At 46.4% G+C, this 140927-nt stretch overlaps 3 protein-coding genes and 10 non-coding genes across 19 annotated transcripts; 12 read left to right on the top strand and 1 right to left on the bottom strand.

Annotated features, from left to right (window-relative positions):
- The first annotated feature begins 1166 nt into the window (after window positions 1-1166).
- TRNAY-GUA (transfer RNA tyrosine (anticodon GUA)) lies at window positions 1167-1255 on the top strand. The gene is given in 2 exon segments: window positions 1167-1203; window positions 1220-1255. It is a non-coding gene; the product is annotated as a tRNA-Tyr (tRNA).
- A 1819-nt stretch (window positions 1256-3074) lies between these two features.
- Window positions 3075-3163, top strand: TRNAY-GUA (transfer RNA tyrosine (anticodon GUA)). The gene is given in 2 exon segments: window positions 3075-3111; window positions 3128-3163. It is a non-coding gene; the product is annotated as a tRNA-Tyr (tRNA).
- A 1827-nt stretch (window positions 3164-4990) lies between these two features.
- On the top strand, window positions 4991-5079 carry TRNAY-GUA (transfer RNA tyrosine (anticodon GUA)). Its single transcript is given in 2 exon segments — window positions 4991-5027; window positions 5044-5079. It is a non-coding gene; the product is annotated as a tRNA-Tyr (tRNA).
- A 1809-nt stretch (window positions 5080-6888) lies between these two features.
- On the top strand, window positions 6889-6977 carry TRNAY-GUA (transfer RNA tyrosine (anticodon GUA)). The gene is given in 2 exon segments: window positions 6889-6925; window positions 6942-6977. It is a non-coding gene; the product is annotated as a tRNA-Tyr (tRNA).
- A 1819-nt stretch (window positions 6978-8796) lies between these two features.
- On the top strand, window positions 8797-8885 carry TRNAY-GUA (transfer RNA tyrosine (anticodon GUA)). The gene is given in 2 exon segments: window positions 8797-8833; window positions 8850-8885. It is a non-coding gene; the product is annotated as a tRNA-Tyr (tRNA).
- A 1827-nt stretch (window positions 8886-10712) lies between these two features.
- On the top strand, window positions 10713-10801 carry TRNAY-GUA (transfer RNA tyrosine (anticodon GUA)). Its single transcript is given in 2 exon segments — window positions 10713-10749; window positions 10766-10801. It is a non-coding gene; the product is annotated as a tRNA-Tyr (tRNA).
- Window positions 10802-12620: 1819 nt separating this feature from the next.
- TRNAY-GUA (transfer RNA tyrosine (anticodon GUA)) lies at window positions 12621-12709 on the top strand. The gene is given in 2 exon segments: window positions 12621-12657; window positions 12674-12709. It is a non-coding gene; the product is annotated as a tRNA-Tyr (tRNA).
- A 1829-nt stretch (window positions 12710-14538) lies between these two features.
- Window positions 14539-14627, top strand: TRNAY-GUA (transfer RNA tyrosine (anticodon GUA)). The gene is given in 2 exon segments: window positions 14539-14575; window positions 14592-14627. It is a non-coding gene; the product is annotated as a tRNA-Tyr (tRNA).
- A 1833-nt stretch (window positions 14628-16460) lies between these two features.
- Window positions 16461-16549, top strand: TRNAY-GUA (transfer RNA tyrosine (anticodon GUA)). Its single transcript is given in 2 exon segments — window positions 16461-16497; window positions 16514-16549. It is a non-coding gene; the product is annotated as a tRNA-Tyr (tRNA).
- Window positions 16550-18376: 1827 nt separating this feature from the next.
- On the top strand, window positions 18377-18465 carry TRNAY-GUA (transfer RNA tyrosine (anticodon GUA)). The gene is given in 2 exon segments: window positions 18377-18413; window positions 18430-18465. It is a non-coding gene; the product is annotated as a tRNA-Tyr (tRNA).
- A 10181-nt stretch (window positions 18466-28646) lies between these two features.
- On the top strand, window positions 28647-55479 carry LOC102448953 (galanin receptor type 1-like). The gene is made up of 3 exons (XM_006117647.3): window positions 28647-29692; window positions 31763-31828; window positions 54489-55479. The coding sequence occupies exons 1-3, from the start codon at window positions 28991-28993 to the stop codon at window positions 54804-54806; spliced, it is 1086 nt and encodes a 361-aa protein (XP_006117709.2). The 5' UTR covers window positions 28647-28990; the 3' UTR covers window positions 54807-55479.
- A 3029-nt stretch (window positions 55480-58508) lies between these two features.
- Window positions 58509-60475, bottom strand: DDX28 (DEAD-box helicase 28). The gene has a single exon (XM_006117646.3). The coding sequence runs from the start codon at window positions 60393-60395 to the stop codon at window positions 58746-58748; it is 1650 nt and encodes a 549-aa protein (XP_006117708.3). The 5' UTR covers window positions 60396-60475; the 3' UTR covers window positions 58509-58745.
- Window positions 60466-140187, top strand: DUS2 (dihydrouridine synthase 2). 7 transcript variants are annotated; one of them, XR_012906751.2, is made up of 18 exons: window positions 60470-60542; window positions 62915-63057; window positions 69983-70028; window positions 89810-89901; window positions 91097-91140; window positions 92929-92993; window positions 99448-99491; window positions 102926-102991; window positions 112387-112457; window positions 114163-114249; window positions 117054-117222; window positions 118961-119044; window positions 120397-120518; window positions 122161-122301; window positions 125098-125185; window positions 128281-128354; window positions 130167-130428; window positions 130894-131026. XR_012906751.2 is itself a non-coding variant. In XM_075940318.2 (17 exons), exons 3-17 carry the CDS (start codon window positions 70001-70003, stop codon window positions 131132-131134), a joined length of 1416 nt encoding a protein of 471 aa, XP_075796433.1. In that variant the 5' UTR covers window positions 60466-60542; window positions 62915-62965; window positions 69983-70000; the 3' UTR covers window positions 131135-140187. The 7 variants fall into 7 exon arrangements, 5 of the variants coding, with proteins under 5 accessions (XP_075796433.1, XP_075796431.1, XP_075796434.1 ...); XR_012906752.2 differs by having other exon boundaries at window positions 130167-130266; window positions 130894-131022; XM_075940318.2 differs by lacking the exon at window positions 130167-130428 and having other exon boundaries at window positions 60466-60542; window positions 62915-62965; window positions 130894-140187.
- The last annotated feature ends 740 nt before the right edge of the window (window positions 140188-140927 follow it).

Below are 140927 nucleotides of genomic sequence, written 5' to 3'. Positions count from 1 at the left end.
GGCTTGGGATGTCCTTAGGCAACTGTGATCGGGCATGCCTGCAAAAGGCTTCTGGTCGAGAACTGCTCCAATTGCAATCTGGTGCAATTTCCGAGCAGGAACTTCCATAGATTACATGAAGCTTCGCTGTTGTTGGCCTTTGCACCAAATAGGCGGGCAGGGAAGCATCTTGTCCCTTTCGGTTGCCGTGTTTGCCCTTCTGGAGGTCATGGACTGACACGTTAGATGAGGGGGGACGTGCAAGGCCGGGTGTGTGTGATTTCTACCATGGGGTCCGGAAAGCTGTATTTTGTTTCAAGGCAATAGAGGGGAGCAGCACAGTTTGCTATGTGATGTGTCCTTGTTGAGCGGAGGTCCAAGGTGCTGTGGAACCTGTTTCTGGTGGCAAGGAAAAGGGATCGATGCATGCGTCCTGCAACGCGAGCTCTTTGCCACCCTTCCTTTTCTCTTTTCCCACCCACGTACGCCATCCATTTATGCCTGCGCAGAAAGGAGAGCTGCCATCCCGCTTTTGGCTTTGCGATGAGCCTTTCTCCCAAGGGATAAAAAGACGGCAGCTTCTCTTGCAGGAGAGAGTGAGTCTGAGTTTTTCTCCTTCACTGGGGGATTTGCAGGTGTTTTCCCTGAGCGGGTGTGAAAAGGGCACGAGCGCGAAGGTGTCAGTTATGAAGGAGGGTGAAGGAAAATGGACTGAGAAAACCTCCTGGGTTAAAAGGCCGCTTCCGAGCCAGGCTGGAGGCTCCGGCATCGGAGGTGTTTCCCGTTTTACCTTCATGCCTATTGTGGAAGGGAAGGAGGGACGGGGTGTCAGCGGTGCGCTGTGCGTGCTTGAGATGATCCCGGGACCCTCGCGTGTCAGGGCGGATGCGGCATCGCGGCTCGCAGGCAGGGGTAGCACCGTCCCCGCCGGCATTCGATTCTGCCCTTGCGGCATTGTCTGCAGGCCGTGGCTGTCGGGAGCCTTTGAGTGGCGAACGAGTGCAGGCTTCCTGCTGGTGAACTCAGGGGAGATTGAGCAGCTGCCCAGCACCCGGAGGATGAAAGGGCTCGGCGTTGCAGCTTTTTCCTTTCAGAAGGATAGGCAAGCCCATAATTAGCAGTTAGTGCCTGTGGCACGTCGGCCTGCCTGACGCCTTGTGCCGCCCAGTAACCAGGGCTTCCGCTTCCCTTCGATAGCTCAGCTGGTAGAGCGGAGGACTGTAGGCTTTCTTACGTGGCGATCCTTAGGTCGCTGGTTCAACTCCGGCTCGAAGGAGTAGGCTTTTGCTTCCGTCCTTCCCTGTTCTTCTGTAGAGCTCTTCCCCTGGCTGTGGGATGTTCTCCATCTGTGCGAGGCTATCCGCTGGAATCTGCTGCCAGCACCACCTGCCACTGCTTTCATTTACCGCACCTGCTTCCACGTACCTATGCCACGCTTTACCTCTGTCTCAGCAGAGTTCCTTTCTCTTCATCCTCCCACCCTCACTGCCTAGACATCTAGCTGTCCATCTCAGGATTCACAGGCGGCATTTAGCACCCTCGTGGCAGGGAGCCTTCGTCGTCAAATACACCGGCCGTAGCTCATTCCCCAAAGCGTCTTTGGGGCTTCTTTCCGTGGGGCAGATGTGCTAGGGAGGACTTAGTTTCTGGTGGCAAGGAGGAAGGCAATGTAGGAGGGAGAAGAAAAGGCCTTTCGGTCGCTGAGAGTCCCTTGCTTATCCTTCAGGGCCAACCTTTCATCTGCGCTGCTGGAGGCGAGCTCTTATGCTCTGTGTTGTAGCAACATGTGCGTTTCCATGGTTTGCTCTCTCTCTCTCTCTCTCTCTTTCTCTGTTGTTCCACAGAGCTCGTATTGTGGAGTATTGTGGAGTAGCGTGAGGGAGCGGTTCCTTTTCTTTCCCATTGAGGCTTTTGTCAAACACGTTTGTAGGCTTGGGATGTCCTTAGGCAACTGTGATCGGGCATGCCTGCAAAAGGCTTCTGGTCGAGAACTGCTCCAATTGCAATCTGGTGCAATTTCCGAGCAGGACCTTCCATAGATTACATGAAGCTTCGCTGTTGTTGGCCTTTGCACCAAATAGGCGGGCAGGGAAGCATCTTGTCCCTTTCGGTTGCCGTGTTTGCCCTTCTGGAGGTCATGGACTGACACGTTAGATGAGGGGGGACGTGCAAGGCCGGGTGTGTGTGATTTCTACCATGGGGTCCGGAAAGCTGTATTTTGTTTCAAGGCAATAGAGGGGAGCAGCACAGTTTGCTATGTGATGTGTCCTTGTTGAGCGGAGGTCCAAGGTGCTGTGGAACCTGTTTCTGGTGGCAAGGAAAAGGGATCGATGCATGCGTCCCGCAACGCGAGCTCTTTGCCACCCTTCCTTTTCTCTTTTCCCACCCACGTACGCCATCCATTTATGCCTGCGCAGAAAGGAGAGCTGCCATCCCGCTTTTGGCTTTGCGATGAGCCTTTCTCCCAAGGGATAAAAAGACGGCAGCTTCTCTTGCAGGAGAGAGTGAGTCTGAGTTTTTCTCCTTCACTGGGGGATTTGCAGGTGTTTTCCCTGAGCGGGTGTGAAAAGGGCACGAGCGCGAAGGTGTCAGTTATGAAGGAGGGTGAAGGAAAATGGACTGAGAAAACCTCCTGGGTTCAAAGGCCGCTTCCGAGCCAGGCTGGAGGCTCCGGCATCGGAGGTGTTTCCCGTTTTACCTTCATGCCTATTGTGGAAGGGAAGGAGGGACGGGGTGTCAGCGGTGCGCTGTGCGTGCTTGAGATGATCCCGGGACCCTCGCGTGTCAGGGCGGATGCGGCATCGCGGCTCGCAGGCAGGGGTAGCACCGTCCCCGCCGGCATTCGATTCTGCCCTTGCGGCATTGTCTGCAGGCCGTGGCTGTCGGGAGCCTTTGAGTGGCGAACGAGTGCAGGCTTCCTGCTGGTGAACTCAGGGGAGATTGAGCAGCTGCCCAGCACCCGGAGGATGAAAGGGCTCGGCGTTGCAGCTTTTTCCTTTCAGAAGGATAGGCAAGCCCATAATTAGCAGTTAGTGCCTGTGGCACGTCGGCCTGCCTGACGCCTTGTGCCGCCCAGTAACCAGGGCTTCCGCTTCCCTTCGATAGCTCAGCTGGTAGAGCGGAGGACTGTAGGCTTTCTTACGTGGCGATCCTTAGGTCGCTGGTTCAACTCCGGCTCGAAGGAGTAGGCTTTTGCTTCCGTCCTTCCCTGTTCTTCTGTAGAGCTCTTCCCCTGGCTGTGGGATGTTCTCCATCTGTGCGAGGCTATCCGCTGGAATCTGCTGCCAGCACCACCTGCCACTGCTTTCATTTACCGCACCTGCTTCCACGTACCTATGCCACGCTTTACCTCTGTCTCAGCAGAGTTCCTTTCTCTTCATCCTCCCACCCTCACTGCCTAGACATCTAGCTGTCCATCTCAGGATTCACAGGCGGCATTTAGCACCCTCGTGGCAGGGAGCCTTCGCCGTCAAATACACCGGCCGTAGCTCATTCCCCAAAGCGTCTTTGGGGCTTCTTTCCGTGGGGCAGATGTGCTAGGGAGGACTTAGTTTCTGGTGGCAAGGAGGAAGGCAATGTAGGAGGGAGAAGAAAAGGCCTTTCGGTCGCTGAGAGTCCCTTGCTTATCCTTCAGGGCCAACCTTTCATCTGCGCTGCTGGAGGCGAGCTCTTATGCTCTGTGTTGTAGCAACATGTGCGTTTCCATGGTTTGCTCTCTCTCTCTCTCTCTCTCTCTCTCTCTTTCTCTGTTGTTCCACAGAGCTCGTATTGTGGAGTATTGTGGAGTAGCGTGAGGGAGCGGTTCCTTTTCTTTCCCATTGAGGCTTTTGTCAAACACGTTTGTAGGCTTGGGATGTCCTTAGGCAACTGTGATCGGGCATGCCTGCAAAAGGCTTCTGTTCGAGAACTGCTCCAATTGCAATCTGGTGCAATTTCCGAGCAGGAACTTCCATAGATTACATGAAGCTTCGCTGTTGTTGGCCTTTGCACCAAATAGGCGGGCAGGGAAGCATCTTGTCCCTTTCGGTTGCCGTGTTTGCCCTTCTGGAGGTCATGGACTGACACGTTAGATGAGGGGGGACGTGCAAGGCCGGGTGTGTGTGATTTCTACCATGGGGTCCGGAAAGCTGTATTTTGTTTCAAGGCAATAGAGGGGAGCAGCACAGTTTGCTATGTGATGTGTCCTTGTTGAGCGGAGGTCCAAGGTGCTGTGGAACCTGTTTCTGGTGGCAAGGAAAAGGGATCGATGCATGCGTCCTGCAACGCGAGCTCTTTGCCACCCTTCCTTTTCTCTTTTCCCACCCACGTACGCCATCCATTTATGCCTGCGCAGAAAGGAGAGCTGCCATCCCGCTTTTGGCTTTGCGATGAGCCTTTCTCCCAAGGGATAAAAAGACGGCAGCTTCTCTTGCAGGAGAGAGTGAGTCTGAGTTTTTCTCCTTCACTGGGGGATTTGCAGGTGTTTTCCCTGAGCGGGTGTGAAAAGGGCACGAGCGCGAAGGTGTCAGTTATGAAGGAGGGTGAAGGAAAATGGACTGAGAAAACCTCCTGGGTTAAAAGGCCGCTTCCGAGCCAGGCTGGAGGCTCCGGCATCGGAGGTGTTTCCCGTTTTACCTTCATGCCTATTGTGGAAGGGAAGGAGGGACGGGGTGTCAGCGGTGCGCTGTGCGTGCTTGAGATGATCCCGGGACCCTCGCGTGTCAGGGCGGATGCGGCATCGCGGCTCGCAGGCAGGGGTAGCACCGTCCCCGCCGGCATTCGATTCTGCCCTTGCGGCATTGTCTGCAGGCCGTGGCTGTCGGGAGCCTTTGAGTGGCGAACGAGTGCAGGCTTCCTGCTGGTGAACTCAGGGGAGATTGAGCAGCTGCCCAGCACCCGGAGGATGAAAGGGCTCGGCGTTGCAGCTTTTTCCTTTCAGAAGGATAGGCAAGCCCATAATTAGCAGTTAGTGCCTGTGGCACGTCGGCCTGCCTGACGCCTCGTGCCGCCCAGTAACCAGGGCTTCCGCTTCCCTTCGATAGCTCAGCTGGTAGAGCGGAGGACTGTAGGCTTTCTTACGTGGCGATCCTTAGGTCGCTGGTTCAACTCCGGCTCGAAGGAGTAGGCTTTTGCTTCTGTTCTTCTGTAGAGCTCTTCCCCTGGCTGTGGGATGTTCTCCATCTGTGCGAGGCTATCCGCTGGAATCTGCTGCCAGCACCACCTGCCACTGCTTTCATTTACCGCACCTGCTTCCACGTACCTATGCCACGCTTTACCTCTGTCTCAGCAGAGTTCCTTTCTATTCATCCTCCCACCCTCACTGCCTAGACATCTAGCTGTCCATCTCAGGATTCACAGGCGGCATTTAGCACCCTCGTGGCAGGGAGCCTTCGTCGTCAAATACACCGGCCGTAGCTCATTCCCCAAAGCGTCTTTGGGGCTTCTTTCCGTGGGGCAGATGTGCTAGGGAGGACTTAGTTTCTGGTGGCAAGGAGGAAGGCAATGTAGGAGGGAGAAAAAAAGGCCTTTCGGTCGCTGAGAGTCCCTTGCTTATCCTTCAGGGCCAACCTTTCATCTGCGCTGCTGGAGGCGAGCTCTTATGCTCTGTGTTGTAGCAACATGTGCGTTTCCATGGTTTGCTCTCTCTCTCTCTCTCTCTCTTTCTCTGTTGTTCCACAGAGCTCGTATTGTGGAGTATTGTGGAGTAGCGTGAGGGAGCGGTTCCTTTTCTTTCCCATTGAGGCTTTTGTCAAACACGTTTGTAGGCTTGGGATGTCCTTAGGCAACTGTGATCGGGCATGCCTGCAAAAGGCTTCTGGTCGAGAACTGCTCCAATTGCAATCTGGTGCAATTTCCGAGCAGGACCTTCCATAGATTACATGAAGCTTCGCTGTTGTTGGCCTTTGCACCAAATAGGCGGGCAGGGAAGCATCTTGTCCCTTTCGGTTGCCGTGTTTGCCCTTCTGGAGGTCATGGACTGACACGTTAGATGAGGGGGGACGTGCAAGGCCGGGTGTGTGTGATTTCTACCATGGGGTCCGGAAAGCTGTATTTTGTTTCAAGGCAATAGAGGGGAGCAGCACAGTTTGCTATGTGATGTGTCCTTGTTGAGCGGAGGTCCAAGGTGCTGTGGAACCTGTTTCTGGTGGCAAGGAAAAGGGATCGATGCATGCGTCCCGCAACGCGTGCTCTTTGCCACCCTTCCTTTTCTCTTTTCCCACCCACGTACGCCATCCATTTATGCCTGCGCAGAAAGGAGAGCTGCCATCCCGCTTTTGGCTTTGCGATGAGCCTTTCTCCCAAGGGATAAAAAGACGGCAGCTTCTCTTGCAGGAGAGAGTGAGTCTGAGTTCTTCTCCTTCACTGGGGGATTTGCAGGTGTTTTCCCTGAGCGGGTGTGAAAAGGGCACGAGCGCGAAGGTGTCAGTTATGAAGGAGGGTGAAGGAAAATGGACTGAGAAAACCTCCTGGGTTAAAAGGCCGCTTCCGAGCCAGGCTGGAGGCTCCGGCATCGGAGGTGTTTCCCGTTTTACCTTCATGCCTATTGTGGAAGGGAAGGAGGGACGGGGTGTCAGCGGTGCGCTGTGCGTGCTTGAGATGATCCCGGGACCCTCGCGTGTCAGGGCGGATGCGGCATCGCGGCTCGCAGGCAGGGGTAGCACCGTCCCCGCCGGCATTCGATTCTGCCCTTGCGGCATTGTCTGCAGGCTGTGGCTGTCGGGAGCCTTTGAGTGGCGAACGAGTGCAGGCTTCCTGCTGGTGAACTCAGGGGAGATTGAGCAGCTGCCCAGCACCCGGAGGATGAAAGGGCTCGGCGTTGCAGCTTTTTCCTTTCAGAAGGATAGGCAAGCCCATAATTAGCAGTTAGTGCCTGTGGCACGTCGGCCTGCCTGACGCCTTGTGCCGCCCAGTAACCAGGGCTTCCGCTTCCCTTCGATAGCTCAGCTGGTAGAGCGGAGGACTGTAGGCTTTCTTACGTGGCGATCCTTAGGTCGCTGGTTCAACTCCGGCTCGAAGGAGTAGGCTTTTGCTTCCGTCCTTCCCTGTTCTTCTGTAGAGCTCTTCCCCTGGCTGTGGGATGTTCTCCATCTGTGCGAGGCTATCCGCTGGAATCTGCTGCCAGCACCACCTGCCACTGCTTTCATTTACCGCACCTGCTTCCACGTACCTATGCCACGCTTTACCTCTGTCTCAGCAGAGTTCCTTTCTATTCATCCTCCCACCCTCACTGCCTAGACATCTAGCTGTCCATCTCAGGATTCACAGGCGGCATTTAGCACCCTCGTGGCAGGGAGCCTTCGTCGTCAAATACACCGGCCGTAGCTCATTCCCCAAAGCGTCTTTGGGGCTTCTTTCCGTGGGGCAGATGTGCTAGGGAGGACTTAGTTTCTGGTGGCAAGGAGGAAGGCAATGTAGGAGGGAGAAGAAAAGGCCTTTCGGTCGCTGAGAGTCCCTTGCTTATCCTTCAGGGCCAACCTTTCATCTGCGCTGCTGGAGGCGAGCTCTTATGCTCTGTGTTGTAGCAACATGTGCGTTTCCATGGTTTGCTCTCTCTCTCTCTCTCTCTCTTTCTCTGTTGTTCCACAGAGCTCGTATTGTGGAGTATTGTGGAGTAGCGTGAGGGAGCGGTTCCTTTTCTTTCCCATTGAGGCTTTTGTCAAACACGTTTGTAGGCTTGGGATGTCCTTAGGCAACTGTGATCGGGCATGCCTGCAAAAGGCTTCTGGTCGAGAACTGCTCCAATTGCAATCTGGTGCAATTTCCGAGCAGGACCTTCCATAGATTACATGAAGCTTCGCTGTTGTTGGCCTTTGCACCAAATAGGCGGGCAGGGAAGCATCTTGTCCCTTTCGGTTGCCGTGTTTGCCCTTCTGGAGGTCATGGACTGACACGTTAGATGAGGGGGGACGTGCAGGGCCGGGTGTGTGTGATTTCTACCATGGTGTCTGGAAAGATGTATTTTGTTTCAAGGCAATAGAGGGGAGCAGCACAGTTTGCTATGTGACGTGTCCTTGTTGAGCGGAGGTCCAAGGTGCTGTGGAACCTGTTTCTGGTGGCAAGGAAAAGGGATCGATGCATGCGTCCCGCAACGCGTGCTCTTTGCCACCCTTCCTTTTCTCTTTTCCCACCCATGTACGCCATCCATTTATGCCTGCGCAGAAAGGAGAGCTGCCATCCCGCTTTTGGCTTTGCGATGAGCCTTTCTCCCAAGGGATAAAAAGACGGCAGCTTCTCTTGCCGGAGAGAGTGAGTCTGAGTTCTTCTCCTTCACTGGGGGATTTGCAGGTGTTTTCCCTGAGCGGGTGTGAAAAGGGCACGAGCGCGAAGGTGTCAGTTATGAAGGAGGGTGAAGGAAAATGGACTGAGAAAACCTCCTGGTTTAAAAGGCCGCTTCCGAGCCAGGCTGGAGGCTCCGGCACCGGAGGTGTTTCCCGTTTGACCTTCGTGCCTATTGTGGAAGGGAAGGAGGGACGGGGTGTCAGCGGTGCGCTGTGCGTGCTTGAGATGATCCCGGGACCCTCGCGTGTCAGGGCGGATGCGGCATCGCGGCTCGCAGGCAGGGGTAGCACCGTCCCCGCCGGCATTCGATTCTGCCCTTGCGGCATTGTCTGCAGGCCGTGGCTGTCGGGAGCCTTTGAGTGGCGAACGAGTGCAGGCTTCCTGCTGGTGAACTCAGGGGAGATTGAGCAGCTGCCCAGCACCCGGAGGATGAAAGGGCTCGGCGTTGCAGCTTTTTCCTTTCAGAAGGATAGGCAAGCCCATAATTAGCAGTTAGTGCCTGTGGCACGTCGGCCTGCCTGACGCCTTGTGCCGCCCAGTAACGAGGGCTTCCGCTTCCCTTTGATAGCTCAGCTGGTAGAGCGGAGGACTGTAGGCTTTCTTACGTGGCGATCCTTAGGTCGCTGGTTCAACTCCGGCTCGAAGGAGTAGGCTTTTGCTTCCGTCCTTCCCTGTTCTTCTGTAGAGCTCTTCCCCTGGCTGTGGGATGTTCTCCATCTGTGCGAGGCTATCCGCTGGAATCTGCTGCCAGCACCACCTGCCACTGCTTTCATTTACCGCACCTGCTTCCACGTACCTATGCCACGCTTTACCTCTGTCTCAGCAGAGTTCCTTTCTCTTCATCCTCCCACCCTCACTGCCTAGACATCTAGCTGTCCATCTCAGGATTCACAGGCGGCATTTAGCACCCTCGTGGCAGGGAGCCTTCGCCGTCAAATACACCGGCCGTAGCTCATTCCCCAAAGCGTCTTTGGGGCTTCTTTCCGTGGGGCAGATGTGCTAGGGAGGACTTAGTTTCTGGTGGCAAGGAGGAAGGCAATGTAGGAGGGAGAAGAAAAGACCTTTCGGTCGCTGAGAGTCCCTTGCTTATCCTTCAGGGCCAACCTTTCATCTGCGCTGCTGGAGGCGAGCTCTTATGCTCTGTGTTGTAGGAACATGTGCGTTTCCATGGTTTGCTCTCTCTCTCTCTCTCTCTCTCTCTCTCTTTCTCTGTTGTTCCACAGAGCTCGTATTGTGGAGTATTGTGGAGTAGCGTGAGGGAGCGGTTCCTTTTCTTTCCCATTGAGGCTTTTGTCAAACACGTTTGTAGGCTTGGGATGTCCTTAGGCAACTGTGATCGGGCATGCCTGCAAAAGGCTTCTGGTCGAGAACTGCTCCAATTGCAATCTGGTGCAATTTCCGAGCAGGACCTTCCATAGATTACATGAAGCTTCGCTGTTGTTGGCCTTTGCACCAAATAGGCGGGCAGGGAAGCATCTTGTCCCTTTCGGTTGCCGTGTTTGCCCTTCTGGAGGTCATGGACTGACACGTTAGATGAGGGGGGACGTGCAAGGCCGGGTGTGTGTGATTTCTACCATGGGGTCCGGAAAGCTGTATTTTGTTTCAAGGCAATAGAGGGGAGCAGCACAGTTTGCTATGTGATGTGTCCTTGTTGAGCGGAGGTCCAAGGTGCTGTGGAACCTGTTTCTGGTGGCAAGGAAAAGGGATCGATGCATGCGTCCCGCAACGCGTGCTCTTTGCCACCCTTCCTTTTCTCTTTTCCCACCCACGTACGCCATCCATTTATGCCTGCGCAGAAAGGAGAGCTGCCATCCCGCTTTTGGCTTTGCGATGAGCCTTTCTCCCAAGGGATAAAAAGATGGCAGCTTCTCTTGCAGGAGAGAGTGAGTCTGAGTTCTTCTCCTTCACTGGGGGATTTGCAGGTGTTTTCCCTGAGCGGGTGTGAAAAGGGCACGAGCGCGAAGGTGTCAGTTATGAAGGAGGGTGAAGGAAAATGGACTGAGAAAACCTCCTGGGTTAAAAGGCCGCTTCCGAGCCAGGCTGGAGGCTCCGGCATCGGAGGTGTTTCCCGTTTTACCTTCATGCCTATTGTGGAAGGGAAGGAGGGACGGGGTGTCAGCGGTGCGCTGTGCGTGCTTGAGATGATCCCGGGACCCTCGCGTGTCAGGGCGGATGCGGCATCGCGGCTCGCAGGCAGGGGTAGCACCATCCCCGCCGGCATTCGATTCTGCCCTTGCGGCATTGTCTGCAGGCCGTGGCTGTCGGGAGCCTTTGAGTGGCGAACGAGTGCAGGCTTCCTGCTGGTGAACTCAGGGGAGATTGAGCAGCTGCCCAGCACCCGGAGGATGAAAGGGCTCGGCGTTGCAGCTTTTTCCTTTCAGAAGGATAGGCAAGCCCATAATTAGCAGTTAGTGCCTGTGGCACGTCGGCCTGCCTGACGCCTTGTGCCGCCCAGTAACCAGGGCTTCCGCTTCCCTTCGATAGCTCAGCTGGTAGAGCGGAGGACTGTAGGCTTTCTTACGTGGCGATCCTTAGGTCGCTGGTTCAACTCCGGCTCGAAGGAGTAGGCTTTTGCTTCCGTCCTTCCCTGTTCTTCTGTAGAGCTCTTCCCCTGGCTGTGGGATGTTCTCCATCTGTGCGAGGCTATCCGCTGGAATCTGCTGCCAGCACCACCTGCCACTGCTTTCATTTACCGCACCTGCTTCCACGTACCTATGCCACGCTTTACCTCTGTCTCAGCAGAGTTCCTTTCTATTCATCCTCCCACCCTCACTGCCTAGACATCTAGCTGTCCATCTCAGGATTCACAGGCGGCATTTAGCACCCTCGTGGCAGGGAGCCTTCGTCGTCAAATACACCGGCCGTAGCTCATTCCCCAAAGCGTCTTTGGGGCTTCTTTCCGTGGGGCAGATGTGCTAGGGAGGACTTAGTTTCTGGTGGCAAGGAGGAAGGCAATGTAGGAGGGAGAAGAAAAGGCCTTTCGGTCGCTGAGAGTCCCTTGCTTATCCTTCAGGGCCAACCTTTCATCTGCGCTGCTGGAGGCGAGCTCTTATGCTCTGTGTTGTAGCAACATGTGCGTTTCCATGGTTTGCTCTCTCTCTCTCTCTCTCTCTTTCTCTGTTGTTCCACAGAGCTCGTATTGTGGAGTATTGTGGAGTAGCGTGAGGGAGCGGTTCCTTTTCTTTCCCATTGAGGCTTTTGTCAAACACGTTTGTAGGCTTGGGATGTCCTTAGGCAACTGTGATCGGGCATGCCTGCAAAAGGCTTCTGGTCGAGAACTGCTCCAATTGCAATCTGGTGCAATTTCCGAGCAGGACCTTCCATAGATTACATGAAGCTTCGCTGTTGTTGGCCTTTGCACCAAATAGGCGGGCAGGGAAGCATCTTGTCCCTTTCGGTTGCCGTGTTTGCCCTTCTGGAGGTCATGGACTGACACGTTAGATGAGGGGGGACGTGCAAGGCCGGGTGTGTGTGATTTCTACCATGGGGTCCGGAAAGCTGTATTTTGTTTCAAGGCAATAGAGGGGAGCAGCACAGTTTGCTATGTGATGTGTCCTTGTTGAGCAGAGGTCCAAGGTGCTGTGGAACCTGTTTCTGGTGGCAAGGAAAAGGGATCGATGCATGCGTCCCGCAACGCGTGCTCTTTGCCACCCTTCCTTTTCTCTTTTCCCACCCACGTACGCCATCCATTTATGCCTGCGCAGAAAGGAGAGCTGCCATCCCGCTTTTGGCTTTGCGATGAGCCTTTCTCCCAAGGGATAAAAAGACGGCAGCTTCTCTTGCAGGAGAGAGTGAGTCTGAGTTCTTCTCCTTCACTGGGGGATTTGCAGGTGTTTTCCCTGAGCGGGTGTGAAAAGGGCACGAGCGCGAAGGTGTCAGTTATGAAGGAGGGTGAAGGAAAATGGACTGAGAAAACCTCCTGGGTTAAAAGGCCGCTTCCGAGCCAGGCTGGAGGCTCCGGCATCGGAGGTGTTTCCCATTTTACCTTCATGCCTATTGTGGAAGGGAAGGAGGGACGGGGTGTCAGCGGTGCGCTGTGCGTGCTTGAGATGATCCCGGGACCCTCGCGTGTCAGGGCGGATGCGGCATCGCGGCTCGCAGGCAGGGGTAGCACCATCCCCGCCGGCATTCGATTCTGCCCTTGCGGCATTGTCTGCAGGCCGTGGCTGTCGGGAGCCTTTGAGTGGCGAACGAGTGCAGGCTTCCTGCTGGTGAACTCAGGGGAGATTGAGCAGCTGCCCAGCACCCGGAGGATGAAAGGGCTCGGCGTTGCAGCTTTTTCCTTTCAGAAGGATAGGCAAGCCCATAATTAGCAGTTAGTGCCTGTGGCACGTCGGCCTGCCTGACGCCTTGTGCCGCCCAGTAACCAGGGCTTCCGCTTCCCTTCGATAGCTCAGCTGGTAGAGCGGAGGACTGTAGGCTTTCTTACGTGGCGATCCTTAGGTCGCTGGTTCAACTCCGGCTCGAAGGAGTAGGCTTTTGCTTCCGTCCTTCCCTGTTCTTCTGTAGAGCTCTTCCCCTGGCTGTGGGATGTTCTCCATCTGTGCGAGGCTATCCGCTGGAATCTGCTGCCAGCACCACCTGCCACTGCTTTCATTTACCGCACCTGCTTCCACGTACCTATGCCACGCTTTACCTCTGTCTCAGCAGAGTTCCTTTCTCTTCATCCTCCCACCCTCACTGCCTAGACATCTAGCTGTCCATCTCAGGATTCACAGGCGGCATTTAGCACCCTCGTGGCAGGGAGCCTTCGCCGTCAAATACACCGGCCGTAGCTCATTCCCCAAAGCGTCTTTGGGGCTTCTTTCCGTGGGGCAGATGTGCTAGGGAGGACTTAGTTTCTGGTGGCAAGGAGGAAGGCAATGTAGGAGGGAGAAGAAAAGGCCTTTCGGTCGCTGAGAGTCCCTTGCTTATCCTTCAGGGCCAACCTTTCATCTGCGCTGCTGGAGGCGAGCTCTTATGCTCTGTGTTGTAGCAACATGTGCGTTTCCATGGTTTGCTCTCTCTCTCTCTCTCTCTCTCTCTCTCTCTTTCTCTGTTGTTCCACAGAGCTCGTATTGTGGAGTATTGTGGAGTAGCGTGAGGGAGCGGTTCCTTTTCTTTCCCATTGAGGCTTTTGTCAAACACGTTTGTAGAGCTGGGATGTCCTTAGGCAACTGTGATCGGGCATGCCTGCAAAAGGCTTCTGGTCGAGAACTGCTCCAATTGCAATCTGGTGCAATTTCCGAGCAGGACCTTCCATAGATTACATGAAGCTTCGCTGTTGTTGGCCTTTGCACCAAATAGGCGGGCAGGGAAGCATCTTGTCCCTTTCGGTTGCCGTGTTTGCCCTTCTGGAGGTCATGGACTGACACGTTAGATGAGGGGGGACGTGCAAGGCCGGGTGTGTGTGATTTCTACCATGGGGTCCGGAAAGCTGTATTTTGTTTCAAGGCAATAGAGGGGAGCAGCACAGTTTGCTATGTGATGTGTCCTTGTTGAGCAGAGGTCCAAGGTGCTGTGGAACCTGTTTCTGGTGGCAAGGAAAAGGGATCGATGCATGCGTCCCGCAACGCGTGCTCTTTGCCACCCTTCCTTTTCTCTTTTCCCACCCACGTACGCCATCCATTTATGCCTGCGCAGAAAGGAGAGCTGCCATCCCGCTTTTGGCTTTGCGATGAGCCTTTCTCCCAAGGGATAAAAAGACGGCAGCTTCTCTTGCAGGAGAGAGTGAGTCTGAGTTCTTCTCCTTCACTGGGGGATTTGCAGGTGTTTTCCCTGAGCGGGTGTGAAAAGGGCACGAGCGCGAAGGTGTCAGTTATGAAGGAGGGTGAAGGAAAATGGACTGAGAAAACCTCCTGGGTTAAAAGGCCGCTTCCGAGCCAGGCTGGAGGCTCCGGCATCGGAGGTGTTTCCCATTTTACCTTCATGCCTATTGTGGAAGGGAAGGAGGGACGGGGTGTCAGCGGTGCGCTGTGCGTGCTTGAGATGATCCCGGGACCCTCGCGTGTCAGGGCGGATGCGGCATCGCGGCTCGCAGGCAGGGGTAGCACCATCCCCGCCGGCATTCGATTCTGCCCTTGCGGCATTGTCTGCAGGCCGTGGCTGTCGGGAGCCTTTGAGTGGCGAACGAGTGCAGGCTTCCTGCTGGTGAACTCAGGGGAGATTGAGCAGCTGCCCAGCACCCGGAGGATGAAAGGGCTCGGCGTTGCAGCTTTTTCCTTTCAGAAGGATAGGCAAGCCCATAATTAGCAGTTAGTGCCTGTGGCACGTCGGCCTGCCTGACGCCTTGTGCCGCCCAGTAACGAGGGCTTCCGCTTCCCTTCGATAGCTCAGCTGGTAGAGCGGAGGACTGTAGGCTTTCTTACGTGGCGATCCTTAGGTCGCTGGTTCAACTCCGGCTCGAAGGAGTAGGCTTTTGCTTCCGTCCTTCCCTGTTCTTCTGTAGAGCTCTTCCCCTGGCTGTGGGATGTTCTCCATCTGTGCGAGGCTATCCGCTGGAATCTGCTGCCAGCACCACCTGCCACTGCTTTCATTTACCGCACCTGCTTCCACGTACCTATGCCACGCTTTACCTCTGTCTCAGCAGAGTTCCTTTCTCTTCATCCTCCCACCCTCACTGCCTAGACATCTAGCTGTCCATCTCAGGATTCACAGGCGGCATTTAGCACCCTCGTGGCAGGGAGCCTTCGCCGTCAAATACACCGGCCGTAGCTCATTCCCCAAAGCGTCTTTGGGGCTTCTTTCCGTGGGGCAGATGTGCTAGGGAGGACTTAGTTTCTGGTGGCAAGGAGGAAGGCAATGTAGGAGGGAGAAGAAAAGGCCTTTCGGTCGCTGAGAGTCCCTTGCTTATCCTTCAGGGCCAACCTTTCATCTGCGCTGCTGGAGGCGAGCTCTTATGCTCTGTGTTGTAGCAACATGTGCGTTTCCATGGTTTGCTCTCTCTCTCTCTCTCTCTCTCTCTCTCTCTCTCTTTCTCTGTTGTTCCACAGAGCTCGTATTGTGGAGTATTGTGGAGTAGCGTGAGGGAGCGGTTCCTTTTCTTTCCCATTGAGGCTTTTGTCAAACACGTTTGTAGAGCTGGGATGTCCTTAGGCAACTGTGATCGGGCATGCCTGCAAAAGGCTTCTGGTCGAGAACTGCTCCAATTGCAATCTGGTGCAATTTCCGAGCAGGACCTTCCATAGATTACATGAAGCTTCGCTGTTGTTGGCCTTTGCACCAAATAGGCGGGCAGGGAAGCATCTTGTCCCTTTCGGTTGCCGTGTTTGCCCTTCTGGAGGTCATGGACTGACACGTTAGATGAGGGGGGACGTGCAAGGCCGGGTGTGTGTGATTTCTACCATGGGGTCCGGAAAGCTGTATTTTGTTTCAAGGCAATAGAGGGGAGCAGCACAGTTTGCTATGTGACGTGTCCTTGTTGAGCGGAGGTCCAAGGTGCTGTGGAACCTGTTTCTGGTGGCAAGGAAAAGGGATCGATGCATGCGTCCCGCAACGCGTGCTCTTTGCCACCCTTCCTTTTCTCTTTTCCCACCCATGTACGCCATCCATTTATGCCTGCGCAGAAAGGAGAGCTGCCATCCCGCTTTTGGCTTTGCGATGAGCCTTTCTCCCAAGGGATAAAAAGACGGCAGCTTCTCTTGCCGGAGAGAGTGAGTCTGAGTTCTTCTCCTTCACTGGGGGATTTGCAGGTGTTTTCCCTGAGCGGGTGTGAAAAGGGCACGAGCGCGAAGGTGTCAGTTATGAAGGAGGGTGAAGGAAAATGGACTGAGAAAACCTCCTGGTTTAAAAGGCCGCTTCCGAGCCAGGCTGGAGGCTCCGGCACCGGAGGTGTTTCCCGTTTGACCTTCGTGCCTATTGTGGAAGGGAAGGAGGGACGGGGTGTCAGCGGTGCGCTGTGCGTGCTTGAGATGATCCCGGGACCCTCGCGTGTCAGGGCGGATGCGGCATCGCGGCTCGCAGGCAGGGGTAGCACCGTCCCCGCCGGCATTCGATTCTGCCCTTGCGGCATTGTCTGCAGGCCGTGGCTGTCGGGAGCCTTTGAGTGGCGAACGAGTGCAGGCTTCCTGCTGGTGAACTCAGGGGAGATTGAGCAGCTGCCCAGCACCCGGAGGATGAAAGGGCTCGGCGTTGCAGCTTTTTCCTTTCAGAAGGATAGGCAAGCCCATAATTAGCAGTTAGTGCCTGTGGCACGTCGGCCTGCCTGACGCCTTGTGCCGCCCACTAACCAGGTCTTCCGCTTCCCTTCGATAGCTCAGCTGGTAGAGCGGAGGACTGTAGGCTTTCTTACGTGGCGATCCTTAGGTCGCTGGTTCAACTCCGGCTCGAAGGAGTAGGCTTTTGCTTCCATCCTTCCCTGTTCTTCTGTAGAGCTCTTCCCCTGGCTGTGGGATGTTCTCCATCTGTGCGAGGCTATCCGCTGGAATCTGCTGCCAGCACCACCTGCCACTGCTTTCATTTACCGCACCTGCTTCCACGTATCTATGCCACGCTTTACCTCTGTCTCAGCAGAGTTCCTTTCTCTTCATCCTCCCACCCTCACTGCCTAGACATCTAGCTGTCCATCTCAGGATTCACAGGCGGCATTTAGCACCCTCGTGGCAGGGAGCCTTCGCCGTCAAATACACCGGCCGTAGCTCATTCCCCAAAGCGTCTTTGGGGCTTCTTTCCGTGGGGCAGATGTGCTAGGGAGGACTTAGTTTCTGGTGGCAAGGAGGAAGGCAATGTAGGAGGGAGAAGAAAAGACCTTTCGGTCGCTGAGAGTCCCTTGCTTATCCTTCAGGGCCAACCTTTCATCTGCGCTGCTGGAGGCGAGCTCTTATGCTCTGTGTTGTAGCAACATGTGCGTTTCCATGGTTTGCTCTCTCTCTCTCTCTCTCTCTCTCTCTCTTTCTCTGTTGTTCCACAGAGCTCGTATTGTGGAGTATTGTGGAGTAGCGTGAGGGAGCGGTTCCTTTTCTTTCCCATTGAGGCTTTTGTCAAACACGTTTGTAGAGCTGGGATGTCCTTAGGCAACTGTGATCGGGCATGCCTGCAAAAGGCTTCTGTTCGAGAACTGCTCCAAGCGCAATCTGGCGCAATTTCCGAGCAGGAACTTCCATAGATTACATGAAGCTTCGCTGTTGTTGGCCTTTGCACCAAATAGGCGGGCAGGGAAGCATCTTGTCCCTTTCGGTTGCCGTGTTTGCCCTTCTGGAGGTCATGGACTGACACGTTAGATGAGGGGGGACGTGCAGGGCCGGGTGTGTGTGATTTCTACCATGGTGTCTGGAAAGATGTATTTTGTTTCAAGGCAATAGAGGGGAGCAGCACAGTTTGCTATGTGACGTGTCCTTGTTGAGCGGAGGTCCAAGGTGCTGTGGAACCTGTTTCTGGTGGCAAGGAAAAGGGATCGATGCATGCGTCCCGCAACGCGTGCTCTTTGCAACCCTTCCTTTTCTCTTTTCCCACCCATGTACGCCATCCATTTATGCCTGCGCAGAAAGGAGAGCTGCCATCCCGCTTTTGGCTTTGCGATGAGCCTTTCTCCCAAGGGATAAAAAGACGGCAGCTTCTCTTGCCGGAGAGAGTGAGTCTGAGTTCTTCTCCTTCACTGGGGGATTTGCAGGTGTTTTCCCTGAGCGGGTGTGAAAAGGGCACGAGCGCGAAGGTGTCAGTTATGAAGGAGGGTGAAGGAAAATGGACTGAGAAAACCTCCTGGTTTAAAAGGCCGCTTCCGAGCCAGGCTGGAGGCTCCGGCACCGGAGGTGTTTCCCGTTTAACCTTCGTGCCTATTGTGGAAGGGAAGGAGGGACGGGGTGTCAGCGGTGCGCTGTGCGTGCTTGAGATGATCCCGGGACCCTCGCGTGTCAGGGCGGATGCGGCATCGCGGCTCGCAGGCAGGGGTAGCACCGTCCCCGCCGGCATTCGATTCTGCCCTTGCGGCATTGTCTGCAGGCCGTGGCTGTCGGGAGCCTTTGAGTGGCGAACGAGTGCAGGCTTCCTGCTGGTGAACTCAGGGGAGATTGAGCAGCTGCCCAGCACCCGGAGGATGAAAGGGCTCGGCGTTGCAGCTTTTTCCTTTCAGAAGGATAGGCAAGCCCATAATTAGCAGTTAGTGCCTGTGGCACGTCGGCCTGCCTGACGCCTTGTGCCGCCCAGTAACCAGGTCTTCTGCTTCCCTTCGATAGCTCAGCTGGTAGAGCGGAGGACTGTAGGCTTTCTTACGTGGCAATCCTTAGGTCGCTGGTTCAACTCCGGCTCGAAGGAGTAGGCTTTTGCTTCCATCCTTCCCTGTTCTTCTGTAGAGCTCTTCCCCTGGCTGTGGGATGTTCTCCATCTGTGCGAGGCTATCCGCTGGAATCTGCTGCCAGCACCACCTGCCACTGCTTTTATTTACCGCACCTGCTTCCACGTACCTATGCCACGCTTTACCTCTGTCTCAGCAGAGTTCCTTTCTCTTCATCCTCCCACCTTCACTGCCTAGACATCTAGCTGTCCATCTCAGGATTCACAGGCGGCATTTAGCACCCTCGTGGCAGGGAGCCTTCGCCGTCAAATACACCGGCCGTAGCTCATTCCCCAAAGCGTCTTTGGGGCTTCTTTCCGTGGGGCAGATGTCCTAGGGAGGTCTTAGTTTCTGGTGGCAAGGAGGAAGGCAATGTAGGAGGGAGAAGAAAAGGCCTTTCGGTCGCTGAGAGTCCCTTGCTTATCCTTCAGGGCCAACCTTTCATCTGCGCTGCTGGAGGCGAGCTCTTATGCTCTGTGTTGTAGCAACATGTGCGTTTCCGTGGTTTTCTCTCTGTCTTTTTCTGTGTCGTTCCACAGGGACCACAGAGAAATAAGTGTGTGCGTCTTATTTCTTTCAGAAGAATAGTCAAATCTATAATTAGCTGTCAGTGCATGTGGGATGTCTGCCTTCCTGACTCCTTGTGCTACACTGGGACTGCTTTTTGTGTTTCCATTTGGTAGCTCATCTGGTAGAGTGGAAGACTGTCGGTTATTTTTTGTAGCTATCCTTACGTTGCTAGTTCAACTGTTGCTTGCGGCAGTAGGTTTTTGCTGCCTTCATTATATCGAAAAGGTGGGCATGGAGGCCTCTCTGGTCTTTAGGTTGCTATGTTTGCCCTTCTTGTTGTCATGGACTGAGACATTTGATATGGTTGGGTGTGCAAGCAGGGGAGTGTGCTTTCACTGATGCTGCCTGGTAAGGTGTGTCATGCATTTAAATGTCTTCTGGTGGAGAACTGCTTCAAGCATGAGTGTTTGAGCATCACATGTGTGCAGGCTTCCCATTGAGTGAACTGAAAGTAGATCATAAAACTACAGAACACTAGAACTGGAAAGGACCTCCATATGTCATGAAGTCCAGTCCCCTGACCTCACAGTAGGACCGAGCACCATTTAGACCATCTCCGATAGATGTCTGTCCAATTTACTCTTAAATATCTCCAGTGATGGAGATTCCACAACCTCCCCAGGTAATTTATTCCAGTGTTAACCACCCTGACAGTTAGGAAGTGTTTCCTAATGTCCAACCTAATCCTCCTTTGCTGCAATTTAAGCCCATAGCCTCTTGTGCTATCAACAGAGACCAATGATTACAATTTTTCTCCCTCCTCCTTGTAACACCCATTTAGATGAGGCAACTGTCTAACACCCGGGGGCAGCCAGGAGGTTAAATAGACTAGGTGTGCACAACATTTCGTCAAGAGGGTGGGGCACGGGCAAGACTATAATTGGTATTTAGTGTCAGTGGCTGTTTTCCCATGAGAACAAGGATTGAAACATCAGAAATGGTATGTACACTTTGTGAAAACTGTTCGCCCAGACATGACATGCTCTTTTCGTCTGTCTTTTTTTTTTCATGGAAGTTCATTCAAGAGTGTAAAAATGATCTGGTTTAAGCCACAGTATATATCATCATTGATTTTCCTTATGATTGCAAGAGACTATCATACAAAAAAACTGAGGCACTCTAGGCTTTGTGTTACACTGTAAAGCATTGTCTCCTTTAGGGCAGAAGGAATCAACTCAGGAGTTTCTTGGAACTATGAGCACAAACATTTTCAGACAGGACGTAATAAAAGGATACTTTAGGTTTCCTGTGCTGTCATGCTTCTAGTGCTTCTGTAGCTGGCTGATGCTTTCTTGTCTCAGCTTCTCTGGTCTGTCTGCCTCACCTTCCCAGCCACAAACCTTCATACAGCAATATGAAAAAAAAAGAAACCCCTCAGTTTCCATGCTGGTTGTATATGACTCATTTTGGGCAGCAATATTTGTCTTTGTGCTGAGCCGAAGCTGCTATTTCAATTCCATAAGGGAGTTGAACTCCCAAATGAAGGGAGACTGTTATACCCATCAGGTTCAATGAGAATTAACCCAAATATGCAAGGATTTTGCCCTTCATGTGTGATGCAGTAATACTTGCCATTTGCCAGTATTTCCTACAGTGCTTAGGAACTCAAAGGATATGCACTGCAGCTCCCCCTGGTCCCCATTGACTGGCTCCCGCTAGCATGCTAAAACTAGCAGTGTGGGCCCTGCAGCTCAGGCAGCAACTCTAGCAAGCCCATTCTTTTAATGATACTTCATGCTTGTGTCAGATTAATTTAATATTTGAGTAAGGATGGGCCACAGTTATATATCTATCTACTGTAACTCAGAAGTTATACTGCCTCACCTCTGTTGTCTTACCTTGCCTTTCTATGATAACCTCTTGCACTAATTGGGGGGAAGGCTGGATCAAGTCTTCTATCAATAAAACGCTTGAAGGGCTGAAATCGCAGTGATTGTTCCTAACTTAAAACCAACATATTAAAACTGGATTTTAAATCAAATAATCCTTTAGCAAGAGTAGGAGGAATTTATCATGGCTTCTTAATAGGAATTTATCTTTCTCAAAGAAAGCAAGTAACACGTAGTTGTGAGGATAATAGTTTGTCATTATATTACAAGTGGTTTTCCAAGAATCTGCAGGTTTAAAATGCAAACAATTTAATCACAGCCATGAATGTAAGGAGTGATTTGTTATGTACCTCATATTCAATGTAATTAGATGTTACTCCCATTAACAGTCACATACTAGGGAAATGATTCCGTACTCCAATTCATAGGCTGCATGAAAGCTACCAATCTGATCTCAACTTTTGCTATTTTTTAACACTGGTATTTTATTGTTTCCCATCCCCCGCTTTAATATTGGATGCATTTCTGTGACTGTGGAGGCAGGGCAAAGGTGCTAGAAGCAAGGATGCTGTCACTCCCCTTGGCTTGAAGTAGTTTCCATCCACAGGGTTTACAGTTTGGTTCAACGGATCTCAGCACCCCCGCTACACAGAGTATTCCAGTACCTCTGCAGCAGGGGCTCCCTCAAGTCTCCTTTATAATGCCTTCCACCATTACCCCTTGTCCCCCACATACACAGGCATGCGGGGGGGGGGGGGGAGGGGCTGTTCTTCAAGCAATTAAACCTCCAAAAAGTTATTTTCCCTATGGAAAGAAGGGTCCATAGGGAAACAAAGAGGAGGAAAGGTGATAGTCTTTCTTGGCTAGCCCTTTGGCCTTAGTCTAAATAGGTCCTACCTCCAGTCTTTCTACCTGGGTTGTGCCATGTTGGGACCAGGCCTGGCTTCCTCTCTATTGTCTGGGACAGAACAACCATCTTCCTGTTCACCTGCCCTTCCTACGAAAGCTTTTCCTTTATAAGCAGAACAAGCCTTGGTGGTGTTGAACAGGCCTGTAGGTGCTCACTATCCTCCTCTCTGCCAGAGTGAGGGCGTGTCCCTTCATAGTAACTCCCCTTATTTCAAAATAACAAGGTGAGTGTCCACACAGCAAGCCTCTTATTTCAAAATTATTTGAAATAATAACTCCTCATTCTACGAGGAATAACCCCTATTTTGAAATGGCTCTTTTGAGTCATTTGAAGTAATTACTCCCCAGTGATTCCTGGGGTTCTAGGGGTATGTCTACACTGCAATGCTACTTCCAGATACCTGAGTATCCCGAAATAGCTATCCCGCATTTTCACAGCAAGGCTTGCTATTCTGATGTCCCTGTAAACTTCATTCTGGAAGGAGTAAGGGATGTTTCGGAATAGCACTTTATTTCCAAATTTAGTGCTGTGTAGAAAGTGCCAACTGACGAAATAAGCTATTCCGAAAAGCCTCGTAATAAAGTATGCAATTTGCGTAGCTCAAATTGCATATCTTATTTTGAGTTACAATGCAGTGTAGATGCATCCTAATTCAAGACAGTGCATCCATAGTCTGAGCCTGCCTCAGACTAATTTTGAGGCTTCCTTGTAGTGTGGACATGCTATTTTGAAACAATTATTTCGGAAGTTATTATTTGAAAATAACGCAGTATAGCAGACATAGACATAGTGACCTATACAGTTCCAACTTTGTCTTCCTTGTCTGCAACACACCTAGCACACAGATCTTTGCCTCAAGGAGTTTACCATCTAGATTAATAGTCTTATTTATTCTGGCACCAACCTGAAGCTATAAAAGTTGCAGCTGGTTCCTAACTAGTATCATGCTCTCAATCTAGTCTCAGAGGACAGTCGCACAATCTCTTACCTTCTCAGTCTCCCACATAAGAGGTTAAATTTTCCTTTTGCTTTGTAATTTCAAATGGAATATAACAGTTTATAATTTTGATTCAGTAAATGTTTGTTATTCTGGAATTTCTGAAGCATAATAGCATAAACTAGCTAAATAAAATAATTATTTGCAATAAGAACTAATGCAATATTAATTGCTCTACGTGGATTTTAGATTAAACAGCTATAATTTACAAAATCATTAGACCCTCTAGCTATTCATGACAAATCAAACATTGCATCTCATCCTGCTGTTATTTTCCTATAAAGAAAAATAACCTATCTTGTCATCATCTTACTCTAGACTTAGATATAGCTATGAATATTCACAAAATATTCACAAATTTTATTTCAAATACCCTGTAATGGCTTAGTGCTAGAACTCACAAGCCTTAATGAGTTACCATGGAATACTGGTTAGGGAGCCAAACAAGAGCCTATACAGTTGGGTTCCATTCCAGATTCTGCTCCCCCTTTCTGGAGAAAGGAGTAAACAGTGAGGTGGCAACATTTGCAGCTGATACTAAACTGATCAAGATAGTTAAGACCAAAGCAGACTGTGAACAGCTTCAAAAGGATCTCACAAAACAAGGTGATTGGGCAACAAAATGGCAAATGAATTTTAATGTTGATAAATGTAAAGTAATGCACACTGGAAAAAATAATCCTAACTATACATACAAAATGATGGGGACTAATTTAGTTATAATCACTCAAGAGAGAAACCTTGGAGTCATTGTGGATAGTTCTTTGAAAACATATCCTCAATGTGCAGCAGCAGATAAAAAAGCAAACAGAATGTTAGGAATCAGTAAAAAAGGATAGCGAATAAGATATCTTGCTGCCTTGGTATAAATCCATGGTACACCCACATCTTGAATACTGGGTACCTATGTGGGGAGTTTTTTTTGATTGAGCAAAAAAAAAAAAAACAGCACAACAAATCCCCCGCCGACACACACACACACCCTCCCACAGTGCAGGAAAACCCTGTGCTAAACTCACACCTCCTGTGGCAACGCACTCCTCCTCCTGGAGCCAGCAGGGGCGGCAGATTTGTATAATTTTTGGTGGTGCCCCATTAGCCAGACCCCCTGACCTCTGTTAACCAAGCCCCAACTTCCATTAGCCACGCCCTGGCCCCCATTAGCCACACCCTCTGACCCCCGTTAACCAGGCTCTCGAGGTAACACGTTCGGGGCAAGAAGGACACATGACCAGAAGTAAAAGGTTTCATGTCACCCCTCTCAAAGGACTTTTCCCACCATCTTCCTACCAACGGCGATTAGTTTGGCCCCCACCAAACCCCCCTCATGCAACTATCCTGCAATTGCAATAATCCTATGTGTGTGACATTAACTCAGGGGCAGAGACACTGGGGGAAGTGTTCCCTCTAAGGCTATGTCTACACTTGCGGCTTCTTGCGCAAGTACAGCCGTTCTTGTGCAAGAACCCATAGAGCAGCCACACTGCCCGCCTGCTCTTGCACAAGGAAATTCACAGTATGGTGTGGTAAGAGAGGGTGTCTTGCGCAAGAGCTACGCTCTTTTCTAACAGGTGTAATCTCTCTTGTGCAAGAGGGCAGTGTGGATGTTCGGCAGGGATTTCTTGCGCAAGAAACCCCTATGGCTAAAATGGCCATTGGAGCTTTCTTGCGCAAAAGAGTGTCCACACTGCCATGGATGCTCTTGCGCAAAAGCACAGCTCGCACATGGCAGTGTAGACGTGTTCTTGCGCAAGAAGCCGCCAATGTAGACATAGCCTAAGAGTTTCCTCCCATGAGCAGAATGGATTTTGTGTTGTGCACCTGTACTGAGTTCATGTGGCTTGTTTGGATGTGCCACTGTGGCACCCAAGTTATTAATAAATATTTTATAAACCTTTACCTTTTCTCTCTGCTGCCATGTCTCCTCCCTTTGCTCCATCAGCTCCCCTGGTGCCTGCTGCTCCCCAACTCCTCACCCTTCTCTGCTTTCCTGACTCCTGCCCCTCTCACTGCCCTCAGCCCTCCTGCGACCTGCCCCCTCCAGTAGCCCTTCTCTCCCCCCTGTGCCCACTCCTCCAGTAGCCCCACTCTGATCATGTGAGCTACCCCTCCTCATCCCCTCTCCTAACACCTCCCTCTACACACCTGCCCTGCCTCTCTCCTCTGGTGCTGGTCCCTCCCCTGTAGGTGTCAGTTCCTACCTGGTCCAACAGGATAGAGTCCCAGGTGCTCACCGGATACACTACTTCCCTGGTGGCTGCTTCTCCCTCATTGACGATGGGGGAGACATCCCAACTGGCCCTCGGGTCCCTGCTGTCCTACCTCGGATTGGCTGGCTGGTGATGCAGCTCCCCCCTGAGGTCCTTCCTCTCCGGCAGTCAGCCCGGACTGAGCCTCCTTCCAGGCTTTTACATCTGGGCTGCAGTCTGAGCATGCTCAGCAGAGCCCATTGGGGCCTGTGCCCAACCAGGAGGCCTTGAGGGAGAGTTTCAGCAAAGGCGAGCCATGAGAATCTCCCTTGGGCCTCCACAGGGAGCTTCTGCATTTCCCCTGTGTGACTTCCTCCTCCACCAATCCCTTCCCACCTCCCCCCCACCTGCCGATAAAATAAGCCAGACTTTTTGTTTTGAAACAATAAAGTCAGTCATTTTTATGTGGGAAATATATAACTGGGGAGGAACTGGTGGAAGTATCGGGGGGGGGGGGGATATAGGAGAAGGAGGGGACTCAAGGATGGGGCTGGGACTGGCACCTGCCTTGAGTGGGTCAGGATGCTTCAGCTGCCCAGGAGGTCCCATCACCTTGTGTGCACAGCTCTCAGTGGCCCAGAGGGGGGCTAGGAGGAGAAGTCAAGAGAACAGGGGCAGGGGTGACTGGGGGGTACTGGAGGGACTTGGGGGGACTTGGTGTGGCTCCTGGTGCTGGGGGTTGGAGGATGGTGGGTGTGGGTGGGAAGTGGCTGGTGGACTGATTGATAGCTCCACAGGCGCTCTAAGGTGGTGGTGATGAAGGAGCACAGGGCCTCGTGCTGACAGGTCAGTTGCTCCCAGATTGTCTTCCGCAGCTCCTGGTCAGCTCAGTGCTCCTGGCACTCCTTCTTGAAGTTCTGGTTGAGGGAATGGATGCACTCGAGGTGTTCCCACACCAGGTCATCACATGGTCACCTTCACCTGCGGCTCTCATGGGGTTGGGAGGATGGCATGGGAGGTGGTGGATGCACCACACTCACAGCTGGCCCAGCTGTGAAGAAAAGTGAGAAGGGAAGTCATCCCAGGAGGCAGTGTGCATGAAGCCCAACCGTCATCTCTGAGCCAACACCAAATGTGTCAGTTCAGACGATGGTGATGTGTTTTGAGCAAGGCCATCTGCTGCCTAAACAGCAGGCACTTTCCTGCAGGGCACAGATATCTCAGGGGAGTTTCACTGTCCCCCACATCCCAGGGACAAGCAGGCATGGGAAGGTGCTGGCCAGGCTAGGAACTTGCAGGTGGGAGGGGAAAATGGGGCAACTCGCCTTCCCTCTGTGCCGCACACATGCTGAGTCCAGCAGTGAGCATCCCACAGAGGGAGAACTTCTGTCCCTGCCCTCTGGAGGAGAGGGTGGAGATTGTTGGGGGAGGTGTGTGTAAGCTGCAGATGCTGCTTGCTGGGGAGGGTGGTAATGGTGTTCCCTTTTCTTCTTCCCCCTATACAGGGGATCAGTGTCTGGTGCATCGTCGCACTTGACCAGGAGTGGATGCTGCCCGACAGCATGGGTATGGCTGTGTGCTGTGTGTTTTCACGATCCCAGCCTCCTTAGTGGTGGCTTCTCATGGGAAGGTGTCCCACCACAGAGTCAAGAGTAAGGCAGGCCTGTGAAAGAACCTTGTGAGAAGGAGCGACGGGTTCCTGAGTGGCTGCCTCATTGTGACTGTGTGCTCTGGACTGGTGCTCCGTGTGCACCCATGTGCACAGGCTGCTGTTCGATCCCCAGGCTGAGAAGGCTGAGCCACCTCCCCCTGCGTATAGATAGGGAAAGTTAGGGAACTCACCTGCAGTGTCTTCCCCGGCCTCATCCAAGCCCTAGTAGACATCCTGGGAAGGGAGAACCGGCTCTAGGATGATGACAACCTCCTGTCTGGCAAGCCTGGTGTCCAGACTGGCCTGCTCCGCCTCTTCCTCATCATCATCCTCATAGTCCTGGTCCACAGCCCTGCCCTCCTGGAGGCTGATGACGGGTATGTCCAGGCTGGAGTCCACAATGAGCAGGGGGAGGCAATCAGCCCTCCCCCCTCCCAGGATGCCATCCAACTGCTCATAATAGCAGCAGGTCTGGGGTGCTGCTCCAGAGCAGGTACTTTGTTCCCTGGTCTTCAGCGTAGGCCTGCCTGAGTTCCGTAATTTTCATGCGCACCTGCTCCAGCGTGCGGGTGTGCCCCTTCTGGGTCAGGCTGGCAGCCATCTGGCCATAGACATCCACATTACAGCATCTGGTGCGGAAATCCTGGAGGTTCTACTCCTCCCCCCAGACCTCGATGAGGTCCAGGATCCCTGCACCAGTCCACAGTGGTACTACTCTCGTTTGGGCTCCCGAGCTGGCTGCTGGTGTGCTTGCAGCCATGGGGGGCTCGGAGGGAGCACTGGGGTTGCTCATGGCAGCAGAGAATGCTGCTGTGTGGCACGGTGGTAGCAGAGCTCGCATCGTGCCACCAGCCCTTTCCCTTCTGTCTGCAGCTTTAAACTCTGCAGGAGAAGGGAGACTACAGAGTTCTGATGCGTGTGGACAGAGCAGCCACCAGGGCAGCTGTGAGAAGCCCTGGAGGCCAATTATTTTGAAATTAACACAGCTGAGCATCCCCACATACCCTATTCCAAAATAGCAATTTCAAAAGAGACGTCATCCCTCAGAGAATGAGGGGTTATTATTTCGCTATCGCAAGCCCACTGTTCCAAAATAATTTTGAAATAGTGCGCTTGCTGCATAGATGCTCGCTTTGTTATTTCGAAATAACATGAATTATTTCAAAATAACTCTGTAGAACAGACATGCCCTAATGTCAACAGTTAAAACCCCTGGAAACCAAGGGACCCCAGACTTCTGCCAGTGAAATCAAGTTGCCACCGGCATGAGCCTGCCAAGCTTTGGCCTGTCTGTGTTGCATGGTGCTAGAGATCCTGTATGCACTATCCATGGACTACAGATAAAGCTAGATCCTATTGGACAGAGCAAAAATTTTACCCACATGCCTATATGGTGAAACAGAATTTGATCAAACAAAAGTGTGTCCAGGTACCAGATTTCTGTGACTCTGTTGCAATGAGGTCTGAATTGGTTTGCACGAGGAGCAGCTGTATCTATGCTCTATTTAGGCATCAGAAGCTGGGTGCTTGTTCTGGGGTTTTGCAGCACTCGTGCCAGGATGCAGAAAGCACCAGATATTTGGTGCCCTGCTATCAGGTAAATCTCTTCCATTTTCATAGTACAGTTAAAGGGCGGGGGAGGGGAGGGTGACTAGCTGGCAGAATCCAGATTTTACAGCTATAAAATCCTGCTCTTACCTCTTTCCCTGTGTTTGCAACAGCTCCCCAGCTCTACTCTTTGGCAGTACCACGCAGGCTGCCCTTTAAATCAGAACATCTTTGCTGTCCTCCCCTTCGCCAGGTACATGCCTGCTGGGTGGAGGAGACTGGGGCTTCTTTTCTAAAAGCTTCAGCCCGGGACATGACTCCTGTTAACTTAGCTCCAGTGTTGAGTGAAGCTGGGGAAGGGAGGGAGGGAGGCAGCGGTGGCTCTGTGGATCAGAGTGGGTGGAGAGGGAAGGGGGAGTGCCGCAAAGGAGCTGGAGCAGCGCAGATCACACTCAGAGCTTCCAGTGCAGTCCCTCTTGCAGGTACTCCATTCTCTAGTCCCTCTGCTTGCATTTCACCACCACCGCCAGCTGTTGCTGCTGCTGCTGCTGCTGCAAAGCCCCCTTCGCTGTCACAGCAACCAGGAGCTGGGTCCGGGAGCCCAGACACTGCCACTGGAGGAACCGACGTTCTCTTCCCCCCCGGAGAGAACCCAGGCAGAGACACCCTGGAGGAGGAACCTCCTGGAAGCAGGGTCACTGAGCACCAAATAACTCAGACAGATCACCACCGTGGGACCCGGAGGAGCATCAGGACTGGCCCCAGCAGGCACCCCTAAGATCCTGTCTTTCCCTGGTACTGAGGCTGGCTCCATGGAGGAGGAGGCGGCTGTGCTTTCTCCCCGGGCTAATGCCACCGAGTGCAACATCGGGAGTAACTGGACGGGCTCTCCAGTGTGTTGGCTGCAAGTGTCTGGGGGTGGCCCCGAGATAGTGATTGTGCCTGTGCTCTTTGGGCTGATTTTCCTGCTGGGCACGGTGGGGAACACACTGGTGTTAGTGGTGCTGGGGCGAATCCGATCTGGGGGGCGCCCTTCCCGCAGCGCAACTAACATATTCATCCTCAACCTGAGCGTTGCAGACTTCTCCTTCCTGCTCTTCTGCGTCCCCTTCCAAGCCACCATCTACTCCCTGCCTGAATGGGTCTTCGGTGCCTTCTTCTGCAAGTGGGTTCACTACCTGGCCATGGCCACCATGCTGGTCAGCATCTTCACCCTGGTGGCCATGTCTGTGGACAGATACATTGCTGTGGTGCATGCCAAGCGGTCACCCTGTATCCGTAGTAAGCGCAACGCCTCCCTGGGTGTGGGCATCATCTGGCTGCTGTCGCTGCTCATTGCCATCCCTGTGGCCCAGCACCAGGCCCTCATGAGCGGCCACCAGCAGGCACCCAACAGCTCCTTCTGCTGGGAACAGTGGGCTGATGATTCAGCTGCCAAGCAAAGCTACAAGGTGACCATCCTGATGGTGGGGTACCTGCTCCCCCTGGTGCTCATTACCTGCTGCTATGCCAAGGTGGGTGAAGGGAGAGAAGGGAGTCATTGGTGGTGGTCTTATAAGGAGTTACAAGATTGCCAGTTTCCCTTACCTCCTAACCAAGACTCGTGGTCAATTGGCCCACCCTATATTGCCTTTCCTGGGATGGAGGGAAGTACCCACCATCCTTGTTCCTTTCCCAAAGCTGAGGATACCAATTCCAGGCTAAGAGGGGGTGAAAAAAGGGGAGTGGGAAAAATTGGCTTAACACGACGGATCTCCAAATATTTATTTGCTTATTCCCTTCCTAGGATTGGCAGGAGAGGGGGCTGGAACAGTCCCCCCAAACACCTTTTTCAAGATTGATGGGGACTCATCCCTTACCAGTCACCCCAACTCCCATGCTGATTCTTGTAACTTTACAATCATTTTCCTACTTTTGTAAAAATGTTCTCCCCTTGTTGTTGGGTGTGACACAAAAAAGAAAACACAATTAACAGACTTTTTCTGAGACCATTAAGTGACCGTATTAGGTAACACTTCTAATAAAAGTGACTGAAGCTGATGTCCCTTTAAGATTAGCAGTATATTCTACCAGTATAACAAAACTCCTCTGAAAACCTATGCTTGAAATGTCAGTAATTGGACTTACATTAGGAAGAGGAACATCGCTTTTCTGCTGTGTTTATATTGAAATCTCTAATCTCTGTCCTTGTGTGTATGATTAAATATCACATATACAAACATCTTTCAACAAAGTGTGTCGCTTCTCCTGTGGTAGCTTAGATTGATGCTGATTCCTTTCCAGTCCATTGCTCATGGTGTGTGTGTGCCGGCAAATGGCATGTGAACGTCATTTAGTAGATGGACTTTCTTACAAATAATTGATTTAGGTACGTTAATCTCCTCGCTCCAACAGTCAGAGTAAAGTAATTGCCTGGTTACAGCTTTGCTGTAATTGTGTTTTAAAAGGTTAATTTAAATTTTGTTAGAGCACTGAATGGAAATTATCTTCTTAATCGTGTGTGTGTGTGTGTGTGTGTGTGTGTGTGTGTGTGTGTGTGTGTGTGTGTGTTTTATGGTCCTGCATCTGCCTACAACTCTTTCAAATCAAACCCTTCGAGGTTGTTTACACTTAATGCTACACCAGCACAGTTGCACTGCTACAGTTGTGCCACTGTAGCACTTCAGTGTAGACACTACCTGTGCCAATGAGAGGCATTCTGTCATCAGTACAGGTAATTCACCTCTCCAAGAGGCAACAGTGAAGTTGATGGATACACTCTTCCATCGACCAAGCACTGTCTGCATAGGGATGTAAATCATCTTACCAACACAGCTTAGGGGTGGATTTTTCACACTCCTGACCGATGTAGTGAAAACAACCTAATTTTCTAGTGTAGACCAGGCATAGATAAGTAACTTTAAATTCAAATTACCAGTTCAGCATGCCCGGTTCATAGTTTCCAGTAAGTGTCCTATACTGACTGGATGCAGAACTGACAGTGGCCAGTGACCATGTTATATCTTGATGGGACTTATTCATGGAGTTGAGTTAACCCAGTGTTTTTCAACCTTTTTTTATAAAGTACCCCCTTTTTAAAAAATATTATAAGTATCCCCCAGTACCTACAGTTTTCAGACACACAAAAAATTTTTCTATCTTTGCAACAAATTTGTTTAAACAACTTAATCGTAGCTGGGTGGGTGATGAAATTTTTGGATGTAAAAAGTACAAAAATAATAAAGCGCAGTAAAACTTAAAACAAAAATTCAATTTTCTCCAAATTTCGATTGTGTTGGCGTACCCCCCAGACTTCTCCTGAGTACCCCTGCGGTATCACTGGTTGAGAAACATGGAATTAACCTGATCCAAAGTCCATTGAAAGCTGAAGGAAACATTCACATGGACTTCCCCAAACTTTGGGTCAGTCTAATTATGTATAATGAGCAACTCCTTGTCCAATCTTAGTTTTTTCATAATTTTCCTCAGGAAACAAGCTTTTAGAAAAAATGTTAAGGATTAATATCTGGAGTTGAAAATTTCAACCCAGCATGTAATAGCATTTGTGTACAGTGTCTACTGCTAAATATAGATATATATTTTAGGTTTTATATCATCTTCATAAGAAAGTGAAGAACATTTCCAAGAAGTCAGAGAGATCAAAGAAAAAGGTAAATACAAACTTCCTTAAATCTATGGAAGCAATGAATAGTAAACTTTACTTCTGTCATATCTGGAACATAGCGTGTATCTGACAGATCTCTAAACTGATTAATGTCTCTCTATGCTGCACCATTGATAGACCCAGGGTAGTCCAAGAGCACTGGTGAGAAAAGAGTGGAAGGGGCAGCTGCTGAGAAGATCAGAGATCCACCTGCCAGAGCAACATTGTCAGCATTGCTATAGGTGAATGGGTGCCATCTCAGCCACCACACTGTTGGGCTATCCAAAGTGCAAGACTGTGGCTTCACCTGCCTCCCCGCCTCCTGGGATCCCCTGAAAACACAGTGGCATGAGTCAAGCTCTCTTTATGTGCTGGGCCCCTCCTCCCTCTGGAGAGGACTGCAACCAGCAGCAGAGTTTCATACCTCAGAGGACTCCCTTGCCTTCCTTTTGAACACACTGGTGTTGCAGCAGCAGGAGAAAGGTTTCTTTCTCCTGTCAGGAAGCTGAGGGTGGAGTGACTGGGATGTCCCTTCTGTTTGGAGGAGCACACACTGATAATGATTATGAATGAGAAGGAGCTGGGGATTCCAGTGGATGAGCAGCTAGATATGAGTCAACAGTGTGCCCTTGTAGCACAGAAAACTAATAGCATATTGGGGTGCATTAGTAGAAGTAGCACCAGCAGGTATAGGGAACTGATTATTCCCCTCTATTTGGCACTGGTGAGGCCTCATCCGAAGTATTGTGTCCAATTGTACCCCCTCCTCCCCGCATTACAGAAAAGATGTGGATACCTCGGAGAAAGTCCAGTGAAGGGTAACAAAAATGATTAGGGGGCTGGAGCACATGACTTATGAGGAGAGGCTGAGGGATTATTTAGTCTACAGAAGAGAAGAGAAGAGAAGAGAAGAGAAGAGAAGAGAAGAGAAGAGAAGAGAAGAGAAGAGAAGAGAAGAGAAGAGAAGAGTGAGGGGGGATTTGATATCAGCCTTCAGCTACCTGAAGGCAGGTTCCAAAGAGGACAGAGAGAGACTGTTCTCAGTGGGACTGATGACAGAACAAGGAGCAATGGTCTCAAGTTGCAGTGGGGGAGATCTAGGTTGGCTATTAGGAAAAACTATTTCACTAGAAGGGTAGTGAAGTACTGCAATGGGTTACCTAGGGAGGTGAAAGGATATTCATTCCTAGAGGTTTTTAAGTCCTTGTTTGACAAAGCTCTGGGTGGGATTATTTAGTTGGGATTGGTCCTGCTTTTAGCAGGGGGTTGAACTCAACTTCCTAAGGTCTCTTCCAACCCTATGATTCTATGATTCTAGGGCAGACCTTTGGAAACTGTTTAGGAGGCTTTTAAATTAGAGTAAGAGGACACATCTCACAATCAAAACCAGGTTGACTAGGATCAGGTCTACACTAGGGGTACGTCTAAACTACATGCCTCCGTCGACGGAGGCATGTAGATTAGCCAGATCGGCAGAGGGAAATGAAGCCGCGATTAAAATAATCGCGGCTTCATTTAAATTTAAATGGCTGCCCCGCTCTGCCGATCAGCTGTTTGTCGGCAGATCGGGGCAGTCTGGACGCAACGCGCCGACAAAGAAGCCTTTCTTGATCGGCAGAGGTAAACCTGGTTTCACGAGGCATATCTGTGCCGATCAAGAAAGGCTTCTTTGTCGGCGCGGCGCGTCCAGACTGCCCCGATCTGCCGACAAACAGTTGATCGGCAGAGCGGGGCAGCCATTTAAAGTTAAATGAAGCCGCGATTATTTTAATCGCGGCTTCATTTCCCTCTGCCGATCTGGCTAATCTACATGCCTCCGTCGACGGAGGCATGTAGTCTAGACACACCCTTTGGGATAAGTTTGAATTAAGACACACAACTCCAGCTACATTAATTCTGGAGTCAACGTACCTACATTCAAACTTTGGTGCCATCCCTACAGTGGGAGGTCGATGGGAAAAACACTCTTGTCAACTTCCCTTACTCCTTGTGAGGAATAGGAGTACTAGCGCCAACCAGGGCACCCTCAGCATTTGATTTAGAGGGTCCTTTCTAGACCCGCTAAATTGAACACCAGAAGATTGACTTCCAGCATGTCGATCTGCGGGTATATATAGCTGTGAGGAACAAACTTATAGCTTGCAGAAGCAATATTATTTGACTAATAATGCAGGTTTACACCAAGAGATGAAAAATACAGAAAATAATTTAAAAGCACTGATAACAGGGAAGAAAAACAGCTCTTATATTTGCCAACCCAAGGCTATATAAATGAAGGAACAAATCTAGCTGATTATTAGTCAGATTGATTTCCAACAGATTAGAACAGCCTTAAGGACAAAAAAAATGGAATTCTCTAACACCAAAAAACAACAGCTATTAACAATCCTCAGACTGAAATATAATGAAAGAGTATCCTACATGGCACAACAACACTGGAAGAAATAAAGATGGCAATCTCATTACCAAAATCAAGAGGAAAATCCTGGACCAGATAGATTCATGTTAAATTTTATAAAATGTTTAAAACAGGGGTATTGCCATTGATAATAAATATAGTCTAGTAGGCAGAATGCCAAATACCTTCTATCAAGCAGAAACAGTTTTGGTACCTATTGTACTATTTTAACTAATACTAGCATTCAAATTAGAGACAATAATGCCTATTCACCAATGCAAAACTGCCTTTAAAGATGCCAGCATTCTAAGTATGGATGCAGAAAATACTTTAAGCTTGGTAGAACACCCTTTTTATTTAGAAACTAGAAGATTTACTGGCATTGTGCAGGTCCTTAACTCAATTAATTTTTGTTTTTCTTCATTTAAATCATTGCTCTGGGGTGGAGTTGGGAATGAGGGGTTCAGTATGCAGACTGCCTTGGGAGAGAGGACAACCCCAGCCCTCTCTCACCACAGCCGTTTTGGGCCACGTGAGAAGCACCTCTTCACCGCTGCAGCTGCCCCAGGTAAATTTGGGGAGGGTTGCATGTTCCCTGGCTGGGGGACAGACAGAGAGACACACAGACAAACTCAAATATATAGTAGATAGCTGTCCCTTTGTCTAGCCCTGTCCCCTCTGGCCCATTGGGGTTATAACTATCCTAGTCGCATCTCTGGCCCCTTTCAGCCCACTGTGTTTATTATAGAGTATAAGAGTGTGTCTAGACTACAGGGGGGTTTCGAAAAAGTGGCCTTTTCTTGAAAAAACTTTCCCTAAGTCTAGACTGCCACTGAGTTCTTTCAAAATTAAATCGAAAGAACACAGAGGTTTTTTCAACCGCGGTAAACCTCATTTTATGAGGAAGAACATCTTTTTTCGAAAGTGCTCTTTTGAAAAAAGGCATTCTTGAATGCAAAGAGGACTTTTTCGAAAGAGCATCCAGACTGCCTGGGTGCTCTCTTCCAAAAAAGTGGCTCGCTTTTTCCAAAGAAGTGGTTGCAGTCTAGACGCTCTCTTTCGAAAGAGGCTTTTTTGAAAGATTCTTTCAAAAAAGCCTCTTTCGAAAGAGACTTGTATTCTAGATGTAGCCTAACTGTCCCTGCCTTCCATCTCATATCCCCAGTTGCCCCCATGTGGTCATTATATAGCAGAGCCCTCCTTTTCCATTTCATTTGAAACAGTCCCATTTCAGGTGCATCTCATTTTCCAGGCACAACCAATCCCTTACATTGCTTTAAGTTATGATAAGAGGAAGCTGCATACAGACAGATGCACACAGTCACAGGCAAATTCTCAAATATAGAGTAGATATGGTTTGGAGGAACATTTTCAGAAATTGATTAAAATCTACAATAACCCTATTGCATTTATTTGGGCAAATTTCAAAATGGCCATGTTGATCTTTGTTTGTCTGTCTATGTGTCTATCTGTCTGTTCAAGAACTGCTCCTAAATTATAAGAGCTAGGACCACCACATTTCATATGCAGCTTCCTCTTACAACTTAAAGCAAGGGCCCAACACTTCAAGGCAAAGGAAGGGCTGGCAGATACCTGAGGAGATGGGGTGGCTAGCAGACTAAGGGTCAGGGAGCTGACCCCCAATTTAGCACCAGCAAGTGTCTCTCACAGAGATGGGGGCAGAATGTTCAACACTGGCTCATAGTCCTGGGCACCCCAGGAAAGTGACAAAGTGATCATCCATTTTTATTTCATTAGTACTTAACATTAAATCAGACGTATGCTTCTATGGAAGCTCAGGCTTCTGTGATATGACACCTTTTACTTTCTCATTTTGGTACTCTTCACTCAGCAGGTGCTCGCACATCTCTCTTTTCACAAGCAGATTAGACTGTCATTTTCTTTCCCAGTTTGATTCAACCATTTCTCTTATCCCCTCATAAGCATCTCTACTAGGCAATTCTTTCAGGCTCTCTCAACGCCTGTCTGTTCTTTCAAAGTGTACTTAAAGCATGTCGAGTGTCACGCTCAGCCGCTGGCACAGTAGGTATTGCAAAGAACACTTCACAGGCCTTCATACAAATTGAATTACTTCTTGTCGTTTTTATTAAACTACCTTCCCTATTATATAACTAATTGATCTGATAGCGTGACAAGTGGATTTATTACAGACCTGGTCTTTAAAAAAACCCAGAGGCAACTCTAACAAATGAACGGCTTTCACTTTACCATTTCGTTCCAGGCTATCTGCACAAAGCAGCTTGCTGCATGTTAGAAAATCTATAAGTATCTTTTAGAAGCTGCAGAACCTATAGGTTTATAAAATATACTTATAATTTCACTGTGATCAAAGCCTAAATTGCTTTGATTTATCAAATGTAAAATTAGCATAAAAACATGGTCTCTTTGAATGAGGTGACAATTTTATGTACATTTTACCAGACTTGATTTGCATCTTCTCTTAGCACACTGAAAGAGAAAACAAAGTCAGTAATCTTAATGCCATGGTTAGCAGTTCAACCATCAGTCTTGACTCCTTTCTGACTTGCTGACTCACTACCATAATTTTAGCCAATATTAGCTAGAGTCGTTTTGCTCAATTTTTTTCCTCCCTTGTGCAGAACCAGCAAAATAAACAATTTAAAAAAGCCAACCTTCCCTTTTGATTTTGAGGTTCAACAAGGACAAGTGCAGAGTCCTGCACTTGGGATGGAAGAATCCCAAACATTGTTACAGGCTGGGGACTGACTGGCTAAGTAGCAGTTCAGCAGAAAAGGATCTGGGGATTACTATGGATGAGAAGCTAGATATGAGTCAACAGCATGTAGCCAAGAAGGCTAATGGCATATTAGGCTGCATTAGGAGGAGCATTGCCAGCAGATCCAGAGAAGTGATTATTCCCCTTTATTTGGCACTAGTGAGGCCACATGTGAATTACTGTGTCCAATTCTGGCCCCCCCACTATAGAAAGGATGGGGATGCATTTGAGAGGGTCCAGCAGAGGGCAACCAAATTATTAGGTGGCTGGAGCACATGACCTGTGAGGAGAGGCTGAGGGATTTGGGTTTGTTTAGTCTGCAGAAGAGAAGAGTGAGGGGGGATTTGATAGCAGCCTTCAACTTCCTGAAGGAAGGTTCCAAAGAGGATGGAGAGAGGCTATTCTCAGTAGTGATGGATGGCAGAACAAGGAGCAATGGTCTCAAGTTACAGTGGGGGAGGCCTAGATTGGCTATTAGGAAAAACTATTTCATTAGGAGGGTGGTGAAGTACTGGAGTGTGTCACCTAGGGACCTGGTAGAATCTTCTTCCCTAGAGGTTTTTAAGTCTCAGCTTGACAAAGCCCTGGCTGGGATGATTTAATTAGGGTTGCTCCTGCTTTGGGCAGGGGGCCGGACTCGATGACCTCGGAGGTCTCTTCCAGCCCTAGAATTCTATGATTCTATAAAAAGAAAAGGTTGATTTTGTAAACCTTTTCTCATGCAAGTCTTACTAACTTTAATGAGTCTACACATGAGTAAGGGCTTCAGGATCAGGCCTAAAACCTCCTAGCATTGTGTATATATACTCCAGCCAGCCTGACCCCTGCTTCAGTTCCTTCTTGCCAGAACAATCCAACAGAGGGAAGGCGAGTAACTCTGGAATGGACATGAGCAACACATCTGAAAGTACAATCGTTACAAAGATAAGTAACTCTTCTTTCTTCTTCGAGTGATTGCTCATGTCCATTCCAAAATGTGACTTACCAGCAGTTTAAATGGAGGAGGGATCAAAACTCGACTTGTTGCTGAGTGCAGTACAATTCTGCTGAACACCGGGCTTGCTGGGTGAGGAAATAACAAGCCATCAAGATGTGCACAGAGGACCATGTAGCTGCCCTGCAAATGTCACGAATCAGGACTTTGTGTTAGAAAGGCCACCGCTGAGGCTTGTGCCTGAACTAAGAGGGCTATGATAGGCAGGGCCAGCACCTTGGCCAAGTCATAACACAGTTTGATGCACGTAGTGATACAGGATGAGAGGTGCTGTGACAAAAACAGGAGACCCTTCATGTAGTCCGCAAAGGAAATACAAAGCTGTGTTGACCACAGGCACGGTTTAATAAGCTCCAGATAAAAAGCAAGGGCACACCTGACATGTAGGGAGTGCAGCGTCATTTCCCTGTCCTGAGTGACATGGGTAGAAAAAACAGGATGGGGTTGTAGCTGCACCTTGTCTTTATAAAGAACAGTGTAAGGGGGCTCAGCGGTAAGGGCTTATAGCTCTGACACCCATCTGTCTGAAATAACCACTACCAGAAGGACTGCCTTGTATGAGAGGTAGGCTAAAGAACAGGTGGCCAGGGATTGGCCATAAGCCAAGAGAGCATCAAATTCAGGCCCCAAGGAGGCAACGGTTGTCTGAGGGTAGAGCTGATCCAATCCCCTAAGTAACCAACCCACTACTGGATCCCCAAATGGGGATGCCGGTCCTGACCCTGCGAGGAAGGCAGACATAGCTGCTAGCTGCACCTTAATGGACAAGACAGCAAAACACTTCTGCTTTAAGGAAAGGAGGTGGTCTAGGAGCAGCTTCTTGGGGAAAGGTGCATACCCTTAGCAAGGCACCGTAGGGAGAACTGGTTCCATTTAGCTAGCTAAGTCGTCCTGGTGGTGGAAGTCTTATGACTATGCATTAGAACCTCCCTGACTGAGTCTGAACACTGGAGCTCAAGGCAGTTCAGCCATGCTGTGAGCTGGAGTGACGCTAAGTTTTAGTGGCATAGCCTGAAAAACTGAGGTCCGGCACCAGGAGGAGTGTTATGGACCTGGCCACCGACCGTGATGGGAACATGGTGAACTAATGCTGCCTTTGCCATGCTAGTGCAATCAGAATGACTACCACTTTGTCCTGTCAAATTCTGAGGAGGATCCTGGGTATTAGAAGCACCAAGGGGAACACATTGATCAACTGCTCCATCCACACCAGAAGATAGAGTGATGTCTCCTTGAAGAGACAACCCGAGGTGATCCACAGAGTCATTCTGCTTCCCTGGAAGATATGAGGCCAGCAGGCGGATGTTGTGGGAGATGCACAAGTCCCACAGGGCAATGACTTCCTGACACGGGGAAGAAGAGCAAGCACCACCGTCTGTTGATACAAAACATTGCCACGGTGCTGTCTGTCATCACCATCACACGGCTGCCCCTCAACCAAGGCAGGAACGCCTGGCAAGCTAGCTGGACCACCTTGAATTCTCTAACATTGCTATGCCCCTACTGTTATTGTGCTAACCCCTATGGCACTCACAGTCTTACCTAGGAGGACCGAGGTAAAACTGGGCAGGCTGCTGGGGCCTAAAGGCAGAGTATGGATTCTTTAAGGGTCCCTTATGGAGTTCTTCAAATTGTGAAGACAAGAGTCTGTTTTCTCCGCAAGGAAGCCCGAGTGATCAAAAGTCCTGGATGGAGCATTGGACTTCTGGTAGGAGGCAGACGCCTGCAGCTGAGTTGCACCTCATGGCAATCCTTGTAACCGTTGTACAGGCTTGTAACACGACAGGACTCACCACTGTCGGGTCTCCTGCTAGTCACTTGGGAATTAGCCTCTTTAGCCCTGGAGCACCTCCTTCTAGTGTCATGCCCGCTGTTAGCTGTTATTCTCCACCACTTTGTGTTAGGACCCACCCCAACCATGGCGTCCTTCCCTCTGAGTACTGCCCTGTCACAGGGCCCCCACACTCTGGGTCCTCCCCTCAAGAACCCCCAAGTCCCTATGCCCACCTTGTCTCAGTGACCCATTGCCAGTCTTCATCTAGCCCCTGCCTCGGGGCAAACTGGTGGGCACAAGAGTCTATCAAGGGTGGGGACAGGGGTTTACCCACCACTGCCTTATCTGGGAATGATGATGATGCTACAGGGAGTGAGGGTCTTTCTGAGCCAGAGGGTCCTCTCCTGCTTCCCCTTCTGTGGCTAGTCCTGCTGGGTTGGCGCAGGCGTGGGAATCAAGGGTGCCCCTCACTTGGCTTGGCCTGTGCCTCCGACATCGGAGTAAGGAGGCTGACATCAAAGCTGACGCTGATGGTGCCACACAGTCTGATGGAAGACAGACTCTGCTATTGCCCTATTACCACCATATGTGTTTCTCTTTCTGGCAGACTGACACCTGTGCTATGTCCCACTGCTCCAGACATACTTGTAAATACAATTGTGTTGGTTAGCAGTCAGATGTGCTCCTACTACAGGCCTTCAACTGCAACAGTCACACTTTGAAACAACCTTTTTTGGATAACACAATGCTGTGACCCCTTTCCTAACAAACATTGTAATCACAAAGCACAGATTAACTGCTGGAGCATAGTGCTAGGAGCTCATAGGGAAAGTTAGTGGTCTCATTACAAGAATGAAATTGGGAGTCTTGCTTGCCTTTCGAGAAAGGCAGACCATGGTGAGTTAAATGATACTAAGGTTCTCCATCTTGGGGAGAAATTGTGTTGTTCTCAGTTACCCCTAGTAGCTTATTCAAGCAATTCATCCTGAAAGCAGTATATTGAATGACAGCACATAATGTCGGTCGGGGTGGAGTAAAGTGTTCAAAACACTCTGTAGCTGAGAATTGTTTAGTAATTTGGGGGGAGAGGGTAGGAGAAAGTCTTTTATAGGACAGTTTCTACCAAGAGTTCATGTGACCTTCCTCCATGGCTTAAGAGGGGAATGTTAAGGAAATATCATCTTCCATTACAGAACACATAGCATTTACTGTTTCCAGATTAAAAATTAAAGAATTGGAAACAGATGTTGTGGAGGTGACATGCTTGTTACTCATCTACTCATCCAATTCTCTCATGTTTTCACTGTAGGAACAGAACTGAATGCAAACACATCCCTAATTTTGTTCTTCTATCAAGCATTGGGTAAGACTTACAGATTGATAGTTGGGTTTCTTCCATGGATGGAAAGGGAATTTAGATTTAGTGTGAGACTTTTCTAAAGGGGACGCTGTCTGTCTGAATGTCCACATTTCTTAAAATTCCCTGGGGTTGGAACTGCTGGTTCCATATTCTTTATTTCCTGCATGGTTCTGTTCTGTAAGATAGATTGAGAATGGAGAGAACCTTAAATTTGTTTCTTGGAGGGGTGAAAAAAGAGGCATAAGTGATCGGCACATGTGTACTCAACTGTGGTTCTAACCAGGAAATAGACCCTACTCATCTTGGTAAATCTGAGTTATAGGAACCAAAAAATGATAGCAATAGATAGTTTTATAATTATTTGTTTCAGATATTATATTCAACTGATGTCACACAAATATTTAAGAGTGAATAACCTTGTTGGAACATATTGTACAACTATTTTTGCACAATTCTATTTTTAGATATAGTAAAGGATCTCTCTACATTGAGGAAACATTCCAGTGACTCTGTGGCCCGTATGAACTCAGGCAATAATATTGATATTACAGCAGCAACAAAGACTGGGGCCCCTGTGTGAGAGGCAATGTACAACCATAGAATAAATTGTGTGTGCCCTGAAGAGCTGGCAATCCAAACAGACACGACAATGGATTGGACAACGGAAGGGATTTCACTCACCAGGAGGGCAAACAGGGTGGTTGGCCGAAATCTTGTCAGTACTGCAACTTTTCCCTCTGAATTTAAAATAAATAGTTTTGGGCAGGCTTTTGTTAGTGGATTAGCCAAACAGTCAGACAAGTGACAGTAGGTGAGTAGAGAGGGCAGGTGGAGTGAGGTTAATGAAAATACTCTGATGGAGGGAATGAGAGGGAGGTTGATGTAAACTGTTGAAATTGGGGAAAACTGCGACGAGTGTGAACATTTAAGCTGCAGAATACTTGAAGGGTTTGTCTATGCCAGGGAGCTAGTGCGAAATAAGCAAGGCTATGAATTCAAAGCATGATAGCTGTTCTACAATAATTCCCTGTGTGGAAACTAGGATTCTGCACTGACTACCTTTTACCGAATTAGCTTGACCTACTTCCAATATGCAGTGTGAGTTTCCACATGAGGAGGTTTTCTTGACATCTGTTCCAGGGCATTTCATGATATAGACAATCCCTAATGTAATCACTGCCAGCAGACATGCTAGAATGTTTATTCCGCATCTTGACTTAATCTTAATCTGTATATTTTAGAAATGTGAATATGTCTATCCATCTGTGAGTCCATTTGTTCAAGAACTCCTCCTAAATGGTAAGAATTAGGACTACCAAATTCAGTATGCAGCTTCCTCTTATCATAACTTAATGCAACATAAGCGTTTGGTTGTACCAGGACAATGGGATGTGCCTAGAATTTGATTGTGTCTCATAAAATGGAAAGGGAGGGGTCTGGCTGGTGGGAGTTATATTGCAGTATGACCACAGGTGGCAGTAAGGGGACAGAGATGGGGATCAGGATAACTATAACCTCATTGGGCCATCAGGGAGCAGAGGTGGAGAAAGGGACACCTGTCTACTACACATTTCAAAGAGTTTGTGTCTGTCTGTCCTGCTGCTGGGGGATATGCACCCTTCCCCCTGGCTGTGTCTGCTGCAGCAGTCAAGCTACTTTGGTGACAGAGGGCTGGGGTTGTCCTCTCTCGCAGGCAGCCTGAATACTGAACCCTTCATCCCCTGCCCTACCTCAGAACAATGATTTAAATGAAGAAAAACAAAACTTATTTGAAAATGAGCAGTCCTGTGGTACCTTATTAAGTTAAGGGCCCAAGCAACACTGACTAAGTCTTCTAGTTTTAATACATAAATTCATATGAGTCTTTAAGACTGATTTTCATAGAGCTATGCAGAACATAATGCAGTAATTATAGCTCCTTTAAGCCATTTCTGGTCTAGATTAGTTTCCAAGCAGCTGTTCAGTGGAACATAAATAGACAGCTCAGAGAAAGTTTAATGAGAATCCTTAAGCTTTCAGAGATAACTTACATTCACAGCTAATTGCATTCATCCTGAATGTAAAATGACCATATCTTAAAAATAAAATAGGGACATTTTTGTGATGACACGTCTTAAAGTCATGAAATAGTTAAACAATAAAAGTAATTTAGGTTGGTGGGGTCATTACTGCAAGCATGTGACTCAACAGTAACACATGTCTCTTGATCAGAATGAAGGATGCCCTCCTGCTCCCAGGAAATTAGTGTTCTGGATTAGCTTGTCATAAAAATATTGAACACGTCTAATATTCATTCTGAGCAAAAAGCATTTTTGATAAGGTCCATGCTCATTCAATTATTTCCTCATTCCAAATACTTCATAACATCAAATACTCATTCAGATTACACTGTTAATTATAAGCAGCATATATTCTGCTCTGAATAGTACACCCAGACGAACATTTTGTGGCTATAAAAAAAGTTTTGAAATTAAAAGTTGGTACAGATCAGGTTTACTGAAATGTAAGACATGAAATGGGTTTGCAAAATGAATTCCTAGCTTTTGTTGTGAAAAGTTTTTGCAAAATTTAGTACAGGCAGTCCCCGAGTTACGCGGATCCGACTTATGTCGGATCTGCAGATACAAACGGGGATTTTCTCGCCCCGGAGGACTGGAGCGGCGGGACGCCTGGTCCCCCCGCCCGCCTCCTCCGGGGCGAGAAAAGCTGCTCCCCGTCTCCCTGGTCTGCTGCGGGAGCCAGCAGACCAGGGAGACCGGGACCAAAGCGGCGCAGGACCCGGGGCCGGACCCGCGACCGCTTCCAGATCAGCTGGAAGCGCCGCGGGTCCAGCCCCGGGTCCTGCGCTGCTTTGCTCAGCGTCTCTCTGGTCCGGCCCGGGTCCTCCGCCGCTTTGCTCTGCGTCTCTCTGGTCTGCTGAGGGGGACGCAGCTAGTGCCCCCCTCAGCAGACCAGGGAGATGTGGAGCAAAGCCCGGGGCCTGTGGTAGAGCAGGTGGGGCGCTGCCAATTGGTCCCACAGCACCGCTCCTTGGCGCTACTGGACCAACCCGGCAGCACCCCAGCTACTCTGCCCCAGGAGTCGTGACTCAGCCGCTGCTGATCAGTTTCAGCAGTGGCTGAATCAGGACGCCTGGGGCAGAGCAGCTGGGGTGCTGCTGGGTTGGTCCAGTAGCGCTGAGGAGCGCCCGCACTACTGGACCAACCCAGCAGCACCCGAGCTGTTCTGCCCCAGGCGTCCCCAAGTTAGCCGCTGCTGAAACTGACCAGCGGCTGACTACAGGAAGCCCGAGGCAGAGTTGCTCTGCCCCAGGCTTCCTGGAATCAGCTGCTGATCAGTTTCAGCAGCAGCTGACTTGGGGACGCCTGGGGTTCTTAAGCGGCTGAATCAGGATGCCAGTTCCGACTTACATGCAGATTCAACTTAAGAACAAACCTACAGTCCCTATCTTGTACGTAACCCGGGGACTGCCTGTACATCCAAAATGGAAACTGCCTCTAGTCTGCCCCCTATTTTTAGAAAGTGATCAGTGTAACCCTGGGTGCTGCACATTTTTAACTCTGACACCAGCAGCCTGCACAAAGCATCCGCACACTGACTTCCACCATGTTGGCTATTCCTTACAGGGTGACTCCAACACCCTGCGTGCCTCAAATCCAGCTTGAGCCTTAAAAGAGGCCTGATTTTCGGAGGGTCAGTGGTCAGCACTTCTGTAAAATTGGCACCAAAATAGCATTTTGCTGCTTAAAATCTTGGCTCATCCATATCATGTGAGACAGACCATAGCCTGCAAACTGCAAAACTCTTAGGGTATGTCTACACTACCCCCCTAGTTCGAACTAGGGGGGTAGTGTAGACATACCCTTATAGAAGGCAGCCATATTGGGAGGTGGGTTAATGCTTTCTTGTTTCCAAATTAGCCTCACCTGAACACAACCCAGCAGCCAGGGTAGAAAATAGAGGCCTAATTAGGAGGCAGCTTGCAGCTGGGATTAATTAAGCACCTGCTGCCAATTAAGGCCTCTGGGGTTCCTATAAAAGGATTCCTCCCATGTGGGGGGGGAGAATTTTTAGAAGGTGCACAGAGCAGAGCAAATCAAATCAAATCCTGAACCCCAAGGACTGGCCTGTGATGAGAATGACTTGGTAAGCGTGGACCCTTGCCTCTAGGGAAATCCCAGGGCAAAAAAGGGGGCTCTGTGAGTCTCTGAGGCGCTCAAGTAACCACCAAGAAGCACAGAACCCCCAGGGAGCTACCAAGGGACTTTGTCACACATGAAACAATACACCTTTTTTACTTTCTTCTCACAAAAAGATCTAGTTCAATATATTTCAATGGAGTTTAAAGGTCTGGCTCCTTTTGCCTCCTCAAATATTTCTCTTTAAAGGTTTCAAATAATGGCAGAAACAGAGCAAATCCCTGCCACACTTCCATGTGAAATACTAGAGATTAAGTTAAAGTAATGTTGCCCCAGTTTTCTAAGGCACTGCTAGATATAGCTAATACAAGCTCTGCCATTTAATCTGTTCATTAGAACCGTGTTTCTCAAACTGCTCCGCGGAGCACCAGGGCTCCATGAGGCATCTCCAGAGGCTCCATGAGGATGACAAACTGGAAACATCGATAGGTACAACACATACAATCAGTGGACCGCTGGAGCGCCGCATAAATTTTTACGCATGCAAAGGGCTCCGGAGCCCAAAAAGTTCGAGAACCGCTGCACTAGAAAATTACCCCTTTTCTAGGAAAATAATTACATGTAATCCACTTGAACACATAATAGGGATCTGTGTTAACAAAGAACAGTGAAATTGGATATTGAAATTACATCAGGACAGTGCATTAAATATTATCCAGCCAAAATGAAGGCATGGGTTTTGCTGACCTGGCTTTTTAACATCGTTGCTTTGCTGCTAAATCTGATACATCAATTCTTATGCCCTTAAGACAACTCAAAGTCTGTCCATATAGAAACGATGTTGCATAATGTATTAAGGTGGCTTAAAAGGTGTAAATAATTATATAATACTAAAAATAGGCAGTTAGAGGGGAAGATATCCTTTTTCTTGATGGGTTTAAAAGGCATTGGCTACTCTAACTTTATTTAGACAGCACATGGCAGAATGATTGAGATGCTTTGGGGTTCACACAGGCTGGTAAGGGGTTCTGTCATCACCTGACCTGTAACCCTGGGCAGTTTTAACCCTGACACCAGCAGCCTGCACAAAGCATCCTCACACTGATTTCCACCACCGTGGCTGTTCCTTACAGTGACCCCAACACCACTTCTAGTCCCAAGTCCCCTCAAAATAATCTGCCCTCCAGTGTCCAGGCCCATGCCTTGGATTCTCTCAGAAGTCTGTGAGTGTAGCTGAAGATTTCAATATGCAGAAAGATAACAGAACAAATAATGAAGCAATTTGCAAACATCTAGAAGATAGTGAGATAAGTAACTGTCAGCATGGATTTGTCCAGAACAAATCATGTCAAATCAACCTAATAGGTTTCTTTGACAGGGTAACAAGCCTTGTAGAAAGAAGCGAAGCGATCGGTTTAGTTTATCTTGATGTTAGTAAGGCTTTTTATTCCAACTTGCATGTCCTTACCATGAGCAAACTAGGGAGATATAGGCTAGATGGAGCTACTACAAGATGGGCACATAATTGGCTGGAAAACAGTTCACGGGGAGTAGTTAGTACTTCACAGTCAAGCTAGAAGGGGAGAGCATATGGGGTCCCACAAGGATTAGTCCCTGCATCTGTCTTTGTTCAGTATCCTGGTTAATGATTTAGATGATGGTATAGTGCAGGAATAAGGAAACATTTTTGAGTCAGGGGCCTCTGACTCACAGAAAAATCAATTGAGGTCCACACACAAATGAGGAACAAAACAAAAAACAAAACCCCGCCACATGAATGTGGCCCCCAGCTGATAAGCAGAAAAAAAAAGACAACATGCCTCACTCATGCAATTCTGTTCACCACGGTTCCCCTCGCACACCAGCCCCATCAGGGGGAATGCCAAGGTTTCAGGGCTTCCCTCTAAGGCCAAATTAAGTTTTCTACAGCCTGGGGTTAGCACATTTTTGGGGCCTCTGGGGTGGGGTCAAAAATGAGGGAAGAGTGTGGGAAGGGGCTGCCAGGGAATGGGAGTGTAAGGTCTGGGCAGGTGGTAGGGGGTAGGAGTGGGTTGGGAGTGTGGGGTCTGGACAGAAGGTAGGATGCAGGAGCAGGCTGAGAGTGGAAGTGCACAGTCTGGGTAGGAGAGGGGGTGCAGGAGTGGGATGCAGCAGCAGACTGGGAGGTGTGGTGGGGAGAAAGATGGGATGGGGTGTGGGGTAAGAGTGAGAGGGGAGTGCAGGAGCGGGCTGGAGTGCGAGGAAGGAGTGGAAAGGGGTAGGCGATGGGGGCACTTATCTAGCATAGCTCTGGGGGGGGGGGCACAAATGGCTCCATGCCACCCTGCAGTGGCTTGCAGGCTCCACCCGTTTCTCCCATTGGCTGGGGATCCCAGTGACGGGAGTGGATGGGAGTGGTTCCCAGTGACGTTGCCCTGCACTGCCATTCCAGCACAGAGCCTCTTCCTCTCCTAACGGGCAGAACCTCTGGGCCTGATGGAGCTAGCGGCTTGCTTTGATCCAGCCTGTGAGGCTCAGGGTTCCCCCTCCCTCCAGTAGTGGGGAGCTGGGGGATGGTGCTCCAGCCATGCAGAGGGGCACCAAACCATGGTGTGGCTGGAATGTCAGTGCTGGCTCATGCTGATGCAGGGCTGGAGAGCCCTGAGCCTCATGGGCTGGATCAAGGCAAGCCACTGGCTGCATCTGACCATAGATTCCCTACCCTTGGTATAGAGAGTACACTTACGAAGTTTGTGGATGATACCAAGATGGAAGGGGTGCAAGTGGTTAGGAGATTAGGATCATAATTAAAAATTATCTGGACAAATTGGAGAAATGATCGGAGGCAAATAGGATGAAATTCAACAAGGACAAATGCAAAGTATTCCCCTTAGGGAGGGACACACACAAAACAGGAAATGACTGCCTAGGAAGGAGTACTGTGGAAAGGGATTTAGGGGTTATAGTGTACTACATGTAAAGTATGAGCCAACTGTGAGAAACTGTTGCAAAAAAAAATAAATAAATAAAGCAAACATAATTCTGGGATGTATTAACAGGAGTGTTGTAAGCATGACACAAGATACTCTACTCCACTGTGATAAGGCCTCTTCTGGAGTATTCTGTCCAGTTCTGAGTGCCACATTTCAAAAAACATATGAACAAATTGGAGAAAGTCCAGAGAAATGCAACAAAAATTATTAAAGGTCTAAAAAATGAGCTATGAGGAAAGATTGTAAAAACTGGGTTTATTTAGTAAGACGAAGAGAAGACAAAGTGGACGACATAACAGTTTTTAAGTACATGAAATGTTAGAAGAGAGGGTGAAAATTGGTTCTTGTTAGCCTCTGAGGACAGGACAAGAAACATATTTAACTGCAGCAAGGGAGATTTAAGTTGGATATTCAGAAAAACTTCTTAACTATCAAGGTGGTTAAGAACTAGAACAAGCTGCCTAAGTAGTCTGTGGAATCACCATCATTGGAAGTTTTTAAGAACAGGTTCGACAAACACCTGTCAGAAATCATCTAGTTAATTTCTTAATCCTTCCATGCATGCAAGGGACTGGACTAGATGACCTACTAAGATCCCTTCTGGTTCAGGTTCTAAGATTCTATTACTTCACCCTCTTCAGTTTAAGGCACAGCACTGAGACAGTTTTGTAATAAAAAAGCGTAAGTTTAACAACAATAAACAGATATTTAAGTATGAATAAAAGACACAGATATGGTTCCTATAAAACAAAACACTTTCTAGAAATTAAAACTTAACTTCAGCAAGTTAAATTCAGCAATCTTTGTGTCAACAAGATGCTCACTTATAGTCAGTTCCAGTTAGTTTTGCTTTTCAGATCAAGAGGATCTACTTTTCATGAGCTCAATGGGCAATGCTATCCTTTTGTTCCCTGGATGTTGGATGCCAAAATAACTTTTTTTCTGCTATATTTCACAGTCTATTGTTTGTCTCATGAGACCAAAAGACTTCCTGAGAGTTAAGACCTCATCCAAGTTGTGATCATGAAATGGTCTTCATTCCAGTTCATTTAGCTTGAGAGCTTTGTTTACCTTCCATGTAGATGCACTTTTCACTGTTCTCTGAGGTATTTCCTAGTTCTATTTACACTGAAGACACAGAGAAACAGACCAAATTCATGCCTTTGCCGCAGACAAGCTGGACTTGTATGCTGCTTGCAGAATCAGAGAATACTAGAACTGAAAGGGACCTCGAGAGATCATCAAGTCCAGTCCCCAGCCCTCGTGGAGGGACCAAGAACAGTCTAGATTATTCCTTGATAGATGTCTATCCAACCTGATCTTAAATATCTCCCGTGACAGAGATTCCACAACCTCCCTAGGCAATTTATTCCAGCGTTTAACCACCCTGAAAGGAAGTTTTTCCTAATGTCAAAACTAAACCTCCTTTGCTGCAATTTCAGCCTATTGTTTCTTGTCCTATCCTCAGAGGTCAAGATGAACAATTTTTCTCCCTCCTCTTTGTAACACCCTGTTAGATGCTTTAAAACTGATATCATGTCCCCTCTCAGTCTTCAGTTTTCTAAACTAAAAAAGCCCAATTATTTCAGTCTTCCCTCATAGCTAATGTTTTCTAGATCTTTAATCATTTTTGTTCCTCTTCTCTGGACCTTCTCCAATTTCTCCACATTTTTCTTGAAATGTGGTGCCCAGAACTGGACACAGTACTCCAATTGAGGCCTAATCAGTGCAGAATAGAGCAGAAGAATGACTTCTCATGTCTTGCTCACAACACCTATTAATGCATCCCAGAATCATGTTTGCTTTTTTTGCAACAGTGTCACACTGTTGACTCATATTTAGCATGTGGTCCATTATGACCCCCTGGAGCCTTTTCTGCAGTACTGCTTCCAAGACAGTCGCTTCCCATTCTGTGTGTGTCAAATTGATTATTCCTTCTTAAGTGGAGCACTTTCCATTTGTCCTTATTAAACTTCATCCTTTTTACCTCAGACCATTTCTCCAGTTTGTCCATATCATTTTGAATTACGACCCTGCTCTCCAAAGCACTTGCAACCCCTCCCAGGTTGGTAACATCTGCAAACTTAATAATCATACTCACTATGCCATCACCAAATCACTGATGAAGATATTGAACAGAACCGGTCCAAAAACAGACTCCTATGGAACTGTTAATAACTACTCTCTGAGAACTGTTATTCAGTCAGTTATGCACCTACCTTATAGTAGCCCCATCTAGGTTGTATTGCCCTAGTTTATTGATAAGATCATCATGTGAGACTATATTAAATGCCTTACTAAAGTCCAGGTAGATCACATCCACCACTTCTCCCTTGTCCACAAGACTTGTTATCCTATCAAAGAAAGCTATCAGTTTGGTTTGACATGATTCGTTCTTTACAAATCCATGCTGGATGTTACCTATCACCTTAATATCTTTCAGTTGTTTGCAGATGAATTCCATAATTACTTGCTCTATTATCTTCCCGGGCACAGAAGTTAGACTGGTCTGTAGTTTCCTCGGTTGTTCTTATTTCCCTTTCTACAGATAGACACTATATTTGCCCTTTTCTAGTCTTCTCTTCCATCTTTATTCCATGACTTTTCAAAAGATTATGGTTAAAGGGTAGTATTTCATCTATTAAAGACATATTTCCAGTTTTAAGATTTCAAGAACATAAGAATAGCCATACTGGGTCAGACCAAAGATCCATCTAGCTCAGTATCCTGTATTCCAGCAGGGGCCAGTGCCAGCTGCCCCATAGGAAATGAACAGAACAGGTAATCATCAAGTGACCCATTCCCCGTTGCTCATTTCCAGTTTCTGGCAAACAGAGGCTAAAGACCTCATCTCTGCCCATCCTGGCTAATAGCCATTGATGGAGCTATCCTCCATGAATGTATCTAGTTCTTTTTTTGAACCTTATCATAGTCTTGGTCTTCACATCTTCTAGCAAAGAGTTCTACAGATTGACAGAGCATTTTGTAAAGAAATACTTCCTTTTGTTTGTTTTAAACTTGCTACCTATTAATTTAATGTAGTAAATCCTAGTATTATGATTATCTACTTTCTCCATGTCAATTATTATTGTATAGATCTTACTCATATCGCTCCTTAGTAGTCTTTTTTTTTTGTAGCAGCCTTGCTGCAATTGGCTATATGTTTTGCCTGCGGCAGCCCAACTCCTACTACATTTAAACTGAAGAGCTGCAACTGAGGTAGCGAGCACTCCCCTCCTTATCGACTAATCAAGTAGTGGATGGAAATTCCATCGACTACTCAATTAGCTGATTAGCCACATTTTAACATTCTTAGTCTGCAGAAGACAACACAGAAGACAATCTGTACATCAGCAGTGCAGAAAAATGTTATCTGGTGATACACTTCAAAAGAGTATATTTGAAAGGTTTACTAGACTATAGGAAGGGAAGAGAACCCCTTCCTTAGCCATCACTTAAGGTCCAAAAGAATTCAACCTTCTTGGTATCTGTGTAAATGTAGATCCTTCCATTAGGTGGGATGAAGATGCTGAGAATCTTGAGTGCTTTCTTGCACTTCTATGGAACAAGAAGCAAGAGCAGTAAGTTTCTTCAAAAGCTTATGTGATTGTCTTATGATAAATACAACTCTGAATCCCTTCAACTTTGATCCTATATAATGTAACTGCAGATAAGTTGAAGCATCTGGGATAACCTATACAAAAGTCCCATTCTCTCAATCCTGCTAGTCTTTTGGCCTCACATGTGGCAGTAGTTACATAGGTTGTGCATTTTGCAAAGTATGGCCTCTCATCAAGCCTTAACTTCTTATTTCATAGGGGCTTCACTACCTTCAGTCAGTACAGGTGACTTCACAGTAACTAACACACACATTGATAGCACCTTCATTGACACAGGTCTCAAAATAAGTTTATTCTTGCAACACCTTTGTCTCTGGAGTATTATCCCTACGGCTGTGTCTAGACTGGCCAGTTTTTCCGGAAAATCAGCTGCTTTTCCGGAAAAACTTGCCAGCTGTCTACACTGGCCACTTGAATTTCCGCAAAAGCACTGACTTCCTACTGTAAGAAATCAGTGCTTTTTGTGGAAATACTATGCTGCTCCCGTTCAGGCAAAAGTCCCTTTTGCGCAAAACTTGTGCGAAAAAGGGACAGTGTAGACAGCTGAGATCTGTTTTCCGCAAAAAAACCCCGATCGCAAAAATGGTGATCGGGCCTTTTTTGCGCAAAAGCATGTCTAGATTGGCCACGGACGCTTTTCTGCAAAAAGTGCTTTTCTGTTAAAAGCATTTCCAGAAAATCATGCCAGTCTAGACGTAGCCTACTTGTATAGGTCTGATGCTAATGTTAGGGTTAGATGACTGACTTATGACTTATGTAGTCCCCTTACTAAAAGGGGCCTCTGACTTTTCCTGGGAGGATTCTTTGTGCCACAATCTAGCGCTAGAGACTACAACTCCCATGAGCCCTGGAGGAAAAAGGAGGAAGGGGATTCATCTGGGCATTTTGGGAGAGAGAGAGGCTTTCCATTTTCGGGAGAAAGGAGCCAGGCTGCTGTGTTGCAGCTAGAGCCTGGGACTGAGAGCATGTGGGGCTTGGATCTAGCAGGCTGCTTCAGGGGCTGCTGATTGTCCCTAGATGGGAAAGACTCTGGCTATGCTTGAAAAAGGCTACATATTCCTGCACACAGGAGGAAACTGAGAGTAACTGGGCTCTTTGGGTAAGTGCTTCCTGGAACAGACCTCAGAGATACAGACTAATTCTGGGTCCAAAGAGAGGCAGAGTGACCAGCCCAGTGAACCAGAGCTGCTGGCATTTGATGGAGCCAGCTGCAGTGGCAGAGGAATTTTGCAGCTGGCTGCTCAGCTTGGACTCACACACACAGGACCTGCAGAGTGCTGTCTCCACTCCAGCTGCAGACCTTCAAGCACGCCCATGCAAGTGTTTGGGACTTTGAATCCAGAGGAGTGCATGCTCTGGGGTGGGATAAATGGTGGCAGTGCAAATGCCAGACAGATAAGTTCCTTTTATTTGTGTACTTTAATTGATTTTATTCACGGTTAATCTTTACTTAACTTAAAGAAACATTTAAGTTAAGTAAAGGTGTGTTAATTCTAATTTAATCAAATAGATGTATATTATTTATAATTGTCCTGGAGTTAGACCCGGATTATTGCAGAAATAATTTTATTCCTGGAGGCTCCTAAGGCACACCATTAAGTGTGTACAGGGCCAGTAAGATGGAAGCACCACCATCATATATTCTTTAGTGTGTGTGTGACTGTTCCTGAGTAACACAGGGAGGAAAAGGGGGTTTACATCCACATGGGAAGTTTGTGGCAGAACTGAAAATAGAAGCACCATGCCCTAGCTCTAGGAATTTGCACTATAAGACCCTACTCCCCATTCAAAGTTTTGTCTTCATCATTTCAAGCTTATTTCTCTATTAAACAGTAAAATAAAAAAAGTTAAAGAAAAAAGTTAAAGAATTTTCAAGTGAGCTAAGTGGAGACAAAGCGTTGGAGGTGTTTACCTTGGCATAGCTAAACGAGGGCCACACTGTATCTTCCAGCTGAGGTTGATCTCACCCATTTCACATCGCAGTAAAATTCAAGCAACATTGTCTCCTCCGTTTCCACAGAGGGATTGCCAATGCACAATAACTGTCAGCTAGAACTAAAATAAAAAGAAACAAAACTGCTTTTCTTGTCAGGGAGCCTTTACAAGTAGGGACGAAGACCCTGACAACTTTGGCTGGTGTTACATCAGGTAGCTTTCTTCCTTCTGAGAGTATGTTGAACTAGAGCTCCAGTGGTACAATTAGAGTTATGGTGGGGCTTGAATTCATTTCAGAAAACAAAAATACCCCCAAGGTCCTGGACCTGCTTTAATTAAATATCATTATTCAACCTGGGTCTGTTGGGTCACCTCGATGCCATTCCACCTATCCAAAAGGCATGTTCCTGAGTTCCATTACACAGCTGCAGCATTTCAGTGGTCTACTGCATATTGTGCCTATTAAGCACTTGGAGAGCCTTACAAAAGAGGCACTATAGATCTGTACAATGGTAATATTAATGCTCTGCAGAGTTAAAGAACAGCATGAAATAGAAATAAAGATGATATTGTTTTGGGTTATTTTGAAAGTATGGGATTTGATCATGGGTCTAGCAGTGGCCAGTGCTGCACACAAGAAGGAAAATAAACCTTATAGTACATGCCCAGAACTGATCATTTTTTGCACTGGCTAACACATGGCTTTGTCTTTTCCAGACAGCGCAGACAGTGCTACTCGTGGTTGCTGTGTTCTTGATATCCTGGCTCCCACACCACATCATTACCATGTGGGCAGAGTTTGGTCAGTTTCCTCTAAACAACATCTCCTTCACTTTTCGCATAATCTCTCATTGCTTAGCCTATGGGAACTCTTGCATTAACCCCATCATCTATGCTTTCCTCTCGGAGAACTTCCGCAAGGCCTGCCGGCAAGTCTTCACCTGCAAGTTCCTCCTGAAGCCAGCTCCTGCTGAAAAGCTTGTGAGAATACGCATGGAGAACTTTTCTACTACTCACTCAACAACTAACGTGTGACCTGGGCATAAAAAATGAGAATGCATTACAGTAAAATGATAATCCACTGAAAGAGAAAATTGGGAGGATGGGGAGAACACATTTGTATAGAGACGATTCTGGGGCAGAGTGCTTTAAAGACTTATTCATCATGCTAAAGGAATTCTGAACCATTCCTTAATGCAGCAGCGTGAATCCCTTCACACTAGGGATGTGAACATGTACCCATGTAACCAATGAGCCCAACCTCATTGGTTAATGAGTACAGTTACACATAGGCACTGCCCACCCCCACACTGTTCCCTTTGAGGCCTTTTAAGCCAGCTCCCCACATGTGCTGGCTCTCGCCTGCTCTCCCCTCCCCCACCCCTCCCGCTACTGTTTCTGATAGGAGCTAGTACTCACCTGCCCCTCCCCCGCCCCCCATGTAAATGTATAACCACTGAAATTTTCAGTGGTTACATATTAACTTAGCTAAATGTATTTTTAATATCTCTACTTAACACAGGCACAGCTGGCCCTGTTGTGGCTTATTAACTACCAGATTCTTTATAGCAGTGGTACTCACATCATATAAGCTCCTGAATACTTGCAGATTCAGAGAGACTGAGGCCTAAGTTTAGATGGAGGGTGGGGTTTTATCAGATAAGGAAAAAAAATCCAGCTTTGTGTTCAGCAAAGAGCAGTCAATCTGATGGGGTGAATACAAACTGGAATGTGGTTTATTAGTGATATAATATTTGGAAGCTTCAGGGTGTAGCGGAGTTAGTCTGTAAAAGGAAAAACTTAAACAACAAATAGTCTTTCAGGTGCTACTAGACTAACAAAACATGTAGATGGTATCATGAGCTTTCGTGGGCACAACCCACTTCTTCAGAGATTGCTTGAAGTTAAAAAAAAAATCTTGTAAAGTCTCCAATGCTACTGTTGTAAATCACATCTAGATGTCAGTGTTTCTACTGTATGCAAGCTGGTTTAAATTAGTTTGCTATGACTGGATATCCCTTCTTCGTGACAGGTTTTCCTAGTCAGTCTGAGGGAGTAAAAAAAAGCTCAGTGCATTCATATAACTAACCAGTCATAATTTCTCTCTCAAAAGTCTGAGTATTTGTTTCTTCCTTATCACCCTGTATATTTGCTGGTTTTAATGTTAGTGCCGGTTATATTCAGGAAACCATTGTTTCTAATGCTGGTCTGTTTAGCAATGAGGATGAGAGAACAAGATTTAAACTAAAACTCTGAAGAGTGTATTTGTTAAGTGTCAGTCTCTTTCTGTTTAGATTTATTGTTTACAAGGTTTTGTTTGTACACATACTGTGAGCACTTCTTACCAAAGCCTTTTTGGATACTTGTTACCTGAAATGCTGCATGAAGGTCCACGCTTATCGGTGATTTCATCAACCGTACCACAGCCATCATCATCAGACCTTTGATCTGAGCATTATTGCTGTATAAAGCTGGTGTTTGTAAATACAAAGTTTCACGGTACTTTGTTACGTTGTATGGCTGTTTGAGCCTGTGGGCCTGCATTCGCTGTTTGAGGTGGGTCTTCTGTGACTCATGCCTACGGTTGAGTATCAGAGTCATATGTGAAATAAAAAACCTTCTGGGGAAACAGACCAGCCAGGGGACCTATCCCAATACTCTTCCGTTGGCCTTTCTTTCTTTGTAGCCTTCCCCAGTGTCTTCTGAGGAAGATCCAGGCCTACTCTCTACTCCGGATCTCAGCCCATGACAGCAGCTGCCCATGACCTTTTAACTAGGGTGCTTTGCTGCAGTGCTTCCTTGGACCACTTCCCCACAGCCTCATACATTCTTCATCCTTACCTTAGCACCTTTTCCTGGTTGAGTCCAGCTGCCAGCCCAGACGGTTTTCCACCATTTCTCTGCCAGCACCGCTCTGTCCGAGGTCCTGTAGCTCCTTTAGCCAGCCAGGAACACACACCATCCAAGCTCCACCAACTCCAGCACATAACTAATTTCACTCCTGCTCTTCTTGTAGTGCTGCTGCTAGGCACCAATTGGGTGCTCCCTGCAGTCCCTTTCTGATTGGCCCTGTCCCCCACAGCCATCCTATGCAGCTCAGAGGACCTTCTCCCAATGCTCTTCTCTGGGGCATGGTGAGGCAGTGTTGTGAGACCTTAAGTAGGGAACATCAGCTAAGTTCCCCCTAAACTGCATAGCTGCTTCCCATTAAGCCCCATATAGTGGCTCAGGGACGCAGTTGGGAGATCTCCGTCTGCAAGCCCTGAAGCTGCCCAGGACAGTAGCAGGGCACCCCTCTTTGTTGGCCCAGCACCGAGCTGCTTTGGCCAGGAGAAAGGGGCCCCTTCTCGCCATCTCCAACAGAGAGCTGCCCAGGTATGCTTAAGCCCCAAGCCCCTGCCTTGAGCATCCTCCTATACACAAAGCCCTCATCCTCGGCCCCACCCCAAAGCCTGTACCCTCCTCATACACTCCAACTTCCAGCCCAGGGCCCCTCCCCATACCTGCAGCCCCTCTCCTACACTATTCTTCATCCCCAGCCTCACCCACAAAGCCTGCACCTCCAGCCTGAGCCCTTGCATGCCAACTCAGTCCCTACTCTGAGCCCCTCAACTTCACCCCCACCCTAAAGCATGCACCCCTAGCCAGAGCCCTTACACTTCTGCACCCCAACCTGTGGCCTAGCACTGAGTCCCCTCCCACGCTCAGAACCTCTTGGTCCCACTCCTGCCACACATTACCTCCGCATACTGCTCGGGGGTGGGAAAAATTGGAGGGAACACTAGTCATCAGGGCTTGGTCCATCCCACCACAGTAACATTTTTGCCAGAACAGTCCCATTTACAAGTCTGTTCCAGACAGACTTGAATTCCAGATTCTTGGCAAATCTGGGCATTTGTCCCATGTGCTCTTACTCCATAGGGACACGGGAGTGTTTGGGCAAGAGCAAATGCCCAGTTTTTTTACCTCACGCTCACACACAAGAAGTGATGATGCCTCTGGCCAGACCTGAGCTACCTAGTATTGCTGGTGCTGTGTTTAGAGGTAGAGGTAGAAGCCATTGCTCTCAAACTGCCCAGCTCTGAAGGCAGCGTCACCACTGCAGCAGCACATTAAGTAATGGTGGCAATATACTACTGCCACATTTTCAGGTTAGGGAAACGTGTTCATCCTATCTTTGTGTGTAACAAGTAGCACTTAAGTTCACCCACTCATTTCTCCCCCACTGGAAGGGAACCTAAAAGTGATGTAGAAACCAAGCTTGAGAGATATTTTCCTTTCCTATTTTATGTTGTAACTTTCCCTTAGAAACAGCTGGTCTCAACTTTCCTGAAAGACCTCAAAACAAAGTTACTTTCAAACTTGAGTATTTCCACATGAAGGTTGAGAAAACAAACCAAAGCTAGAAAGTATGCATTCCTTCAAGCTGTTTTATCTATTCTCTGGATACACAGGACTTAATTTTAATAATCAAGTCAAACATCTACACTCATGAAATAATGTATTCAAAAAAGTATATTAACATTCTAAAGGAATCAATTATTTCTGCAACTTTTAAATAAGTTGCATGTAATAATCACTGCCTACCTGAGGATAATGGAGACTAGTTATTATGCACTGATATCTTCTCCTGTACTATATTAAATCCACATGAATACCTATTTTCTTCAAGTCATGCCGTGTTTATATGAAATGAAAAGTCAAGATTTCAGGAGCAGAATAAATGCAACACAGCCCTTACTAAACAAAAGGGAAACTTATTTATTAGTTGTGGATTTTATTACATCTATTGAGATTTAGAAAACCATGAAGTATTAGTTCATCCGGATATGCATGTGTGCACCTGCCAGTAACTAACCAAGCAGGAACACTCTCGTTATGTTGTTTCTTTGCCCATTCTGACTCACAAAATTAAGTTTAGCAGACTTGGCTTTCAATAGAAGGCACCCTAAATCCAATTTGGGCTTTACAATTTCATTGTTTGTCAGCCTGAGTCAGGTCTGTTTCAGGCAAAGGCTCCTTAATGGCAGACTTCATTCCAGGGAGACTAGTCCTTCTCCGGGCTGCAGTCTCTATCTTCCGCACCAGATCAACATCCCAACGATAGGTTACAAAACTAACTACTGTCCCAGGCACCTTGCTCCCCACACGCCCAACTCGCCCCACACGATGGAGATAGTCCTGTAATGTAGAAGGGAAGTCATAGTTGACTATTAGCTCCACATGGCTGGTATCCAGTCCACGGGAGGCTAAGTCAGTGCAGATAAGGACATTCCTTTCTCCCTTCTGGAAGGTAGTGAAAATTCCTGCTCTCATCGCTGCAGGCATTTGTCCCTGTAGCCTCAGGTGCTTGATTTTGTGGTCATCTAGGATGTAGCCTAACCAATTGACTGTGCTAGCACTGTTGCAAAAGACGAGAATGGCTCCACTAGACGGACCAGGGTTTTTGATGAGCTGAAGTAACTCAGACACCTTGTCGCTGCCTTTGATGCGGATGAACTTCTGCTGGACATGGGGAAGGAGGTGGTGCAAGTTCTTGCTGGTGAGGGTGAGGAAGCGGCCTAGGTCGGTGAACTTGCTCAGCAGCTGTCCTAGCCCATCAGGGAAGGTTGCCCCAACGATCACTAGCTGGGTTTTGGTGTCCCACTGGCCAGCCACCTCTTTGGGACTGTGGGCAATAGGGGCTTGCATAAGCACTTCCTCCACGAGATCCAAGAAAGTGACATCCAGCAAGGTGTCAGCCTCATCCAGCACCAGACAGCATAGCTTCTCCAGTTTCACCATCCTCTTTCGCAGTGCTTTGCAAAGAGCCCCAGGCGTGGCCACCAGCAAATCAGCATCAGGATCGGAACGGAGCTGGTTTTTCACACTGGCCATGCCCCGGCCGCCACCAATCTCCCGCACCCGTAATCCCAGCGGATGGCCCAGAGATGCGGCCACTGTGCGCACCTGCTCCGCCAGCTCCCGGGAAGGCAGCAGCACTAGGCTACGAGGGGAGGGTGGCCACGATGGGCCCAGTGAAGGCCGGGCCAGAAGTTTCTGGAATAGGGGGAGCAGGTAGGCCAGAGTCTTGCCGCTACCCGTCTCGGCAGCGCACAGCGCATTGCCCCCGCGCAGCAGGGCAGGGATGGAGCGGCGCTGCACGACCGTGGGCTGGCTGATGGAGAGGGCCTGCAAGGCCGACACCAGTGCCGGCTCCAGCCCAAGCGCCTGGAAGGAGTCATCCCCGCGGTCGGCCAGGGAAGGCTGCAGGGCCGGTGCCTGGCTGTGGGAGCGCTCCAGCTGGAAGTAATCCCCGCACGAGCGCCGGTGTTTCCAGCCCGCCGAGACCAGGAGCGGCCGCTCCCAGCGCCCCACTGTCAGGCAGCGAGGCTGGCTTAGCTGCGGCCGCCGGCTCCGCAGCAACAACTGCCCCGCCCGGGCCGGCACCACCGGCACCCCGCGGCCCCGCCTGGGCGGCTTCCCAGCCAGCCGCAGCTGCAAGGCCCGGGGGATCCGCACCACGTTCTCCGGGGGCTGCCCGCCACCGCCCGCCGGGCCCTGCACCCAGCGCAGCAGGAGGAGCGGCTCGGCGGCGGCCCGGCGGGAGCCCAGCACCAGCGCCCCGGCCTTGCGCAGCGCCATCCCGGCAGCGCGGCGGCCACGTGGGGGAAAGGAAAAGAGGCGCCCTCCGATGACGTGTGCTACGAGTGCGGGGCGGGGCGCATGCGCATTGGGAGCCGAGCCGGCCTAGGTGGCTGCCGCAGGAGTTGCGCGAGGTGCCGTTGGCAGGTGAGCGGGCGGTTAGCCGGAGGGCTCCAGCCTGAGGATCCCTGCGCGGGCCGGTTCTCCACGGTCGCTACTGCTCCCTGGGCCGCGCCCCTTCTCCTCAGCCGCCCAGGGATCCTTCCGCCCCACCCCCGGGCTGTCCCGCGGGGACCGAGTCCGCTCCGGGGCCTTCCCTCTGCCCCAGGGCTCCCGCTGGGCTGCGCCGCTGCCTACTACGCCCCGTGGGGGGCTCCCTGCTGGGATCGGCGCTGGCCCGCCTGGAACGTCCCTGTGCTCTGGGCCCGCCCCGCCCGGGGCTTTCTAGCGCTGCCCTGTCTCCTCCGCCCGGCGGGAGCCTCCCTCAGAGCGCCGGGAAGCGCTGACCCCGCGGCTCCCGCTGGCCAGGACTCCTAGGGGAGCACGGGGCAGCAGGGGGCCACCCGTTCCCCACCACCACCAAACGGGAGCTGCCTCAGTCCCCCTTTTAGACCCCGTATCCCAACCCCGAGCCCCCTCTTGTACCCTGACTTCTGCCAGACCCTGCACCACCACCCCATAGACTCATAGACTTTAAGGTCAGAAGGGACCATTATGATCATCTAGTCTGACCCCCTGCACAGTGCAGGCCACAGAATCTCACCCACCCCTCTTAGAATAATCCTCTCACCTATGTCTCAGATATTGAAGCATTCAAATACTTTGAAGGCCCCAACATGCAGAGAGTCCTCCAGCTGTGATCTGTGCCCCATGCTACAGAGGAAGGCGAAAAACCTCCAGGGCCTCTGCCAATCTACCCTGGAGGAAAATTCCTTCCTGACCCCAAATATGGCGATCAGCTAAACCCTGAGCATGTGGGCAAGACTCACCAGCCAGACACCCAGAAAGCTCCCTATAATGAATGGTCAATTAGTTACCAAGATCATGTTATTTCATCCAACCATCCCCTTATCATAGAATCATAGAACTGGAAGAGACCTCAGAAGGTCGTCAAGTCCAGCCCTCCGCTCTAGGCAGGACCAATCCCATCTAAATCAACCCGGCCAGGGCTTTGTCAAGCCGAGACTTAAACACCTCTAGGGATGGAGACTCCACTACTTCCCTAGGTAACCCATTCCAATGCTTCACTACCCTCCTAGTAAAATAGTTTTTCCTAATATCCAATCTGGACCTCTCCCACCACAACTTGAGACCATTGCTCCTTGTTCTGCCATCTGTCACTACTGAGAACAGCCTCTCTCCATCCTCTTTGGAACCTCCCTTCAGGAAGTTGAAGGCTGCTATCAAGTCCCCCCTCACTCTTCACTTCTGCAGACGAAACAAACCCAAATCCCTCAGCCTCTCCTCGTAGGTCATATGCTCCAGACCCCTAATCATTTTGGTTGCCCTCCGCTGGACCCTCTCCAATGCGTCCGCATCCTTTTTGTAGTGGGGGGCCCAGAACTGGACACAGTACTCCAGATGTGGCCTCACCAAAGCCGAATAAAGGGGAATAATGACATCTCTGGATCTGCTGGCAATGCTCCTCTTAATGCATCCTAATATGCCATTAGCCTTCTTGGCTACAAGGGCACACTGTTGACTCATATCTAGCTTCTCATCCACTGTAACCCCCAGGTCCTTTTCTGCAGAACTACTACTTAACTGGTTGGTCCCCAGCCTGTAACTATGCTTGGGATTCTTCCGTCCCAAGTGCAGGACTCTACACTTGTCTTTGTTGAATCTCATGAGATTTCTAGTGGCCCAATCCTCCAATTTGTCTAAGTCACTCTGGACCCTATCTCTGCCCTTAAGCGTATCTACCTCTCCCCCTAGCTTAGTGTCATCTGCAAACTTGCTGAGGGTGCAATCTATCATGGAAGTCCCCTGCCCCCTGCCCTGAGCTCCCTCCCACACTCCTAACCCCTCGCCCATCCCCACCACAGATTGGCCATGTGCAGAATGAATTTTGTCATGTGCACCCATATGGACTCTATCGGTCTGTCTACGCTGCAGTCCTCTTTTGAGAGGAATGCAAATGCAGCGGAGCGAAATTGCAAATGAAGCGTGGATTTGAATTTCCCATGCTTCATTTGCATAATCGCGTCCAGGCGCTATTTTGAAATACCCTATTTCAGAAAAAGAAATGCTGTCAAGATGCGGTGGTGTTAAAAGAAACCCCTTCTTTTGAAATTACCCTTATTCCTTATAAAATAATCTGAGAAAATGTGGGATTCGTCCATTAACCAAATCCATTTTCTATCAGAATGAAAAAGCAACCTGACAACTTATTTTAGTAATAAATGGTAGATTTTAAAAAAGCCCATGAATTTCATTGGTTGTGGGGGAAGGAAATTTTGATTCTACATGTCCCTTGGTAGAGAAAATGTTTCTCTCATTTGTTTTGCGTTTTGTTTCAGAGTATACCACAAAAGGAATGACTGTGAACATTCCAGCACTCTGTTTTGGAGGCAAGAACATTTTGGCTCCCATGGTGCGGGTTGGAACATTACCCATGCGTCTTTTGGCTTTGGATTTTGGTGCTGATATTGTGTACTGTGAGGTATGAAGGCTAAGGCGATGGGGAGGCTCTGTTTTCTTACCATGTGATGACAACATGAAAAATATTGGTTTCTCAGTAGGCATATCCTCATAGATGTTAAAGGGATTAATCTTGTTACTGTATGGTCAACTAACTTTCATATGTAGACTTTTATTTTTTGAGTGCTTGTTCAGATCGATTCCAATCAAGTGTGCATGCAAGGACGATGGAAACTTTTTCCCTTAGCAGCCCTCATCAGATGGGCTGAGGAGCCCCCTAGAGTGACACCCTTATGGCACTCTATATATGACCTTTCTGACCCAGCCCTCCTTTAGTTTCTTCTTACCATCTGTGGTGGCATTGGAATAACATTCACTTGTTTGCAAGTGCTCCCTTAGTTTTAATAGTGTTAGTTGTAATACTTTTAGTATTACAGTAATAGCATTAATAGTTGTTGTCAGCAGTTCTAGTTCATAGGTGGGCAATAATTTTTGCACAGGGACCACTTAGTGAATTTTGGTACCTGCTCACAGGCCAGCTCCACCTCAGAAGGGGCATGGTCTAGGGTGGAAGGGGTGGGACCTGGGGACTAACCCCTCCCCCAGTTGTTTGGAGCTGAAGGCTTTGAATTAAAAACATATCAAAGGGCTCCCAGTTCGCGGGTCCGCTGCTACCACGTTGCCTGGCAGCCGCCAAAGGTTGCTGCAGTTATTTAAAGGGCTCACAGCTCCAGCCCCTGGCAAGGTAGCACTGCAGTTGGAAGCCACGAGCCATGGGATCTTGCTGCTTGAGCCACCTCCTGGAAATTTGGTGGCACAGGGAGCAGAATATAAATACAAAGCAACCAGATACAGTCCTGGGGCCAAATCCAAGTGTTAGGCAGGTTGGATCCGTCCCCTGGGCCACATCTTGCCCTGCCCCGTTCTGGTTGGTAACTGAAATCATTTCTGGCCTGTCAACTGCTTGGGGCTGTGGGGCTGCAAACCTTGGGCTTTCAGGTTTGCAGTCCTTGCTGAAAGCCTATGCCAAAGAGCAACCCCCATGACTCATGTCTTGGGTGCTTGGAATGGCCGGCCCCTCATAAAAATCATTGCCTACCTCTACCCAAGGATTTGGTAAATGATCAAGGATCACAATCTGCAGTGATATTAATGGAGGAAGTGTGGGGTCTGAGATGGAGGTTGGGTACAGAAGGGAGCTCAGATTAGGAGGTTGGGGTGCAGGAGGTGAGTTCTGGGAGGAAGTTTGGGTGAAGAAGTTTGGTGGGATTTGGGTGCAGGGTCCAGGAAAGGGATGGATGCAGGGGCGGGGGTGCAGAGGGTATGGGGTATGACCTATCACGGGGGAGCAGAAGATTGGGGAGTGGGAGGTTGTAAAGTAGGGATGTTAAGACGCAAGTAAATAGCTAATCGTGCAGTTGATAGAATTTCTGTTGACTACTCAATTAGTCGATAAGGGAGGAATGCTCGGAGTTACCACTTGTTGCAGCTCTGCAGTTTAAATATAGAATAAGCCGGGCGGGCAGGCAGGCAGCCTGGCTCCTACTACATTTAAACTGCAGAATTGCAGTGGGGATGGATCCCAGACCAGCACAAGCTGTTCTTGCTCAGTCCCAGCTTGTGCCAGGTCCAGCAGCCACTGTCCACAGGGGGTCCCAATGGGGAGCTGGAATCCCCCAAGGACAGGGGCTGCTGCTGAAGCGGCTCCTGTTCGTGGACAGCCCCGGAAGATGCAGATAGGGTCTGCTCTGCTGGATGTGGAGCAGCCACCCCTGCCCCGCCCACCCTGCACGGGGCAGGGGCAGCTGCTCCAGTGTGGGAGGAGGGCAGGCGGCACCGTGGAGACGGTGTTGTGAGGAGCCAGGTTTTAAGCTGGCTTCCCACCGGCTTCTGCTTCCCAACCCCTTGCTGCTTCTGATACAGAGGTAGCAAGTGGGGAGATGCAAGTAGTTAAGTAGTTGACTTGACTGCTCGCATACATCCCTAGTATAAAGTGCAAGTTCTGGTTGGGACGCACTTACCTGGGCCGCTCCCAGCCAGCAGCCCAGTGCCTTCCATGCCCCTGCACATCACTCAGAGTGGTGGCTGTGGAGATGATGTGTTTGTCTGAGCATTGTGAGCCCTGGAAGGTGCCTTCTGAGCGCTGCAAGTACCACAAACATGGCCCAGGAAGTTGCTGGCTAATTGGAGCTGCGAGATTATGCTGGGAGCAGAGGCACACGCAACCCCCCTCCACCTCCCTCTGGGCTTGCAATGCTCAGAGAAGCACATGGCCCCTACAGCTGGCTGCTTTGAGCAGCATATAAGCATGAAAGGAACGGAGTATTCCCAGAGTTTCCACTCGGACACTGCACAGTCGTGGCCTGAATCTGGCCTGCAGGCTGTATTTTGCCCATCCCTGTGCTTGGGGGAAGCCCATCCGCCATGCTGCAGTATTTGGAAGGCTTTCATGCCTCATACAAGAAAGGAAAGAGACTCCCAGTGTGCGACGGGGCCAAAACAGTGCAGCTGGTGGTTCTGGGTACATGTTGTCAGCATTCCATAATGTGCTCATCTCCTTCCCCACCCCTGTCTTTTTGTACCCTTTTCCCCCTGCCTGGCCATGCAATGTCATAGCAGGGCAAATATGGGCCCTGTTGAGTAGCAAAGTGCCATGACAGTTATAGCAAACATTTCATGCTTTATTCTGCAGTATGTCCAGAGTCTATCCAGGGCCCACCAGAGAGATGAAGAATATGAGGAGGCTATTAATAGATGTTTGTAAGGCATATGTAAGGCCACTTCCATGGAAATTTGTGAATTGCTTTCTCCCATCCTGAAGTGCAGCAATACCAGACTGAGACCCACTTTGACAATTCAGAAGTGAGTGGCAGTAGCTCTGTGGAAGCTTGCAATTGCAGATAGCTGCCAGTCACTGCTGTGATCCAGGTTGCCAAGGCAATCAATACTCTTCTGCTATGAAGGGTAGTGACTCTGGGAAACATACAGGACATAGTGGAGAGTTTTGCCACAATGGAGTTCCCTAATTTTGGTGGGGTGATAGGAATATACATTCCATCTATCTTGGTAAACTGGAAGGGATACTTCTCAATGGTGTTGCAGGTACTGATGGATCACAAGGGCCATTTCACTGACATCAACATAGGATGGTCCAGAATAGGGATGTGAGTGGATAACCAGTTACCCAATAAGCATCACCCTTACCAGTTGATACTTACTGGATAACAGTTTTTCCTTTACCCGGGGTATGCCCTGAGTGGAGGGACATGTTTGTTCTTCCCCTTTTTTTATCAGGAGAGCAAACATGCTCTTTCAGTAACCCCTGTATTTCCTGTTCCACAAGGAATAAGGGGGCTTCTGAAAGAAGGGTTTTTTTCTGACATTTGGTCCAGTCTAAACAGGCCAAATGTTGGAAAAACCTCTTTCTACAGAAGAATCGAAAAAAAAGTGGCAATGTACCTGTACCCTGAGAGTGTATAAGGGCTGGGGATAGGAAGTGATGGAGAGGAGAAGAACAGAGAGGGCGGGACTTCAAGGAAGGGGTGGGGTCATGGGGGGAAGGATGGGATGGTAAATCTTGGCTTGTTCTGATCTTGGGCATAAAAAGGTTGGAGACAACTGCAATAAGCCTAAGCTTATCGGGTAGTAAATCGAGTACTCAACTATTCTACTTGCATCCCTTCCCCCACCCGCCTTGCAAGGACCTGGGACGAGCCAGCTGTTCTGGGGGCGGCTCAGCTGTCAATGTGGCTGGGCTCAGTGCTCGGCTGGAGTGAGCCCAGGCTGGGTGTCAAACCCTGCACAGCAGTGGCAGTAGCCCACTGGGCTCGTGGGCAAGGACTGGAGCTTGCCCGGCACCAGGGCTTTGTCCTGGGCGGGCGCTGTGTGGCTCAGCCCAGGAGCGCCGCAACCTGAAGGGTCAGAACAGGGCTCATGCAGCCCAGCCTCCGCTGTCTGTCCATCCTCCCATAAGAACATAAGAATGGCCATACTGGGTCAGACCAAAGGTCCTGCCAACAGTGGCCAATTCCAGGTGTCCCAGAGGGAGTGAATCGAACAGGTGATCATCGAGCAATCTCTCTCCTGCCATCCATCTCCACCCTCTGACCAACAGAGGCTAGGGACACCATTCCTTACCCATACTGGCTAATAGCCATTAACCTCCATGAATTTATCTAGTTCTCTTTTAACCCTGTTATAGCCCTAGCCTTCACAACCTCCTTAGGCAAGGAGTTCCACAGATTGACTATGCACTGTGTGAAGGAGAACTTCCTTTTATTTGTTTTAAACTTGCTGCCCATTAGTTTCATTTGGTGGCCCCTAGTTCTTATATTATGGGAGCAAGTAAATAGCTTTTCCTTATTCACTTTCTCCACACCCCTCATGATTTTATAGACCTCTATCATATCCCCCCTTAGGCTCCTCTTTTCCAAGCTGAAAAGTCCCAGTCTCTTTAATCTCTCCTCATATGGGACCTGTCATGATTATGAGGGTTAACCAGTAGCCTGAAGATTAAGGGGTTAACTACACCTAGCCAGGTGGAGTGACCAATAGGAATGTAGGTGGGACTTTCAAACTGGGACAAATGAATTTGGGCTTCTTTCTTTCTCCTTTTGTCTCTGGGTGAGTCCTCTGCAGCTACAGGGAGGGACAAGCATGTCTCTCTCTCTCTCAGAAACAATTCTTCACTTTCTGTAAGTAGGGTAAAGTTTAGGTAGTTTCGTTAGGCTTTATTGTTTTAAGGATTGGGTATGGGATCTGATATCTGGCACTGCTTAAGAGATGTTTGGCTTTTCTTTTTAACTAAGTTCTAGCCCATGGTATAACTCCTTCATGAGTATATTTTGTTACCTTTCCATCTGATCCTTATGCTTGCAACAGGACTATTGTTGTAATAATAAATGTTTTCGCTTTTCTTTTTATTAACCTGACATTGGTTACTTGTGTGTCCTGATTTTTATAATAGGGATGAGATTTCCCAAATGATCTTTTCCCTAGTCTCGTTATTAATATTTGGGTGGTGGCATCGGAAGTTTTATTCTCAAAATCTAGGTTTTTAAGATTTTGGGGGAAGTTTTATACCAAAGCCTGGTAGATAAGGCTTTGAGGTACACTTGCTGGCCCCCACTTCTGCATTTATCATGCCAGAGTGGGGAAGGAGCCATGACAGGACCCGTTCCAAACCCCTAATCATTTTAGTTGCCCTTCTCTGAACCTTTTCTAATGCCAGTATATCTTTTTTTGAGATGAGGAGACCACATCTGAACACAGTATTCCATATGTGGACGTACCATGGATTTATATAAGGGCAAAAAGATATTCTCCGTCTTATTCTCTATCCCTTGCTGAAGTTTCCCCAAGCTACCAGGGCCCAGACGGGAAGGCGGGAGGAGGGGGTGGTTAATTGAGATGTGATGGAAGCCTTGTCCCAAACAAAACTCATCTGTAGGCTGCCCCTTGCTGGGCTTGCCCAGCACATTTTTCTGTCCTCAGGGCTGGCCATGGACAGGGGCTGCTGGACCCAGCGCAAGCTGGGAGTGAGCCAGCCCCACTCAGGACTGGCTCATGCTGGGTCCAGGAGCAATCCCCGCTGTGGCTCTGCAATTTTAATGTAGTAAGAGCTGGACTGCCTATGCACCTGACTCTTACTATATTTAAACTGCAGAGCCACAGCAGGGAGTAGCTCCCCCTGTTGACTAGTCATGAAGTCGATAGAAATTCTATCTCCTCTATGATTAGCTGATTACTTGTTTCTTAACATCCCTAGTCCATGGACTGGGTTGGGAAATTGGTCACGTCTGTCCCTAGAATCCCATGTAGCTGCTCATACAAGCAAGCATGTTTGCAGCACCAACTCAGACCATTCATTTGCCTCCTTTGCTTTTGGTACACCTGCCTGTGCTACTTCATTTTCAGAGCTCGACAAATGAGTGAATCTACTTGCCCGTGGCGAGTACGTTTCAGCTGGTCAACCCGTTCACCGGCAGAATGGGTCTAGCGCATGTGCAGTGTGGGGCTGGCGAGTAGATTTCGCCACAGTTTGTCACACCCTGTTCATTTTCATATGGCATTGCTGACTCATCCTTTGATAGCCTGATGTATCCTTTTTCCATCATGCCCTGTGCAGTCTTGGCATCAGTATCACCATTTTTTTGCTTGTCATACTTCTGCCTGAACAGATTCCTCTTACTACACAGCAGTCTGGTTTAGGATGTCCTACACTCTCCATGCTGGAGCTCGTTTGCAGCCCTGGGTATTCATGGGCAGGTTTGCTGCTGAGGTGTCATCTGCTCTGAAGTCTGGTTGCCAAACAAGAAATGAAATTCAAATTTTCCTGGGGCTTTTCCTGTGCACCTGGAGAACAGCAGAATTGAAAGACCTGGCCAGAGCAGTCACATCAGGGCAGTGTGGGATACCTCCCAGAGGCCAAGACTTTCATAGCGCTGAATCTGCACTACCCTAAAGTTGACCATGCACCTCGTGAAAAGCAGAAGTACCGAAATTAATAGCGCTTAAAGTTGGCAGAATAGGATTTGTGTTGTGTGGACTCATAGTTTAGAAAATCGGCCTAATATGGCTAAGTTTGATCTAAGCTCCTAGTGTAGACCAGGCTTTAACAGTAAGATTAGTCTCCTGGCTATAGGTGTCTGGTCACTTTTTGCCTGCAGCTCAAGATTGACCATAGGATAGTTGATTAGATGGGTCATTGGTTTAATCTACTGTTACAGCATTTCTGTTTGTAAGATTATGAAATTTAACTGTGATCATAAACTATTGTATTTTACAATGTTTCTTTAATTTTCCTTAATTCCTCCTGTGCTGTTTCTCTAGAGCCGAAATATACTATCTCCCATAAAAGGCAAAATTAACTAATTTTACTCTGGTAAACTAACTAGTTTATTCTTATTTTTTAAATTCATTGGTATATTTCTGCTCTTCATTCTTAGGAGCTGATTGACATAAAGATGTTGCAGTGCAAAAGAGTTATAAATGGCAAGTACAATATATTTTGATAAAAGCTTTCAAGTACCACTTTTATTCAGCAAATGATGAGAAACACACTGTTGTTTTGTTGATTTGGTAGCCAGAGAAACATAAGCAGTAGCTACAAGAGGTATTACTATTCCCATTCCATTGAATAAAGTTTTAGAGAGAAAAACTTGTGTTAAAAATAAGATGGAAAAAATAATTTTCTTACTATTAATCATAATTATTAAAACTAAAAGATTAAGATCTGACTTGCTTTTAACAAATTGCACGTAACTGATGAAATCTTAGAAAATGACTTGTTATGCTTAAAGAATGACTTGAGTTTATGTGTTCTTTACAGTTGAGTCAATTTGCTCAGTTTACAGAGTCTATTTTTGGTCATGTTTTAGCTCTTTCTGTCATAACAATAATAAAGTTTCCATAACTGAATCTTAGTTGATAATTTGTTGGTGTCACGTTATATAGACTAGAATGCAGCTTGCCTTGCAGTGCAATGTGTGCAGCTAACAGTACTGAAACCATTTTAAGTAATAGAATTTAAAGATGAGGACTCGTCAATATTTTTGAGTGAAAAACGTTTTGATTGAAAATGGTCTTTTTGTGATGGGAAATTATCATAGACAATATGGGTCCCCCCCCCCCCCACGTTTTCTGGCTTTCAACTGAACTGGAAAAATAATTAGCCTTTGGTAATGCTTAATTCTACCCTCTCCCCCGTTCTCTTATTTTTCCCCTTCCCCTTTTAGTGGCAAAATGGAAGAAAGGGGAGAGGATAAGAAAAGAGATCATTGTAGTGGGATTGTGAAATGGGGTTAAAGGGAAAAAATGAAACTAAGAACAATTTTTGAAACTGAAATTGAAGAAATCTCTCAGCCTTTTCAATAAATAGTATTCTGTTTCAAAACTAGCAAAATATGAAATGACTTACAAACTCTGTCTGCATAGGAAACCGTTTTTTAAACTGGCTTCTCTTGTGGACCAGCTCCTGCCTGCCACCCCATGCTGCTGCCTGTAATAGAGAGGCAGCAGTGTGGGGTGGGCGGGGTCTCCCCAGGAATGGGGCCAGAGTGCACTGGCTGCCAGCTTCGCTCCCGGGGACTATATAATAATCATGTAACCGCTAACATTAGATGCGGTTCCATGACTCTTCAATTACACACTATCAAACATCCTTAGATTTTACGTCCCTAATATTAAGGTATGTAACTGTGAATCTCACAGTAGTGGTGCTGTATATACCCAATAAAGTATATGCTGAAATTTTAACTATCGTGTAGCAAAATGGGGCTTATTTTGTTTTATTAATGTTTGTTTTAGTAACAGTTGAAAAGAAAAAATGAACCTGAATTGTTTGAAGATGAAAACGGGGTGACAAGGTGTATGTTAATTTTTAGGTTGCAGAAAGTTCAACTAAAATAGTGGCTTCCACTTCTGTACAGAGCCAACGGAGGGGGTCCTGACTTGGTTGTCATTTGCATGTGCTGCAACAAACATTTCAAATAATGACGAGTAGTGACTACATGAGAAAAGTGTGATGAACTAGACCAGAAACAAGGCAGATCTTAGGTATTAATGGATCAGATGGAGTACCTTCTGTATAGATTTTTAGCTAATTAGCTAAATTCCTATAATGGAATTTTGCTGTGCTAATCATTATAAAATAACACAGCTTATGTTAACAGTATGAATTAAAAGGGCTTAATTGAACCACTGAAAGCAGATTAAATTTGAGTCTACAATTATATGCTTATAAGAACTAAGGTTTGTCCCATGTAAAGGATCCTCATAAAACTCTATACACCTCCTTCTGCCCTTCAAAGTGGATCTTAAGTGATGCAGAGTGAAATTAGCAATTATGATTTCTAAAATATTTGTGCACGGTTTAGTGTGTCAGTGTAATTTGTCTAAAATTATTCATATTTTTGCTAAAAGACCACATTTATTTTTTCTGAAAACTAATATTAGATTTCATCAATTGCGGACACCAGATGTTAATCTATTTCATCTCTATTTATAATGATGTTTCATTAGGATGTTCTATGTGGCATCTGTCAGCTAATCACACAAAAAAGAATTTTATTGTAGAGAAGCAGTTAATGTCCCAACTTAACTGTGGTTTCAGTTTGCTGGTTTTTATATTAGTGAATTATTGGCTAGTTTTTTTAAAAAAATTTTACCAAACTTATAAATTCATGGCTGGGAAGGCCAGAAAAGGCAATTGTGATCCTCTAGTTCAGTGATTTTCTAACTTTTTTTTCTCATGACCTAGTTGAAGAAAATTGTTGATGCCCACGACCCAACATAATTTGATTGGATGTGGGCTCCGGCGTGGGGTTGAAGATAAGAACTGTGAGGTGCGGGAGGAAACTCCAGATTTGATGGGGGGTCCAGAGCTGGGGCAGAAGGGGCTTGCCATAAGTGGCTCCTGGTCAGCGGTGCAGCGGGGGTCTAAGGCAGGTTTCCTGCCTCTCCTGGGAATGCAGACCATGCTGCACGGCAGAACCAGCCAACAGCAGGTTCCCAGGCAATGGGAGTGCAGAGCTAGTGCTTGGGGCAGAGCGTGGAGCCCTGTGCATTCTGCACCCCACTTTCTCCTGCCTTCCCCCCACACATATCTAAAGTCTGGGCTTGCTGCCAGCTACCAGCTGCTTCTGGGTTGCAGCACAATCAGCAGTGCCAGGACAGCCAAGTAGCCTGCCTTCGTACCCCGACTGTACACTTGATCACCCTGCAGCAATGAGACCTGGTGCTTGACATTCCACAACCCAGTCACAACCCATAGTTTGAAAACCAGTGCTCTAGTTTAATTTCCTGTATACCACAGGCCATAGAACTTCCCCAAAATAATTCCTTGAACAGGGGTCTGCAACTTAGGGCTCTCAAGCCAAGTATGACTCAATATGGAACCAGATAAGGCTCTTTTGTCATTCCCAAAATACATGCAACTTTTTAAATTAAAATGAAAAATTAGACATTTTAAAACCGCATAATTACTCATGTAGCTTGAATGCATGCATGAACTTGAATTTGACTGGTTATGATGTGAATGCCAAAGAAATGTATGAAAAGATGCAGCAGCGGAAGTCCTGTTAAGGAAAGTCTGTGAGTACAATGTTTCATTCATGCTATTAATCATCATATCAGTTATCAATAATACAGGCAGTCCCCGGGTTACATACAAGATAGGGACTGTAGGTTTGTTCTTAAGTTGAATCTGTATGTAAGTCTGAACTGGCGTCCAGATTCAGCCGCTGCTGAAACTGACCGCCAGTTCTGACTTACATACAGATTCAACTTAAGAACCCCAAGCTTCCCCAAGTCAGCTGCTGCTGAAACTGATCAGCGGCTGATTCCAGGAAGCCTGGGGCAGAGCAACTCTGCCTCAGGCTTCCTGTAGTCAGCGCTGGTCAGTTTCAGCAGCGGCTGACTTGGGGACGCCTGGGGCAGAGCAGCTGGGGTGCTGCTGGGTTGCTCCAGTAGCACCGCTCCTCAGCGCTACTGGACCAACCCAGCAGCACCCCAGCTGCTCTGCCCCAGGCGTCCTGATTCAGCCACTTCTGAAACTGACCAGCAGCAGCTGAATCAGGACCTGGGACAGAGCAGCTGGGGTGCTGCCGGGTTGGTCCAGTAGTGCCCAGAGCGGCGCTGCAGGACCAATCGGCAGCGCCCCAGCTGCTCTGCCCCAGGGTCCAAAACAAAAGCCTGGTCTGCTGGGGGGGGGGGCACACTAGCTGCGCCCCCCCCAGCAGACCAGGGACACGGGGAGCAGAGCCGCAGCGGTAGCGGGGTGCCGCGCTTCTGAGGCTTTGCTCTGGCAAAGCCTCAGAGGCGCGGGAACCCGCCGCGGCTGCGGCTTCAGTCCCGGTGCCTGTGGTCTGCTGGGGACCGTCCCCAGCAGACCACAGGCACCGGGACTGAAGCCGCAGCCGCGGCGGGTTCCCGCGCCTCTGAGGCTTTGCTCTGGCCAGGGGCCAGGGGCACCGGAGCAGCTTACGAACGGGGTTTTCTCGCCCCGGAGCTCGCAGGTAGCAATTCGCCACCTCGACCTCTGGGGCGAGAAAGCCCCGTTCGTAAGTGCAGATCCGCCGTAAGTCGGATCCGCGTAAGTCGGGGACTGCCTGTATTAAGTTATGTATTTTCAGTCATGCAAATGGGCGTTCTTATACTGGCTCTTTGCACTTGTTCTGAATTTTGATGTAGTTTGGCTCTTTGGTTTGAAGAGGTTGCCGACCCCTGTCCTAGAGCATATCTTTAAAAAAAAATCCAATCTTGATTTTAAAATTGTCAGTAATGGAGATTCCACCACAATGCTTGGTTATATAGTTCCAATAGTTAATTGCTTGCACTGTTAAAAAATGTCTTCATTTTTTCCATTTTGAATTTGCCAGGCTTCGACCTCCAGCCATTGGGTCATGTTATACCTTTCTCTGTTAGATTGAAGAGCCCATTGTTAAATGTTTGTTCCTCTTTTATAATCTTTAATCAAGTGATCCCATAATCTTCTCTTTGTTAGACTAAAGGAACTCAACCTATAGTTTATCACAATAAAACATGTTTTAAACATTTTCCTGGCTTCTTCCTAAACCATCACTGATTTATCTACATCCTTGTCGATTTGTGAACACGAGAACTGGACACAGTATTCAGTAGCAGTCGGACAGTACCAAATAGAGGTAAAGTAACCTTTACTTGTACTTGAGATTCCACCATTCATGTGTTCACAAATTTCACTTGGAACAGCGGCGATGATGGTTTTCAAACTTTATTCTTCTGCTAACCGTCACTGAATCACTTTTTCTTTTCTGTGATCCCATATAATTTACTACTTGCAACCAGCCCTCAGTTGCACCTTAGTGCCATTTTCCATGAAATCTGGTATAGTGTTTTCTGGGTGCATCTGACATCTGGTGACTGCTTTTAAGTGGTTACGGAAAATTGGAGAGAGATAACCAATTGCTTGTATCCATAATTTTAGAACTTCTCATTTAGACTAATGAACATAGACCAAGGCTCAATTAGGTTTAAGTGGGTGCTACTCTGAAACCAAAATGGCTGACTTTGGCCCAATGATGGGAGTCGAGACGGGGACATTTTAGGAATTTAATACAGCCCACTTAAATAAAAGAATATCAGCAATTCTGAATATGTAGGTTTGTTACTATATTTTGATACATAAAAATATTCAGTCTGAAAGTGAAGAAAAATAAACCGTTGAATTGATGTACTTAGCAGAGCTTTTCAGTGGCTTGTCTGTTTTCATCTTGATCGTGGAGTTAAATTCAATTGTTCTTCTTCGAGTGGCCCCGTGGGTGCTCCACTCTAGGCGTCGGGTCCATCCCGGCACCGCTGGTCGGAAGATTTCAGAGCCATCTTCGGCCGGTCTGCGCATGCCCCCTGCAGCACGCGGCTTTCGCGCCTTTGATCACGAGCGCAGACCGGCCCCCCTGCCTGTTCCTCTCAACCGTCCTAGGTTGCTGGCGGAGCTTTGTGATCTCCTCAGACACAGAGCAAATCCTGTCAGAAAGAATTGTAAAATAGTTAGTCTTTGTTCAGTAGTTAGTTTCCTGTTAATTAGTTAGTTAGTTTTGAGAGGAAAAAAAAAAGAGAAAGACGTTGTTCTAGTCAATTTCTGCCAGTGCGGCAGTTTGCCTAGTCAATTTCATCATGCCTGGGATACCAGGATTCAAACGGTATTCCCAGTCAAAGAGGCTATGCCAGCCTCAGACGGTCACACAGTCTGTGTCCATTATTTGGGGGAGTCCCGTGTACCCCAAAAATGCACTCATTGCTTGAAATTAACCCCGCGGGCGCGCAGGGACAGGGATCTCCGGCTCAAGCTTCTTCTCTGCAACAAGGCTCTTCAGCATGTACAAACTTCACAGGAGCAAATAACTGCTCCGAAGAGAAGAGCGCTATCACCAGGAGTGCCTAAAACAAAAAAGAAAAAGGCTTCTCCCACCCGTTCTCTCCCCGCTGTCCCCCTGCCATGGGTGAGTCAGGACAAGTCGGAGGTAGCAACAGTGGGCATTCGACCGGCATCTAAATCACTTTCCCGGTCTGTGGCAGAATCATCAAAGCCGTGCACAGTTTCGGCTCCTGCAGCAGCTTCCCCTACTCATAGGGAGCATGCACAGACCAGAACCCCTTCGGGGGATAAGTTGGCCATGCCACTAATGCCACCAGCGATGCCGCCTGACAAGGAACCGTCCCTGCAGCAGCGGGACGAGTCAGGAGCGGCACCGGAGTCTGCACCGCTGAGGGCACCCCGGACCCCTCCACAGGAGCGAGCACTGGCCGCTCCAGAGAAGAGACAGCGGCACCGGAAGACCGCGGCTCACCGTGCCATAGACACAGTGCCGACAGGGCAGCCGGCACCGCAAGAGAGCAATTCCCCTGGAGTGCCCCGGGTGCCGTGTCAGATCACTCACTCGGTGCCGTGTGAGATCATTCACTTAGTCCTCCCACCCCTCGGCACCGAGATTACAATCAACCTCTCTGCCTCCAAGACACTCTCAGCCTCTGCGTGCTGAGCGTAACCATGGCAACCCAGCAGGCCACCTGACAGCTGCTCTGCAGTCCCGGGCAGCTGTTCCTATTAAGGCAGCAAGGAAATCAGCACCTAGAAACCATTCCAGGTCGCCTTCACCATACTTCTCGCCTGAGCCTTCCCCACCTGCATGTCACTCAGACAGGGGGCCTTATTCCTCTGCATATAGCAATTCTCATAGACGCTCCTGCTCGAATTACTCCTATAGATATGATTGTGTCTCTCCACATAGATCTCGCTCGCCGACCTACTCTCCTCCCAGATCATATCAGAGCAGGCATGGCAGCATATAAGCATCAAGGAGATCATCTCCTGACTATGATTATCATGCTCATAGGAGTTATCATGCCCCTATAAGGAAGGGCAGATCATACTCCCACTCTTGCTGTTGCCATCAGCCTTATCATAGATGATCTTCACCACATGCTCCAGAATATCAAAGACCTCAGTCACCGAAGCCGCCCCTTCCCACGTCCCCCTCAGTATCCGTCCTTTCTGATCCGGAGGAGGGTCAAATTTCGGATACAGACGAGCACACGCCTGCAGCTTCCCCTGGGGATGTCCAGTCATCCTCCCCAGATGACGCAGTTTTCGTGGCGGATCCTTCACCACCGGATGATGCCCGTGAATTCCAAGACCTATTCAAGAGGGTGGCACAGTCGCAGGAAGTTCAGCTAATGGACGTGCAGGCGAAACAACATAAGTTGTGGAAGAACTTGAATCCTAGGCATCAGTCCAGAGCAGCCTTACTGCTAGACGAGGCAATTCTAGAGTCGGCTTCAGAGATCTGGAACACGCCGGCTTCAGTTACCCCATCGTGTAAAAGGGCTGAGAAAAGATATTTCATAGCAGCTAAAGGGGCAGAGTTCCTGTTCACTCACCCCCAGCCCAAATCACTGGTGGTGGAGGCAGCCTTGCAAAGAGCCCACAGGTCGGAAATTCAGCAGCTGACAAGGATTCAAAAAAGCTAGACATCTTTGGACTGAAGGTGTATTCTTCATCCACGCTTCTCCTGCGTATCGCTAATTATGCGGCGCTCTTGTCCAATCATAGCTTCGATACCATTGCAAGATTGACGGAAATTACACAACGAATCTCCGAGGCTGAAATTGCACAACAGGTACTCCTCCGTGAGATAATTCAAGAGGGCTATGCATGTGCCAGAGCAGGTCTGCAGATTGCCAGTGACATGGCTGACACAGCGGCGCGAACAGTAGCTACGGCAGTATCGATGCGAAGGGCCTCATGGCTAACAACGGCCGCAGTACCCAAAGAGCTACAATCCAAGGTGGAGGATCTCCCATTTGATAGGATTAAGCTCTTCGCGGAAAAAACGGATGACGTACTCCATACAGGGAAGGACTCGCGAACAACCTTACATACTCTCGGAATGTACGTCCCACCTTTCTGCCGCAGACGATATTTTCCGTTCCAAAAACGTTATGACTATCAGTTCCGGAGACAACAAAACTGTCCTTATGATAAAGGTCATTCTAAGCAGAGGCCACAGCGCAGACGTCCTCACCCGGCTAGAGTGAACAATGCCGGGGCGCCCAAACAGCAGGTTTGACTTCCATGTCGAGGGCGTGCTGAACACTCCAGTTGTTGCCAGAGATGCCAAGCCCATTTTTCATCACAGACTGCAACCCTATTACCATCAATGGGTTGCTGTAACATCAAACAAATGGGTATTGGAGGTGATAAGATCCGGTCTCACCATCCCATTCACATCCCTCCCTCCTGCCACTCCACCATCCCCCTCCCTTTTCAGGGACCCATCTCATGAGGATCTTCTGCAACAAGAGGCTTATCGCCTAGTATCCATCGGAGCGATAGAGAAGGTCCCAGAGGGCTTCAGAGGAAAAGGGTTCTATTCACGTTATTTCCTAACGCAAAAGAAAACGGGGGGATGGAGACCTATTCTGGATCTGCGCCAGTTGAATTGCTACCTTCGAAAACAGCGATTCAAAATGGTGACGCTCATTATGATCATCCCAGCTCTGGACAACAACGATTGGTTCGCAGCCCTCGACCTACAGGATGCGTATTTTCATATAGCAATACATCCTGCATATAGACGATTCCTGCGTTTCGTCATAAAGGATGAGCATTTCCAATATCGTGTCCTCCCATTCGGACTGGCTTCTGCTCCATGGGTATTTTCAAAGACCCTTGCCGTCGTTGCTGCGAAACTTCGGCGACTGCGAGTCATCATATTCCCTTATCTGGATGACTGTTTCATAAAAGATACGTCTCAGGAAGAAACATCCCTCATGGTCACAACGGTCAGACGAGTGTTTGATTCTCTTGGAATGATTGTAAACGAGTCGAAATCGACCCTCACTCCAACGCAGAACATACAGTTCATAGGGGCAGTTCTCGACTCAAGGATGGCAAGAGCCTATCTACCGAAGGACAGATTCCAGGAAAGAAAGGACTTGGTCAGTCTACTCGGCAAGGGCCCAGTAGTCTCGGTACATACCTGTCTGCGTCTCCTGGGCCACATGGCTACAGCCACGTTTGTCGTTCCCCATGCACGCCTCCACCTGAGAAACCTGCAACACTGGCTATCAACTGTGTATGTTCCGGGAAGACACAACATTCACAAACAAGTTTCTCCTCCGCTCCACGTTCACGTGTCTCTGCGCTGGTGGACCAAGGCATCAAACATTTTGGTGGGAATGCCTTTCCACAGACCGATTCCGTTGGTACAACTGACGTTGGACGCTTCCCTCATCGGATGGGGTGCACACACGGGCGACGAACGCATACAAGGTCGCTGGTCTCCTGCCGAGAGGCGTCTGCATATCAACAGACTGGAGTTGCGTGCAATGTTCCTGGCATGCAAACACTTCCTTTCTCACCTGAGAGGCAAGACAGTCAGAGTGCTTACGGACAACATGGCGGCGATGTATTACCTAAACAGACAAGGCGGAGCAAGGTCACATTCCCTATGCACAGAAGCGGTATGGTGTTGGAACTCGTGCATAAGGAACAATATCATCATAGCAGCATCCTACTTACTTGGCATAGCCAATGTCATTGCTGACTCCCTAAGCAGACACTTTCCCGTTGACCACGAGTGGGAGATAAGGCAGGATGTGATTCAGGACATCTTCAACAGATAGGGTACGCCCCTGGTAGATCTGTTTGCAATGGCCTCCAACAAGAAGTGTCGCCTTTTCTGTTCCAGAGCAGGGATCGGCAAGGGATCCCTAGGCGATGCGCTACTAACCAACTGGAAAAAATCACTACTGTACACGTTTCCTCCAATAGTTCTCATTTCCAGAACACTGGAGAAGATCAGAACGGAGGCAGCAATGGTGATACTGATAGCACCGGCCTGGCCCAGACAAGCTTGGTATCCGTTCTTGCACAGGATGTCTCTATGGCCTCCATGGCCTCTGCCTTTATACCAGAACCTTCTCTCTCAAGAACGGGGTTCTCTTCTACATCCCAAGCTAGAGATGTTACATCTGACAGCGTGGCTCCTAACTGGCTCAAACAAGATGAGAACCTTTGCTCACAGCAGGTCAAGTCCATTCTGATTCACAGTAGAAAAGATTCAACAAGACGTACTTACCTCGCTAAATGGCGCAGATATTCATCTTGGTGCCTTCAAAACAACGTCCGACCGCTGTCTGCTCCGTTACACCAGGTCCTCGAGTACATGCTTCACTTGCGGACTTCAAAACTCTCGTTGGCATCCCTTCGTGTTCATCTATTGCCCATCAGTGCTTTCCATCGTCTGATACAGGGTTTTTCATTGTTTTCACACCCGACCACCAAGCGATTCCTCAAGGGTCTAAATAATATAAGTCCACCTCGGAGACCTCCTCCACCATCGTGGAATTTGGACTTAGTACTCGAAACGCTTATGTTTCCCCCCTTTGAACCACTGGCATCCGTAGCACTGCAGATGCTAACTATGAAGACTGCTTTCCTGCTTGCAGTTACATCAGCGCGCAGAGTCAGTGAGTTAGGAGCGATGATGTCGACTCCCCCATTCACATTGTTTTCAAAAGAAGCAGTGACGCTACCATTGCACCCGGCGTTCACTCCCAAGATCTCCTCGTCGTTTCACATCAATGAACCGATTGTACTTCCTTCTTTTTATCCAAAGCCGCATGCCTCAAATAAGGAGGCTATGCTTCATACACTGGATGTCAGACGTGCCCTTGCCTTCTACATAGACAGAACCAGACAGTGGCGCCGAACAGATAAACTTTTGGTATCAACAGCGCAGCGATCCAAAGGGCAGGCACTTTCAACTCAACGCATAGCTAAGCTTATCTCCCTCTGCATAACCACATGTCACTCTATTCGTAACAGACCGTTGCTCTCCAATCCACGGGCACATTCAACTAGGGCAGTAGCAACCTCTACGGCCTTTTCCAGGGGAGTTCCCCTAGCGGATATTTGTAGAGCCGCTACGTGGGCTTCAAGTACTTCTTTTATGAGACACTATGCCATAGTGCAACGATAGGTGTCAGACCACGCGGTGGTTTCCGCAGTCCTGTCTTTTACAGGCAATAATTAATTGACCCGGAGCGCTGGTGTTCCGGTTACTGCTATACAGTCACCTAGAGTGGAGCACCCACGGGGCCACTCGAAGAAGAAGAACAAGTTACTCACTCTGTGTAGTAACGGTGGTTCTTCGAGATGTGCCCCGTGGGTGCTCCACGACCCGCCCTCCTCCCCGCTCCGGGTCTCTCCCTTTGATTTATCATTTCAGGGACCGAGTGGTGAGAGGAACTGGCAGGGGGGCCGGTCTGCGCTTGTGATCAAAGGCGCGAAAGCCGCGCGTTGCAGGGGGCATGCGCAGACCGGCCGAAGATGGCTCTGAAATCTTCCGACCAGCGGCGCCAGGATGGACCTGACACCTAGAGTGGAGCACCCACGGGGCACATCTCGAAGAACCACCGTTACTACACAGGGTGAGTAACTTGTTCTTTTATAGGCTAATATTTATTCACTATTCAATTCGAGGCTTTGTAACGTGTAGTTCTCATGAAGGCCTTTTATTTAAGAATATTTTACAATTTGGTGATTTTTGTGGGCAGCTGTGATTAATACAAGGCACTATTTTGCTATACGTATTTCTCTTCACAAATGTTTTAGAATACTGCAGTAATCCTTTGGGATATAGCGCATGGATTTTTCTGCAATTCTTTCCAGAGTACCTGGCAGTCAGTTGGGGAAGAGGAAGAACATGTATGCTTTCAGTCAGTTGCACCAAATATGTATATTCTTTTAGTCAATTACAAAAAATTTGAGATGCTGTCAGATTATTTTAGGCTCAGAATGTTTTCTAAAAACAAGGTTTAAAAATTGTGGGGTTTTCTCAGTTGGATTGAAGTCATTTTAATTTTAGTAACAGGTGAAGGTAAGAGTTGTCTGGAATCCAGTATTTTCTTGGGGTGTCCATAAGCAACAGGAGAGTGAGAGCTGGCGAGTGACAGTGACTAGTTCACACGCATTATGCAAGGTCAGATACATTCATGAGTAATAAAGGTTCACATCTTAAAATACTTTTCACTCTTATTAGAAATTGAAATAAATTAAACCTATTAAACTCAATCTTAATGCTCCAGTTGTCTTTGATATAGCTTACAAAGGCAAATAATAAAACTAGTTATTACCAGAAACTAACCTGAAAATCAATGGACATGTGTTTTGTTTTTTCCAGAGTTCAAGTTATATTTTTAAAGGTGAGGCTGCTTAATAATGAAAGCTCTACCATAGGTGTGGGCAAAAGCCTCTCAGAGGGCCAGATGGGGCCCACCTAGGGCTTTAATCTGGCCCACAAGGAAGTTTCAGGCCCTGCCCCCTAGTTCCTTGCTTCCAGCAGGAGAGGGGTGCAAGCCCTTCAAACTGCTTCTATTTAAAGGGCTCCACGTCTTCCCTGTGGCTTGCCTAGCAGTGGCTTGCCTAGCAGATGCAGGTGTTGGGATTTGAGAGTCAGATGCTGGGCAGAATCAAGGGTCTTCCATACTTCAATTCAGTTCAACAAGACTTTATTCAATGTGCACAAAGGGAGAGACCCTGGTACTAAAATTAGCCAGAGCACCTCCAGCAAGGAGCCCCTCCCCTTGCTGTTTTATAGCACTGGCAGTTACATAACAGGTTACATAACAAGTTATATAACACAAACTTCTAAACCAATCATATTCAATCTTTCCATATATGGCTTTATTTGTCACATGTTTGTACTTCTGCACTCCACATGTTGAGTTCACCCCCCTCCTCTTGGCCTTTTTTAGACCGTTCCTAGGGTGGTGAGCCACAGCATGCTTCTTTATGCATATCTACTTTCCAAACCACATTTTGTTTAAAATGAACACATGCATACCCTTCACAGATAAGGTACAAGCCCTTTAAATAGAAACAGCTGAAGGGGCTGGCGTCTCTGGCTCCCTAGCAATGCACTAGAGGCCTGGGAGCTGAGAGCCCTCTCAGCTGTTTCTGTTTAAAGGGCTCTCCTGTTCCTTGAGTGGCAAGCCCTTTTAAGTGCTTCTATTTATAAAGGGCTGGCATCTTCCTTGTGCTTCCCAGGCAATGTGCTGCCTAGCAGCAGGAGGGAACAGGAGAGCCCTTTAAATAGGAACAGCTCAAAGGGGTCCTGCATCTCTGGCAATGCACTAAAGGCATGGGGAGCTGCAAGCCTTTTCAGCTGTTTCTATTTAAAGGGCTTTTGTGTTCCCCCAGCTGCTAGGCACCGGGTTGCCTGACAGGCACAGGGAAGATGCCAGCCCTTTAAATAAAAGCACTTAAAAGGGCTGCAGCTCTCCTCCCCTCCTCCCCCCTATGTGTTGTTAGGAAGCCAGAGATATGAGCCCCATCTTGCCCAGGAACACAGCAGAAAAAATCTGGTTTGGGCTGGTTAATGGTTTTATTTGGGAGTGTTTTTTAATGAATTAATAAACCACATGCATATACCATTCATTTCACTAAATAAATATTCTAAGAACATAACATAAGAACATAAGAACGGCCGTACTGGGTCAGACCAAAGCTCCATCTAGCCCAGTATCCTGTCTACCGACAGTGGCCAGCACCAGGTACCCCAGAGAGGGTTGACCGAAGACAATGATCAAGCGATTTGTCTCCTGCCATCCCTCTCCAGCCTCTGACAAACAGAGGCCAAGGACACCATTTTATCCCCTGGCTAATAGCCTTTTATGGACCTAACCTCCATGAATTTATCCAGCTTCTCTTTAAACTCTGTTATAGTCCTAGCCTTCACCGCCTCCTCTGGCAAGGAGTTCCACAGGTTGACAACACGCTGTGTGAAGAAGAACTTCCTTTTATTAGTTTTAAACCTGCTACCCATTAATTTCATTTGGTGTCCTCTAGTTCTTCTATTATGGGAACTAATAAATAACTTTTCTTTATCAGCCCTCTCCACACCACTCATGATTTTATAGACCTCTATCATATCCCCCCTCAGTCTCCTCTTTTCTAAACTGAAAAGTCCCAGTCTCTTTAGCCTCTCCTCATATGGGACCCGTTCCAAACCCCTAATCATTTTAGTTGCCCTTTTCTGAACCCTTTCCAAGGCCAAAATATCTTTTTTGAGGTGAGGAGACCACATCTGTACACAGTATTCAAGATGTGGGCGTACCGTAGTTTTATATAGGGGCAGTAAGATGTTCTGGGTCTTATTTTCTATCCCTTTCCTAATAATTCCTAGCATCCTATTTGCCTTTTTGACCGCCGCTGCACACTGTGTGGAAGTTTTCAGAGAACTGTCCACGATAACTCCAAGATCTCTTTCCTGATTTGTCGTAGCCAAATTAGCCCCCATCATACTGTACGTATAGTTGGGGTTATTTTTCCCGATGTGCATTACTTTACACTTATCCACATTAAATTTCATTTGCCATTTTGTTGCCCAATCACTCAGTTTGGTGAGATCTTCTTGGAGTCCCTCACAGTCTGCTTCTGTCTTGACTATCCTAAACAGTTTGGTATCATCTGCAAACTTTACTACCTCACTGCTTACCCCTTTCTCCAGATCATTTATGAATAAGTTGAAAAGGATTGGTCCCAGGACTGACCCTTGGGGTACACCACTAGTTACCCCTCTCCAATCTGAAAATGTACCATTTATTCCTACCCTTTGTTTCCTGTCTTTTAGCCAGTTCTCAATCCAAGAAAGGACCATCCCTCTTATCCCATGGCCATGTAATTTACACAAGAGCCTTTGGTGAGGGACCTTGTCAAAGGCTTTCTGAAAATCCACGTACAGGCAGTCCCCGGGTTACGTACAAGATAGGGACTGTAGGTTTGTTCTTAAGTTGAATCTGTATGTAAGTCGGAACTGGCGTCCAGATTCAGACACTGCTGAAACTGACCGCCAGTTCTGACTTACATACAGAATCAACTTAAGAACCCCAGGCGTCCCCAAGTCAGCTGCTGCTGAAACTGATCAGCAGCTGATTCCAGGAAGCCCGGGGCAGAGCAACTCTGCCTCGGGCTTCCTGTAGTCAGCGCTGGTCAGTTTCAGCAGAAGCTGACTTGGGGACGCCTGGGGCAGAGCAGCTGGGGTGCTACTGGACCAACCCAGCAGCACCCCATCTGCTCTGCCCCAGACGTCCTGATTCAGCCGCTGCTGAAACTGACCAGCAGCGGCTGAATCAGGACCTGGGGCAGAGCAGCTGGGGTGCTGCCGGGTTGGTCCAGTAGTGCCCACGGGCGCTGCAGGACCAATCGGCAGCGCCCCAGCTGCTCTGCCCCAGAGTCCAAAACAAAAGCCTGGTCTGCTGGGGGGGGGGAGCACACTAGCTGCGCCCCCCCCCCAGCAGACCAGGGACACGGGGAGCAGAGCGGCAGCGGGGTGCCACGCCTCTGAGGCTTTGCTCTGGCAAAGCCTCAGAGAGAGGGACCCCGCCATGGCTGCGGCTTCAGTCTGGGTGCTTGTGGTCTGCTGGGGACGGCCCCCAGCAGACCACAGGCACCCGGACTGAAGCCGCAGCCGCGGGGGGGTCCCGCGCCTCTGAGGCTTTGCCAGAGCAAAGCCTCAGAGGCGGGGAACCGCCGCTGCTGCCGCTCCAGTCTGGGTGCCTGTGGTCTGCTGGGGACGGTCCCCAGCAGACCACAGGCACCCTGACTGAAGCCGCAGCCGCGGGGGGGTCCCGCGCCTCTGAGGCTTTGCCAGAGCAAAGCCTCAGAGGCGCGGGGAACCGCCGCTGCTGCCGCTTCAGTCAAAGCGGCAGCAGCGGCGGTTCCCCGCGCCTCTGAGGCTTTGCTCTGGCAAAGTCTCAGAGGCGCAGGACCCCCCCGCGGCTGCGGCTTCAGTCAGGGTGCCTGTGGTCTGCTGGGGACCGTCCCCAGCAGACCACAGGCACCCAGACTGGAGCGGCAGCAGCGGCGGTTCCCCGCGCCTCTGAGGCTTTGCTCTGGCAAAGCCTCAGAAGCGCGGGAACCCGCCCGGTGCCCCTGGTCTGCTGGAGACGGTCTCCAGCAGACCAGGGGCACCGGAGCAGCTTACGAACGGGGCTTTCTCGCCCCGACTTCCGGGGCGAGAAAGCTCCGTTCGTAAGTGCGGATCCGACGTAAGTCGGATCCGCGTAAGTCGGAGACTGCCTGTATACTATATCTACTGGATCCCCCTTGTCCGCATGTTTGTTAACCCCTTCAAAGAACTCTAATAGATTAGTAAGACAGGATTTCCCTTTACAGAAACCATGTTGACTTTTGTCCAACAAATTATGTTCTTCTACATGCTTCACAATTTTATTCTTTACTATTGTTTCGACTAATTTGCCTGGTACTGAAGTTAGACTTACCGGTCTGTAATTGCCAGGATCGCCTCTAGAGCCCTTTTTAAATATTGGTGTCACGTTGGCTACCTTCCAGTCATTAGGTACGGAAGCCGATTTAAAGGATAGGTTACAAACCACAGATAATAGCTCAGCAATTTCCCATTTAAGTTCTTTTAGAACCCTTGGATGAATGCCATCCGGTCCCGGAGATTTGTTAACATTAAGTTTTTCTATTTGTTCCAAAACCTCCTCTAATGACACTTCAATCCGGGACAGTTCCTCAGATTCATCACCCACAAAGGACGGTGCAGATTCAGGAATCTCCTCTCTAATTTGTGTTCTGAAGTGCTCCTGTGTTTCAAGGAGTTTCAAAAAGTTAATCATTGGAAATTTTAGTAGCTTCCTTCAAGAAGTAGCTTTAAATGCCTAATAACCTATCTCTTTACAACTGGTTTTGATAAAAATATTTAGATGCCATTTTTATAGTCAAATGTAGGAATCTTTTGTAACTCATAAAACATAACTGAATATGCTTAGTATGGGTGGGAGGAAAAACAGGGATTTAGATACAGTAAACTTCCGATAATCCGGAAGGGGGGCTGTGAAGGATCGGGAGGGCGGGGTTGGCGGGGAATGGTGCGGCATAGGGTGAACCCTCAGCCGTTATGCAGGAAGGCGGGGGAAGCCCCGCGCAGCCGCCGGCGACAGGCCAGCTGGGGCTGCAAGCAGTGCGGAGCAGCTCCAATTGTCCGGCTGGCCGGAGCACTTCCGGGTTCCAGTTGGTGCCGGACTATCGGGAGTGCCAGACCACTGGGTGATGGACAGTTGGAGTTTTACTGTACTATTTCATGGATCATAAGTCTGGAAAGGGCCTCAAAGTCATTTAGTTTAGTCCCCTGCACTCATGGCAGGGCTAAGTATTAATTTTCAGTGCCTTATGCCTTTTCATGAAAGTGATATGTGCTCTACAAAACTAAAATGATCAAGTATTCACTGGAAAATGTTACATTAGTAACCCGCACAATTTTCTTCCCCCCTTTGAGCTTTTCTATAACAGCTCTTAATAAAATCTGTGGCACAGTTGTTTCTGAAAGAGTAGTACTTAAGTGGGGGGATAAAACATGTGATGGTCATTAAAATATGACCTACCGCCTGCGGCCCCACCCCTTCTGCCTGAGGCCCCGCCTCCTTCAAGGTTGTCCTTCAAGGTGTCAGATTTTAAGACATTTAGGGCTTTTAAAAACCAAATCAATAATTCAAACTGTACTAAGAAACTGCTGGGAAGTCAGTGGAGAAGAATCCATGTCTGATCCTATTCGTAGGGCTGCCAGACGGTTGAACCAAAAATACCGAACAGCCATCCCCCATCCCCCCAAAAAAACACCAGGGAAAAAATTCTGTTGAGGGTGGGGAGGGGGGCAAAAAAAAAGGACTGCTGCGAGACTTAAGCAAAAAAAAAAAAATATTAAAACACCATGGCCCCTTTCAGAGTGAGTGCAAAGTTAGAATAGGGATAGGAACAGGAGCATTGCTTCCCCTTGCTCTTTAGGCTTTTTGCTGGCAGCCATTTTGTATTCTTGTTCAAGCCAGAACTTAGCTTCCCTATGGGACCAGGTAATCATGGGGACTGGGAATGTCAGGGCCCGGGAAGTGGGGGTAGGGCCTCGGCCCAGGCACTAGGGTTGCCAGGTATTTTCGCCTCCTGGCTGTGGAAAAAAAAATCAGAAAATAGGTGTCATTTTAGGTGTCTGCTATTTTCTGAATTTTTTTACCAGACAGGAGGCGAAAATACCAGACTGCCCTGGTCAGTACCGGACACCTGGTAACCCTATTCATAACCACTACCTACCTCTGGGTTCTGCATCAGCTTTAGGCCCTGGTTGGCTTGAGGTGCATTGTTAATAGCAGAGGCAAAGGAATTTAAAAATAAAACAAATTTGAACCTAACATTGTCTTTAGAAGAGCTAGCAAAGTGTGTCATTTACAGAACAGAAGAACTGTTCTGCCCTTCAGGGAAATAACTTAGAATTGTTTCTACATATGCTTTCATAAACAGCTTTTGTTAAAAATTAAATAACTAGGATGCTCAGCAGAAAGTTTTGCATTTCATCCCCTGATTCTAAAACCACAATGTTTTTTGACAAATATCTGTGTGTGGGCTAAAACACTGGCTGTGGTGATTAGTTATCTGTGCTGTTAAATTTGTATTATAATACAATGAACTCATCAGTCTAGCTGATTTTGCATATTTGTATGCCAACTATACATCCCAGATTTTCTGGGAAAGTCACAATTTTAAATACACTGTCTTGTTGTCCCCATAAAGCACTAAAATGTCCTGAAAATTCCAACATATTGGCTGGGGGGGGGAGCCCCAAGGCTCCCCACCAGATCCAGCTTGCAGGGAAGAAGTGAGCCAGAAATGGCTCTGCACACTACTCTTTCCCTTCCCCTGCAGTTCCTGGAGGTTGTCCCCTTTCTGGCCAATGGGAGCAAAGTGGAAAGCCTCCAGGAAGTACGTCCCTGCAAAGTTGGGGAAGAGAAAGGGCAGTGTATGGAATCTGGCCAATAGGAGCAGCAGGAAACCATGCATGCCTGAAAGCGGCACGAAAGCCAGTAAGTGACCCTCCCACCCCTCATGCCGAGACCCCACACTCCCAGCCCACTCACTCATTCACTGCCCTGCTGAGACCCTGTACTCTCAGCCCACTCATTCACCACCACCACTGAGACCCCGCACTCCCAGCCTGTTCAATCACCATTTCCACCCCGCACCACCGGCCTACTCACTCACCGCCCTGCTGAGACCCTGCACCACCAGCCCCCTGACTCACTGCCCTGCCGACACCCCGATGGTCTCTCTTATGCAGTGATAGGATGGTCTTCTAGGGCCCAAACCCCTCACAATTGGTAGAGGGTAGTGGAATGAGTTCTTAGAGGGGTCAGAAGACTTGTTCCGTACCGCTCACCCCACCTCGTAACTCCCCTCGAATGGTCAAATCTGTTCTCAGGGACATCCTACAGGACCTAAACCCCTCCTAATTGGTAGAGGGTGATGGGAGGAGGGTGAAGGGGTCACATGATACCCTTTACTTCCGGCCATGTGTCCCTCTTGACACCGAAGTACTAACTCAGGTGTGGGCCTTCCTGTGGAAGGTGGGTAGGGCCTAAGAGGTTGGGGGTGGCTAATGAGTTCACGGGACGTGATTAATGCTTGATTGATGGTAGGGCCCTTATATCATGTGCCCCCATTTTTGGTTCAGAAATTATGATATCTGTACATATATGGCTCAGCTCTGCATTGTTTCTTGATAAGCTTTATGGATTCTGACATTAAGGACTGCAGACCTATTTGGTAGAATTTCATGTATATGCACACTGCATTTCTTAATTGCTTCATCAGGCTTATTTTGTGATTATATTTATCTATATTTATTTTTTTCCATTTTTGTGTCTCCTATTTCATGTAGAGGTGCTTGAAACAGTGGATTTTGTAGCTCCTAACGAAAGAGTTGTTTTCAGAACCTGTGAGAGAGAGAGAGATTGTGTTGTCTTTCAAATGGTAAGATACCAAGAAAAGTTACGTTTCTGAAATCAAAGTAGATTACTTTTTACTAGCACTGTACTGAGATGTGTCTAAATACAGTTCTTTGCCAGATGTTTATCAACTCTCAGATTTCTCAGCTAAGGTTATTCTTTCGGGACTCTAATTTCACACTGATGGTATTTTAAGATTTCTAAACTATTTTTATACAAACTGCCATTAGTAAGTTTTCAACAGAATAGGTATCCAACATGTATATTGAAGGCCACAGATATAACTTATTTCTAGAGCAGTGTTTCTTAAACTCTGCTCCTTGGAGCCCCAGGGTTCCATGAGACATCTCCAGGGGCTCTGTGAGGTTGACAAACTGGAAACATTGGTAGGTACAACACACACAATCAGTGGACCGCTGGAGCTCTGAATAAATTTTCACGCATGTAAAGGGCTCTGGAGCCCAAAAAGTTTGAGAACCGCTGTTGTAGAGCATGTTATCTTAGCCATGTGTTCAAACATACTAGTATCAAAACTCAATTACAATGAAATATGTATTCTACCATTGTTTGTAATATAATTGAACAGAACACATAGCTATGACATTTGTGTTTAGTAGAAAGTTTTAGTAATGATTAGCTCTTTTTAATCTGCATTCTTTGTTTTCCTTCTTCACTCATTTTGTTAACTGGCTCATATGTATATGTAAGTGATGTTTAATGTTTCATAATGCCATACACTTCACAGAAGAAAGAAGGACACTGTTCTGCCCCAAATAAGTTTTTTGATAGCTCAAGTAAGAGTCAGTGGGGAAGGATTACAGGACTGCAGTCACACTGTTCTCAGTTAAGGCATGCCTGTGTCATGGTAGTTCAGCCAAGACTTGGATATTTATAAGAAAAAGGAACAGTATTTATTACAAATATAATGTTTTATTACATTAAAACAAAAATTCAATCTAGACTTTTAAAAATGCAGGATATTTGTGTTACGTAGTGGGCCCTGATGCAGCTTAAAGTTAAGTACATTCTTCACCTCACACATTATGCTGACTTCAGATAATTTTTAACTGACTGATTTTGCTATCTACTAGTGAATCTGTGTTAGGTTTCACATATATCCATTCTGAATGGTGTATAAAATGTGTATACCTACACAAACGCATTTATTATAAAACAGTATCAAGTAAACAGATATTGATTATATCCTTTTTGCCTAACAGGGATCAGCAGATGCTGAGAGAGCCTTGGCCGTAGCCAAGCTTGTGTAAGTTGTCATAAAATCTTATCATAAAATAATTTTTCCCCATGGCTTCCAGAGATGTAAATTTAATCTGTAAGATTAACTTTTTGCTTTTATCCAATTAGTGCTATCATTTGAAACCAGGCATTAAAAACTTCTGATACAGTTGGATGTATTTTTCCCTAGTCTTTATTGTTATATATTTATAAGTCTTGAAAGGGGAAACAAATATTTGTAGAGATGAGAAGTAAGGTATAAGAGCCCTGTGTGATTAGCAGAGCTACCAAGGTAAACAAAAGTTCCATATCCTGGTGCCCAGCAAGTTGCAGCAGAGTTCACTATCTAGAACAAGGATGGAGAACCTATGGCCCAGGAGCTGGGACAAGCACCCTGCTTGCCAGGATCTGGCTCCAAAGGCCCAGGGCTCTCCCCAGCATTGGACAGGGCCATGCTGGTGCTCCAGCTCCATGGCTACCTGCAACTTTCCCCATAGGCTGGAGTGCCAGTGCTGTCTCCCCGCTGCGGGGGCCAGATCTGATCCATGGGCTGTGCCTGGCAGGGGAGGAAGGAGCACCACTTGCTGCTGCTCCCCCACCCCCAGCTGGGGAATGGTAGCACAGCAAAGCACCTGGAGACTTTTCCCCCATCATTCCTTTTGGCCATAATCACGACCAATAGAAACAGCAAGGGGCGTTGCCTGGGAGCAGCGGGAGCCATGTATGTCCCCAGGGAGCTGCACCCGCACTGTGCTCCTGCACACCCCACCCTACTCCTGCACCCTACGACCCACTCAGCTTTCCCTGCCCAGTTCTGCACCCTTCCTCCCACCCAGATCTCACACTCTAAGCCCACTTCCTGGCAGCCTTCTCCCACATACTGAACCCCTCACACACATACTGAGCGTCCCACCCAAGAGCGTAGAGGGACCCACAAAATCTACTGGCCTGGGCCCCCGTCGGCTCTGGTGTGTGAGGCGAATGTGTGGCGTGTCTTTCTGCTTTTCAGTCGGGGGCCACATCAGTGAAGATTTTGTTTTGTTTTGCTTCTCATGTGTGGCCCCCGACTGATTTTTCTGTGGGGTCAGTGGCCCAACCCCCAAAAAGGTTCACCTCCCTCTCCTTCCCTTGCCCTCCTCCTCCCCCCGCCCCTCCCAATCTAGAAAGATCAGCAGGGGAACAGCATGAACTGCCTGTATTCCTGTTCCCATTCACAGTAATTATTATTTTCAAGGAAGCAGCTGCTCAAGCAATCAGTTTTCATGTTAGTAACTGCTGTGCAAGTTGGTAATAGGCATGCCAGGTCTTTGTCCGCAACATGTTTTTCTATGGGTGCTGATAAAGCCCTGTTGGCCAATTACTTGTATTCTTCGTGATTTTTAGTGCTCAGCCAGATAACGTACGTTAAATAGAAGAAAAACATTTGAAGTTTTGCTTCTGAGATGGTGAAGAATTTAACTTTTAAACCCACATAAGATCACCTAAGAAACATTTCTCATGATTTCTCATTTATTTTTGAAAAAGTTTATAAAACAATATAGTGCTGGGCTTGAGTATGTAGGGAGAACATCCTAACTTCCCTTAGACTCAGCGTCTTTGAATTCTTTCATAAAGGCAAATTAAATTCTTAGATGAGTATTGAAGTGGCTGGGTATAAACTAGTGAGAAGATGAAAGATTCAGAGGTTTGGAAAAAATTGCCAAACTTCAAATCCGTCTCTGAACTCCTTAGAGATGGAGTAGGCTCTTTGGTGAGATGCTTTTTTCCTTTTCTAGTCTGGAATATTTGCAAGGGTTTTTTGTTCTTTTCTTTTCAGAGAGAATGATGTAGCTGGAATTGATATCAACATGGGCTGTCCCAAAGAATATTCTACTAAGGCAGGTTGATTTTAATCCCTTTAAATATTCTCTTTTCCTGCTGAGAAACACAGTATGCAACACACATTCTGGTCTTGGCACATTTTTATTTGTTTTACCCTGTTCTTAATCTTATGACTGTTCAGTTATTTATAGTTGCACTTAATCATTTTATTCTTGGCTGCAACTGTGATCTCTTGTCCTTATTTGTGAATTATTAACTGTATTTGTCCAGCCCATTAGAAGCATCAGTCATTTTATTGTTACCCCCTATCCTGGTCTCAGGCTGAAGGAGGCCAAGCTGCCGCACTACTCTGCATCCCAACCAGTTGGGAGGCCTGTCAAGCCTGGCTACAGGGCTGGCCTGCTGCAGTCTAGGGCTCTGGCCTATGGCCTGGCCAGATAATAGCTCATGTGTCCTGCCCTAGTGCAAGGCAAAGCAGTCAAAGGTCCTGGGGCTCAGGCCAATGGTTTGGCTGAGCAGCAGTTCACAGGCCCTCTTTGGTCCATACTGTACTTCAGTGCCCCAGCCCTGAACAGGGTGGGCAACAAGCAAACAGTTAAGGGCTAAGCCCTGCTGGCAGGCTGAGCAAATAGTTAAGATCCAACTAAGGTCTGGGTGGGGCAACAAGAACACAATTAAACAGTTCAAAGCTTAGGCCTATCTGCATGCTGAGCGGTGGTCTGGTCTCCTCGCTGGTGGAGGGGTTTTTACCCTGACAGGGGCAACCTGCCATCCAAGGTGAGGAGTAGCAAGGGGGGACACAGGCCCACCTGCTCCTCTGCGTCACAGCCCAGGGCCCTAACAGTGGCAGTGTGGGCTGCCACTGGGTCAGAGGAGATCCTGACCTCCACACACTGCCCAGTTGACCTCCATTTCCTCAGCCGACCCAGTGTCGGCTATCCCTGGACTGCTTCCTGGTTCCCCTGGGGCCTACCTGGCTCTCAATCTCTGCTCCTCTGTGTCTGCCAGAGACAATGGTGCTAGCAGAGCTTCCATGGGCTGTGGAGGTCAAGCAGCAGTGCAGGTGTCGCAGCCCAATCTCCTGGGCCCAGCAGGAGCCCTGGCCATCCAGGCCAATCTTTGGGGCTTGGCGACAACTGTGTCAGCCCTGGCCATTCTTCTGGGCCCATGGTGGCCCAACCCAGTTGTCTGGGCCTGGCAGCAGCCCAGGAAGCCCAGGCCAGTACTCCCTTCCAGGACGGGGCCTTCCTCTTGGGAGAGCTGGGGCAGAGTGTCTGGAGTGCTCTGTGGCTCTGAGCTTGTAGTCTTATACTCTCAGCCTGCTTCCTTTGAGTGGGGCTGGGGGACTCTGACCCTGTCCACAAAGACGTTTTAGGGAGCCTTTCTCCTTCCAGGTCAAATGGAGGCCAAACTGCCTCCCTACGCCCCTTTTTCTCTGATTTGTTAGCGAATATTTGGGGTCTTGCAGACTATTTAAATTAGCAGGAGAATTTGATGAAATTCAGGTGTTTCCTAGGTGCTATCCTGCTTATTTACAAAAAATGTGCATGCAGTCATATTTCCCTGAATTAGGGATGTGAATGAGTAACCAGTTGCCTAATAAGCACCTTACCAAGTGATGCTTACTGGGTACCGGTTAACCGATACCCACAAGCAGCCCCTCACCCATGGCCCACCGTGGGCAGAGGGCTGCTTCAGTCGCATAGGAGTCAGGCGCTGGACACTCTGTGTGGGGGAGAGGAGGAGCTGGGAGCAGAAACTGCCCCCTCCTCCATGTGGGGGTGGGAGGGAGAAGCGGGATCCTGCTTAATCAGTTAACTGGTTAAACCTAAGTTTTAACTGGTTAATTGATTAACCAGGGTTTTACATCCCTATCCTGAACACAGTAGGAAGAAAGAGAAGGCAGTTTCCTTGAACAGAATTTCAAGTCTTTTTCCAGCCACTATTCTGCTCTACAAGAATCTTTGTTGGTGTCCTCCTAGGGCCATGCTAAGCATGCTTCTTTCACGCTTTGCTGGCTTTTCTACTGCAATCCAGTCACTCCCCCTGTTCCTGTTATCACCAAACAAAAGTGAATTTTATTGCTCACTCACTTAGGTTTACTGAAAGGCTGCTGGTATGCTCTTTAGCATGACTTCATGATTGGAAGGTCCTCTCCATCTTAAATAACTTTTCATGTTAAGGATTGCAGTGTCTTTGGAAGGCTGTACATGCTGGTTGTTAATCCGACCAACCTACTGACAGGACTAATTAGCTTGTTGCAGGAACAGAAAAGCATGGAGTCTTTGCTCTAAGCAGATGTAATCCTTCTTGGAATGGGGGATCGATGTGCTTATGTAAATGACTGCATTACACTTAGAATCAGAGGATTGGAAGAGAGGTCAGGATATCATTAAGTCCAACCCCAACTTCTCCAATGAAGGGTTATAAAACCCAGAATCTCAGTATTCTGGTTATCTTCATTGGCTAAAGAAATTTAGTTTGGTATTTCAACTTCCTTTGAATTGACCTTGACCTGGGATGGAGATCCTAAGGCCTGGAGCATGGATGTAGCCCCCTGCTTGTCTTCATCTAGCCCTCAAGGCTTGGGGCTTCCCCCCTTGCATCAGGGAGCTAGTGTTGGCACTCTAGCACTGAGCCCTCCAACCTGCCCAGACACACAACCCCCCTTCCTGAGCAGACCTCTCACCTGCAGCCTGCTCCTGCACCCACCTTTCAGCCCGGACTCTGCATCCCAAAACTCCACTCTTGCATCCTTCCAGCCCCATCAACCCACCCAACCCCAGAGAATAGGAGGGCCCACAAAATCTACTAGTCTAGGTCCATCCTAGGCACTTGTGTGTGACAGGCATGTAGGGAGTGTCTGCTTCCCACTTGAGGGCCGCATCAGTGAAGCTTTGGGTTAGTGTGGCTCCGGACTGATTTTTTTCTGTGGGTGAGCTGCCCCTGACACAAGAAAGATTCCCCACCCCTGGTCTAGACCATTTGGAGGATTGGGCTAAAGGAAAACTGATGAGGTTCAGCAAGAACGGAAGAATCCCAAGCAATGCTGCAGGCTGGGGACAGTCTGGCTAAGCAGCAATTTATCAGAAAAAGCCTTGGGGAATACAGCGAATGAGAAGCTGGATATGAGTCAACCGTGTGCCCTTGTAGCCAAGAAGGCTAACGACATATTGGGGTGCATTAGTATGAGCATTACCAGCATATCATTGCCCCACCCTCAAAGCCCTCCAGTGCCAGCTCCTCATCCTAGATGTCACATTGCCCCTCAGCGTCAGCCCCCACCTACCTATTAGAGCATCCCAGCACTAGCCCCGCCTCAAAAAACATTTTATCAAAAAATCTGATTTAAATAAAAACAATTTTATTTTTTATTTTTTAATTGATTTGTATCCACCCTGTTAGGATAATTTAATTTTGCTCAGAACATATTTAGGTTTGACATAATTTTCATATGTGTTTTGGGTGATTGTATGTTGGAAGAGGAAGATTGTTGTGCAATTCTGGGGTTGGATTTCTTGTAGTATACACAGATTTCACTCTTTCAACTAAAGGTGAAATTTTAAACCAATTTAACAAAAAAAGTCCAAAAGACTCAAATATATAAAAATCTTGTGATCCACAAAATGAATAAGCATATTCTTCAAAATTATTCCATATTTCCAGCAAAATGCATAAGCATATTCTTAACTGAGTATTTTGCAAGTCTGCTCTCCTATTTTACTTTAGACTGGTGTGGATATTTAATGTTGTTTAACTTGGGATACAAAATCCTGTTCAATCAGTTAACTGTTTAAACACTATGTTTAACCAGTTAACCACTTAAACGGGGTCCAGGAAGCAGGGGGGCTGCTCCAGCCCAGATGGATGCAGCAGGTGGACCAAAGTAGCTCATACAGTAATTATTTTTATAATGAAATATTTTTTTAGCATTAGGTAAAAATACAGATTTTGTGATATATTATTATAGCTAGTGTGTGATTGAGCTTATCTGTTTGAAATCAGACCATGTTGTATACTAACTAGCTTGTATGAAAACATAGTGGCTGTGTCTACACTGCACCCCTTTTCCGGAAAAGGGATGCAGATTAGACCCTTCGGAATTGCAAAATATCCCCCGCGGCATTTGCATTTACATGGCTGCCGCTTTTTTCCGGCTTGGGGATAAGCCGGAGAAAAGCGCCAGCCTAGACGCGATTCTCCGGAAAATAAGCCCTTTTCCGGAGGATTTCTTATTCCTACTTGAAGTAGGAATAAGAAATCCTCCGGAAAAGGGCTTATTTTCCGGAGAATCGCGTCTAGGCTGGCGCTTTTCTCCGGCTTATCCCCAAGCCGGAAAAAAGCGGCAGCCATGTAAATGCAAATGCCGCGGGGGATATTTAAATCCCCCGCGGATTTGCAATTCCGACTTGTCTCATTAGCATCCCTTTTCCGGAAAGGGATGCCAATGGAGACGTAGCCTGTCAGTTAAGTGGGGAGTAGTAAAAATGCCAAGGCTCTCATTGCCAGACATGTCCCTGTTGTGTACATTACCTTGAAATTGCACAGCCTGGATACAATCTGAAAGGGCTGCTGTTTTCCAGTAATGGAACATTTCTTTATGTGAAACTGTTTGGAAAGGAAAGGTGTTTATTTTTAGGCCACATGACCATAATGAGATGGAAGAAAGGTGGAGTTATGCATTAGGTCTGTTTTGTAGTAGATGAACCAAAAAAACATAGTGCCTTCTAGGATATTAATGACGAATAGTGCTTTTTCCCATCAAGAAAATTGTGTTCCTTGTGGACATTGGTTACTTAAGGAACATAAGAATATCAAAGTTGCTTTGCAATAAGTCATATTAACTTCAATTCTTGAGTTAGCTTAAGGTCTGACAGTGGTCGGTATCATGTGATTCAGATGATGACACAAGAAAACTTATAGTGGAAAACTATAGAGTAATCAGTTCCCAAGGGAAAGTTTCTTCTTAACACCTTTCAATTGCTTATTGAAGCATGAGAGTTTATATCCCTTTAAAAAGTGTTTTATCTGCTGTAGTCTCATCTACATAAATGTCTAATCCTTTTGTTTAAATGCTCTTGGCAAACCTTGGCAAACCTGTGACAGAGGTCCACTGGAAAATTGTGTCTTTTGTGAACAAATACTTGTTTTTATTACTTTTAAAGTTATTGCATTTCAGTTTCTTTGACTGCCCCTTTGTTCTTGTATAATGAGAAGGTAGAAAAGAACCTCTCTTTACCATATATTATTTTGTGTGCATGTATCATGCTTTCTTTTGTTCCTCTTCTCCCTAAACTAAACAGTTCTACTTTTTTTCTATGTGTCTGTTTTCATTACCAGTCTCTAGCCTTTATGTCATCCTCACGCCTGCCAATTCCTGCTGTGTTTTTGAAATAAGGTGATATTTTCTGGGTGCAATATTTTGGATCGTGGTGCATCGTTGAGTTACATAATGGCATTACAATCTCTTCAATGCTATTTTCTTTTACTCAGTATTTTCTTTGTATCTTAAATGGAACTTAACTAGAATTAATTTTTCCCCTCTCAAACTTGCACATATTTCTAATCATGATGAAAGGAAGGAAAGACTGAAAAAAAATCGTCTTCAGGAGATGCAAAGAAAGAGAAAAACATTTGGCATGCACCCCGATAGCTTGTTGCAATGGACAGAAAAAACAGCGGGAAAAGAACTGGAAACCTGCCTGGCTTCTGGTGGATGTTTTGCCACAAGCAACATGTTTTAATTTCAATGAATTGATTTTTTCTGACAGAAAAGTATGCCATCCAGAAATTTCCAAACCTATCTAATGTTAATACTTATAGTTAGACAAGTGGATGACTGCGTGTATGTAGACAGGGTGATTGGGGAAGAACATTCACATTTGAGGAGGCGAAGTTTGTATTTTTAAAATAGTAGTTTTGTGTTATCACTCACTCTTGTGTAGGTACATGGTATAGAAGACAGTATTGGGACTATTTGCATAGGGCTGATCAATCGATTGAATGGTGCTAGGAACAACATATGCATGGAATTTATCATCCCACTAGGAAGAAACAAAACAATCATAGTAAATGGTACCGATTTTGGAATTTCTGTCTGTTCCTTAAAGAAATAGAAAACAAAAACAACAAAAAACCTTCTCGGTGTTCGGTTCCCTAAGTTGGTGCTGCTTCATTTGATGACGTAATTTTATCAATAATGTTTTCATATTTCACCAAATAAGTACAGCTGTACTCTTTCACCAAATATATTTCATATTTGGATTCTCTTTTTAATTAAAATCCTTTTGTAGCCAAGCCAGTAAATGATATGCAAATAACGTTGTGCCCTAACTTTTAATTACTGAATACTGTAGTAATTAAAACTGCAGGTAAGCATTTTTGCTTGTATGGGAGGGTTTAGTTTTGTTGTAGTTTGCAGTTGTGTAAAATACTTTTTATGAAATGAAGAGTGTGTTGATTTTTTTAATGTGTGAAGTCTGTAATGTATTTTGTCATGTGTTTCCCCAGGGAGGTATGGGAGCAGCATTGCTGTCTGATCCTGACAAAATTGAGTGTGTAAGTATCCTGTTTGTTGGTTTAATATGCCCAGGAAAATATGGTGCTTATATATTTATTTTAGAGACTTGTGCATCCATCCGTCTGCAAGTCTTTTTGTTCAAGAACTCCTAAACAGCAAGAGCTAGGATCACTACATGTAGTATGCAGCTTCCTCTTGTCCTAACGTAAAGCAAAGTCAGGGTTTGGTTGTGCCAGGAAAATGGAATGTGCCTGGAATTTGTTTCCATAACATGGAACGGGAGGCGACTAAGTGGGGACAGTGAGTGCAGAGGACAGCTATACCGAAGAGTGACCACTGGGGAAGGGGGGAGCCACAACACCAAGCTTGTGGACAGGTGGGGATGGGACTCACTATCTTGCCTGCCTCCGGCCCAGGTAAGTGGCCCCAAACCCCTACACCTGGCCTTCAGCCCCATTCCGGGGGTTGGGGAAAGCCCTGCCAGATCCATGCTGTGCCTCTCCTTGAGAGCACCAGTGGGAAGCCCTGTTTTTTCAGCTCTAGTGTTCTTCCTGCTGGTCAGTCATGGTCAGCACAGCTGCAGCTGCCTCCTGTTTGCTGCTGGAAGGAGAATGCAACAGGCAGTGGCCAGCAGGTGGCGTTCTCAGACAGGGTTCAGAGGCAGGAAGACGGGAATCCACCTAGGCAGACTGTGTGTGATAGAGGGATAAGGGTGTGAGAGTGAGTGAGTGGTATGTGTGTCACCCCTCCCTATGTGCACCATAAAGCAGGATTGGGGCGGTGGTCTGCCAGCCCTGTCAGGCTGCAGGACTGAAACCATAATCTCTGGCACCTGCAGTGGGGCAAAATCTTGATCCCCGGTGGCTCTTCCCACACTGAATTCCCAGTGCTGTCAGGCTGAAGCCCTGATCCTCAGTGCCCCCTCCCTCCCAGCTGAAGCTCCAGTTCCCAGCACCCCTCTCTCCTGAGGGCTGAAGCCGCAAACCCTGGCAACCCCTGCAGGGCTGAAAACAGGAGCTGAGGGGCTGATTTCTTTAGCTTGAGCATTTTAAATTGCTAGAGAATGGCAGCCCATGATTCCCTTCTTTGCGCACAGCGCTAGACAGAATTTTGTTGATGTTTGATGTGCACAAGGCATATTTCTCACACAAGACACATGCCTTTGGTGGTGAGGGTGGCAAGGCTCCAGCTGTAGAGCCTCCATTTTCCTGGCAAAACTAAATCCTGACCCTGTTTTAAATGAGGATAAGAGGAAGCTTATCCTACCCGTGGGGGTGCAAAACGCACTTGGGAGGGAGGAGGCACGAAGGAGTAGGGAGCGCAGTAACAACCATGCTCCCTAGGGGAGCAGCCTCGCTCTGGGGAGTGCAGGGGTGGGGGCAAAGTGGTGTTGGCTGAGGAGTAATGGGGTCAAGAGGGTGTTGGCATGGGAATATGGTCACCCTAATCATGTAAGACTTGAATGGTAATTGTCTTGCTATACTCATCATTGGTGAGGCCTCAGCTTGAGTACTATGTCCATTTCTCACTTTGTATTGTCCAGAGGAGACCAGCAGAAATGATAAAAGGTTTACAAAACTTGACACGTGAAAAAAGGATTGCACGTTTAGTCTTGAGAAAAAGAAGATTAAGGGAGGGGCCTGATAAATCTTCAAATGAGTGAGGGACTGTTATAAACAAGGACTATTGAGAGATTTAGGTTAGATATTAGGAAAAACTTCCAAACTATTCAAATATTTAAGCACTAAAATAGGCTTCCAAAGAAGGTTGTGGAATTCTCATCATTGGAGTTTTTAAGAAAACTTGGACAAACATCTGCCTAGGTTTAATTGGTCCTGCCTTAGTGCAGGAGGTTGGACTTGATGATTCTTGAGGTTGCTTCGAGGCCTGCATTTCTGTAATTATACAATCCACCTCCTTCCTTTCAGGTGCCTTAATCTTAAACATGTATGCTACATCAGTTGCCATTGACATTGTAGAAGCCGTCACAGAGAAACCATATAGCATTATTTATAGAGTCTCACTACCTGTTGATGTAGCATATTAAATGCTGCTAGAAAGGGTAAAAAACAGTGCTCTATTTTTTACATGTGACTTAAGGAACAACGATTTGAAAATGCAACTAAGTATGTTTGCTTTAAAAAGAAGAAATATAGATACAATCTAAATGTCAAGCTAGAAATTTTATTTAAAAAATAGAGTATTTTAGCCTCATGGGGGTTGAAAAAGAGCTTTTTTATCTTGCATGCATACTTTCTGCTTATTGTAGAGATTTTCATGAAGACTGCTAGCATTTTATTACTACAGTTGAACATAGCTTATTTTGTAAGTAGAAGACTGAAAATAGGATTCTCAACTATTAATCTTTACTTAGCGTTATCAGTGTTTATCAGTTTTTATCCTAAGTCTATGTCTCTGTTGTAAGGTGATTATCATTTTAGAGAAATTGTTTTCTCAACAGTTGTGCATATTCTGAATATTCATTTTACCTAAATATTATTGTATTTATTAGGTGATTGAGGATGTAGTTGAACTATTTCCAATAACAAAACTCAAGTTTTTATGTTTAGTTTGCAAAAGTTGCTTGGGCTTATGTTCTCATGACCAGTTCAACTGCTCCCTAATGATTTGTCAGATAAAATAATTCTTAACAAAAATATTTAAAGGACTTAATTCAATTCATATTTGTAATTTTTCAAATTGTATTAACTAATTTTTGTTTTTATATCCAATACTTGAACAATTCAATTTTGCAGTAATATTAACAAATGTAATATCTTAAAAATTTAATTCTGAGTATGAATTTCCCTATGAATTCCATTTGTAGAGCCAAATCTTTCATGCTCTACTTATATTCTTTTAGCAGTGTCAGATTCCTTCAGCAGGCTTTGGAGACTGACTTTGCTCTTGGCTGGTAATAGTTTGTGTGTTAATGATTTTGCTATCTAATAATAATTTGAGCACAAGAAAGTTCAATATTTGCATAAACATAATTCTGTGTTAACCCTTAGCACTTTTTGTCTGAATTATTAATATGGACTCTAAGAACTACTCAAATAATTATTGAGCTTATATTGATTCAGTTTTTACAGAAACTCCAATAGCAGTGAAAAATCCACAGGCTTGTTTTCGAAATGTACATTAGCAATGTCACTCCAGCAAATCTTAAAGCCGATTAGCAAGATATTACTGTAGAAAATGGTGTCTAGAGACCCAGTGAAATCAGAAGAGAAAATAAAATAAAAACTGATTTGATTATAAATAATTTATCCAACCTACGTTTATATTTAAGTATATACAATGTATGTTCCAGTGGCATGTAAACATAAATACATGCATTTTAAAAAGTAATATTATAGATATGGGTTTTTATATATTTTTCTTTACAGAAGTGTTTAAATGTCTTTACAGGTTCAAAAACAAGATTTACTCATGTAGCTTATGTATAGTATTTATCCCTTCCTTTCTTTAGATTCTGAGTACCTTGGTTAAAGGAATTTGCAAACCAGTGACCTGCAAAATCCGAATCTTGTCTTCGGTAAGAATATGCTTTATTATGCTTTGTTCTGGTTATTGTTAACCCTTGGAGCCAGATTAGAATACTATAGACATTAGAATGAAGTTTTAACTAATTTTAACCCATTGGCTTAAGAGATACAGAAACGTGTACTTTTTTTCTGAAATAAGAGTATCCACACATTGACTCAGTAGGACAATTCCATATTTAGACAAGCTCAAGTAACTGACAGCGAATTTCTCGGAGAGTCAGGATGGTTGAATCAACTTCTGTTGGTGAGAGGCAGACTTTTATACAGAGCCCCTCTTTAGATCTTGGTAATGTATGCAGTGTGCCACAGTAAATACAGAGTGGAACAGATTGCTTAGCATAAGTAGTGAACACTTATTTCAAAGGACCATTCACGGTGAATTCTTCTGTTGACTTAGACTTAAAGAATTCTTTCACAACAATGAAGATGTCACAATTACCATACCCCACTGACACTCTTAAGGAAAAGAAATCCCATAGTAGACTATCACGCTCTTGATCCTTTAGGGCAGAGTGGGGAACCTTTTTTGGGTCTGGGGCTGCTGACCCACAGAAAAATCAGTCGAGGGCCTCACACAAGTGAGGAGTAAAGTAAGAAGCCCCTGACTGAGAGGAGAAAGACACTCCCCACATTCCTCTTGCACACCAGAGTCTAGGGGGGCCCAGGCTAATAGATTTTGTATGCTTCAGCCCTGTGGGTGTGTGACGGAGGATTGGAGCAACAGGGCAGGCTCCCCAATGCTGAGCCTCAGGGGCCAGATCCAGGTAAGCCGGAGGCTGCATCCGTCCCCCGGGCCTGAGGTTCCCCACCCCTGCTTTAGGGGAAAAAATGGCGAGGAAATCCTTAACAAACACCACATTCACCACAGTCTGTCCACTGCTGAGAGGACATCTGTATAGTTTCTGAAACTCAACTAACAGAGAGTGATTAAACCTTCGGATCAAAGGGTCACCATTGTAGACTTCAATTGTGATAGGTTCCTGAATAAGGCCAACCAGCAACTGTCTGACTCCACCTCCTCTCCATACCATAATTTACCCAGGAATTTAAGGATGTCATCAAATCCTTCCCCAAACAATTCCAAGAGAAACTCTACAACCTCACCCCCAATGAACACACCTCAGGGGACCTTCTGTGTTTTTCCCAAGAAACAAACATGGGATCCCAAGCAAATCCATCTCTTCTGGCCCTGGCATGCTTACTAAAGAAATATCCAGATTTATAAAAACCATGCTAAAACCATTCATCACACGAAGGTGCAGCTTCCTCCATGAGACAACTGACTTCTTCCACAAATTCCACATTAACAGTTTCACTCAAACTACTGTCCTTGCTGATGCAGTTGGTTAGAACTTACTTTTAGTCAATAATATTTTTTTTGCATGGAATAGAGTTTTTTAACTCAAGTAATAAATTTGTTTTGCCTTTAGTACTTACATCTGTTTGTTTTTCAAATTGCTGCCTAATTATGTGCACAGTTATTATGTCTGCACAGGCAGACTGAATTTGTGTACATGTATATGGACAAATGTGTAACTAGTACAAATATATCTGATGTAAATGCAATCACTGATTAAATACATACATTTAGGCATGTATTGTACACATTATTTATATCGTGCATAATAAAAAAATTAAATAATAATTAAAAGACAATCTTTCTAAAAGCATACGAAAAGACTGAAAACAAAGTTTTCAGCTAACAATCTAGGAGAAAGATTGGGTGGCTAACAGATTGCAACTACCTTGAATAGTACTTAGCCATCCAATCTTTCTCCTATATTGGTAGCTGAAAACTATATTTTCAGTCTTTTGAAGCTCTGTTAGAAAGATTGTCTTTTTTAAAAAATATATATATTTTTTTATTTTTGGTCTTAGGCGGGGGGGTGGCCTGCCAATGTGAGCTGGAGCTGGCAGGGGCAGCCTGCATGTCAGCGACCTGCTAAGGGGGCCAGGATGTGGCCTGGCGAGGGGAGTGGGCTGGGGTCCAGTCAGCAGGGGGGCTGGGAGCCAGCGCTGGCGGGGGTGACCTGCCGGGGGGGGGGGGGGCCAGGATGCGGCCTCTCAAGGAGGGGGCGGGAGCTGCTTGGCGGGCTGCTAGGGGTGGGAGCTGGGAGCCTGAGCTGGCAGAGGTGGCCGGGCACACAGGCATGGCACACAGGCAGGCGGGCTGGGTACAGGAGCTGGTGGGGGCGGGTTGCTGAGGGGGGTCAGGAGCCAGTCAGTGGGCTGCTGGGGGGACTGGGAGCCAGAGCAGGTGGGGGTGGGCTGCCAGAGGGACCGGGAGCCAGCCTGCCCAGTTGGCGAACCTGCCAGGGGGTGCAGCCTTCCGACGGGGGGCAGGAGCTGGTCAGTGAGCTGCTGGGTGGTCCAGGAGCCGGTCAGAAGGCTGCTGGGGGGCTGGGATCTGGAGCTGGCAGGGGCAGCCTGGGGAGAGCCGGGAGCAGCGCAGCACAGAGGCAGGCAGGCCACCTACAGAAGCTGGCGGGGGTGGCCTGCTGGGGGGGAGGGGCCGGGAGCCAGTCGGCAGCCTGCTGGGGGGGCAGGGAGCCGGTGCTGCCAACACGAAGCCAGCTCGAGTCAGATCTGGGGATGGGGGCGGCCTCCCGCATTGGCCACAGCAGGAGCCAGGTGGCAGAGCATGCTCAGAGCATGCCTGCAGGAGCTGGCGGGGGCAGCCACATTGGCATGTGCACAGGAGAGGCAAGCAAAAATCCCGTGACAGAGAGACAAGAATGGTGATGGCTTAATAGAAAGATTGTCAAAGAATACTAGGATTAGAAGGGATCTCGTGAGGTCATCGAGTCCAGTCCCCTGTCCTCATGGCAGGACCCAGTACTGTCTAGACCATCCCTGATAGACATTTATCTAACCTACTCTTAAATATCTCCAGAGATGGGGATTCCACAACCTCCCTAGGCAATTTATTCCAGTGTTTAACCATCCTGACAGTTATGAACTTTTTCCTGATGTCCAACCTAAACCTCCATTGCTGCAGTTTGAGCCCATTGCTTCTTGTTCTATCCTCAGAGGTCAGAAAGAACAATTTTTCTCCCTCCTCTTTGTGACACCTTTTAGATACCTGAAAACCACTATCATGTCCCCTCTCAATCTTCTCTTTTCCAAACTAAACAAGCCCAATTCTTTCAGTCTTCCTTCATAGCTCATGTTCTCTAGACCTTTAATCATTCTTGTTGCTCTTCTCTGGACCTTCTCCAGTTTCTCCACATCTTTCTTGAAATGTAATGTCCAGAACTGGACACAATACTCCAACTGAGGCCTAACCAACTCAGAGTAGAACGGAAGAATGACTTCTTGTGTCTTGCTCACAATACACCCGTTAATGCATCCTAGAATTGTTTGCTTTTTTTGCAGCAGCGTCACACCGTTGACTCATATTTAGCTTGTGGTCCAATATAACCACTACATCCCTTTATGTACTCCTTTTAGACAGTCGCTTCCCATTCTGTATGTGACACTGATTGTTCCTTCCTAAGTGGAGCACTTTGCATTTGTCCTTATTAAACTTCATCCTGTTTACCTCAGACCATTTATCCAATTTGTCCAAATAATTTTGAATTATGACCCTATCTTCCAAAGCAGTTGCAACCCCTCCCAGCTTATCATCTGCAAACTTAATAAGCGTACTCTCTGTGCCGATATCTAAATCATTGATGAAGATATTGAACAGAGCCAGTCCCAAAACAGACCCCTATGAAACCCCACTTGTTATAACTTTCCAGCAGGATTGTGAACCATTAATAACTACTCTCTGAGTGCAGTTATCCAGCCAGTTATGTACCCACCTTATAGTAGCCCCATATAAGTTCTATTTGCCTAGTTTATTGATAAGAGTATCATGCAAGACCATATAAAATGCCTTACTAAAGTCTAGGTATACCACGTCCACCGTGTCTCCCTTATCCACGAGACTTGTTATCCTATCAAAGAAAGCTGTCAGATTGGTTTGACATGATTTGTTCTTTATAAATCCATGATGGCTGTTCCCTGTCACCTTATTATCTTCCAAGTGTTTGCAGATGATTTCCTTAATTACTTGCTCCATTATTTTTCATGGCACAGAAGTTAAACTGACTGGTCTGTAGTTTCCAGGGTTATTCTTACAGATGGGCGCTATATTTGCCCTTTTCCAGTCTTCTGGAATCTCTCCTGTCTTCCATGATTTTCCAAAGATGATAGCTAAAGCCTCAGATACCTCTTCTAACAGCTCCTTGAGTATTCTAGGATGCATTTCATCAGGCCCTGGTGAGTTTCAGATGTCTAACTTTTCTAAGTAATTTTTAACTTGGGTTTTTTAAATTTTAACTTCTATATCTACCTCATTTCTACTAGCATTCATTGTGTTAGGCATCCCTTCATTATCAAACTTCTTGGTGAAGACTGAAACAAAGAAGTCATTAAGCATCTCTGCCATTTTCAAGTTTCCTGATACTGTTTCTCCCTTCTCACTGAGCAGTGGGCCTACCCTGTCCTTGGTCTTCCTCTTGCTTCCAATATATTTATAGAATGTCTTCTTGTTTCCCTTTATGCTGGTAGCTAGTTTGAGCTCATTTTGTGCCTTTGCCTTTCTAATCTTGCCCCTGCATTCCTGTATTGTTTGCCTATATTCATCCTTTGTAATTTGTCCTAGTTTCCATTTTTTATGACTCCTTATTTATTTTTAGATCATGCAATATCTCCTGGTTAAGCCAAGGTGGTCTTTTGCCATATTTTCCATCTTTCTTATGCAGCGGAATAGCTTGCTTTTGGGCCCTTAATAATGTTTCTTTGAAAAACTGCCAACTCTCTTCAGTTGTTTTTCCTGTGGGACCTTACCTACCAGCTCTCTGAGCTTACCAAAATCTGCCTTCCTGAAATCCATGGTCTCTAATTTGCCGTTCTCCCTACTACCATACCTTAGAATCATGAACTCTATGATCACTTTTACCCAAGCTGCCTTACACTTTCAAATTCTCAACCCTATTTGTTAAAATCAAATCTAGAACAGCTTCCCCCGTAGTAGCTTTTTCAGCCTTCCAAAATAAAAAGCTGTCTTCAGTGCAGTCCAAGAACTTACTGGATAGTCTGTGTCCCTCTGTGTTAATTTCCCAACATATGTTTGAATAGTTGAAGTCCCCCATCATTACCAAATCCTGCGCTGTGGATGATTTTGTTAGTTGTTTAAAAAAAGCCTCGTCCACCTCTTCCTGCCTGGGTAGGTGGCCTGTAGTAGACCCCTAGAATGACGTCACCATTGTTTTTTAGCCTAAGCTAGAGACTCTCAATACGTCCATCTCCTATGTCCATCTCCACCTCAGTCCAAGTGTGTACATTTTTAATATATAAGGCAACACCTCCTCCCTTTTTTCCCCACCTGTCGTTCCTGAGTAAGCTCTACCCTTCTATACCAATATTCCAATCATGTGTATTATCCCACCAAGTCTCTGTGATGCCAACAATGTCATAGTTGTATTTATTTATTAGAACTTCCAGTTCTTCCTACTTATTACCCATACTTCTTGCATTTGTATATAGGCATCTAGGATACTAATTTGATCTTGCCTCCCAGTTCTGCCTTGTCCCTCCTGTCTCTCTGCTATTATAGCCCACACTCCCTCCCATTTCCAACCCATTTCCCAAGTCTCCATGTTCTTCACTTACCCATGGGCTTTGGTAACCTGTCCCCATCAAACCTAGTTTAAAGCCCTCCCCACTAGGTTAGCCAGTCTGTATCCAAATACGGTCTTCCCCTTCTTTGAAAGTGAACACCATCCCTGCTTAGCAGTCCTTCCTGGAATAGCATCCTGTGGTTGAGGAAGCCAAAGCCCTTCTGGCGACACCATCTTCACAGCCAAGCATTCACCTCCAGGATGCACCCATCTCTGCCTGGGCCCCTACCTTTGACAGGAAGGATTGAAGAGAATACCACCTGTGCTCCAAACTCCTTCACCCATACTCCCAGAGCCCTGTGGTCACTCTTGGTCTGCTCGGTGTCACACCCTGCAGTATCATTAGTGCCCACATGGATGAGTAGGGTGGGGTAGCAGTCAGAGAGCCAGATAATCCTTGATAATGCCTCCGTAATGTCTTGGATATGGGCCACCAGCAGGCAGCATACCTCCCGAGATGACACGTCAGGGCGACAGATGGGTGCCACTGTCCCCCTTAGAAGATTCTCCTGCCACCACTACCCTATGTTTCCTCTTCGCAGTGGTGGAGCAGACCTCCCAGCATTGGGGGTACGAGGCTTCTCCTCCTCTGTTGTAGGGGGTGATTCCTTATCTCCTGTATCAAGGAGAGCATAACGGTTTCCTAGTACCATGGTGAGAGGATTGGGAGCAGGGGTGGAGCACTGCCTGCTGCCAGAAGTAACTATCTGCCAGTGTCCACCCTGAGCCATCTCCTCCTCCACCAGTGGTGTGTCAGCAGTCTTGTGTACTAGGACAGCTACCTCAGCTGTCTCTCCTTAACCTAGTCACCTCCTCCTGTAACTCTCCCACCTGCTGCCTGAGAGATTCCACCAGCAGGCACCTTTCACGTGGTCCCCCCAGCCTGGATATAAAAGTGGGAATTGCAAGCCACAGTCCCTGCAAAACCACATCAGGATCTGGGTAGAGGCATCCATGCTCTGGCGGTCTGTCTGGCTACAAATGCAGGTGGAGGAGACAGAAGCAGTGCTGGCACAGGTGTTGCAGGTCTTCCTGACCATCATAGGCCTCCTGCTGTCAAACTCCCTCTTAAACTCCCCTGTCTGCTTATTGTCTAATAAAAAGTATTACTAACCATGTGTAAAATCAGCATATCTTCAGCAATGTTCATAGATCTAAGGCTAGAAGGGACTGTTGTGATGATCTAGTCTGACCTCTTCCCCAGACTATAAAGCTTCCCCAGAATAATTCCTAGAATATATTGTTGGGAACAATATCCAATCTAGATTTTAAAATTGTCAGTGTCAGAGAATCGACCACAATCCTTAGTATGTTGTTAATGGTTAATTAGTCTCACTGTTAACAATAGGTATGTAAAAGGTTAACTGGTTAACCGGTTATCCAGTAAGCAGTAGGCTTATTGGAATACTTATTTGGTGACTGATTAACCAGATTGGCAGTCTCATGGAGCCAACTAGCAGGAATCGGAGCAGATCAGGGTGACAGGCAGGGCCACATGGTAGTCAGGCAGGACCCCAGCCATACTTCTACAGGCCCAGATCATGGCAGCAGCCCCACCTGCATGATGCCAGCAGCCCCGGCAGCAGATCCCAGCACCAGATCCCAGCTGTGCAACAGCAGCCCTGGACTCAGTCACACCACAGTGGCTCCTCGCCCACGCAGGGCAGTGGCTGCACTGCAGTAATACCAGCCACAGTGGCTCCAGACCTGAACTGGGCTCCTTGCACTGGCGGTGCCATAGCCCCAGCAGCCTTGGTCCCAACCCCAGCAATTCTGGCCCAGGTTGCAGCCACATCTGGCCATGGCCCCGGCTCCTGTGACTGGCTACGCTGCAGCCCCAGCAGCTCCAGACGCAGCCCCACTGGCACCAGACCTCGCCTGCACAGCAGTAGACCTGGCAGCAACCGTGAGAAAAAAACCCTTCTCCCCGCTCTGACTGCTCTGCCCCTGTCAACAGTTAACCTGTTAAACTTATATAATTTTAATTGTTTAACCAGTTAACTGTTTTGATCAGTATTTACATCCCTAGTCAACAACACACACCTAATTTCCAGTGTGAATTAGTGTAGCTTCAATTTCCATGCATCGGTCATGTTATACCTCTTTCTGCTAGATTGAAGAGCTCATGATTAAATATTTATTCCCCATGTAGGTGTATATATAGGGTGTATTCAAGTCAACCCTTAATCTTCTCTTTAAGATAAATAGAATAAGCTCCTTTAGACTATCACTATTAGCCAAACTTTCATATCTTTCAATTATTCTTGTGATTCTTCTCTGAACCCTCTCTGTTCATCCACATTCTTCTTGAATTGTGGACCCCAGAACTGGACATAGTATTCCAGCCATGGTTGTACCAATGCCAAATACAGATGTAAAATAATCTACTGGAGACTTTCTTGTTTATGCATTCAAGGATCGCTTTTGCCCTTTTGGCCATAGAATTGCATTGGGAGCTCATGTTCCACCATGACTCTCGCCTCCCCCATCATTAGATCAGGGAACTAGCACATTACCGTTTCCCTTTGAACTATTGTCCTAGATTCTTTTCCTTCTTGTTTCAAGCAGGTTTTGCCTCTCATGTATCTTCTAGCAGAAAAAGCAAGTGAGCTTTTGCCTCTAACTCCCTGCCATCTGCTTCTCCCCAAGGATGAATGTGCTACTGTAGAACCTCAGAATCATGAACACCTTGGAAATGGAGGTTTCTCGTAACTCTGAACCAAATATTATGGTTGTTCTTCCAAAAGTTGACAACAGAATATTGACTTACTACAGCTTTGAAACTTTAACTACGCAAAAGGAAAATACTGCTTTCCCTTTTTTAGCAGTTTACATTTAATACAACACTGTACTCTATTTGGTTTTTTTTTATTTGTTTTTTTGTTTTGTCTGTAGCTGCTGCCTGGTTATGTATTTTCCGTTCCAAATGAGGTGTGTGGTTTACTGGTCAATTTGTAACTCTGGTGTTTGCAGATCTGAGGTTCTACTGTGGTACTTTCAGATGAACCACAGTCTACTAACCCAGCTTCTGAAAAGAAAGTAAATCCTTTGCTTTTTCTGAAAGGTGCATAATTGCACATACCTGGATAAACTGGCAATGTCCTGCGAATATTCCATGCATCTTCTGTTAGGTTTTTGTTTTCTCTTTGAAGGAATAGAAGGCCTTTTTTTCCCCTTATTTCATGAGGCTTCTAAATGTATGGCTACTAACCAAATTATTCAGTCACAGGGTCATTTTTCAACATATATGTGCTAGGAAAATCTTTCTGGATATTTCATACTTGAATAGATGTGAGGATGAATTGACATTCAATTTGAGTGATATCTTGAACATTCAGAATGCACTATATATGCCTTATAGCATATTCAGTGCAATAGTATCTGGAAATCAAATGCGTTTCTATATCTTTTTTAAGATAATCCAGAGACAGGTGAAGAGAAATCATTTCAAAAGTTGTATTTCCTAGATCAAACAAGTTCTTTAGGTATAATTTCTAAGTGTTAAAAATGGCATGACTAGAATCCTATTTTAGCCATAATAAATAGTTCTCTAAGTAAAACTTAGGGTTATGTTCATAGTGAGTGTGATTATTTTAATATGGGAATTGTGTATACTTTGATGGGAAGACAGATTTCCTGCATGTATTTGTATAATGATCATGTGATGAAGAATTCTTTATCAAACTAAAATGTGTGTGCTGTTTTTTTCTGTTAAGCTTGAAGACACTATAAGGCTGGTGAAGAGGATAGAAAAGACTGGTGTTGCTGCTATTGCTGTCCATGGACGGTAAATATGATTTTGTGGAAAGAATTATGATTACTGTTATTACTTGTTGGCAGATAGAGCACAATAAATTATAACTAGCTAGTTCATTTCACCTTGTCTAGTTCACCTGCAAGGAAGTGGTTCTGATTTCAGCGAGAGCAGTTGGTGCTTAGTACTTTATTATAGTAAGCTTCTTATTCAGGAGCGACAGTAGAGAATTAGGATCTTAACTTTATGCTTCTGTTTTTCTAAAACAGTGGTTCTCAAACTTTTTGGCCCATGGCCCACCCCACTCAACACAGACCTTTCTGTGGACCACCAGCCAACCACCCATCATAACAGGAATAGACTGAGGATGGGGGGGTCTGGTTGGGAGGTGGGGTGAAGGAACAGTCTGAGGGAACAGAGTTTGGCTAGGAGTTTGACCACAGGAGTGGGCTGAGGGTGGGGAGTCTGGGTAGAAGTGCACAAGCAAGAGCAAGGGAGGGTGCACAACCAAGGGTTAGTGCAGAATTTGGCCAGGAGGGAGAGTGTAGGAACAAGGAAAGGCACAGGAGCAGGCTGGGGGTAGGGTGTCTGACCAGGAGAGAGGGTGCAGGAGCAGGCTGGGAGTGCAATGTGTCTGTGATGGGGTGGGGAAGATGCGTGATGGGGATGGGAATGCGGGATCTGGGCATGAGGGAATGGGGAGTGCTTATGTGGCTTTGCATCCCTAGCTACTCCCTCAGGCACGACCTCTTGCTGCTCCCATTGGCTGTGACTGCCCCCACGCCACGTGGGAAGCTGGTACTGGCACTCCAACCTTGTGGTGGAAGGTCATGAGGCTGGAGTGTCAGTGTAGGTTCCCCATTGCAGGGGGGAAGAACGGGGCTGAGCTTGAGCCGCGGCCCACTTGAAAGGTGGCTAGTAGTCCATGGACCACAATTTGAGAACCACTGTTCTAAAACTTTAGCCTTAATAAGACCAAATACAGGTTGAACTGCTCTAGTCCAGCACTCTCTGGTCTGGGAACATCTGTGGTCTGGTGTGATTTTAGTTAGCCAGTTGTCCGCTTATCACGGGTGTGGCCCTGTGTCTTGTGGTCCCATAACATTTGTTTATAGCTGCCAGTCAGGGCTCTTCATGTTCTGTGCTTTAACCCACTTCTTTGGCTGACAGATATGGAACCAGAGGCACAGAGTAACAAATATAAAGCAGAAAAAGAGGAGAAGGGGGAAGAAAAAAAAACCCTCTGTCAATTAAAGTGTCTGTGCTAAATGAGGCTAATAGAGTGGGCTATAGGTGTCTGATACTTAGCCTTTGATGTCATTTGGGTGTTGAATATAACAGCCCATCCAAGAGATGTCTTTGTGCTGTTATTTAGCTCTAATTTACCTCTAAGTGTTTTCTAAGAGCCCAGTAAGCAGTGGAAGTTCTGCTAATGCTGCTAGACAAGATTGACCTCCCATGGTTGGCAAATTCTCTGGTGCTAGATTTTATTTCTCAGGTGTGTTATGTGTATAGCTGTTCAGTTCAGACATTATCTGCTTAACCTGCATAGGGACCACAATAGCAATATTTTTCAGAAGTGTTTGCTGTGAAGTAGGTGTTCATCCCTGCATACCAGGTTACATCTTGCATATGACACAAACTGAGACTGGCTAGGTTTATCACCACTGGATTGGAAGAGTTTATTTATGCACAATTTCCACTATGAATTTTGTCTTTTTCGTTCTCTGTTGCAAAGGAAGAAAGAGGAGAGGCCTCAACATCCTGTCCACTGTGAAGTGATCAAAGCTATCTCTGAAGCAGTCACTATTCCTGTAATAGCGAAGTAAGTTGGATTAGTTCAGTGGTCCTCTTAAGATATCCATATCTAGTAGCAGACATTAAGCCAAGGAAACCTAACTCTGAGCAAAAAGGGATTACGTGCAAGAAATGAAGGGTCTCCTCATATAGGACTAATGAGAACTAACTAGGATCTCTAATTCGAACTACCTACTCCGTGCCGCATGTAGCTGCGGGCACGGAGTTCGGACTAAGGGGGATTTAAAAATGGCGGCGCCTGGGAACATGCAAATGAAGTCTGGGATATTTAAATCCCGGGTTTCATTTGCAACTCCGGTTGCCCTCATTTGCCTACCTAGTTCGAACTAACGAGCTAGTGTAGACATACCCTAAGCGACTAGTCGACTACCAGATAAGCATATCAGAGAGAGGCAGCAGAGGGAGGGGAGCAGGAGCCGGTGCTAGGGAGAGCCAGCTTAAAGCCAGTTCCCCCCAGCACCATCTTTGGGGCAGGAGGGGCAAGGGAAGCAGAAGTGTAGCGGGGGACTAGGTGCAAGCAAGGTATCAGCTGATTCCCTGTTTGCACCTAGTCCCACCACTACACCTCTGCCTTTTAAATGTATGCAGAGCTGCAACGTGGTTAGCTCTCGAGCTAGGAGCTAACCCCACTGTGGCTCTCCTGTTTTCCCCCTTATCGACTAATCGAGTAATTGATGGAAATTCCTGCAATTTAACATCCCTACATTGAACCAGTGCCTCAGCTCTCGCAAGCCCCTTATTGCCTAGATACGTTTCCCCTAAATACACTTGGCTGTGGGAGTTCTGGTTTCTTCTCAAAATGTCCGGTAACTTTCGGTATGTCAGAATTGACTACTCTTCATATAAGGGATCCCTGAAGAACTTTTATGACCACAGGTTGGACCTCCCTTGTCTGGCATCTTTGGGACCTGATCGGTCCCGAACGAGGGAGTTTGCCCAACCAGGGTAGCTCAAATCCAGCCCCTGTACTGATGTACTTGGGGGCTCTCCCAAGAACCCTCAGCAGACTCGGCTGGGTTCTCCTCCAGGCTTCCCACCCCCACTCAGGCCCACTGCTGGCCTGCCAGCCTGGCCACCAGACTCTGCTGCCCTTCAGTGGGGCTGCAGTGCTGGCCTCAGCCCCAACCATCAGGCTCCACACCTGTGGCAGAGCTGTGATGCCAGTCTGGTCCATGCCTCAGCCACAAGGCTCCATGCCCCTGGCAGGGCTGCGCTGTTGGCCTTAGCCCCAGTCTCTGGGCTCTACTCCATAGCAGGGCTGTGATGCCAGGTCCAACCCCAGCGTTGGCTGTCAGTCTCTGTGTCCCCTGGTGGGGCTGTGATGCTGAATCTAGCCCCAGTTCATCAGGCTCCGCACCCCTGTCCGGGCTGTGCTGCTGGCTCTGGCTCCAACTGCTAGGCTCTCTGCCCCTGGGTTGGATCCTCTCCCAGCCCCGGGCTCTCAGCTCCTCTTCCAGCTGCCAGACCCTTGTCCCAGTCCCCAGACTCCCAGCCAATGGCTTTCTGGTCCAGCAACATCCATGGTCCTGCAAAGAGCCCCTGGATCAGAGAGTCCTGGACCAGAGAGGTTCAACCTATAGTTTCAGTCCACCTTTAAAGTGAGTCAGATGTTCTGTTATAGTTAGGAAATTGTTGGGAGGGAAAAACAGGGTTTTTAATTATTTCTTAGCTCGCAAAATTAGCTAGATTGATAATTTTAGAAAATGAGGTTTTCTAGCCGTAGAACATATACAGCATAGATAGAGGCAGAGCACGCTTTGACTCACTGTTCCTCTGCCAGTTTGCCTCAGACTTAACCTGGAGGGGCCTATACTCATGCAATGCTTGGCCTTTCTACGTGTTGAACCTCTCTAGTCCAGCATTCTGTGGCCTAGCACGTATGTGGTCCGGCATGATTTTAGTTAACTAGATGTCCACTTTTCATGGGTGTGGCCAAATTTCCCACAGTCCCTTAATGTTTGCTTACAGCCACCAGTCTGGCTCTAAGTTCTAACTTACCCCTAAATGTCTTCCAAGAGCCCAGTAAGCAGTGGAAGAGTTAGTAATGCTGCTAATCAAGGTGAGTTCAACATGTACTACAATGGGGGACTTTTTCTGACTTTTTCAATTCCCTTTCCACTGGGAATTGAACTGAGATCTTCATACTCATTTTGCACAGGCCACCAAACAGTATTCTTACCAGAACAACTGACTGTTTCAAAATATTGTGTAGCTAATGAAGATGTGCTTTTCTCCTTTAAGAAAATTAAGCCAATATACACTTATTTAGAAAAACTAAGTCAATTTACACTTATTGGGGGTGTAACTTGACTTAGGGAGTATTGTCCACTAGAAACTGGATTGGTATCACTCATCTCATTTTATAGAGGCTGTCTACCAGTCACCAAATGCTAATATCTTTTGGTGACTACTGATCTGGTCTGACTAAGGAAGGCTTTCCTATCCCATTACTAATAATCCTCCAAACCATCCATTCTCCCAGATTTTACCAACAATGAATAACATGACAGTCAGTTAGTTTTCTGTAGTATCATGTGTGCTCAGCTCTACCAATCTGAAGAATACACTGTTATCTGCATGGCGGTGTCTTGTTGATTGTAACAAAGATGCAAAAACAACAAGGAGTCCTGTGGCATATTAAAGACTAACAGATTTATTTGGGCATCCGACAAAGTGGCTTTGACCCGCAAAAGCTTATGCCCAAATAAATCTGTTAGTCTTTAATGTGCCACAGAACTTCTCTTTGTTTGTGCAGATACAGACTAACAAGACTACCTATCTGAGGCTTATAACAAAGATGTTCATTTTTAGTGGAGGATCTCATGACTTCATCAAAGAATATACTGATATTGAAGCCTTCCAACAAGCAACAGGAGCTTCATCGGTAATGATAGCTCGTGCTGCCATGTGGAATCCATCCATCTTCAGAAGAGAAGGCCTTTGTCCCTTGAAGGAAGTCATGCAAGCATATATCAAATATGTATGTTGATTTTACCTATAATTAACATAGTTTAGAGATCTTAACCCAAGTTTGTGAAAAGTGTTTTTAATTCCTTATTGTTTTTCAATTAGTAAAGATCCTGTAATATTTTTGTGTAAGATGAAAACTATTACAATTTTTAACAATTTTTCAATGAATACATCATTCAATTTTTGTCCAGTAGACAGTCTTACCTCAAGTAATTTTTTGGGAGATGCGAGTATGTTACATACTGTGCTTGACTATTCTCATTCTTGATGCTCAGATCTTAGAACGATTTCTCGGGCTTTTGGGACTCCCTCAAAAATCTCTGTGCTTGTGTACAGAACTAGTGCCAGGAGTGCCAATGGTAGGAATACTACAGCAGTGGATGTGATATTGAATGGAGCAAAGTAGGAATAGAAAGATGAGTTCTATTTAGGCAGGCGATGGAGTTTCATGGTTTTCTAAAGTCATTTAAACTACTGTAGAGAATTATTTTTGTCTTCTAGAAACGTAGAGTTTTTTCAAATGGCAGAAAACCACAGAGAAGGTTGTTTGGTCAACTGTTTCATTGTAGTGTTATAGTTTAGTTCAGGGCTACTCAACCTTGGAAGCCCTGGAGGCCACAATGATACTCATACCACAGGCCGAGGGCTGCAATTTAAGTGAGGTTGCATGTGCATGCAAATATATATGCAAATAGCTTCTTTCACATTGACGAGCATAAATACAAAGATTAAGGCAAGACTATACAACACACAGGCCCCATTTAAGTTAGTTCTGCTGATATTAATAAAATTCAACATTTACCCAATTTACCCATATGACAGCACTTTTAATGAGCAATGACAGTCTAGGAATTTAACTACTAAAATGCATATCAGCAGAAGACCATTATATTGACTCATTTTTTTGTTTTGGCTCCCACCTGCATAAACCCAAACTGCCCTGCGAACCACAAATAAATGAGCCGTGGACCGCATGTTGAGTAGCCCTGGTTTAGTTGGTGAGTTGGCCATATAATGTTGACAAAGAGTGGCATGTGGAAAAAATCATGAAAATAATTGGACTTCACTCACTTTGACATTGTCTTAATTTTTTTCTTATTCAATTTAATAATCATCATGAAAAAGCTACATGTTAAAAATCTAGAAAAGTTCAATCTAAATTAAGTTAAAGTTTAAAGCCTTAAATGCATCATAAAGATATTTATTTTCAGTCCTACAAACAATTTGCCAAATTTATTTGTGCTATTAATTCCATTGTCATTGAAATAAATCACAGATTAATTTGGCCTAGTCTGTTGAGTTGCTTTTGTTATGCAGTTAAACTGCAAAGATTATTCCAAAAGCAGAATTTACATTACATCTCCTACTACTACCAGAGGTGGCTTATGTCCAGATCAACAAGATATTTGTGAATGTGAACAGTCCTATTGTCTTCAGGGGGACAGCTCACACCAGGCCTGGGCAAAACACCCTCCACCAGCCAAGCCACTGGATGCAGCCTGCAGATGCAGCAGGGATGCTCAGGCAGGCTCCTCTGCTTGCCCTGCCCCAGAACACTGCTCAGAAGAGTGGCTGCTAGTCTGTTTGTTTTTCACAAACTGTGAGCAGGGGGTAGGGTGCTTCACAAGCTTTTCCCACCCCTAGCACAATTCCATTGGCCAGTTTCTAGCTAATGGGAGCTGCCTGTTTCAAGAACAGGCTGCGTGTGAAGCACCAATGCCCCCCTCACTTCAGGCTCTTATTCACAGAGCACATGGCCCTGCAGCCTGTGCAGGGGCGAGGCAGGCTTCTGCCTAAGAAATGTGCTGGGCTGCTGGCTGGGAGTCTCACTGGTAAGTCTCCTGGCCAGACCCTGCCTCTGGCACCCCAGTCCTTCCCTCCCCCCAACCCTCTTTCCCTCTACCCCGCATAAACCAAACCCTCTGCCCCCTCCTGAGCCCGTGCCCCCTTCTAGACCCTACACCCCAATCCCCTCCCCCAGATCACAGTCCCCTCTTGCCCAAGGTCCCATCCCAGATCCCTTCACTGTAATCTGCTGTCCTGGGTCACAACCCAAATCCCTGCATCCCCTACTGCACTCCGTCCCCTTCCCTGGGTCACAACTCCCTCCTACCCTAGGTCACAGCCCAAACCCTGCACCCCAGGTCACAACTGCCTCCTTCACCCAAACTACCTCCCAGACTTCACAGGCCCTCCTACACCCAAATCCCTTATCCCAAGTTCCTTTTTGCACCCAACCTTCATCCCAGACCTCGCACTTCCTCTATTAATATAATGACAGAGTGTGGCCCTTGACCACTTTCCAAAATCTTGGAGTTGCCCCCCACCAAAAATTATTGCCCACTCCTGGCTTACACATAAGTATCTTGCTAAATTGGAACCTTGGCTAACAATGCTGTATTTGCAGTAAGTGCAAGCTGAATTTATTTTTATACATCCTCCCCCAAACAACTTTGATCTGTTTAAATCTTGAGGATAAAATCAAGGAATGACAAATGGAAATAGACAAAATCAAATTAGTGGCACTTCAACTGTACCCACAAGTGTAAAATCCATCAATTTGAGTAGAAAGGTAAAATGTGTGTAAAATGCTTGTCAACTTTCTTGTTTTTCACAAGTGTATAAAACACAATAAAATTCAGATTTTGTCCAGGAAAAAAAACTCCAGAACACTTCTGGACTTTATTAATAACTGAATACTGACTTAACTGAGAACTGTGTACACCAGGGGTGGGCCATGAGTTGGAGGCTGCTTGCCGTGGTTAGCCCCTGTCAGGCTGTTGGCACTTTTTTTACCTTTGCATCTGCAGGTATGGCCATTCACAGCTCCCATTGGCTGTAAATCGCCCTTCATAGCCAATGGGAGCCGTAAGAAGCTGTGTCTCAGTCCATGCCACTTCCTGTAGCTCCTATTAGCTGGCAATGACAATCTGTGGCCAAAAGGAGCTGCAAGTCCTGTACCTGTGAATGCACAGATAAATAAAGCACTTGTGGTCCTCCTGGAGCTATCCCTGGCGAGCCGTGTCTAGCCTACAGGATACTTATTGCCCACCCCTGGTGTACACTGTACTGTACATTCCTTAAACTATTTAAGAGATGCAGCTAGAAACATGTGAAAGGTTAGGTAATAGGAATTGTTATTTTGTTAGTGTATTTTTACATATTACATGTCTCTTTCCTTCAGGCAGTGCGATATGATAATCACTACACTAACACAAAGTACTGTCTGTGTCAGATGTTAAGAGAACAGTTAGAAAGCACAGAGGGAAAGAAATTGCATGCTGCACAGTCTACTCAAGAAATCTGGTAAGTATTATATATAGGGAATAGGAATTGCTATACCAAATCAGACCTGTAGTTCATCTACTCCAGGTTCAGGTCTCCAGCAGGTGCCAGCATTTTCTCTGCTGATATCAGACAAATGAACTTTCCCTTTACTCAGCTAATTCAGAGGGAATTTTTTCTACCACTGTCGTAATATAATTCTGTTTGCAATATGCTGTTTTACATCTGCAGAGTAACCTTTTACCTCCCTTTCTTTTTGGTTGTCTGGCATGCTGCTTCCACAGCAATGAGAGACAGTGTTAGCCCAGAATGTTCTCAATGCATCTGTACCTAATGTGTCTTGACCAGAAGAAAAGGGGGCTGTTACCTCTTTAATGGCTTCCTACATAAGTAGGAGCAGAGGAAAAGAAAGGGGAAAGTTTACCTAATCAGAGGAGGGAGGAGCTCTTAGAAAAACTGTTTAATTTTGGATGCATATATGGAAACTATAGGCACAGTTTATAAAAATGAAATAATTAAACACAGACCATCACTGTGTGTAAGAACAATGTTGTGCCATTTGGAAAATATGGCTCATAGACTTTGTGCATTTTGTACACTTTGAAAGAAATTGATCAGGAAACAGTTTCACAGAGCTGTCTTCGCAGGACCATAGGCCTGGGGAGCAATGTTTTGAACAGTCTGTTTAATTATCAGATAACTGAAGAACATTTCATTCTTTTTAAAATATAAAAAAAAAAGAAATCTGTGTAGATAGTAATGTGATTTAACCCTGCTGCCTTGTAGTGTTGATGTTAAATTGACACCTGTAAAAGTTTAGGCACACTAGAGTTTTCATTCTCAATGAGTGTGAGATTGTGCACTGATATATTAAGGTCAGAAGAGAGTTTCCGTGGCTCAGCATATATGGATGGCCTTGTTCACTCTTATGAACATCCTCACTTACATAATAATTTACTGATAGTAGCACTAACAATGGAGACTGCAGTATACACAGAAGACATGCATTTTTACTACTGAATTGCCTAACCCCACCTGTTTAAAATGACTAAATACTGTATACCCTATAGCTTTCAGAGTTACTACATCCTGTGGGAAATTATAGATTCCAGTTTTGTCAGTGTAGTTATGCCTATGAGATGTCTAATGCATAAAATGTTAATCAGAAAAAGGACTCTAAAAATGACATCACCCGCTTTCTCTGTGTGTTCACACTTTCATCTGTTTACTCTTTTGATGGTGTTCATTACTTTTTTGTTCCTACTAGCTCTTCACAGCTGATAAAGGTCTGGGGGAGAGAGCTGGGTTCTTTATTGGCTTATGCAGCTGTAAAAGTTGTAACTTAATTGAAATTGCTGTGATGGTTTTGGTGATGCTTTTGATTTGGCTTTCAGATCCCAGGTTGAGTCTTTAGGTCAGCAGGTAGAATAATGAACTTTTCTTGAAAGCTGAGCAAACTTTGCAAGAAGAAAAGGAGAGATGATGAACATGAGTCATGAACCCCATGACTCTAGATAGCATTACTTGGCAGCATTTAACTGTACCTCCCCTTAGTTTTTCAAGCACATGTAACTTATTTGAAAGAATATTTTAACTTATTGAAATGTGGTGTGAGGACACTCAGATTGACTCTTAAGGCTAATAGAAGTCACTTTTTAAATAGTGAAGTCTTTGAAATGGGACATTTCTATGAAGAAACAACAGCTATTCTGGAAGCTAAGAAGGTGCTAAAGGCCAAGACACAAGATGATGATGACCAGATGGAAGACACAGATGTGATAAAAATGTCTGTTAGATTTGACAAGTAAGCATGCAAAGTACATTCTTCACCTTCTTTTTGAACTTATAGTTATACTTTTGTCTGATCTTGGTACCTGACAAAGATTTTATAGGTAGGAGTGGGAATTCAAATATTATGGAACGGGGTCAGCAACCTTTTCAAACCAAAGAGACAAACTGCATCAAAATTCAGAACAAGTGGTCAACAAAGAGTCGTATCAGAATGCCTATTTGCATGACTGAAAATATACAACTTAATATTATTGATAATTGACAGGGTGATTAATAATAGCATAAATGAAACATTGTACTCACAGACCGAGGCCGGTTGTCACAGCTTGGAGCAAGCTCACTTGTGTTGTGGAGTATTTTCATCCTAAATTGGACTCCCCGTCATCACTACTAGCTTGCTGAGATGTTACATACAGTGGAAATCTGAGTGGCCCTGTAGGTTCTTACAGGAAACGGAGACATCTGCTGGGACAAAATAATAAGGATTTTAAAAGGATGGTGAATACAAAACCTGCTCCAGGAGCAACTGCACCACAGCCCTGGCCCTAGGTCTGGCACACAGAGCAAGCTGCCCACTATGTGGCCGCACCCCGGGATCAGCGGGGTAGCCACCATGCAGGGGCAGGGCTGAAACTGAGGATAGGGCTGGTGGTTGCTGCTCCATGGCACCGTGGCCCAGCTCCAGATTTGGCACATGGGGCAGCAATTCACCATGCGGCTCCATGTTACGGCTGACAGAGCTGGAGCTGGGGTGCATCTGTCCAAGGCACATGGGGCTGCTGCTTGCCATGTGGCCCTGCTGGAACCCACCACACTACTTAACTTCCAGATCCAGTAGGAAAGTGAGTGCTGCTGCACGCCTCTGGGAAGGAGGTGGGCGGACTTAGAATTCTTTGTGCACAGCCATGCAGGTACATGCCCTAGAGCAGTGGTCCCCAACCTTTTAGGGCTTCCGGGCGCCTGGGGGCAGTGCCGCTCACATGCCATGTATCCAGGGGTGGGGCCATACATGCGCCGTGAGCAGGGCCAGATTAAAGATGGGGGCTAGCTGGGCAGCTGCCCAGGGCGCCAACCTACTGGGGAGGGGGGGCTGATAGCAGCTGTAAGGGGTGCCATGCGCCTGGCCACGCAGCGCCCCTTTGAGCTGCAATCAGGTGCCGCATGCCCGATTGCAGCTGTAAGGTGTGCAGCGCACCATGGGGCAGCGCCGCGCATGCGTCGCACGTCCGCTGCCCGGGGCGCACGAATGGCTCGAGCCACTCCTGCCATGCCCAGGGCTCGGGGCACAAGAATGGCTTGGGCTAGCCCTGGTCACTCAGCGGGTGTACACAAATGCCCCGGTGGGCACCATGGCGCCCGCAGGCGCCACGTTGGGGACCACTGCCCTAGACGGAACTTAACAGTCGGGGATGGCCAAAAGAGCCCTATTAAGTGCTGTACTGAGCCGTATTTGGCTCGCAAGCCATTGGTTGCCAACCCCTGTTAGAGAACCTTCTTGGCTAAACTTTGTATGAGGAGACTCTATCCATATCAACTCATATATTAAATAGTACAGTATGTAAACTGATTATAAGAAATGTCAGGCACACATAAAAGAATGTGAACATTGATCTAAACAAAGCTGTTTTTTGTGTTAAAACTTTATAGAGTTTAATTATCTGTAATGAAATTTAATTCAGATATATACTTTTCTAAATACTGTATTTTTTTCTGATGACACATGCACAAAGTGCATAGTAATAAATAGCCTCAAAATGCTTTTTCTTCTAAGAAAATATTTTTGAAGCTGTATCTGGTTAGTGATTCATTCTCATGAAACTACTTCTCTTAAACCTATGTGCTCTGCAGGAGCAAACACATTATTTTTCCTTAATATGTACAGGGAATCTTCAGAAGATGTCTCCAGGTATTTCCTGAGACATTAAATTGAAGAACTGCGAGAATCACAGTTTGTAAACATTTTTATTTATCTAAGATTGCCTAATTTAAAAGTGATACTGCAAAATAGTTTTTGTTCTACTTTGTTTACTCAACATCTTGAATAACCTGTCTGTCTTGTACCACAGGTTAAGGGTATTGCATAAGATGCTTTTCAAAGATACACTCTAAGCATTCAAACTCAGCTGGAGTATAATATGACTCCTTAAAGATTGAGCACAATATCTCTGTAGTATTTATATTTTCTGCCTATGTCCTAGGAACTATACTCCCTCTTAAACAGTTGAAGCAATGTCTACCTTTCCTATGTATCTGGAAATGCTACTGTTTTTATTATAGAACCAAACTCATTCTTCTAACCTAACCTTTTTTTAATAATAAATTAATACCCGAAAAAGTTTTTAAATCACTATTGGAAAATATTTATGGGTAATTATCAAGAAAAATGGTAAGTGGTCAAAAAAAACGTGTATTGTGGCTTGTCAGTATCAGTCAGAAACTCAGCAGAATGCAGGTTATTTGAACTTTCCTATCAGTAAGTACCTTGTCACTGCTTGTATAACTGCACTTAGTGAAGGTGGGAGATTGTTAGTAAGGAACCAATATGTAATATTAGATTTTAGAAACTAATTTAAAAATGTATTAATGGAACAATGATCTGAGAGAGGGGTGGGAGCTCCATCACTTGAGAGTTTTAAAATTAGACTGGGAAAAAAAGCTAGTAAAAATATGATCGTAATCAATCCTACATTGATAGAGAGATTGCTTGTCTCAGTTAACATATGTCTGTCCAATAGTCATTTTCTGTACAAACTTATTCATTACAAATTGTGGGATTATTTGTATTTCATTTTTTTCTTTTTCTGCCTAGGCGAGACTATCCACCACAGATTACTCCCAAAATGTATCTCTTGGAATGGTGCAGGAAAGAGAAGCACCCTCAACCTGTTTATGAAACTGTGAGTCTCTCCGTTTCTCAGCAAAAGTATAAGGCAGATCCTTAGGCAAAACATTTATGTCATAGTTTTACTGAGGATTATCAGGAAACTGTGAATTGATTGATTTGAAACAAGATTATCTCAAAGTTTAAAATGCTTTTTTTATTTTCAAACTGGAGTTTTGTTGATACCGTAGCTAGACTGCTTAGAATGGACACGCCCACATAATTTACAGAGAATTAGAACAAATTAAAAATTAGAACACATTTCTGCAGCGTAGAACCTTTCCTCTTTAGTTGTGAAATTTGACCTCCCTTAAAAATCCACTGAAAGTGGCCTTTACTTTTCTGTATAAAATTAGTTAATTCCTTTCTTATTGATGATAGAGAGGAATTCCCAGTATTGGAAGCTTCTCCCTTACAATTCCGTGCATCTCAATTCTGACCTGAAATTCTTCTCACTACCCCTTCCCCTCGAGTAGGTGCCTCAAGTGGAAATTGTCAATTGTGAGGTAATTTTGTAATACACAGAGCTGGGGATATGAATGAAACTATCACATTTATTACTTATATTTCACTGAGCCTACATTTGAACTCTTTCCTGTATAGACAAAAGAAGTACTGTCTTAACTTCGGTGGGCCACCAGGTCTTATGTCCAGATTATAAACATGTTTAAATACACTAATAGCATTTTTTAAAATGCCATTTTCCTGTAAAAATGTGTGAACTGCTTGTCTGAATTTTCCTTTTGTCTCTGTGGAAAGGAGGGGATGGATTGCACCCTCAGCAAGTTTGCGGATGACACTAAGCTGGGGCGAGAGGTAGATACGCTTAAGGGCAGAGATAGGGTCCAGAATGACTTAGACAAATTGGAGGCCACAAGAAATCTGATGAGGTTCAACAAGGACAAGTGTAGAGTCCTGCACTTGGGACGGAAGAATCCGAAGCATAGTTACAGGCTGGGGACCAACCAGTTAAGTAACAGTTCTGCAGAAAGGATCCTGGGGGTTACAGTGGATGAGAAGCTGGATATGAGTCAACAGTTTGCCCTTGTAGCCAAGAAGGCTAATGGCACATTAGGTCGCATTAAGAGGAGCATTGCCAGCAGATCCAGAGATGTTGTTATTTCCCTTGATTCGGCTTTGGTGAGGCCACATCTGGAGTACTGTGTCCTGTTCTGGGCCCCCCCACTACAAAAAGGATGTGGACGCATTGGAGAGGGTCCAGCGGAGGGCAACCAAAATGATTAGGGGGCTGGAGCATATGACTTATGAGAAGAGGCTGAGGGACTTGGGGCTGTTTAGTCTGCAGAAGTGAAGAGTGAGGGGGGATTTGATAGCAGCCTTCAACTTCCTGAAGGGAGGTCAAAGAGGATGGAGAGAGGCTGTTCTCAGTAGTGACAGATGGTAGAACAAGGAGCAATGGTCTCAAGTTGTGGTGGGAGAGGTCCAGGTTGGATATTAGGAAAAGCTATTTCACTAGGAGGGTGGTGAAGCACTGGAATGGGTTACCTAGGGAAGTAGTGGAGTCTCCATCCCTAGAGGTGTTTAAGTCTTGGCTTGACAAAGCCCTGGCCAGGTTGATTTAGTTGGAATTGGTCCTGCCTAGAGCAGGGGGCTGGACTTGACGACCTTCTGAGGTCTCTTCCAGTTCTATGATTCTATGAAAGGGATGATAAATTACACTATATCTAATATTGAAAAGCTAAATGAGACGTGGAATATTAGAATGCAGCACCACTGAATTCCTAGAATTGTGTTCATTCTTGCTTATGTCATCTAGGATGTCACAAATCTGCTTTTTCTTTTCTGTCTGGGCAGCAGCAATTTTTGCGACTGCTGTGGTAGATAAACAAGAAAAGAATGTTTACAAAAAGAGAGCTAATAACTGTTACAAAAGAACATCTTGATTTCATAATTCCAGCAGACCATGCCATAAGTGCTATGCCAAGTAGATAGTGTTTATAGAATCTGGTTTCTAAGGCTACATCTACACTGCATATCAATTTCGAAATAAGCTATTCCGGAATAGTTATTCCAAAACGGCTTATTTCAGTACAGCACGTCTACGCTGCAGGGAAGCCTCAAAATTAGTCTGAGGCAGGCTTCCCTAATGTATATATGCTTTCTCATTTAGAGCCCCAGGAGGCTCTGGGGAGGAATAATTTAGATTTGCCCTGGTGAGGGGCTATTTCAAAATAGCACTGGGGAGCATCTACACCAGCCTTATTTCAAAACAGCTAAATAATGAATTTTGAAGTGTGAAGGCTTAAAATGTTAATTGTGTTACATGCTCCTAGAGCAGGGACAGGCAAGATACGGCCTGGGAGCCAGATGCAGCCCACCAAGCTTTTTAATCCAGCCCAAGGCCCACCATTGGGCACTGAGCAGCACCACATTGCTCAAAGTGGCTAGCTGCTTCATGTGGCTCTCTGCACCATGGAGAGGGAGAAGGCAAGGGGAGGCTTTGTGTGCTGTCTGTACCCCCAGCACAATTTCCTGCCAGTGGAAACTGGGAGGTTGTGCTGGGGACAGGGACAGTGCATGAAGTCTTCCTACCCACCCACCCCCCAGTAAATGGTGCAGAAACACACATGGAACAACCAGTCACTTTGATCCTGGGGCTGCTGGCAACTGAGCTGCTGGCTGGGAGCTGGCTAGGTATGCACTTTCCAGCCAGAGACTGTCTCTGGTACCCCACACCCTCCTGTACCCCAAGTCCCTGCTCCAGGTTACCACCTAAGCCTTCTGTGCATGCACGTGCAGACATATACGCCACAACTCCTTCCCAGGCTCTGCCCCTGTTCCTACATCCCTCCCTCAGGCCAGAATCCTCACCTGCAACCATAGCCCTTCCTGGACCCTGTATCTCAATCTCCTGTCCCAGGCCATAACCCCCTCCTTCACCCAGTCTCTGTCCAGACCCTTCACTCCTTCCACAGTAAAGTGCAGCCCTCGACCACTTATCAGAATCTTGACGTGTCCCCATCAAAAATTATTGCTCATCCCTGTCCTACAGTAAAACCGAGACTAGGAAGTATTCTGTGGAATTGCTTTTTAAAAAAATATAGCTGTTTATATTAAGTTACTTATATCTTTAATCTCTCCTTTCTCTAGGTTCAAAGATCACTAGATAAATTATTCTGTTCAGTTGTTACAGTAGCTGAACAAAAATATAGATCAACTTTATGGTAAGTCTTCTCTGACGTGCTTTTGTGATGTATTGTTGGAAAGGCAACACTAACAGTGAGAGGAAAAATACTAAGTAAACTTTACTTTAAAGCTATAACTTTTGAAGGAAACAACTTGGAAAAGGTTTCTGCGGTTAACTGAGACATGTGCCAAGGGGGAAAGATTTCCGTAGTCAAGGGCCCTTCGCCCTTCATATCAGAAAGACTGTTTCTAGTAATGAGATCCTTAAAAGGTAAATGGTGTGTGGGCGTATATTTCCCCTAAGACAGTCCTCAGAGTGGCCTCAAATAAGGCAAAGATCTCTAACATTAAGAGTTTTAAATTGTGCTACTGGGAAAAACTGTTCCCCACCATTTCAGCTATGTGCTTAGCATGGAAAGCTTTGCAAAAGTGATGCCATACTCCTTATCTTACCCACTATTTTCATAAAATTACCTCAGGAAGTAAGGAATTTTTTAGGGGAAACTTGACCATTCTCATGACAATAACCTTTACCCAGCATCAAGACTTCTGTTTTTTCAAGATGGAGAGCAAAGAATCTGTTGGCAATTAGAGTTGAATGAATAACTGATCAGAAGAATTCTTCTGTTTGTTCTAGCCAATACTGTTTTTTATTTCCTTTGGGTCAGTTAACATTAACATTTTTGAAAGTAAATGGCAATATTACCAACTTTTGCTCCAGAACGGTGACAGAACTTGCTGGATTCATAAAGCGAAAAAGCTAGTTGCATATCAGCAGCATTCTGATTATACTAATCCCAGTATTTAGAATGTTATGTATCTGTTTCTTTGAACAAAGTCTTGTGCTTAACCTTATAACGAATATCAGATTGCATTAATTCAGTTGTTTTATAAAGTATATTTTAACAGAAACAGGTGTAAATTACAATATAGGAGATACAATGAAACAGACATACTATAATTAAATACATTGACTATAAAATATCTTTATATTTGTATAACAAGTCAGATTTATTTCACTCCACTGCCCCTAGGCATTTTGTCCTCTGATTTGCACAGATTTTTCCATGTGTTTACTGGGAGCCACCTTTTCTGCTCTCTTTCTCTCTTTGAAGACGGGAGGAGTTTTTCCATTGATTAGAGTGGGAGCTAGATTGGTCCCTTAGTCCAAATTAGGAATATTTACAAATTCATATTTTGTAGATATTTTGCCTTATTGCACTATGAATAAATTCAGTAACTCAATGAATACATGAAATAAAGTGAAATAGTACATAAAGGCAACTAGATAGCAACTTTTAAATTTTATTTTACAAATAAAAGTGAGAGCAAGAGATCAGGTGTCTTGCTGGAAGCCACATATTGAATCAGTAGCTGCATCAATTGATGCACTAAGACTCCACAACAATATTTTATAGAAGAGTCTATTGATCATAGAAATGTTTGAGTTTCTCAGGCAGATACACCTAGGGTTCCATATAGTACAGGGGTGTGCAATAATTTTTTGCGGGAGACCACTCCAAGAATCTAGTAAGTGATTGCAGGCCATACTTTTTTACAATATTAATGGAGGAAGTATGGGGTCTGAGTTGGAGATTGGTGCAGAAAGGAGCTTGGGGTAGGAAATAGGGGTTAAGAAGGGAGGTGTGGAATCTGGGGGAGAGTTTGGGTGAAGGGGAGAGGGTTGTAATTCCAGGGGATTGGAGTGGAGGAGTGGTGGCAGGATCTTGGAGTGTGGATGCAGGAGTGGGTTATGACCTGGGGCAGGTGGTTGGTTTACAGCCAAGAGGATCTGACAGATTTTGCTGGGTACAAGGGCAGCAAGTGAAGCTTTCCCCCCACCCCCGCAGTGCAGAAAGCCACATGGAACAGCCAGCCACTTGAGCAGTCTGGGGCTGCTGGTAGGTAGTGAAGCTTGCCTGAGAGTGCTGCTGACCAGGAGTTGCTTAGGTAAGCACCTCCCGACCAGAGTCCTCTCCCGCGCCTATTCCCTCTCTCGAGCCCTGCACCCCAATCCCTTGACCCACTTAAACTCTCTGTATCCTCCTCTCCTGCGCCCCAGGTCACAATTCCCTCCCAGATACTGCGCCCATTCCTACATACCTCCCCCAGGTAAGAAACCTCTTCTGCACCTATACCCCGCTCCAAACCCTGCACCCTAGTCCCTTGCTTCAGGTCACAACCCCTTTCTTCACCTAAACTCCCTCTCAGACCCCATATTCTCTCCTGCACCCCATTCCCCTACCCCGAGCTCCCTTCTGCACTCAACCTCTTTCCTAGATCCCAAACCTCCTCCATAGAAAAGTGCAGCCCTTGACCACTTAACAAAATCTTGGCGTTGTCGCCCCTCCCCCATCAAAATGATAGCTTCCCTCCCCATCCCCCCCAGGTTTACAGCAACACAAGCATCTAAAAAAATGTGAATATGTCTCTGGAACTAAGCTTTTGTCTTCCATCTGTTAGGCTGTCATAAGTATTGCAGAGACAGGAAATGGATTATTTCAGGCATGCAACACTGTGCTTGGCAGTATGCAAGCTTTGCATCTGCTTTTACCTGTGCTCTGTCTTACTCTTCAGGGACAAGTCAAAGAAGCTAGCAGAACAGGCTGCAGCTATAGTCTGTCTTAGGACATTGGGTCTCCCAGAGGGGAAGCTTAATGAGGGAGAAAACCACCTGATTAACAAACGCAAGAGAGAGAACCAGGAGCTATTAAACAACAAAGAACATGAAGATGACCTACTTGTTGAGGCCGCACATAAAAGAGCTCATGTTACTGAGAGAACTTCTGACTTCAGCTCTACTGAAGTGCCACGATAGCATGAAAAGCAAACATTCCACAACGGTGCAGCTACCAGTTCACTCCCTTTTTATATCCTGCTGTTACGTTTCATCTAGACTCAGTCGGAGACAGATAAACTGCCTGATTCTGAAAAGCTACTGTACTGGGTAAATGTTTTTTCTCTTCTTTGCTTTGGTGCCTTTCAGACAGGATAAATTAATAGTCTGAATGAGAAGATGATCCCATCTTAAATTCTGTTTCAATAGCAAATATTTTCAATTAAACTTCTGAGGTGTTTTTGTTTAATATATTTTATAAGTAGAAAGAAGAATTTTAAAGGCACAAGAGAGAGGTTTTTAATAGATTGTTTCCAACTGTTGGAGTTTTGTTGTGGCTCCATTAACAGGGATAAGTATGTTAGAAATGGTCAGCTCTTGTCTGAAAATACCGGTAACAAAGTTATAACAGGTTGTGTTATGATCCCTAGAGGATTTTGTATGAAGAAGATATTAGAAACACAATTCATTGGTGATGAACTATACCAAAATGGCTTCCCAATTACAAATGTCTTTATTTTAAATGGAGGTGTCTACACTAAGCCATTGTTTTCTAATGGTACAGCTGTATTTAACTGGGATTATGTTTAGAGTTTTTAAATAAAAAAGGTGTACATGCTAATTAAAACAAGTACTACTCAAATATCTGAATTGTAATAAATCTGCATAGTTTGCATTTAACTGAAAAATAATTGCAGTTCATTTCCTACCTTGTAGACTGCAGTAAAAATAGTTTTAAAAGCTTCTTTCAGAACTAAATGTTCCAGTTTCACACAATGATTTTAGTCACAGAACACTTACTTCAGAGCAGTGGCATACTTTGTAGTCCAATTAATAAAACATAAACTTTAGGAATAACCATTTCCCCACTGAGAGTCATGTCTGAAGCAGAAGCTTCTGTAAAGGCTGTTTTTAGGCAGTTATGAGGAATGGTCATGCAAATACTATTAACAGAATCTGGTTCATTCCCTGAGTTTTGCTGGCAGAATGCAGGTTGCAAAGCACAGTGATAAGAAGCAACACAAATTGTCTGCAATCCAGCTCTGCATCCTCAGTTGTGTGGGAAGGCATAACTAGGATACCTGTGAAGTCCACTGGAGCTCTTCTGGATCACCAAACATAACTGCCTAGAAGAAAAGCTTATGGCATGTTGCGGAATCACCATCTATGCTACCATCCACTTCCAAGGAAGAAACTGCCTCAATGGAAAGTGCAAACTACAAATCCTGCACCTCTGGGAGAATGTGTGTATCGCCCCTCCCTGCCCTCACCCCCACCCCCAAGTCTGACCCAAACTAATGTCTTGATTCTCTTAGTTTAAATAAAATGTGTGTCCTGAAGTGTTATGTCCCTGGAGGAGGGTGCTGGCTGACAGTAGATTCAAGGTGACTTTCAACAGTTACACCTTAATGTGGTCTCTTCGTTCCCATTTGCTATGACATTCCCCTCAGGAGGCTGAGGGATTGGAAAGCCAAAGGACATCCTGTCATTAGGGAGCAGCCTTTGAAATTCAGCTGCCTCACTTCTCTCTCCCTCTGAATCTTAGTTTATTCAAAGGGTCTGTGTGCCTTATGATACCTTTGCATACACATGCTTGTCCTCCTCCATAAGTAAAATGTAAACCTCTTGTGACATAATTTTAGGTCATATTGTGTTTGCGTGTCAAAAATAATAGTAACTTTAAAGCCAGGAAATTTATGGCGCTTTGGGCCTGCACAATACTCACGTGCGCCTTAGTCTCACTGCTGCTTTCATCACTCCCCTCCCCCGTACTGACTTCCTTTGCAGTGCCTGGAGAAGTCATTAGCAGAAGGTTTGCAGTTGAAGGTGAGGAACTTTTCAGGATGGAGGCCTAAGGGCCATAGCCTGTGTTGCAGTGCTTTCACACCACTTTCTTGTCCTGGCAATTGGCCCTGTGTGACACCTGCACAAGGTGCACTTCTCCTAGTGTAAATATCTCTGCTGGGAAATAGAATTATAAAGGAAACCACAGGTGGTCAGCATGCAGATGCATGTTAATGCTTTTACGTTACATTTCTGTGAATCAATTTGGGCTTGGTGGGAAAGGGACTCTTATGAGAGAGAGTGAATGTAAAAAATTAAACACAAGGAAGTAATAGAAGATCAGAGGATCTTAATTCAACTTCCAAAGAAAATACAATCAGTGCTTTTAGTGTGCAACTACAAAACATATATTGTAATTTGGCTGAATCAAACTGAAGTGTCATTTGAAATGAATATGTTAAATTGTTTAGCTGACCGTACTTAGTGTTTAAATAACTGCCTGATCACAGATCATCAATTTATTTATCTAGTATAACAATTATATAAGTAACTACAGTTAGTTGAATAATATATATTTATGGTAAGATAAGTGGTATAGCATCTATGAACAAGAAAGTGAGTTGCTGCTTTGCTAGAATGAATAATTCAGGCTAAAATTAGGCATTCATATAAATTAAAAATGGTCAGAAAAGGGGCGCATACAAAGTGTGATTTATGCTTCCCTTTGATCCTCACCGTAGGTCAGGAAAAGCAACTAATGGGAATCTGTAAGGGTTTATCTACACTGGCAGGTTACTTTGTTGTACCTTTCTTGCTCAAGGGTGTGAAAAAACACCCATTGTGCACCAATGTAAACAGCTGTACAATGCAAACAGACAAAGCCTTAAACATGTTTTGAAGAGAGTTCTTTAACTGCCCCATGGTTTAGACTTCAAGGGCATGACCAGCAGTGCACACCAAAGTGTCTATGCTGTAACTTCGCTATGTGCACTCTGTGGATACAAACTAAAAGGTTCCTAGTTTGCATTAATATCTTTCTTTTTGAAAAGGACTATGTTAATGTGAACAGAGAGCCTTTTAGTTCATGCCTGCAACATCCACCCAGGAGAGTTACAGTGCAGCATTTTGGTGCACACTGCTGTTCACACCCTTCTAGTATGCAGGGCAGCACGGACGAGACTTAGTTGCTTTTCCGCTACTTTTCTTCTAACCCACTATACCCTGTTGTGTTGCTTTTTGCACCGTTCTCATCATTGAATTCAGACTAGATACATCTGTGATAGTGCCCCCTGCATGTAGCAGATCTGAGGTTTGCTCTTGATCTTAAAAGAGGTTCTTTTGGGGGGAATAAAATTCCTTTTAGAGACTGTTCTATTCAAAGTATTGAATTGGAATTTTATCTTTTGTTATAAAAAGAAATTATATGTGAATTAATAAAACCTGACCATGGCTCATCCATAATGGAACTTGTCATTTATATTTTCTGAATTCTCTCTTGGCTAAAATAATGGATCTCTTTTTGTGTATCCCTTATATAAACTGGAGATGGCAGATGTTCTTTGTGCAAATTCCAGGTCATGTACTAATGTATCTTAGCAGTACAGCTTCTGCACTACTATATTCTTGCATAAGATGGCAAACCAGACCACAGCTTGAATTTTAAGAAAAAATTTACCACCAATCATAAGAAATTGTCTGCTTAATTTAGTGTGGCCATGCTATATGAATATGATAGATAATATTGACAGAAGTTATTCTCTGTTGTAAATATTTGTTAAATGAATGTCACTACTAAATTGTACTTAGAATTTAATGAAGCAATTGTTCTTTTCTGTCAAAAGATTAAAAAAAATACAAACAGCCGTGCTCAAGTCTTGACACTAGGATCAGAAAATATAGGTAACAATACCCTGCCAAATGTGTGGATTAACTGTACAGGATCTCAGCGTAGGGAGCAATCTATCCCCATTCCATCCCTTTATGTACTCTGTTTATTTCTAACATGAATGGGAATGTAAAAGTGTTCTTCTTCTGAGTCTTTTAGCTTGGATGCTTCCAAGTTGGAGACTACCTCCTGAGACCTTATTGGTGGAATGCTTTTTGGAATGTTCCAAGCTCCACACCCAACCCCACCCTGGAATGTGAGGTTAAATGTTGGTGGCACACAGAGTTTGAATATTTAAATTGTAGAGTTCCCTCATACTGCAGTTTGAGAGAGCTGGCAAGGATCAGCTCAGCTGCTGTCTGAGTCAAAGAGCAAAGATGCTTGTGAGTTTTATTCCCCTCCGCCCCCTTCGGAGTGGAGGTTCACTTACCCACTATAGCCCGCAGAGGAGCAGTTTTCAAAAGGTTTTACCCAGCAAGCCTGTAACTTGTCACAAGCAGGTGCTGGCTTGTTAAAGACAGCCTCCTTCACAAAAATATTTTGTCACTTGTTTTGTGACAGTGTCTGAAGGGATGTCTGCATTGCAATAAAACTCCCTTGACTGGCCCTGGTCATCTGACTCGGTCTCACAGGGCGTGGGCTCTCAAGCTCAGGCTGCAGCCGGGGCTCTGGGACCTTTCCACATAGGCTTTAAAGTCCGGTGTCTGGCCCTAGCGTCAACATTTGTGTGATAATATTATAACCAAGCATCTCAATCCATATAAGCCCAAGTCAGCTGACCCCGGAGAGCCACAGGTGTTTTACCACAATGTAGACATACTCTGAGAGACTAATCAGCATGTGAAATGGAGCATGTTTGTAATGGGGTTTGCAAAAGGGATGAGGGGCAAGAGGAACTGTTCCACACTGGTGATGTGGCTTATAAAGTTAGTGGTGACCTCTCTGCTGCTTTACAAGAAGCTTATGTTTGAGTTTTACTCTATCAATGAGGACAGAGATGATGGAAAATAGCGAAGGCAACATGAGAAGCCTTTGAGAAGGAAATGCCTGTATTGCTGAACAACAGTTCCTTAGGTCAGTTAAGGACTGGCGTTAATCAGCTGCTAGGGAAGTCAAGACCAACCGTCCTTACTTGGAAAATAGTAACCTCAATGACTGTGAAATAGCAGACTGAAAAAATACATAGCATTCATGTTTGTGTATAATATTCACTTGACTGGCAAATAACGTGAGTGCCAGAGAGTTAATGGGAATCTGCCTGTTCAACATCCATTGAATCAATAAATTAATGCCTTCTCCCTGCCCCTTCTTAGGTGGGGAGGGGGGGGAGGAAGGGTCCATTTTCCTTGTTGTTTAGCATATTCTTGTCTCTTTCTGGCAAATCTCTTTTGTTATTCTTGTGTTGTTTTACAAAATACTGTGTTGTGACATACTTTGTTCACTCTGAATTGGTTTTTCATTTTTGTCATTTCAAACCAAATGATGTATCTACTCCAGATTTTGTGTGATTATATGAAAGATGGGGTTGCTGGTTTACTGTTTTAAAAGTTTCTTTGTATCTGGAGATTGTGGAGTGGGGGTGAAATGGTGATCATGTAATCTTGGGCATGTATGGCTGGTTGGTATTCTAGGTGCAGTGGATGGAACATGACCTGGACAGAAATCTGCAATCTTGATTTGTAGCCACTAGTCTTAGTGCTGTGCACATATATCTAACTGCTTGATGATAATGTCTTCGTTGATTATACAAAATATTAATACATGCACTGCTTTCAGTAGGAATTTTGGGCCAAATGTAAATTTGCATATGCCAGTGCTAATGAAGCAAAATGTTGGTCATTTTAACCCAGCTCTAATCCTGGACTGTGGCTGTAGTATTTTGTTTTTCTTTGAACTTTGAAAATGAGCTAACACAGTGCATATATCTCTATAAGGGGTTAAGGAATAGTCCTAAGAAAGGGAAGGATAGAAGAACTTGAGAAAGGAGTCTTGAGGATGTGGAAGCTGGTGTTGGGCAGAAGAGTGGTCAGGGAATACTGCAGCCACAGTAGCCACAGAGTGAAAACTCCTGCAGCCATCTAGGAGCTCCAGTAGCCAAAACTAAGGAGCACAGGAAGGGGAGCCTTCCGTCTGGGCTTCCCATTGGGTCTGCAGCAACTGGAATACATGCTGATCTCACGACGTTTGCAGGCTCTGCTTTGGCTGGGCAAGGGGTTCAGAAGACAAGTGCTCCAAAGTTTCTCCAATTCATAGAAGAGGGATTCTCTTCTGAAGTCTGCACTAAGGTGGTGTCCCTGTGCTAATTTCCAGATTATGACATTTCTTTTAAATTCTCATTTGTTGAAAATAAACTTGGGAAACTCCGTATAAATATTACGCATGAGCCACATTTAACATTGCATGCATAATCTGAACGCTGCCCTTGAACATACAATTTTTAATTGTCACATTTCTGAAAACAATAGATTTTAACATTTTTGCTGAACTACTTTCAGTAGGAATTTTGGGCCAAATGTAAATTTGTATATGCCTCTGTTCTGTGCATGTTAGACAGCCATTGAAAGTCATTTATATAAAAAGTACATCAACTATACTTTCACAACATTGTTCAGATTTCATAAAATAGAGCAATAAGAATATGCTGGCATACATAGGATGCATAAATTTGTACACGATGAACCTCTCTAGCCTGGCACCCTTGGGACCTGACTAGTGCTAAACCAGAGAATTTGCTAAACTACAGGAAATCAATAGTGTCTACCAACACTTCCACCTCTTACTGGGCTCTTAGAAGACATTTAGGGGTAAATTAGAGCTAAATAACAGCACAGAACACTTGAGAGCCAGGACTGGTGGCTGTAAACAAACTTCATGGAACCATGCAAAACTTGTCCACACCCATGATAAGTGGACATCTGGCTAACTACAATCATGCTGTACCAGGGAATGCTGGACTAGAGAGGTTCAACTCCAATCCACCTCATTTTCCTCTCTTCAAGAGGCGAAATCTTTCCCACCTGGATATGTAGGGTGCATAAGTTAACAGAAGTATGTACAAAGCTGCTTATTAGTGCACAAGTAAGTACTGGTCAGCTAGCATTCTGCATAGCCCAACGCACTATGTCCAAAGGGGGAACGGTGGTTCCATCATCCATCAGGTACATTTGCTACTCTTGGCATTAAGTGTTTTGATCAGAGCACTGAAAGGATTCCTGTCATGCCTCTTGCTGGCTTACTTTGTGATGAGTAGTCATGCAGTGGCAGGATTTTGAATGTGCCACATAAACCTGGCTCCTTGCCACTGCATATATCACAGATGTTTGGCCAAAGGTCTGTACTTTGAACACCCCTGGTTGGAAACAGCAGTGAAATGGTGAGACCCAAGCGCCCGCCAGAGTTATGGATGCATTAACATAATAGCAAATATATTTTTAAAAGTGAGTATTAAAAATGCCCTTTTCATATATGTATTACTTTTGAATAAATGTTTTAGTGCCTAAGCCAAGGTTTATTAGCCAATAGAAAAGCCTCCATTGACTCCAGTGGGCTTTGGCTTGGATTTAAATGTTAAGAAGTTTAACACTCCAATTTTCTTTTCATTCTCAGGAACAAGAAGGTAATGTGCATTATAAATGTAGTTCAATGCCTGTTATAGTTCTTTGAATCATTACATAAGACTTGGAGAATAATTATTTAAATAAAAGTTCTCTATCCATTTGTTTTAAGTGCTTTTGACATAACTTAAAAATACAAATACAAAAAACCTGCATTACAACAAAAGTACAGCCCTTACACCGCATATAACTCCCTATCTCACTTTGAAAATCGTAAGTTGAAACCACTCTCACTGTTATCCCCTCCCTCTATTGGATTAGGGCCAGATCTTAGACATAGTGTAGAGCATATGTAAACAGGTGGAAGCTAGATATATGTAAGGACCATCAAACACATGTGGTCTCAAAATAGTCTTAAAACAATTTAGTGTAACATAGTTCACTTTTAAAAGAGTAATTAGAATAATGTCTATCGTTTAGACTAAATTAGTTGGTATTTGATAAAACTCTTCTCTTTCCAACAACTCATCAACAAACCAAATAGGTCAAAAGTAGATTACATAGTTAAAGAGAAATTTAATATCAGTATCTGTTTCCTTTTAGTGGTGAATTACATATGCAGTCTACACAATATGAGATTTAGACAACATAAGATGCAGTTTTGAGTTGCAAATAGAGCGTGGGTATAAATTTATTATGTGCTTCATTGACATCACCCTAGGAGCTTGGAGTGCTTTATAATTGAAATAATAGTTGAATACAATTTAATGTGGGGAAACAATGGCATTGGAAAAGTTGTGATTTGTCTACTGTTACATAGTGGTTTAATGGCAGATGCAGACTTAACCTAGGAATCCTGTGCCCAAACACCATGCTCCGGAACAATGGTTCCCAACCTTTTCCATTCCTCCCTTCAATCAGGGCACCTTTTAGCAATATGGTTAAAATAAGGGTTATCACAGCCAATTTGAGAACCTATGTTGTAGAGGCTCTGATTAGTAGATTATACTGCCTACTGTCTTTCTTCCCCAAAGACCATGGCTGTGTCTAGACCGGCAAGATTTTCTGCAAAAGCACCTTGCTTTTGCGGAAAAACTTGCCAGCTGTCTACACTGGCTGCTTGAATTTCCACAAGAACACTGATGATCTCATGTAAGAAATCAGTGCTTCTTGTGGAAATACTATGCTGTTCCTGTTCGGGCAAAAAAGTCCTTTTGTGCAAAAGTGCCAGTGTAGACAGCTCAGATTTGTTTTGCGCAAAAAAGCCCTGATCGCGAAAATGGCGATTGGGGCTTTTTTGCGCAAAAGCGCGTCTAGATTGGCACGGATGCTTTTCCGGAAAAAGTGCTTTTGCGGAAAAGCGTCCATGCCAATCTAGACTCTCTTTTCTGCAAATACTTTTAACAGAAAACTTTTCCATTAAAAGCATTTGCGGAAAATCATGCCAGTCTAGACGTAGCCTACCAGTTGTATATGACCAAATCTTAAGGAAATAGATTCTACTTAGACTATGCAATGAATTGAATCGTGACATGGAAGGAAAAGGGTGAGATTGCTCTTAGAGTAACACGTCACCATGATTTGAAATAAAACCATAATTGCAGTTTGTGTATCTGCCTTCCTCTTTTGTAGCTCAGAATGAATCTTGTAGTGATTGCTGTGTATTTATTGTCAGTGTACCTAACAATATTGCTTGTGAATGATGTTATGGATTGTATGGCACAATTCAGTAAAAGAAATCTAGTTACTGTTAGACCTGAGAGCATCAGCCAGCCTATGTTGTGAACTAGTAAAGATTCATTTTATTCTGTAACATGAATCAGGAATTTTTTAAAAAGCATTTAATGAAAGTGGGGGGGGAACAATCATTTCCATTTCAGGTGTATATTTACCACTTGTGGCTTCACAGGTCAGTGTATGTGAAGCTGTGATTTCTTTTTAAATTCCCTCGTTGGGTGTAGTGGTAGGGGTAGTGCACTGATGTCATGAGGAATGTTGAGGTGGGATCACTGTTGAGTTTTCTGTGGATTGCAGAAGGAAGAAAGCATGGAATTATTGAACCCGCAGGAAGGGGGGTAGCAGGAGCCAGTGCTGGGGGGAGCTGGTTTCCCCCAGCTCTGGCTCTATGGTGCTGTTTTCACATACACACACCCCACCTCACCGCTGCCTCTGATACAAAGACCTATACGGCTTCCCCCCAGCCCAACCTTCACCCGCTGCCCAATAGAGTAGGCAGTTCCTGTCTACTTGACCCCTTGGCAGCGGCGTTCCAACTGACTAGTTTGGATCATTATGGAACAACTGCTAGAGACCAGTAATAGTTGACCTGAGTCAAAGAGAAAAAATCTGAAGAGATATTTTCTCCTCTCCCTGCCACCAGTTTATTTATTTCTCCTAACGTCTTAATTAAAAATCAAAACGATGTGTAAGCAAGTATAAGTGAAAGGGAGGCTTTCCAGAAAGAGCTGAAACATTTCCATGAAGTGAAGAATTAACCTCATCCTGTTAAAAAACAGCTTGCATCTTCTCCTATCAGTGCTAGGCCAGCACT

Source organism: Pelodiscus sinensis, chromosome 12 (genome assembly GCF_052426305.1).
Source record: "Pelodiscus sinensis isolate ZL-2025 chromosome 12, ASM5242630v1, whole genome shotgun sequence".
Lineage (NCBI taxonomy): Eukaryota > Metazoa > Chordata > Testudines > Trionychidae > Pelodiscus > Pelodiscus sinensis.
Note: the sequence above shows the minus strand (reverse complement) of the source record. Positions and strands in the feature narration are given on the sequence as shown.

What these genes read in the sequence shown, in the direction of transcription:
- LOC102448953 (XM_006117647.3), top strand. Translation starts at nt 28,991, where the DNA reads ATGGAGGAGGAGGCGGCTGTGCTTTCTCCCCGGGCTAATGCCACCGAG. An exon ending in TTACCTGCTGCTATGCCAAG is followed by an intron (nt 29,693 to 31,762) that starts GTGGGTGAAGGG and finishes TATATATTTTAG; the next exon opens with GTTTTATATCATCTTCATAA. An exon ending in CAGAGAGATCAAAGAAAAAG is followed by an intron (nt 31,829 to 54,488) that starts GTAAATACAAAC and finishes TGTCTTTTCCAG; the next exon opens with ACAGCGCAGACAGTGCTACT.
- DDX28 (XM_006117646.3), bottom strand. Translation starts at nt 60,395, where the DNA reads ATGGCGCTGCGCAAGGCCGGGGCGCTGGTGCTGGGCTCCCGCCGGGCC.
- DUS2 (XM_075940316.2), top strand. Translation starts at nt 62,932, where the DNA reads ATGACTGTGAACATTCCAGCACTCTGTTTTGGAGGCAAGAACATTTTG. An exon ending in ATCCTGACAAAATTGAGTGT is followed by an intron (nt 99,492 to 102,925) that starts GTAAGTATCCTG and finishes TCCTTTCTTTAG; the next exon opens with ATTCTGAGTACCTTGGTTAA. An exon ending in CAGTCTACTCAAGAAATCTG is followed by an intron (nt 120,519 to 122,160) that starts GTAAGTATTATA and finishes CTTTTTAAATAG; the next exon opens with TGAAGTCTTTGAAATGGGAC.